Here is a 121,896-nt window from a genome sequence, read left to right on the forward strand (position 1 = left end):
ATTGCATAAACCAAAGGCCATCACATGGTACGCAAAAGTACCAAATACAGTAATAAAAGTTGTTTTCAACTTGTCCTCTTCTGCAATTGCCATTTGGTTATATCCTGCAAAGCAATCCATAAACGAATATATCTCCCTACCCGCTAATTGATCCAAAATCTGGTCAATAAATGGCAACGGGTAGTAGTCCTTAACTGTCTTCTTATTCAGCTCTCTAAAGTCTACACATAATCGGATTTGATTATTCTTCTTCTTTCCGATCACAACCGGCAAACACCATTCCCTGTGTTGCACAGGAAAAATCAAACCCGCTTTCCTTAGCTTTTGTAACTCTTCAAACAGCCCGTCCCTCAGTTCGAAAGGCATACGCCTTACTTTCTGTCGTATAGGACGAATTCCCTCTTTCAACGGAATTGTATGAACAGCAAGACTAGGAGGAATGTCTCTCAGCTCATCATAACTCCAGGCAAAGATATCACGGAATTCCTGAATCAAGGCCACATAGTCCTCCCTTTCTGTTGTGCTGAGCATAGAACCTAATTTGATTGGCCGTGAATCATCAGGCATACCAAGGTCTAGCTCGATAACATCTGCATCTCTATACGATCTTGGCCCTCTATCGGCTCGTTCAAAGTGATCTGATAGATGTCTTCCGTGGTAGATCCCTCTTTGGACTCATCACTCGATGATGTCTCACTGGCCGATAAATCCTCTAATGTCTCCAATTCTGTAGAGGATAGAGGAGCTCTCTCACTCTACGGGGACTCAGGATAAGCATCAACCACCACACGCTGGGGACCTTTGCCCAATATTAGTCGACCGGCGGGTATATCTACTTGGCAGTCCGCTTGCAAGATCCAAGGTCGCCCAAGTAATACTTGGTAACTTGGACGGCCTGCAAAACGAATCACCCTAAAGTCCAACATGCATTCTACATTTGCAACAGTGACATGGACCTTAGTAATACAGCCTTCCGGCTGCCTCAAACTATCATCTGCCATTTTGAGGATTGTGGAGGTATCTTTCTGGATCGCAAGACCCAACCTTTCCATCAGTTCAGAACTCATAATGTTAACAGATAATCCCGAGTCGACAATGGCATAATCTACTAATATCCCATCGACATAGGCTGCAACCCTTGGGCAATGCTTCTCAGCATGCTCAAACCAGTCATCACCCACTCGCGCAATACCCAACGGTTCTACGATATACCCGGTACGTAGGATCTTTCTAAATTCCTTGCGTACTCCTGGGGAAAGCTTAATAAGCTGTAAAAGATTCACATCCGGCTTGACTTCGCAAAGAGAGCTCACCAAATCGAATTCATGGTAGTTCGATAGAGTTCGCTTTTCACGCCAAACCATCCGCTCTTTAGGTCGCTGAACTGGCTTTATTGCCTCTTTTTTAACTTTCACCTTCTTCTTTGGTGATTCCTTATCGGCTTTACTTCCTACGGGCTTCAAAGGTCCCCCTTCCATTGCAAGATCCAAAACTTGTGTTCCTTTGTCGCCTTGTTTAGGGTTTCTGTCAACAGGCTTATCCTTGTCGGCTTCTCTACCCTTTTGACCTCTTGTAAGAATAACTCGCAGATTAGAGGTTTCAGCATCATTAACGCGTACAGCCTCAATCAAACTAACCCCACTACCACTAGGTAGCTCCTCCACTGTAGTCTTTGGTCATTGAAGTATTTATTTAGGCCCATCTTCTTGCTGGGAATCATTTCCTTGCACACGATGATTAACAGGCCCTGGTTGCCGACTACCTCGCTGGAGGGAACTGATCTTACTCCAGCAAGTAGCTGCTAAATGGCCAGATTTTCCACAAATGTCACATAAATTGAGAACATATGGTCGAGTGTGTGGTGGGCAAGGAGGCATGTATGTTTTTATATAGTTTTTCAAGATACAATCAAGTATAGGTTTACTTGATAACTAGCACACCTTTGGCATCGAATGGGGAGTATTCGCACATATTGGCATGCCCGTTGAGTTAATAGATGTGCTTATAAATTTTCAATGCTTAATATACACAATCTTCAAGGATATGCTTTGCAAGTATCTCAAGGTATTTGTGGATGACCTTTGCATTGACTCACCATGGGACAAAGTTGAAGAAGCTTCGAACAAACTTTGAGCAATACAAGTATTATCAACTCTCACTAAATCCAACAAAATGTTAGCTCTAAATAAAACATGGCATCATCCTATGCCACATAGTATCCAAGAATAAAATTGCAATTGGTACATTAATGATTCAAGTAATCTTGGAGTTGGTGCTCCTCAAGAATGCTAAAGGAGTGCAATGCTTCCTTGGGCACATCCATTACTATAGATGCTTTTTCCTTGGGCACATCCATAACTATAGATGCTTTGTGCTTAATTATGTAGCCATCATGGGACCACCATATAAGCTCTTGGTAGACTACAAGTGAACTAAGAAATGTGAACAAGCTTATGAAATGTTTAAAGAAAACTCTAATCAATGCGCCTATGTTATAAACCCTAGACTAGAAGATTAGGTTCCATGTTCATATCGATGCATCTAAAATTGCAATAAGAGCAATGCTCTCCCATCTAAGAGAACACAATATGGACTTTCCTATGAGCTTTGCAAGTTTATAGAAATAGAAATGAATTACTCAACTATAGAACTTGATGGATTTGGAATGATGTACGCTTTCAAGAAGTTTCACCCCACTACCTTCTAGCCACTTCCTTCAAATTCTTTGTAGATAATCAATCATTGATGTACGTCTAATAAACAAACCGTGCATAAGAAGTCACATCACAAGATGGCAATTACTGCTATTGGAATTTGACCTTAATGTTGTTGTGAGAAAAGTCAAAAAACACTATATCACCAACCCAATGTCAAGCGTGATAAGTGGAGAAAAAGCAACAATGATTGATAATAACCTCCCAGATTTCCAATTATTCATCCTACAACAAGAGGCTTAACTTTTCAAGGCTAACCTAACCTGCTATTGGGATAATGATATTGTGGATATATTGGAGAATGGATTATCTAAACGTCCAATAGACAAAGATTGATTACATGTCCACTCATTAAAACAAGGCCATATCTGCTAATTGCACAATAGTTGTACAAGCTAGGATAGGGCATTATTGAGGAGGTGCATATGTGAGCACAAATTTGAAGATATACTGCATGAGGCACATGCTAGAATAGCTTAAGGTAACTTTGACACCACCATCACCACTCAAAAGGTATCGCAATCACAAATCTAGTATAGCCAACATTATTCAAGGATGTGGCACAATTTGTAAAACATTGTGATGAGTGCCAACGAATGAAGGTGCCCATTAAAAATGACAAAATAAAGCTAGTGCTAATTTTGATCCATCAATCCTTTATAAAATTGGGTATTGAGTTTGTGGGACCCATCAATCCCACATCAAAGTATTCTCATAAGCATAATACATCATAGTCACCACAAATTACATGACCGAATAGCCTGAGGCACAAGCTACACAAAAGAATGATGCAAGAACAATGGCCAAGTTCTTGTGGAAACAAATGATCTCTAGATTTGGATGTCCTCTTGACAAAGGAACTCACTTCATAAATAAAGAGATATAGCATCTACTCTCTACATTCTTGATCATTCATCAGAAGTTGACATCTTATTACCTGCAAAGCAAGAACCAAGCAAAGTCAACTAACAAAACCCTAAACAACATATTGACAAAGATTGTCTTAGGTTCACAATCCTACTAAGATAACAATCTCATGCTAGCTCTATGGGCATATGAGACCTACCACAAAGACTATCTTAGGTTCACAATCGGACTACGATAATAATCCTCATCCTACACATTGCAGTAGATGAACACCTAGCCATCGTGAGAGTGAGCTTTACTTTAACATCTTTTGAAATGGCCCTTTGCACCTAGGCCAAGGATTCAGAGGCATATTCCAGCTAAAGGGCATTCAAGCCTTGATTAAGTGAGTTTCCTATCATTATATCTCCTAAGAGCCATTTTGATTCTAATTGGGCTAGTCAATGTTTTATTTTATAGATAAAGAGATTATGAAATAGTTGCACCATCACCCTCAACTCTTTTTTTGGGATTGCACCACATGAGCTCAACATCAAGATGGATGACACACTCCTATTCTTTCAGGATGTTTGACCAGTGAAGTACTTAGGTTAGCTCTCACCTAGGTACTCATATGATCTACAAACATGGCGATTCGCTTATATTGAGCTTGCTACTACACAATGGCTACAAACTCCATGATGCAAGTACACACCCCTTCTCTTATTGTCTCTTCTTTCTTCACATGCACGAGAGAAGACATAGAAGATTACAGACCTCCAAGAGAAATGGTAGAAGCTTCACTTGCCCTTGTCCTCTCTCTCTCTCTCTCTCTCTCTCTCTCTCTCTCTCTCTCTCTCTCTCTCTCTCTCTCTCTCTCTCTCTCTCTCTCTCGTTGCAAAAGCAAGAGCAAGAAAGTAAGAAAAAGTTTTGCACACATGAACAAATTATTCTATTCTTTCTCATCCTTTAGATACATTAAATGTATGGTTAGGATTTTCTATTCCCCTTGGGCATCTTGCCCCTTTTTGTGGCCTTTCTAACTAGTCATGGCTCTTTTTACATAGACCTAGGCCTTGCTATTGATGAAAAATAAACTTAATAGAAGTTGTGACCATTTGCATAGGAGGGAGCCCTTGGCTCTCAATCCAACTTATCTTTTATAATTATTAATTTTTCAAAAATTATGAGCCATTTTTCTCTTGTGGATAATTTACTTCACATTATTCCCCCTCCTAGGCAAGTGCCAATCCCATGGCACTCATGCCAAGGGTAACTTGGTATTGTAAGTGAGAGGTGCTAGGACAATTGATGAGAAGTTTTAGTAGAGGAGAGATGGTGTGTTGATGCGGGGAGGCTTGGGGTGGTGGTGTTGATGGATTTCATGCTTGATAGGTGGTTTCAAAGAGGGTGAAGAGATGGTTTCCAATGCTCAAAGGATCGTGATGGTTGTGGGCCAGCGATGTTGATTCTTGGAGAGATCATGTGTACTTACTATGTCACTTGTGCTTTCCCTAGGGGGTCGAATTCCAAGTAAACTTGGAATGCTGTCTCACAATGGAGGGGCACTTAAGGACTTAGTTGTTGGTAAGTTATCATGATCTTGTGCTATTCTTAAGGTGGTAGATCATCTGAGCAAGTCAGGATATCCTACCCTTGATATACCCTAAGATTGTGACCTAAGAAAAGGGGTAATGATGTTGCCCTAGGTGCAATGAGGGTGCGTTTCCTTCCTTTTTTTCATTTTACTTTCTTTTTTTCTTTTTCTTTTAAAATAAATATAATACATAACAAGATACAAGTGATGAAAGAGAGGAAACAATTCACTTAGGAAGTGGCATGAGTGTGTGTTAACGACAACCCTTATTGAAAAGATATTCTTTGACGTACTCAAGGAGCTATATGATGCTTTTAGGTAAAAAGAATATTGCACGTGGTGAACTTGCAAATCCGCCATATTCTTTAAAAAATTGGGTACAAAAAGTTGGTAGTAGTAGGGCTTGAAGGTGAACTTGCAAATCCGCCATATTCTTTAGTAAATTGGGTACAAAAAGTTAGTAGTAGTAGGGCTTGAAGGTGAAGGAAAACCATCGCCACTCAATTGATTCTACCATTGATATTATAAAACGTTGGGTAAATGCCAATGGCCAATAGCCAAGCAAGCACCCCTTATATAGGTACACACTGTAGAGTCATATATAAGTGAAGATAATAAAGAATAGGAGTACCATTCATTTTGTCCCCACATAACTCTTTTGTGTTCTTCTCTCACTCAACCCTCTTGCACTTCATAGCTTCTACCTCACATCCCATCATTGCTTCCCTATCAATTGGTATTAGAGCCATGTTAATTGAGGAGAGCAAGGACTAAAGCTTTGTTGCAAAGGTCGAGGATTTGAGCTTCTTCTTTGACATTACTACTCGTTATCCATACAGTGATAGAGGTACTATTCTCATAGTAGTTGAGATCTAGATTTGAGTCAAATAGGGTGCTTGAGCCATTTAGGCTTGATTTGAGATTGCAATATCCCATTTTAGCATTGATTTGGGTAGCCATTAGTGGTTGAAAATGATGCAAAACATCTTCGCTTTGGATGCTCAAAAAGAGGTTTTAGATGCTCAAAGAGATTGAGCAACATTGAAGCCCTTCAAGAGAAGAGACTTATCATTCTCTTCCATTTTCTTCCTCTAAAATGTTTTCATAGAAAATAAGAAAGTAAAAAACATTTCAAGATTTTATTTTGGACCCATTCCATCCTTTTTTAGTAGATACAGAGCATGTTGTAAAAGTCATGGACAATTATGGCTGTTGGCACAGATTGGATGTGATGCTTGTACATAGCGAGCACTCTCTTTTACTCATAAAAATAAAAACACGACTCATAAAACTCAAAATAGACTTAAAGAAGAGTAAAGCAAAACTAAGCAACACACTATTAGGTGCAATCTCCCCTTGTGCATGGAGTGGTCATCTCCTCCATGTCATATTTATAATATTAAAATGAATCTTGCTTTGCCCAAAGATAGGCCCTTTACAATCACTCTTTTTATAAAAGAGTTTGAGATTGTGGGCTTTTTGTAAATGTTCACTATTGCCAATGAATCTTTTTTTTTGGTTCACAGAATAGATGGTTGCAATTTGTTGCACAATCCACAATTGCTAAGAGACATAAAATATTTCTAGAATATATTCAACATATCTCCTAAAATCTCAAATATCAATAAATATTTACAAAGAGGGTGTGTGCATGCCTTAGAGTAAATGACAGTGCATCTATTTACATAATTCAATGAAAAAGTCTATGGAATAAATTGTGCTTGCTATGTGTATCCAATTCATCTTGCTCTACACAAAATCAAAAAATCATGTTATAAAAATAATTAATTGAATAAACACAACTAGACATAATAAATTGAATAGTCATTGGAATTCCATTAAATAATCAAATCACATAGACATTAATACTTGAGATATGAATATTGTGGCATCACCTTGTGGAGGGAGCTCACACTCAATTGCCAAGACCCATGAACCGCTTATTGTTTCAAGCATTTCAAGCAAGCTCTAATGGCTATCTCTCACCTAGTCAATGTGCCTTCGAACCTACGAGTGTAGTGAGCTTACCTTGATGCTGAAATGAGTTGCCTCCTCCCTCGCACACACCGGTAGCTCCATGATCCTAGATGCTAGCTCAAGCCTCGTCCATTGAGCTACATCCACCATAGCCGTGTGTGCACAAGAAAAGAGAAGATAAGAGAAGAGAAGATGGTGAAGAGCTTCACCCTCTTAATCCCTCACTCCCACACACTCACTCCCTCACACTCTCACACTCCCTCTCTCAAGATCACACACACAAGCAAGGTGAAGAGAAGAAGAGAGGGCTCTTGTTAGCCACACACCAAAGAATGAGCTTCCATTCACTTTTTAAACTTTATATACAAGCCCTAAAATTCCATGGGCACCCATCCCTTTTTGCATGACCGGCCATTGTGGCAAGGTTCTTTTTCGTATTTCCCTCTTCTTACCTCATGCCTTAAGCCTACACCCATCTATTCTTTTACAAATGGCACAGGAGGGAGCCTGACACTCTTTTACAAGAGTTTTTAAAGTGTTTTTTAAGCGCCTTCCATTTAAAATTATGCTTTTTGCCTCAACCTAGCTTTAGGGGCCGCCTCTGTGCCTAGGCACCTTTAATTTAAAATTGCACTTTTTGCCTCAGCTTAGCTTTAGAGGCCGCCTTTGCGCCTTTGCTCTTTTTCTATCCTTTTTTTGCTCTTTGCTTCATATTTCCACCATCTTGAATTGAGATTAACATTACCCCCTCTGAGACGAGTGCCAATCCCATGGCACTTTGCGAGTGTCTAGTGGGGTGATGATAGGGCCACATGTGGACTCGGTTGATTAGGAAGCTTTGGTAATGATTTGGATGGAGAACCCAAGGTATGTTGAGTGGATGATAGGGGCCTCCGAAGTTGGTGGCTTGCAGCATCTTGTTATACTTGAAAGGAGAAAGTGCTCTACCTAAGGGGAGTGTCTACCTCATCGTACAATGCTATGTGCTCGTGCTGGTGGAACGGGGAGTTGGGTCTAACCGCAGGCAAGCTTGGATGATGTCTCACACTTGAGGACCCTATTGATGCAAAGGGAGGTGCGGTGTGTGTAGCTTAGGGTGGTAGGTCTAACCATATGCGAGTGTTACGTGCGGTGTGTGTAGCTTAGGGTGGTAGGTCTAACCATATGCGAGTGTTACCTCCCTAGGTATGTCCTACCCTTGAGGTGCCCTAAGCGTGAAGTGGGGAGTCAAAAAGGGCTAGGGGGTTAGGAACAGAGCTGGCTAACCGAGGCCCTCGGATGTGCCTAACTTGAGGACCCCTAAGTGCAGTGACTGTGAACTATATGTCGCAAATTGTGTTTGGACATGTCATGTGCTCCTTTCATTGTTATTTGTTTATGTCTTTGTATTTGGCCTTTTCTTTTCTTTTCTTTTTTTCTTGCTGAGTGTTACATGATTCGGGCAGTAGCTAATTGCTAGTTATCATCATTAGAATGTGGTGGGGAAGGGGATTTAATGGAGTGACTCAAAAAATTCCAAGTCTGCATGTAACCCTTAAGGTTCAAGTGGACATGGAGAGAGGTGGTGGAGAGGAATGGGTGGTTACAGCGGGTGAATTGGTTGTCACTCATATCCTTGAGAATAGCTAGGTAGAAGGAAGGTAGAATGCCGCATCACATCATTAAGTGGGTCATTGCATAGCTATCTATAGCGTTAGGATCAAAAAAGAGTGGGGGGAGACCACATTCTATCGGGGTGGGATCCTACTTAAGTAAGATTTTTAATAGCCTAAGGTAGTTGCATGTGGTAATGAAAGCAGGATCGGGACAAGAGGAAAAGTTAGCAATGAAGCAGGTCATGGTAGCATGTAGGCTGTCTGAGGTGAAAGTGAGGGCTTGTGCTAAGGTGGTAGTACGGGGGTTATATATGATGGAGAAGTCATAGTGACCATGGGTGTTTGTATCAAAATCTACTCCTACCCTACGAGGATACACCATGGGTTATATATGATGGAGAAGTCGTAGTGACCATGGGTGTTTGTATCAAAATCTACTCCTACCCTACGAGGATACACCATGAAGGTGAGCTTGTTTTTCTCAGAGGGGAGGGTATTACAAAAGCCATCCAAGAGAACACATTGTTATCGCAAATGTGTCTCCGCCACAATGGCTAGCACTCATATCCGAGCACAGACCGAGGCACTTCAAAAACCTTATTTTGCCAATACTCTGCATCCTCGGTGCCCGAGATGGTGGGATTCTTCTCTTTCTTCCATCCATTGTTGGCCTAGCTGGCTTCCAACACTGATCGCCTCTTCTACTACTTTAAGGGGAAGGACTCTACCCAGGCCATTGGGGAGAAGGAAGCTGAAGTTAAAAGGTTGTTTCTCTTTTTTTTTTCTCTCCCAAACTATGAGTTCTGCATGGAAGCTGGCGACAGGTCACTTGGGCATGGTGAAAGAGGTGCAGATGACTGTGCCATAGGTTTGGCCCTCAATCTCTATCTGGCTTTTTCCACCATTTTCTTTCTCTTTTCCCTCAAGGCTATTTTTCTTTCTGCGGATGTGTCTATTGATTGTTGTTGTCCTTTAAAGTGGGGTGAAGGGGGTTGTGGAATCACTTCTTCTTCGAATAATCTACCCTTGTCAAATTGCAGTTCAACTTCACCCCTTTGGTGATCTTCTTGATGTACCTCCTCTACAAACCCAAGCGCATCAGTCTCCTGGGAAATTAGGCCAGCCAACAACAGATACTTGCATTGTTTATCAAGGCTCAACCCAACTGCAACGGATTGTGGTGGCATGTGTAGCCCTGCTTGCAAAGCTCTGCATGCTATACTCGGCTTCTTCTTTACCACCTCAAGGGACTCCCCTTCCTCTATGTGAGTGGCATCCATTAGAGTATTCAGGAAAGCTCGTTGTTGAGTATTGAAGCCACTTGGATTGCCTCAACTCTGCTTTCTGGTAGGACTTTCTCTTTTTCCACAAGAGCTAGGCGACGCACCAAGGTTTTCACTCTTCGTTCATTTTGGCCTATCCACTCTTCGGCTCTCTTTTTCATCTCCTCCATACTTTCTCCTTGTCTTTGTACCAGGGCCATGAGTCTCTGCTCCTGGTCTTCCAATTCCCTACTCATTCTCCCTTGCCCTTTTCTTTCAAGGCTCAACTTTTTGGTCATGCTTTCCATCTCTCTGTGGTGTTGCTCCTCTTCTTGCTTCCTTTCTTCTTCCCTTGCGACAAAATCTTCCATCCCTCGTTCGATCCGATCTGTTTTTCCTGCCAAATCCTCATGTTGCATGATTAAAAGTTTATGTCCTCTCTGCATTTTCACTAGCTCTTGATTTTGATCTTCGAGCAGTTGCCACTAGTTTTCCTCTTTGTCATCTTTGGCCTTTAATTCCTGTTTTAGATCAAAGATCTTCTTTTGTTGCATAGCTATTTGCCTCATCTTTTCAAGCTGGAAGGTTGCCATCGACTCCTTTTCCGCTTCCAACTCAGCTGCCGCTATCTTTCTTTCCTCCTTTGCCTTCTCTAGCTGAGAGAGAAGTTCAGCAACATATTCATCATAGTTTGCTAGTGGCGTCATAGTAGTAGGGATTGGAGTGGTCGAATCTTCCACCTTTTGGCTTTTCGGATCCTACCTAGACTCAGCATCCATGGTTGTTGTTTTCTGCCCAATGGCCCTAGTCTCCATACTCTTTCCTTGGGCCAGTTCCTTATTAATGAAGTATTACATCCAGGTCACAAAATTGTTTACCTCGGCACTGACTGGGATGCTTGGAGTGAGAGTGGTTGCTTTGCTAATGAGCACCAAGAGGGGCGGGGTGCAATGGATAGGAGCCTTGCCCTTGCCTTTGACGACCACAAGCGGTATGACTTTGGGTACATGAGTGCTTGAGCTAGGTCCCTCATCCTTGGGTGGACTTAAAGGCCCCTAGGACATCGAGTTGGCTTTGCTATTCTATGGACCGGCGAGTTGCTTCGGCCATGTCTTCCTCCTCCTTTATCCTCAACTCCACCTCCTTTTTTGCAGCTCTTCTCTCTATCTCTTCCTCTATTTTCCTTGATTCTTCTGCCATCTTTTTAGCTTCTTCCTTCTCTTTCTTCTTCCTCTCTTCAGCCTCTTTTTCCAACTCCTTCTTGGCTTTTCTAGCTTCCTCTTTGTTCTTGTTCCTCTCTTCAACCTCTCTTCGGGATTCCCTTTTGACTCTTTCTAAATCTTCTTTTTCCTTCTTCCTGCCCTCATTGTGTTTCTTCTTCTGAGCTGTCTTTTTAGTGGGCTTCTTTGCTTTTTTCCTTTTGGATTGAGCCTCCTAATCCTCCTTCTTTGTCTCAATTTCTCTCCTTTCGCTCAATGGCTCTTTCTCCTGGTGGATCCGCAACCTATCTAGAGTCTCATCCTCTCCTTCTTCTCCTTGTTGCTGAGCTTCTTTTACAGGCTCCTAGATTATGGTTGTCAACACACTTCCATACTGTTGAGTGTTGAAATGACTTGTTTTTTCGCTGATTTTTGTTGTTTTTGAGAGCTGAATTGTTGATTTTATGAGATGATTGATTGGTTTGGAAATGGTTTGAGAGTATTTTGGATAGGTTGAAATGGTTTTATTAAGCTCATGATGTTTATTAGTAGAGATGTGAAGTTCTGTTGATGTTCTGATATGATCTGTTTGGTCCTAATAGCTTCTGTTGAGCTTCTGTTTTGTTATGTTTTCTCTCTGTAAGGAGGGATGGAGTATTGATTGATAGGGTTTGAGATTGTTTGAAAGCTTATTGAGTGATTTTTGATGGTTTGGAATGGTTTTGGTATGAGTTATGTGGTTCTGATGCTTTCTGTTGACATTCAGTAACTCTATGTTGACCTTCTATGAGCCTCTGTAGACCTTCTGTATACTTCTGTATGTGTTCTGTTGGATGAGAGTGTAGCTTGGAAAAGTTTTCTAGCCTTGGAAATAGGTGAATACAAGTGCAAAAGAGCTAAAAGAAGTCAAAGAAGTAGCTGCTGAAGACTCGAGTAAAGACTGGAGTGAAGTGACAGTGGTGAGCTATGAAAAGACACTGTAGTGGCTCTGGTGCCTCTTCATATCAGACATACCTCTTGGGAGGTGCATCCACTACCTAAGAAGGATTATTGAGTGAGTGATTGTAGTGAGGAGATGATGTACTATTGATGGAGAGAGAGAGAGAGAGAGAGAGTCAGAGATAGCCAAATCTATCAAAACAGTGTAATTGTATATGAGAGATTGAGAGAGAAGACTATGAAGATATTGAAGATGAATACTATGTGATGTATTTCCATTCAAAGATGGTGTATTCCTTTGGTTTCTTTGTTCTATTGATGGATTTTATGAAGATGTTGAAGAATATGGTTGATTCTATCAAATCCGTGGGAGATCTACATGATGCTGCATGAAAATTTGTTGTGCCTGGTGTTCTTTTCTTCATTGTGATCATATAAAACCTAATAAAAAAGCTTGTTGATGTTACAAGATAGATTTTCTTACAAGAGAATTCCCTTTTCCTTGGTGTTCCTCTTGGGGCTCCATGTTTTTGGTGCGCAGCCGGGGAAGCTTGCCATCAACAAGCACCAGAAGAGGCTGAAAATGAAGGAAATGGCATTGCCAAGAAGAGAAGAATTCAATGGATGTTTGTAAAGTTCATTCTTCCACTGAAGAGTTGGAATTTCTTATAATCGAAGCCACTTTCCACAAGAAGTTCATCCCACAATGGTGGAAACACATCACCATCATGATGCATGCTCTATGTGGTGGACAGTTTCCTCTTCCTGTTGAAGCAGCAGAAACTTGCATCTTGGTGGCAAACTGTTTGGGAATAAACAGAAGAGCAGAAACAGAGAGAATGACCATACATGGAAGATTTGGCATTCATTGAGAAGTTTCCAGACATCATCAAGTGGGAGATTGTGAAGAAGCTTCAAGAGTCTTGGTCTGTGGAGGTTCACAAAGACAAGAAAGAAAAGAGTTGGAATTTGTTCGTGGATGCTCAATAGCAAGATACATGGGATACTTGGTGTACTGATAATCTTCTGTTTGTTCGATTGGCAACCCACTGGAAGTTGGTAGACATAGTGTTTTTCACAACATACACTGTTGAAACCATCAGAAGCTGGCATTACTATGATGATGGCACCACCACAATGCTCAAACGTATGCATTTTAACACCTTCAGAACCAAATACCTTCCTCTATGCAGTGGCATGAAAGTAGAATTCAGAGTCGTTGAAAAGGAAGAAGTAGAAGAAATGTTAGCAAGAGAGTCCTCCAGAAACTAAATCCTTCTGTTATCCCTCTGTGGAGCACTAACCACATAGTGGAGCCAACCCCCTGATGAATAATGCAATAAAGAGGCAAGCATTAGAATGAGTCTAGAGGTATGTAAGAAGAGAAAAGGCAAAAATCAAAGCTGAGAATGAGCTCGCAACAGAATCCACGTTTGACGCCCTTGCGAAACTCTTTACAGAAGTCCTAATGGCACATCAAGCCCTTCCTCCTCCTCCTGGAGGTCCACTTCCAAGCCAGATCCATCCTGGAAATATTGATGACATGCCAGTGAATGTAGTCCCATTGCCATTTTTTAAGGAAGAGTACAATGAAGACCCCGATCTTCATGTAGTAGATTTTATGGTAGCATGTGTGGCTAACAATGCCAGAACCCCTGAGCATTGGTTACCAATATTCCCCGCCACTTTCAAGGGCGCGGTGTTTCAGTGGTATGAGAGACAAGCAGTAGGAACTTTTGGCACATGGGATGACCTAAAGTTGGCCTTCCTCACTAAATTCAGGCGTGAAGGTTTTGAAGAGCGGATGCGAGAGGAATTTATGAATTTAAGTCAGTTCTCTGGAGAAAGAGTAGAAGCTTATGTCTGATGAATGGAATCCAACCTGAAGAGATGGACTAACCATAATCTAGATGATGGCATTTAGAAGGGGGTGTTTCTCAGAGGATTACAACCAGAAGTCTGTAAGTTTGTGGAGCTGCAAAGACCAGCTACACTGCAAGCTGCAACAAAAGGTGCAAGACTGTACGATGAAGTGGAAGCTAGATTGGCGATGAATCCAGGAAGAGGAGTCCTACCTCCTCTGATGCCAAGAATGATGTACCCACCAAATGCAGCCCAGGGACAGTCCCCTACCCCTACCAATAGATGCCCCCAGTATCACAGTACAGTGCACCAAATCCACAGTGGCTACAATCAATGCCTCAAATGATGGTTCAACCACAACAACAATGGTCCCAACCAATTTCCCCAACGCCAAATCAGCAGCAACAGTGGAACCCTACAAACTAGAGCCAACAGCCAACAGTTCAAACAGGAGCTCTGAATCAGAATCAGAATAGAGACCCCGCTACACCAGCCCAACCTGTTTATGCAGTGATTACAGAGACTCCTCAAAATCCTACTGCCAGTGCCTCAGGAGGCGAAAGCTTGAAGGATCATTTATCCAACTCAGTTGCAAATATCAAAAAGGAGTTGATGGGTGTGATTACAGAGTAGCTACAGACGCTGAAAGTGAATACTGCTAGCATATCCAATGTGGCAGGAGCAGAAAGAGATGTGATGCGGTCAAATACTTGGTGTGGTAAGTGTCATCAAGCAGGCCATTTAGCCACTGAATGTACACGAAAACCAACCATTCCTGGAGCTTTCTGTTCCTACTGTTTGCGGAAGAACCATATAGAGGATATTTGTTCTCTGAAGGAGATGCATGATAGGATAAGGAAGGAAGAAGACGCAAGATTCAACTTGCTGGAATCCAAAATGACAACAGAGAATATTGGACCCAATCCTAGAGAGTTTGGTCCTAATTTCGGTCCAAGGAGGTTTCCCTCACAAAGTTACAGAGGAAGATAGTTTGGCGGTGGTCAGAGATCAGAAGTGGAGTGTTACATATGCGGAGAAAAGGGACACATTTCACCAAATTGTCCAAATCCCAGAAGGTCAGTGGATTATAAGCCCTTATGCAGTCGATGCAAAGGAGAAGGCCACACTGCAAAAGACTGTCCAAGCCCAGCCCTAGTGAAAAACAGTGCTACTGATAGTCCGTCCAAGGCCCAAGAGCCTACCTCCAATTTAGTGGAATTTGAAGTTACTGCCATCACGCGTGCAAAGAAGAAGGAACCACCTATTCAAAAAGAAAATAATCCTCCTGCCATAACAGTGAAGTTTAATCTTCCACCAGAAAAACGGAACAGAACAGAGCTTGACAGTGACGTACAGAGCACTACAGTGCCACAGAGAGTCACAGAGACAGTTCCATAGATAGGACCAGAGGTCCAGGAGATAGAAGAGGAGGAAGTTCCACAAGTGGCAGAGGAAGTCCCCGTGATGCCCCTGTTGGAAGAAAAAAGAAAAATGAAAATGGGTATTGCCCCATTCCCTAACCGGTTAGAGAAGCCAGTGGATCCTATTAAGGAATACGATCTGGTCAGAGATCTAGATACCTTTAAACCAAACCTCACATTCCGACAATTATTGATGTTGTCTCCTAGTTGCCGAAAAAGGTTCAAAAGTATAGTGACAAGAAGACGTGGCTTAAGGATTACTCCCTCAACAGCAACAAAGTCCAACAAAGCTCCAGAGCCTGTAAAAGAAGTGGACATGGCTAACGCCTTCCTAGATCCGAGTACCCCACAGACTGGTGTGTGGATAGAAGGCTGCTTTATTGCAAATGCACTGATTGATGGTGGTTCATCAGTGAACATTATGACGGATGTGACAATGAAGGATCTAGGCCTACAAGGTGTGCAACCAACCCAATGGCTCATCAAACTGGCGGATCAAAGCAGAATCAAGCCTTTGGGTATTCTCCCGTATGTCAAGACAACAGTAGCCGGAAAAGATTATTGGCTAACCTATCTGGTGGTGAAGCCAAACTCTTATGGTACATCCTACCCTCTGTTATTGGCCAGACCATGGCTTTTTGAAGCCAGAGGAAGGGCGGATTGGTTCAAAGGAACCTTGACCTTGGGTAGAGGACCCAACAAAGTGGTGCTGAAGTTATATGGTGCTAAAAAAGGACATGGATCCACCTCCTTGGAATTATCTTCTGACTCCCCTAATGAGGCTACAGATGTAACATCAACAGACGAAGATGCTATCGAACAGATCCTTCCCAAGAAAACAGTGGCACGTTCCTTAACAGTGGATACTATAAGCCAACTCCCAAAAGATGTAAAGCCATTATCAATGGATGAATACTTCCTGCCTGAACCAGGAATGATTTTTGAAATCACTTCTGACAGTGAGATAGAAGCATGGATGTACTACTCTCCCTGTTATATGGCCATAGCAGAGCCAGAGACAGAGGCAGAAGATGAAACAAAGAACCTGTTTTTCTCTTACATAGCTCCTAGAAAGCCTGAGCCAGAGACAGAGACAAAGACAGAGACCGAAGAGGATGGAGATGATATTGAAGAAGAAGGTTATGAAAGTGAGATTGAAGAATCTATCCCACCTGAAGAGGATATATATAAAGAAGAAGTTCCAGAAGCATTAGAAGCAGACAAGCTCATGCTGTGGGACAGAATGGCAATGGTACCATTTGGTCTGGTAAATGGATTTTCTCATATGCAAAATCTTTATAAGAAATGGTTAAAGAATACCAAGCCATCTTTCAGCAGTAGCTCATGTCGTCCTCAACCATCCTTGCCAAAGAAAGATGATGATGATGCACTGTGTCAACAAGCACCAGTCTCATGATTCCAGCAGGCATTAGAGGGTCCCTGTTATGTGATGTTCCTGGACTCGTCATCAGAAGATGAGTCTTCAAGCCAAGAGGTAACTAATCTTGAAAACAAACCCAAAACGGCTCTAATCCCATTTCAACATCTCAAATAGCAACCTAAGTCTCCACCAAAAGAAGAAGTTGGTTCTAGTGGGACATCAGACGAAGATACCACCCCCTTGAAGGAGTCGGATCTATATCCAGAAGCAGTCCATGGGACCTTCATCCGTGAAGTAGAAGGTGAAAGGCAATTAACTTTTGTGGATGCAAATGGCACTAAACGCCATTTGAAGGTGGGTAGCAGCCTACCAGAAGAGGAGTTGTCAACTTTGTACAACTTGTTGAAAGAGAATTTGGACGTGTTTGCGTGGTCCTACAAAGACCTAAAGGGGATTCATCCCAAAATATGTCAGCATCATATTGATTTGGAGCCTGATGCCAAGCCAGTATGGCAACGACAGAGGCGAATGAATCCAAATTATTCGACCTTGGTGAAAGTAGAGCTACTAAAGCTTCTAGAAGCCGAGTTCATCTATCCAGTGGCAAATAGTGAATGGGTTTCACCCATCGTGGTTGTACCCAAGAAGAATGGCAAGCTTCGTATATGTGTGGATTTCCACAAGTTGAATTCCAAGACCAAGAAGGATCACTTTCCTATCCCTTTCACAAACCAACTATTGGACACAGTGGCAGGACATGAGCTTTATTCCCTTCTGGATGGATTCAGTGGATATAACCAGGTGCAGATAGCAGAAGAAGACCAATCCAAAACAACTTTCACCACAGAATGGGGGACCTACGCTTACCAAGTGATGCCGTTTGGGCTCTGCAATGCCCCTACTACTTTCCAGCGAGTCATGATGGCCGCATTCCAAAATCATCTGCACGACTTTATTGAGGTATATTTGGATGACTTTTGTGTCTATAGTTTGATCCGTGAACACTAGGGACATTTGGAACAATGCTTTGACCGATGCCGGGAGTATGGGATTTCCCTCAACCCTGACAAATGCATCTTTGGGGTCTCTTCTGGAGTTTTGTTGGGCCACATTGTCTCTGCACAAGGGATATCAACAGACCCTGCAAAGATCGAAAAGATCGCAACTCTGACAGTACCCACCAACCTCAAATAGCTGAGGGGATTCCTAGGCCATGTGGGTTACTACAGAAGGTTCATAGCTCATTTCGCAACAAAGGCAACCTCCTTGCACAAGCTTCTAAGGAAAGATGCAGAGTTTATTTGGACGGAAGAATGTGACAAAGCCTTCAATACTCTGAAGTAGTGTTTGATTGAGGCACCCATTCTGCAGCCTCCTGACTGGACGAAGGAGTTCCATGTCCACACTGATGCATCTATTGAAGTCTTAGGCGCAGTTCTCTGCCAGAAGAGCTCCTCGAAGCTCGATCAGCCCATCTATTACGCAAGTTGAAAAGTCACTGATAGGGAACGGAACTACACAGTGACAGAGCTGGAGTGCTTGGCAATGGTGTTTGCCCTAGAGAAGTTTCGCCACTATCTGTTGTCTACCCACTTTAAATTTTATGTGGATCACGAGGCCCTGTCCTTCCTGATGAACAAAGCAGATGTGAAAGGACGAATGATGAGATGGCTCCTTCTATTCCAGGAGTTCGACTTTGAGGTGATTACCAAACCTGGTCGTTCCCATGTTCTGGCTGATCATCTGTCGTGTATCCCACAAATTGCAGACGAGGAGCACGATGATCCAGACCTCCCTGATGCTTCCCTATTCCTGGTAGAAACTGTAACCCCCTGGTATGTAGACATTGTCAATTTGTTGGCAACCCAACAGTACCCTCCTGGCATTTCTAGTCGGGAAAGAAAGAAGCTTATGTTAGAATCAGCCCCCTACACCCTACTAGGCGATGCACTGTACAAGAAAGGTAAAGATGAAGTACTCAGAAGATGTATTGCAGGAGATGAGATTGGGATTGTTCTGAAGGCTTGCCATGACGAGCCATGTGGAGGCCACTTTGTAGGAGAAGCCACAGCCAGGAAGGCTCTGCTCCGCAGGATACTGGTGGCCGACCATCCACAAGGATGCCTATGATTACTGTAAAAGATGTGATGCTTGTCAGCGGATGGGGAAACCCAACAAAACAAGTGCCATGCCATTGCAACCTATCCTTCCTTTGAAGCCGTTTGAGAAGTGGGGGATTGACTTCTCAGCCCAATCGATCCTCCCACCAAAAGGAAACAGAACAGATACATCCTCATATGTACGGATTATGTCACAAAGTGGTGTGAAGCTAAAGCCCTAAAGCGGGATGATGGTAACAGTGTGGCCCTGTTCATGTACGAGAATATCATCACCCATTTTGGCAGTCCCTTAGAGCTGGTAAGTGACAGAGGCACTCATTTCATTAATAAAGTCATGGAAGAGTTGACAGAGCTGTATAAGATCCGCCATCGCAAGTCCACTCCTTATTACCCCAGAGCCAATGGCCAAGTCGAAGTCATGAATCGCATCCTCTGCTCAATCCTGACACGAACAATTGCCGCACATCGTCGTGATTGGGACGATCGACTTACAGAGGCCCTTCGGGCGTACAGAACCTCCCATAAAGCAGCAACAGGACAGACACCCTTCCAGCTGGTGTATGGTACAGAAGTTGTTTTCCCTATTGAACTGGAATTGCCCTCTTTGCGAGTGGCTATCAAAGAGCATTTGGGGGACGATGATTTGCTGCAATGGCATCTCCTGCACCTGGAATGTTTGGATGAAACTTGCAGGATGGTTCTACAGTGCATGGAAGCCACACAAGCTCGACGTAAGGCTTACCATGACAACTTCATCAAGCACAAGGAGTTCAAAGAAGGTGATTTGGTCTTAGCCTATGATTCACGATTTGGCAAGTTTCCTGGCAAGCTTCAACAGTGGTGGATGGGCCCATATAAGGTACTTGGTGTCAACCCTAATGGCTCTGTCCAAGTGCAAACCATTGATGCCTCTAATGATCCCTTCCTAATCAATGGATATCGCCTGAAGAAGTACTTTCCTCCTTGGGGATCTTCACAATCACGGTCACCTGATCCTTTTCCCCGTTGGCGTGGCACTGTAATTCTTATGATGCTACTTCTGATAGCCGTTCTTCAGCCACTCCTGAGGAGGTGGACGCAACCCTCTGTCCCCTCAGCCCCACCTTCCATCCCTGATCTCTTATCCTCTATTTTCCACCAGCAGAAGTGGCGAGGTGGGTTCTGACAAGTGGTATTTCTACCATTCCCTTGCTTAATTCAAAGAAAAAAAGAAAAAAATATATACATATCAGTCATGCGAGAAAAGGACTTAGGTCCCTGTCATGCCAACCTATTCTTCGAGAAAAGGTGGAGACACCCTCGGGAATAGGGGAGAACAAGAAAAAAAAAGAGAAAAAAAAAACAAAACAAAGAAAACAAGAAAAGTGAACACAATTGTTATGGGAGAAAATGAAGAAATTCCCTGTCATAGCAGGCCTCGCTCCAAGAAAAGGTGGTCAACACCCTTGGGCGGGAAGCTGGCTGTGGAAAAGGTGGTAACACCCCGCAGTTTAGGATAATTGACTCACCAGCAGAAAATTGTCCAGAGAAATTTGAAGCCACCTCCCTTGGTGCGCTGGCTCTGCAACTTCCTCAGTCTGTCTGTCCCCTTTCGCAGATGATCTTTTCTACAACCAATTGAAGTACCAGATTTGATGGCTACCTCCCTGGGTATGTCTCTTCAACAACTGACAACGATCTTCATCGACAAACAATCGAGTGACGCGAGCTTTCATCCTAACCGGATGGGGAAGTGAGTATGGTTGTCCTCTGTATCTATCAGAGTGTGAGATAGAGGGTGGGGTGAGTGACTAGTCTTTTTCCTTCAAATCAAATGAGAGGTGAGCAGTGTGAATGAAGTGTTGCACGCACGGGATGGGCCTCTCAATGCACAAAGCATGATTTGCTCTTGTGCACTACACCATAAGGCTCCCCGACCTTCCTTCTCGCACCATATGCCGGCACAGGGCAGGATGCACAATTGCACCATCAAATGCACACAAGGCATACAACCTCTGCACAAGTGACCGTGAGGATAACATCAATGGGTTTCAGGACATGGTTGCCCTCTGTATCTTTCAACAAAGCGTGAGACAGAGGGTGGGCTGAGTGTGACTGGAGTTTCTTCAATTCATTACCGAGAGGTGAGGATTGAGGAACGTTACAATACTTGGAGTCAGGTATGTTCTCGTTTCCCTATGCACCCACGGGGTGGGTTTCTGCCATCATCACAGGACACGTCACCCTGTTCTGTACACTATACTGTAAGGCTCCCTTGCCTTCCTCCTTGCACTTATGCCAGACGGGTTGGACGCACTAATGCACCATCAACTGTGCACCCTAGCATATTCCCTCTGCACCATTCCCTTGTCGATTCCTAAACCGGGTATGAGATATGGGTTTCAATCATTATTCCTCGAGTGATATTAGTCATGGGGTGAGTGATTGCTCTTTCATTCCATATGAGTGATTGTGAGTTGAGTGTAATATCCCTCGCCATCGACAAATTTCCTACGATTCCTTTAACGAGCTACCTCCCTGGGTGATGTTGCGTGGTCCCTGCCATGAAGGGCGTGTGCTGTGAAGATGCCTTGGTACCTCTTGCTACAGCCGACAACGACACAGGACGTGCCATCGACAATCAACCTTGATTCTCTACAATATGGGCCAAGTTTTTCTAACCCTACACCTTCTGTTTCTCAGTGACGATCATGTTTTAAGTGTGGGGACGTTCGCAGTTGGTTTATTGAGTGGTTCTAGGTCCCTGTTGCTCGGTTACCCCTGTCCGTTAAGGTTTTAAGTGTGGGGACGCGTCCCTACGCGTCTACATTGCATAACCCTCTGCATATGCCTCAACCTACTAATGCCTCTATGCTATGACTTGCTTTTACCCTGATGGGGTCCCTTCCCCACCCATCCGTTCATTTTTCACCCACCCTCGGGGCTGTTCCCTTGCAGTTTTCCTTCATTCCCTGATTTTGTTGTCCTGCCATGTGCACGTACCCTACGTTTACCGAAATCCGCATCCAACCTTATAGCCCTGTTCATCCTTGTGAACTGACCATTTTTCTTTTTTACCCACCCCTGTTCCGCTGGACGGTTTTTGAGTCATTAATTTTTGAAGCATTTTGCGCACATTAGCCAGTTTTCCATGTGAACGCGTTTTTCTTGCTTCAGAACCGTAATCTGCCATCATAGCCCTGATATTTTTCCTTTTTACTCCATGTCCTTCCGATGCACGGTTTATCCAATATTAATTTTTGCAGGTTTCTCGAGACTTTTTCGTACCTCTTTTTGACATTTTTCCATGTGAACCTGCCCTGTTTGCATCGGAATTCCAATTTGATTTGCCAGGCGTGTCTAGCGTGCCTTCTCCCACCTTTTTTCTTTTTCCTCCACCCTCTTTCGACTTCTGGATTTTTAATTATTAATTTTTAAATGTGTTTTCGGGTGTATTTTTGGTGTTTTCGCATGTGAACCCCTTCTACTTCAGCCAACACTACGTTCTAATGTGACAGCCCTGTGCCACCCCTTCATGCGGACATTTTTCCTTTTTACTGCATGTCATTCCGGCCAGCGGTTCATTCAATATTAATTTCTAATCCCATTTTCAGATTTGTTTTTTGGGTTTTTCCCATGTGACCACATCTTATCTCAGTAGAAACCATGTTTTAATGTGATAGGATTGTCGGGCACGTCTTTCTGCACGTTTTTTCCTTTTTCCTGCACCTCGTTCCGATGCACGGACCTTTCGATATTAATTTTCGTTTGCGTTTTTGCACCCTTTTTTGCGTTTTTTGCATGTGAATGCCCTTTACCCCCTCCGGAACCCCCGTTGCACATTACCCCTGTCTTCTCCTTGCCATCCTTCCCAATTTTTGTTTTTACAGCATTTCGTTTTGATACTCAGATCGGGAGATATTAATTTTTCTTTCTTTTTACGTAGTTCACGCGACTCGTGCCGCACGTGAACGCGCCCGTTTTCGATTTTACGCGTCTCAACATGCCCCGGTCACATCTTGTGCCCCGTACTAACATCCCGGCGCTATTTCGATCCCGTCATGGTAAATTTTTTTACCCTGCCCCGCGCACGCGCGCGAGACAGGGCCACGCCTTTCTTTTATGATGGGTACCCTACCCCCCCCATGGGTACCCCCTGGGCACCTCCCCACCCCCTGGGCACCTCCCCACCCCCATGGGTACCCCCTGGGCACCCCCACCCACACCCTTGGGCACCTCCCCACCCCCTCCCATGGGTACCCTTCTCCCATGGGCACCCCCCACCCCCCGAGCACCCTTTCCTATCCCCCCCACCCCCACCTTTCTCTCTCCCCGACCCCTTGCCCCCCAACCACCTCTCTCCATCTCCCTCTCCTCCCTGCGTCCTCTCCATCTCCCTCTCCCTCTCCTCTCTGTGTTCCCTCCCTCTCCCTTCGTTCTCCCTCCCTCTCCATTCCTCCTCCTCCTCATCTCCTCCCTCCTCCTCCTCATTTCCCTCCTCCTCCTCTTCTCCTCCCTCCCTCCTCTCCTCCCGCCTGTGGACGACGCCCTGCACCCAGTCACGCCGTGCAGCCCCCATCGCCCCTGCGCCCAGTCATGCTGTGCAGCTGCCCTGCGCCGCCTCTGCCCGTACCCACCCACTGCATCACCACGCCCCCTCCTGGACGTCGCCCGTCATCCGCCTGCCTTCGGCACCCTGTCCGCCGCCTCCCGCCCCGCCCTGGTTGCAGACGCCGTCGTTGCCCGCCATCCGCGTGCCCTGCCCGCCATCCCCACCGAGTGCCATGCCGCCTTACGCCCTGCCCACCCCCCCCCCCCCCCCTCCCCCCCCATAAGCCCCTATTCCCCCCATCGTCACACCACCCCACATCCAACCCCTCACATACCCCCATTCCCCCCCACAGGGCCCGTACCCTAACCTGCACGACGACACCAAACGACAACCAGCAACAACCAACCGAAAACCGCAGACATTTCAGCCCTTAGCCCCCTGTCCCACACGTGGTGTGTGTGAACGCATGTGTGTGTGCGTGTTCAGGTGCGGGAGTCCGTTAGCGGCTGTTCACGCGCAGGGACGTGCGTTAACTGGTCTGTGCGGTGGTGTGCAGCCGGTTATTCACACGCATCTGACACGCAATCCATTCCTGGGTATATTCCCGGATTTTTAATTCCAAAACCCGAAAACCCTAACTAAAAATACATTGAAACATGTTATTAAAAAATCACTTAAAATTTAAATAAATTATAGAAAAATCTTGAAAAATTCCCAATCTTTCTGCAGTAAATTGTAATATTTTTCTAAACTAAAAATTTCAGGGAAAAAATTCAGAACATTTTAAAAGTAAAAATTCTTTTCAAAATATCCACAAAATAAGAAAAAATTCATTAAAATTGGTAAAATTTTCCAATTTAATTACAAAAAAAATCCTATAAATTCCATTAAATTTTTTGCTTATTTTTGGAATATTTTCTCAGCTGAAAATAATGTGCTAATTTATTCAGTTATTATTTTACGGTAAAATACTTCATTAAATGCTAGATTCATGAAAAATCCTCTCTAATTCCAAACACAAGCTGAAAAATCTAGAAAAAAATCCAGATACCTGGGTTCTTTTTGGATTGCTGATCTACATTTTGGGATTGAGAAGTGCGCATTCATTGCATACACATACACCCACTTCCATGTATTTTTTCTTTTATATTTTTTATTTTTTTCGCTATCCCAAAATTCACATTTAATTTTTAACATGAATCCTAAATACCACTATGGCACACGCACTCGCACCAAACACACATTTTTTTTTAATTAAAATCAACCAGTCGTTCACTTAGCACGCGCTAAGTGCGCTTAAGAGGCACTTTAATATTTTTAATTAAAATGAACCAGCCGTCACAAGAGCACGCGATGGCAAAAAAGTGCTCCACATCACCTTAATTTTTAATAAATGAATTTACATTTAGAGACCCAGTCTGGGTATCGAAGTTTGAGATTCGGATTAATGCACCACTCCAACCTAATAATTTGTAATTAAAATTTTAAGAAGGAACCACCATTTTCTTGTTAAGGTTTATCGCTTAGTTAAAAATTCACCCATTTCTTAATAATTTATTAAAATAAACCTTTCATTAAATTAATTCCCCCTCACTGCACTTATTTTCTCTTTTTTAATGAACTCGTTTTGTGGGATGGATACGCGAAGTCTTCGGAGTTGTCTCCATGGTCAAACCTGATTATCAAAGTTGTGGTCTTGATATGTGTGGGTTGTTATTATGTTTTGGTTCAGTCTCTTTGATACGGTTAAGGGTACGGTGTGTAGTTTTTTCTCTTTATTGCCTGATACAGGGATTTGGGTGTTTACATGTTCCATAGCATGAAGCTTTCGGTCGCATATGTGTAGAGGTCATGTCGAATTTTTTCTAGGCTGTGGTTTGCTTGGGGATAGTTGGTCAAGTCACGTTTTACCACCTTGGTTGATATCTTATCCTTGGTTTTTGTCTGTTGCTTTGCAGGCATTCTCTTTGTTTGTCTGTGTTTGTGGTGTGTGTGTAACCATCTGAATGGCGCCCTCTCGTACTCCTCCCCCGATTCAGTATGTTCCTTTGGTTGTACATGATTATTCTTTGTTACTGGATTCGGACGTTGTCGCTAAAGCAGGCTTGCCAAGTTCGTGAGCCTTTCTTTCCCACTGGTTCTAGATGATCCTACCATTTGTGACGAGTTTTTAACCTCTTACAGCAAGAGGTCCGGTCCAGTCTATGGCACTACTGTTCTTTTGACACCGAAGAGTCTGGGCAAGGCTCTTGGTCTGCCATATCGTGGGGAGTCTGTCCCTGCTGCCAGACAGTTGTTCACCAATGACGATATTTTGAAGATGTTGCAGAAGCAGACTCAAGATGTTCTTGATCCGAAGGTCATTACCACGTCAAGAGTGGATGTCTCCATGATTTCTAATCCCCTATGGAAACAACTATGCCAATTCCTTCAAGACAGGTTCATGCCTGCAAAATCCCCATCTCATTATCTTTCCAAGGAGTTGTTTACAGCTTCACGCATGATTTTAAAAGGCATAACTATTGATTGGAGTACTTACCTCCTCTCCAAGATGGATCACCACTTTATCCGAGCTACTCGAGGAAATGTGACTAATGTTACATTTGGGTCCTTCCTCTATGTCTTCTTGCTACATGCTGCCCCTGCAAAGGAAATTCCTTTACCTCCAGTTGATCCTCCAGGAGTTCCTCCTCCTCCTCATAATGAAGATGATGATGTGATAATTGAGGATGATGATTCTCCTCCTCCCCTAGTCATTCAAAGAAAACGCCTCAAGAGGGTGGCTTATTCAATGCCTATTCCTCTAGTTCCAATGACAATTCCTGCCCAGTCTTGCAGTAGCTTGCCTGCTTTCCTTCAGACGCCAAATCTTTTCAGAGCCCATAGAGATGGGATGCTAGAACTTACTATTCCTTCTGTTCACCATCTGGTAACAGGAGATGCTATTACGTTCCTGTGCAAGGATATCCAGAGTTATATTGAACTTTCAATGACTGCCTGTATCCACCAATTATATTCTTCATTTTATGATGAAGTTCAGCAGTCTAAGGAGGAATTGAATAAGACCAATACTGAGTTAGCCTCTACTCAGGAGAAATTCTCTGACCTTTGTATGCAAATGGAACAGCTGACTAAGCTCGTGGATACTCAGAAAGCTGAAATCTCTAAGTTGAAAGCTGAGTTGGCAGAAGCTAGGTCTCAAGTGGCTGTTGTAACAGAGGAGAGGGATAAGTTACAGAAGGAGAGTCAAGAGATGAAGGAGATGATAGATGCCCAAGCAGAGAAGTTTAAATCCACCACAGCTATTTTAGACCAGAGCAATGCTCAAATCCAGCAACTCAAAGATCAGTTGGCTCAGTCTCGGTCTAATACACAGAGTCCTATGCAACCAGTTTCTCTTTTATCCCCTGCAGACTTGGCAGCTCTTCAGAGACAGGCTACCTTATGTCCCTTATTTCAAGCCAAGGTGGAAAGATTGCAATCTCGCATGGATTTGTTATGGTCTTCTTTTAAGCAGTATCAAGAATATGTTCCACCAGATCATTCCTTTTTTGTCCATTATCAACAACAGAAGTTGGCATTTTATATAAAGCTTTCCATGATGGATTTACCTATTCCAGAGGATGGATGGAGTGGGGCCTGGTCATCTGATTTGCTGATCGAAGTAGTGAGGATGGTTTTTGAAGACTCTGTCACTCCAGATACGATGCTTCTGTCCTATATCTATTTGAGGGGTGATTTACTGATTCCAGATGATGAATATCTGGCTTGGTATGTTGGGGATGTGGTATTGCAAGCTTCTTTGTATGTCCAACATTTGGAGTTGAGGATTGATGAGATGTTCCAGGGATATTCTTCAAAGGTGGCTAAGTGTCCTGAGTTTTCATGGCACACTATGGTTGATGCTATCATTTTGAATCACCGTCAGGTCAAAGCTTCAGCTCATGCCCAGAACACTAATCAACTGAGGGTGTATCTTTTAGCCTATCTCTCCAATCAACCCCCATTTGATACTTCTTTCTTTGAAGCCTATCATCGTAGATCAGCTTTAGGTCCGTCTTTACCATGTCTAACTCATTATCAACAAATGGCTCATAGGTATGATGCTTATATTTCCCTTTTTCAATCTAACCCAAAGGTCATTTTACCCCTTCTTTTCCAACCTCAAGGATCTCCTCAAATTCCTATCTTTACCCATTGTTCTTTTATTGAAGATCGAGTTTTTCTACCTCCTGATCCTTGTCCTTCCCCATCCCCTGACATTCTATCAACTTTTCCTGCTTATCTTTTAACACATTTCTTAACAGAATCTCCTCAATTTTTAGCAAATCCATCTCTAATCCATTCTTCATTTTATGATTTTGCCTATCCATTACTTCATCCTCTTTCATTAGTCCCCCTTCCATCTCCTAACACTTCTATTCCTAATCCTCCTCAGTTGGTTAGTGGGTATCCAGGTTTTCATCAGAAGATTCTTCGACGAAGAGGCTAGAGTTCAAATGATTCCCTTACTGGACCTCAAATCAATTGGCCATTGATCCTAGGAGAATGGATAAGTGCTAGTCAGGCTTATCAGAATTATCTGCATTTTGCTCAGTAGTATTCTCAGTCTGCAGATCCTTCTGTGTGCTTAACTGCTCATTTTACTTGGTACCTGGCGTATATGCATAAGCATTCTCATAATTATTCAAAGCCTATTCCAAAGTTGTGCATGAATGTCAATGTGAGCATTGATTCCCAGCAACTGGATGTCTTGTACTTTCATACCCTCTGTTTGCCTAGCAGATACCTTGTCTTATTGGAAAGGATGTGCTGCCTTCAGTTTTTTCAGAATCCTCCCAAAACATTTGTAGATGAATCCTTATCCATGGATCGTTTTCAAAATCACCAATCTTTCAAGAGGGATCATCTTCATTGATACCTTTGCCATGTATGGTGGATGATTTTTAATGATAAATCTCTCTTTTTGGAGGAGTCATTCAGATGGTTGTGTTGTGTGTAGTGTTTGTGTTGTGGGTTAATTTCTGTGATAAGATCGTGGTGGTTGCCTATTCAATTTGCTTTCGTGCGAGCTACATTTTAGAGAATTGTGGTGATGGTGTTGCTGGTTGGATAGTTGAAGATGCTGATGCAGAAGCAAAAGAAACCTCTTATATCCTTTACAAGTTTGTGATAATGTCCAGTTTGATAAGAAGTGTTAATGAATAAAGGGTTTTCCTTTTGTTGTATTGTTTATATCAGATACAGGTTATAAGTTGGGGTCGTGGTTGGATGGACTATTTTTGAAGATTTATTGAAGATCAAAGTTGAGCTCTTGAATGAACTTGTATTCCCTTTTTCCTGGGTCGCGAGGACGCTTCCTTATTAAGTGTGGGGATATGTTGAGTGTTGAAATGACTTGTTTTTTGACTGATTTTGGTTGTTTTTGAGAGCTGAATTGTTGATTTTATGAGATGATTGATTGGTTTGGAAATGGTTTGAGAGTATTTTGGATAGGTTGGAATGGTTTTATTAAGCTCGTGATGTTTATTAGTAGAGATGTGAAGTTTTGTTGATGTTCTGATATGATCTGTTTGGTCCTAATAGCTTCTATTGAGCTTCTGTTTTGTTCTGTTTTCTCTCTGTAAGGAGGGATGGAGTATTGATTGATAGGGTTTGAGATTGTTTGAAAGCTTATTGAGTGATTTTTGATGGTTTGGAATGGTTTTGGTATGAGTTATGTGGTTCTGATGCTTTCTGTTGACATTCAGTAACTCTCTGTTGACCTTCTATGAGCCTCTATAGACCTTCTGTATGCTTCTGTATGTGTTCTGTTGGATGAGAGTGTAGCTTGGAAAAGTTTTCTAGCCTTGGAAAGAGGTGAATACAAGTGCAAAAGAGCTAAAAGAAGTCAAAGAAGTAGCTGCTGAAGACTCGAGTAAAGACTGGAGTGAAGTGACAGTGGTGAGCTATGAAAAGACACTGTAGTGGCTCTGGTGCCTCTTCATATCAGACATACCTCTTGGGAGGTGCATCCACGACCTAAGAAGGATTATTGAGTGAGTGATTGTAGTGAGGAGATGATGTACTATTGATGGAGAGAGAGAGAGAGAGAGAGAGTCAGAGATAGCCAAATCTATCAAAACAGTGTAATTGTATATGAGAGATTGAGAGAGAAGACTATGAAGATATTGAAGATGAATACTATGTGATGTATTTCCATTCAAAGATGGTGTATTCCTTTGGTTTCTTTGTTCTATTGATGGATTTTATGAAGATGTTGAAGAATATGGTTGATTCTATCAAATCCGTGGGAGATCTACATGATGCTGCATGAAAATTTGTTGTGCCTGGTGTTCTTTTCTTCATTGTGATCATATAAAACCTAATAAAAAAGCTTGTTGATGTTACAAGATAGATTTTCTTACAAGAGAATTCCCTTTTCCTTGGTGTTCATCTTGGGGCTCCACATATCCAATGAAAGAGTCTTTCAAGGAAGGTTTCTTTCTCTTGATACTTTTAGAGGCTGTGGACTCTCCGTCTGCCGGTCTGTTGTCCAAGGCTAGTGCTTTGGCTGCTTGGTCTATAGTCTTATGTATGTAGCCATTCCAGTCTACTTCATCCAAGGTGTGGACTACCACATTCTCTACCACAACCACACTGATACGGTGCATGAGGGAGTTATAGACCTAGCAAGAGAATAGCGAGTGCACCAATTTTGCCTTCATGTGGGCCTCAGCATTGAGGATATCATGTATGTTGATGTCATTGTTTGTCAAAACATCCTCCCTCTTCATCTTTAGCATAGCATACACATCTCTCTTATGTTTCTTCTCCACCTTAGGTTCCAACCCCAGTGCCTTCTCCACCAAGGCCTAGATCAATGGCACATGCACATGTTTAGCATTCTCCCCTCCTCCCACAGTCACCATTCTGCATTCTTGATCGGGGTTGTACGTTCTCAGAAATTCTACACACTTTGTGTGGTCAGGCTCTTGCGTAAACTTTGAGATGTTACACTATTCCACCACTCGGCTCTTGCGTAAACTTTGAGATGTTACACTATTCCACCACTCTCCTTGCAGCCTCCTCCTTGGCTACCACCTCCTCAAGGTCGTGGATACTACGGAATTTCAACTGATTATAAGCACAGTTTTCTAAGATGATGTCGTATTGCATCCTCTCCTCCTTCGTGAAAGGGAGTCGGTGAGCATGATCTTGCTGCGATGTCTTTCCTTCCTATCATGAACCATGATTCCCATTAGTGCTTCCAAAACAATTATTTGTTGAAAAGAAAGACTTCATGTTTGTTGAATGAAAACATTTAAGCTCCAAAATAAACTTTCCTTTCAGACTTTTCACCCTTTATTTCAAAGTTTTTGTGACATTTTTCCTCAATCACAAGTTAACATGTTTCTTTCCTTTTTGTGTTTAAGTGTAGACTGAGGTTTTCACGGCAGTGTGTTTTTTCTTATGTGTTTATGCATTTGCTTGATTTTGATTAGTTCTGATTTGACTCACCTTACCCCCTCCCCTTTCGGATTTGAGAAGAATCTTTCCTAGGATTGAAGGTTAGTGGGCCAAGGGCATTCGACGTATGGGTCAAGTGTTTACCTTCGCATGAGCCAAGCATAGAAATCTAGATTGTACTCCAACTAAGCTTCACGGTCCAAATTGAAGGGTCGGCTGCCTACATGTGTGATGTAAGTAAGGACATCTGTTAGGAAGTTGTCGGAATCGACACGGCTAGCAATATGTAACTCTTCCTCGGTCAGGAGGCGATCAAGGTAAGGGTGTCCTTTGATGTGCTCTTCCATGGGCAGCCACAAATAGTTGTTAACACCCTGTACAAGGTTAGAGCAACATAAGTTGGATCATACTCTGATGTCTTGATTGCGCATCACTGCTCAGTATTGGTCATTATTTGGCATCCTTCGAGTTCCCATTGTAATTGAAGATCGTACCAATTCCGTAAGAATGGGGATTCAGTTTCAGCAAGTTGTTTCAACTCCTCGATTTCTTGGTCAGTGATAGCAGAAGTAGCTCGCTTATCGTATGACGTAATGAGACATTGTTTGATGGCTTGCTCTCTACATATCTCAATGCTAAGAAACTCTACAGCTAAGTGGGTTTCTTTGACGAATGTGAATTTGAATGTGTCCCATGAACAAGGCATTGTATGCACTTTGGTTGCTAAGGGCTCTTGCAACATGTCTAAGTCCAAACAGTCATAGCTCAAAGCTAGTGACATGAATGTGGCATCTAAGCATCTAAGGCAAGCAATCACATCATCCCATGTGTCTTTGGCTAGATTTGTGGCCAGTGTCAAGAATTATTTCCGCTCATAGGAGGGCTAAGGCGTGCAGATGGTTAGGGCTTGACAAAACCAGAGAGTTTGGCACAACAGATGGTTGCAGTTTTGGTTGTTCTTGAGATTGCAGTTGGGTCCCTTACACAATGGGCTAGGACTGGGACTGCTAATGGGACATTGCTACTTGCGGATGTGGCTTCCTGAGTCTTGGTAGAGTTATGTGGTACTAGTTTGGGAGTAGCAGGCTAAGATTTGGGCCAATAGACTTGGTCAATCTTCATGGGCATAATCAGTTGTGAGTCTATGGGCTTGGTGTCTCGAGGCTTATGCGGCTTTAGGCCTTGACACATTGTATGGCTAGGTATGGTTAAGTGTGAGGGCAGCGTTTGATCAGTGCCTTTGGTGGTTTTAGCCTTAGGGATCCATATCTAGGAATTACCCTCATAATAGCCTTGCACTTGTAATAGGGTCTTAGGAACCCATCGTGGCTTGATCGTACATCGCTGTCTATAGCTTTGTCTTAGCCTCCTAGGTTTTGAGGTTGCGTTCTTAGCCTTGCGAAGGCGTGGCCGATTGCTCCTCCGTGTGGCAGGCTCTGATGTTTAGGTACCCATCTGAACTGGGGTTCATGGGCATTAGCTTTGGCCTTAGTGGTTTGCTAGCGTAGAGGCTTGGCGAGTTGTAACAAGTCACAACCCCCCTCCTTAGACATGGCTACAAGTGTTTCTACCAATGGCTTTGCAGATCTCATAGGACTCCCACAGCCCTTGCTGAAAGTTGCTACTATGCGAACATTGCCAATGGCTAGGTGGTTACACTACAACTCATAATCGACATTACAGTGAGCTTGCTTTTTAAAGGTTCGACCTAGCAGTGACTCCGTGCTTGCATCTTTAGTGTTTGGCAACACATAAAAGATCATTAGTATGCTCTCAGGCTCAATAGAAACTATGGCCCTGCACTTCCCTAGGAATGCGTATTATCGCTCCCCCATATGGGCTTAGTTTGGCAGTAGTGGACTATAATTGTGGTTTCCCAATGTGGGTCCAATGATAGTGGGTTAAGACATTGAAGTCTACTCCCTCATCGATCAAGGCGTTAAAAGTGCATGTCTGCTTGGCAGTGACCATGATACAGAGGTAAGCAGGTTCTACGACTTCCTCATTTTCATTGTCAATCTCCGCGATTGTGGCTACTTGTACCTTGACAGGGGGTTCTAACATTGGTGCTTCATGCAAAGGATGCATGGAAGGGTAGTACTTCTTGATTCGATTGCCATTGAAGAAGCCTATGCCCTCACCTTCTAGAGTCTCAAGTTAGACATTACCAACTCGCTTGATGGTAGCACAAACCTTGAAAGGCCCTAGATCTTTAAACTTCATTTTCTATTTATGCCCCTTAACGGAGTATAAGAGCACTAAATCTCCCTATTCAAAGTCGCGCTGCTTGACATGCTTGTCAAACCAGCTTTTGTGTCATGCTTTCTTGCATATGAGCGCATGGGTAGCTAGAAGTCGAGTTTCCGAGAGGCATTTGAGTTCAACTAGACTTTCCATCCATGCCTCCTTCCCTTTCCATCATTCGTGAAGTGCGATCCTCAAGTTAGGAACAAAGAACTATACATGTGGAATTGCTTCAATTCCATAGGTCAACCTAAAAGGCGTGTGGCCTACAACTATTTTATAGGCTGCGTGCGGTAAGCCCACAAGGCTGCCATCAACTTGTTATCTCAGTCACTGCGCGAAGCAGAGACTACCTTGGTCAGGATGTTTACTAGAATTTTATTTGTGGATTCTGCCTGGCCGTTTTCCTGAGGGTAGTATGGTGAGGATTTTTTATGGATAATTAGAAAAGTGGATAGAAGATACACAACTTAATGAAGTCTGTGCCTTGGTCGCTAACCAATTTGATGGGGCAGCCAAATCGTAAGATTACCTGCTCCCATAGGAACTTGGCAGTCGTTCTAGCATCATCTTTCTCATAGCTCTTGCTTTTGCCATTTTGTTAGATAGTCAGTGGCTACAATGATGTACTTGGCTTACGAAAATTATGTCGCAGGACTAATAGGTCCTATGAAGTCAATTCTCCATTTTTTGAAGGGTTGTCATGCAATTATTAGGGTTAGCTCCATTTGATCCTTGTGAATTGGGACCTTTGTCTGCTGACACTTGTCACAGTGCTTAACAAATCATGCCGCATCGTGAAAAAGCATGGGCCACCACAATTGAGGCTGCAACACCTTGTGGACTATTGTATCTTTGCTAAAGTATCCTCCAACAATTTTGATATGCACCTCTGAGAGCGCATTGTGCATCTCATGCTCGCATACGCATCTACATAACAATTCGTCTTGCCCTAGCCTATATAGTTGGCCTGCTATCAACTGATAGGGTTGGATCTTGAGGATAAGTCGCCTAAGTTGGGCTTTCTCCATCGGTCGTTCAGGTAGTCCATGCTCAAGCACTTCGACTATGTCGTCTGCCCAATATGGTGTCAAATTGGCTCGAAATAAATCTCTCTCATTGAATAGGCTAAACAAGTGCACGTCTGGCAACTCATTGGCAATGCCTTGTCCAGCGACCTTTCTCATGGGGATGCATGACATGTGGTCGGCCATGTAGTGCTGCTTTTCCTTTCGTACAACCACAAAGAAGTCAAATTCTAAAAGCAAAAGGAGCCATCAAGCTATGCGTCTTGTAGCACAAGGTTTGTTTACTAAATATAGCAACACTTTTTTATCCACAAAGAAAGTGAAAGGCGTGGCTAATAAATAATGCCGAAATTTCTTCACAGTAAATATCATGGCCAGACCTTCTCTTTCTGCCGTCGAGTAGTTTATCTTAGTCTCAATGAGTTGTCTGCTAGCAAAGCTCACTGGATAGTCAAGATTGTGTTCACTAGGTTGGCACAACACTGCCCCCACAGCGAATTTTGAAGCATCAATATGCACATGGAAGGTAATGGTCCAATCTGGGGCTCATAGAATCAGTGCTGTGGTCAGAGCCTTTTTCAATTCCTCATATGCGCATTGGCATTCTTTAGTCCATTCAAATATAATCAATAGTTTGTACAGAGGTCTAGCAATCAATGCATAATTTAGCACAAACCGCCGATAATACCCTATATGACCTAAGAAGCATTGAGCTCCCTTATAGTTGGTTGGGGGTGGAAGATCAACAATGACCTTGACTTTTGAAAAGTCCATGGCAATGCCGTTCTTCAACACACATGCCCTAAGATGCATCCGTGCTTTACTTAGAACTAGCACTTTAAGGGATTCAGAGAGAGATAATATAGGCGACACTGTTCAAAGACTACTCGGAGTTTGTCTAAGTATTCTCTCCAGGTCGAGTGAACACACAAGTCGTCTACGAAGACTTCTAACTCTTTCCTCAACATGTTTTTAAATATAGTGCACATAAGGGGTTGAAAGGTGGCTATAGTGTTAGTCAAACCGAAGAGCATGACTATATAGGCAAAGACACCCCAATCAATGGTGAATGCAGTCTTATGCCTATCGTCAGGATGCACCTGCACCCGATTGTATCCAGAGAAGCCATTTAGAAAACTATAGGCCTCTTTGCCTGCCACTCTCTCGAGCATGTGCTCAGTGTACGACAATGGGTAGTTGTCCCTCTTAGTGGCAGCATTCACCTTCTTGTAATTAACGCGCACTCTAGTCTTTCTATTTTTCTTCATTACAATGACTATGGGTGACACCCAGTTTGTGTACTCAATTTCGTAGATGAATCCTGCTCTCATCAGCTTGTCAATATCTTCCTTGACTGCATGAGCGTGTTTTGGATTCATAGGGTACGGTCACCACTGCTTCACCAGTGTTGCTCTAGCATCATGGGTATGTTATGAGAGTCACTACACTCGGATATACCCCCTTAGGCTCTTCTAAGAACCAAGTGAATACATCTATATACTCTTGCAAGAGAGCAACGAGACTTGTCTCCTCTTCCTCCGTCAAGTCATCAACAATAGAGATTGGTTGGGGTGTCTCCCCTTCCTAGGCTAGGTTCACCTTCTTGACTTTGGCATGTCCCTAGATGGGTTCACTTGCTTACCCTTGACGTTTGGCACCTAGCAAGATCACTACCCTATCACCCTTCTTGAACTTCGTCAATCTCTTAGGGAGGCCCTATAGTTTTCATTGTTCATCTGCTCGTACGTCCTTAGGCTATTTTTCCATTTCTTCCTTTAACTGTCTATGCCTTAGGTGGATGGGTAGGTCCCCCTTGGTACATCTAGTCTTGGAAGGCCCAAGTATTTCTAGGTCACTATCTGAACTCACTTCCAACTTAGAATCGAAATCCCCGTCTTCGCTAGAAGAGGTAGTCTCGCCTGGTGGTCGTAGCTCAGAGGGTGACTCTGTTCTAAGAACTGGCATGGCACTTGGTTGGGTTAGGCCTGCTTATTCAAAGTCTATGGCTCCTATATGTTCCAACCAAGTGCGGTCACAGTTCACATGCATGGCCCCTCGCTCTATCTTGAAGGTGTTATTTCTCTATGGCTTGGAGTCTGCTCGTATATGTTGTATCTCTCGTCCTTCATTGTTGTATTCTATGGTATCTATCTTACCCTCACTCTCGTCATTAAAGGAGCAGCAATCTTTGTATTCATCATCGGAAGCATCTTCGTATGACTGTGCATCGTCTCCTAGGTCTTGGTATATCTCATGTCTTTGATTGGGGACTAGGGCCCAATTGTACATCAGGTTTAGGTCATGCACCCTGGTCCATTGCCACCTTGGTTCATCTAAGAGATCTTGGAGTGGCTTGAAATTTGCTATTGGATTACCAGCTAGCTTGCCAGTCAAGTACTCTAAAATCTCTTGGAGTTCCCTCTTGTTCTTGGAACGGCACTTGGAAAGTGACAGGATTGGGTCAAAGATTTCTTACCATCATGTAGATCGGTATCGAGGGTGTGCCCTTGGGCTTGCGATCATTTTAATGGGATGTTCGTACTCCTCATTGTTCAAGAATGGTAGGTCGATGGTAGCAAGGACATGCATCCAATCTCGCTCGTCTTCAAGACATGGGATATACTTAGTCAGGGGCCTATAGGGTTTCTTGATCTGAGCATCACCCTAAGCATCGCAAAAATGGCATCAAGATCGATTGGTGTAGTCTTCTAGGAGTCCATTTCTACCCTTACGGCTTCTGTTCTATTGCCTAGGAAGATGAGACCATTCTCCCAATCTTCGATCTCTTTGGCATTGCGCATCCAGGGTCAGCCCAATAGGATATCGTAGTCCACTCCCTTCATGACTATAAAGTCAACCGAGAAGTGGACTTCTGCGATTTTCACTGGCTAGTTTTTTAGCACCTCAAATGGCTTCTCTTTCATTCCGTTAGCTAATGTGACATTGAACCTAGCAGTCTTGACAGGTGGGTTGTCCCAAGTCTGGAGCACTGCATGGCTCAGTACACTAACTCCTGCCCTTGTGTCTACAATCCCTTTCTTTGTTGTGTCGCCTAGGGCTAACACCAATAAGATCGCATGCATCTCAATGCCTTCCCAAAAAGTATTAATGTGCAAGGACTTAGGCACAGAGTGTAACATCAAACTCGATATTTGCATCTCTGCATCATGTTCTTGTAGGTCTGTAAGATGGGCTCAACATATTTGAGGTGTTCTTGGGCCTTCTTTACCTACTCCTTCACCTTCTCGATGGCCTCTAATTGGCACTTGGGGTTGGGGTACTCCATGTTGACCTTAGCACTTCCCTTTTCAGCAGTCTTTGGGGTTGATGTCTCTGCCTTAGCATCATTGACTTTCTTTTCAGCATGCAACGTAGTGGCACTCTCAGTTTTGAGCATGACTTTAGCTTTGGATCTCTTCTTCCTTCGCCTACGACTCTTCTTTCCTATCGAGGCTGCATCAAGATTGCTAGGACTGGTGTGCTTCGTTTGTGCACAAGTCATGACATGCAATGGAATAGATGTAGCCTCCCCATCAAGATTCTTGACACCTCTAACAGCCCCAATGGGAGGGATGGCACGTTAGCCAAACTCGAGGATCGTTTTTGCTTTGGACAGTCAACGAAGAGATGAGTGATTCTGCACTCAGGGCACCTTAGGTCAGTCTTGTCTCTATTTTGTTGCTCCCTTTCAGGACAATGTGATGAGATCTGTCCTGGGTGACTGCAAGTCCAACATATGATTGGTTCTTGGGTTTGCCCTCCTGGGCCTCTACCTCGTCCCCTACCTAATACCATCATCAGTATTGGTCGATAGTCCATAAGGACTACGTTGCTCTCATCATCATGCGAGACGTAAGGGTATACGTATGTCTCTTCCTCATTTGGCTCTTCCACGTAGTGGATTGGAGTGTCACTCGGTGAATGGGTCACATAGGGACCAGGTGGTCTAGATATTCTAGTAGGATTTATGTCCATTCTAAGAATAGCCAGCTTAACATCCTTTGGCGCAGGAAGGGCCAATGGGGCTCCCCTTCCGAAGAATTGTTGTGGCCTATTCACTAGGTAAGGTTGACCGTATGGTTGTGAGTATGGAAGTCTTCTAGGCAATCTACAATGGGCAACATCGTGACCAAACCTACCGCAATTAGCATAAGGTCGTGACCTAGCGTCTTCACACTCGGCTGGCAAGTGGTTTCCACCACAGTACACGCATTGGACGTGTCGATGCGTTGGTCCTCTTAACATCTCTTGCATCTTGGCTATTTCCATTTTCATGCCAACCAATTCTTGGTTTGTGTTCGTGGCCTTTCCCTTATCTTGGGTACTTATACCTGATCGCTTGCTGGATGCTAAAGCTCTCTTCGAACTTCTAGAGTTGGTCTCTTCTTGGTTCGAGTTCCTAGAGTTCCTCTCCTTTAGTTGATCATCTACTCAAATGGCTTCTTCGAACACCCTAGCTAGCATGTCTCGCTGCAAGCTCGAGTTGCCTGCCAAGGCTTTATAAAGCTCCTCATTTTGTATTCCACTGATGAATACCATCGACGATGCTCTTTCGGTCGGTCATTCACCCATTGGGATTATCTTGAAGATACTTCTCACATGGGTCACATAGTCATGGGTGTCCTCTTTTTCTTTTTGTGCTTGACATTCATAAGTCGTACTAGCAGGTTGTCAGAGTATCCAGGCTCAGAAAATCTCTTAATGAAGAGGTTTTTGAGGCCATTGAAGTTCGCTCGCTCTACAGCATCTAGACTCATGTACCAAGTCCAACCCTTATCATCTAAGCAAAGCCCGAATGCTTGAGAGCGCTGAGTCAAGTCGGTGAGACCATTGGCCTTGCAAACCTGCTTTAACTGCTCTATGAAGCTGTATGGATCATCGTGGGGCTGGTACTTATCGAGTTGCTTAGCAACAACTAGTATCTTGGACTGGCTCTTGGAGCCTTGGTTTACCCCTAACTCTGCTAGTAGCGACATCGCTACTGCTACAGTGCTATGCTCTACTATTGTATTGTCTAGCAATCACTTCATGAGAAGCTCACTCAGCATCAAGTCTCTTTCTAGCACTCTCTCATGCTCAATTCGATTCTTGCATGCTAGGTTCAGCACTTGTTGTATCTCTCGCATCTATGAGTTTTGCCTCAAGCTCCTAGTCTGCTAGTCTCAGTTGTATTCCACTATGCCTTGTAGTGCTTTGTGGACTAGCTTCCTTTCCTCCTCTAGGTCAGCTATGATGGCTTCTACCGTCCTATCGCGATGCTCATACCGAGTGTGAGAATCATAGCTATTCACCAGCTGCTACTGGATCACTTATGGGAAAACTCCCAAGTTGAATTCCTCGTTCTGCCTGCGGTTTGAGCTTTCTTTTGACATGGTTGTGTTCTCATGCTCCACTAAGTTGTCAATAAGGTTAAGCAGGTCGGGTAGATCCACTTCTCTGTCGCTGTTTGCTTGGTTTGGGCTCCGATTTTCCATCTATGTCTTGGGATCTTCTCCTATTGGTGGGTTCCTTTAAGTTCTTTTATATGAGTGAGTTCCTTAATTGTTGCATACAATCCTCAAATTACCTCCACTCTGTGTGTGTATGTTCTTTTCCATGCACTTGTGCTCAATCAGGCTTTTGGCTATTCTTAGGTGTACTTCAAGTGTTGGAAATCAAGGTGAGTGTGAAGAACAAGTGTCTAAGTGGCTTACGCACTCTCATTTCATCTTAGGCATGATAGGCTTGTTCGATCAATTTTTGGCCGTCTTGATAGGTTTTAGGGTTTCTTGCTATGTCGTCTTACTCATTTTAGGTTCATTTCAGGATCTATGACTCCACTGGCTATCGTTAAGGAGTTGACTCTCTCAACAACCTACTCAGGTTGTTAAGCAGTTGCGTCTTGCGAATTCACCTATTCCTTGCACCATAATCGAGTTCTAGGCGTCGAGATGGCTCACAAAGATTTACATGGTTGAAATCTAGCTGGGTCTAGTGCAATTTTTCAAAAAATTTACAAAAATCAAACTCGGCCCAACTTGTCTGAATTGCAAGGGCTGAGTGGTGGATTCGGACAAGGCCAACAGCCAAATAGGAACAGTGGCCAAATTTGCAGCCCGAACGGCCAAATGAATGTACCTGAGTCAAAAAGGGCCAAGTGAAAATGGTCGAGTTGGTTTGGGCCGAATCCAAACAGAGCCGAATGGTACATTTGGATAGGTCAAGGCATGAGGGCCGAGGGCCGAATTTAAAGGTGTTGGCCTAGCTGTCCGTTCGAACAAACCGAATTGGCCAAACGCAAGAGGGCCGAGGGCCAATTCTAGGACTCATCCTAGAAGCAAGCAACTCGAATGGGCTGAGTTGTGTGTGATGATGGCAATGTCGAGGATGATTTTGTCGTTAAATCAAGCAATCCAAGTAATCACAAGGCACACAAACTTCCAGATCACAACAAGGACATAGGAGGAAGGATTTGATATACCTGACACATGCGAAGAACTCCCCGATGGCAAGATTGAATCGAAACACCAATGGAAGCTCTCTCTCTCTCTCTCTCTCTCTCTCTCTCTCTCTCTCGCTCTCTCTCTCTCAATGCTAGGGTGAAAAATTAGCTCTTATATGGTCTCCTGGTCCTTAAACCCCTTCTCGGGCAAGGTCTTGCTATCCCCAATCACTCATTTGTTGACATTAATAATTTCAAACACTCTTTTTTTCCCATTTATCACGATTTGTACCCTGTTTTGCCCTGTTTTATAGCAGTAAGCCCTACACTTTTCCAATCCAATTTCTTAATCTTAACCCACGCTAAATGCAACAAGAATTGAAAGCAAATAACTGAAATGATTTCCCCTTGTTTTCCAATCATCAAACAACCAAAATAACCAAAATACTTACTTGTATCAAATATAAAAAAACCCAAACTTCCTACCTATCTCAAGCTCTGTTTCAAGGATGAATCCCTTACTTCGATGCTCAATATGAGGTGCACAAGTGCTCAAGCTTGAATCCGTTGGTCCCGACAATAGAACCAAAATGTGGAGGGAGCTCACACTCAACTGCCAAGACCCATGGATGGCTTATTGTTTCAAGAGTTTCAAGCGATCTCTAAGGGCTATCTCTCACCTAGCTGACGCGCCTTCGAACCTACGAGTGTAGTGACCTTACCTCGATGCTGAAATGAGTTACCTCCTCCCTCGCACACACCGGTAGCTCCACAATCCTAGATTCTAGCTCAAGCATTCTCAAGCCTCCTCCATCGAGCTCCATCCACCATAGTTGCGTGTGCGTGAGAAAAGAGAAGAGAAGAAGAGGAGAGGAGATGGTGAAGAGCTTCATCCTCTTGATCCCTCACTCTCACACACTCACTCCCTCACACTCTCACACTCCCTCTCTCAAGAGCACACACACAAGCAAGGTGAAGAGAAGAAGAGAAGAAGAGAGGACTCTTGTTAGCCACACACCAAAGAATGAGCTTCCATTCACTTTTTGAACTTTATATACAAGCCCTAAAATCCCATGGGCACCCATCCCTTTTTACATGAACGGCCGTTGTGGCAAGGTCCTTTTTCCTATTTCCCTCTTCTTGCCTCATGCCTTAAGCCTACACCCATCTATTCTTTTACAAATGGCACAGGAGGGAGCCTCACACTCTTTTACAAGAGTTTTTAGAGTTTTTTTTAGGCGCCTTCCATTTAAAATTGTGTTTTTTGACTCGGCTTAGCTTTAGGGGCCACCTCTGCACCTAGGCACCTTCCATTTAAAATTGTGCTTTTTGCCTCAGCTTAGCTTTAGGGGCCGCCTCTACACCTTTGCTCTTTTTCTATCCTTTTTCCACTCTTTGCTTCATATTTCCGCCATCTCGAATTGAGGTTAACTCACCCATGTATGACTTCATCCACCTTCACACCTGCAAGTCTCATGCCTAGAAAAGATAGGCGTCACCATCGACCTTTCACCTAAGACAAAATGTAATTTGCTCTTAGGAACATGCCTTGCGTTAATGGAGAACCATGCAAGGCATTCATCTTGTCAACATGCACACAAGGGAGAACCATTGAAAGCGTTCATCCCCTCATGTAGGTGCCACCTAATAACAATGGCAACTTAACAACACTTTCATATTTTGGTCATAACTTTGTATACAATATCAAATTGATATATTCTATGGCTCGAAACAAAGAACCTGACAAGAACTATAAATTTGAGTAACACATAATTGTTTATATGCAAATTTCAGTTCTTTGTTTTACATAGAATAGAACAATTTTGTTTTGGATAATAGTTTTGGAAATAGCTCATACTTTGAGGCTCTTAGACAACTCATGGCTTGGGATTGCACATAGCTTCATGTATTTGTTGTCTTGAAGGATTTATCATGCCACTTTCTACTCATTTTGTAGAGATTATATGGGCTGAAATCAATTTGTGAAGCAATTTGCATGTATTTAGTCTCAAGTGGCTATTTTATACTTTAAAAATAGTCAAAATACTTAGAAGAGCTTGCAAAAATTCTCATGCCTTTGGGAGTGCTAAAATGTCATTTTGCATCAATTTTTATGTTGGTTGGTATTTAAATAGCCAATTCTTGGCTTTTGAGGCAGTGCATTGGTCTATTTTGAGCTTATAATAGTATATTCCTTGCTATTTTTTGTGTACAAACATACTTTTGTCATTATGGATTCTTCATCAAGTTTAGAGAATGCATTGTTCAATACAATGTATTGGCCCAGAAGAAGCAAGTAAAGTCAATCCATATGTAGTGGGATTAACCTTGAGGACATGAATGGAGATGCCTGGAAGGAATTGGATGAGCTGGCATGCTCTATTATTATGATGATACTCTCAAAGTCCATGTATTTTAATGTGAAAGACATGGCAGGTACATATGGTGTATGGAAAAAGCTTAGTGACTTGTATGAAAACAAAAGTGCAACCTCGCAGGTTTATTAGCTGAAAAAACTCATTGATCTCTTCATGGAGAAGGGGGCTTTGATGTCTAATCACTTCAATGAGTTCCACATCATTTTCAATCAATTGACATCTTGAAATATTTTCTTTCATGATTTAGTGAAAGCCATGTTCTTCTTAATTACCTTACCTAAGAGTTGGGATACTTTCAGGATTGCCATTAGTAACTCCGCACCCACAAGTGGTCTTATGAGTATTAATGTGGAGAGCAGCTTGCTTAGTGAGAAGTTGAACAAAAAGAATAATGTAAGATCTCCACTTCACTTATGGTGAGAGGCAAGTCAAATGCCATGGGGAACTCTCATGAAAGAGGTAAATCAAGAAGCAATTCATGTGGCAAAAAGGATGTAGAATGCTACTTTTATAACAAGAAGGGACACATAGAAAATAATTGCTACAAGTGGAAGAACAAGCAAAAAGATAAGAAGGCAAATGAGGATAATGGCAAAGAGAAAAACAAGGTAAAGATTGAGGAGATTAATGCATGTGGCAATGATGATGGTGATGTCTTATTTGTATCCTCTTTTATTGATGCATTCTTGGTTGTCATAGATAATGTCATGTCTCAAAATTGGCATATGGATTCTAGAGCATCATTTCATGTTACTTCACATAGGGAGTAGTTCTCTACTTATGATGCTGGAAAAAGAGGATATGTCCATCTTGAAAACAACTATGCATGCAATATTATTAGCATTGGGGACAATGACAACTTGATAATTGTGGTTATAGAGATATCTCTAGTGATCATGCGTGGAAGATTTGCAAGAGATCTCTTGTTGTGGCCAAAGGACCAAAAGGTGGTACTTTGCATCCTTTACATGTTTTTGGCATTAAAAGCCATGTCGTAGATGTCACTGAACAGCCATATGTATCTTTATGGCATTGCCACTTGGGGCATATGTCAGTCACTAGAATGAAAGTTTGGATGTCGCATAAGAGAGGTAGTGAAAGTAGAAGTTCAGAATGTCTTAATTTGGTTCACAGTGATTTGTGTGGGATAATGCCCATTATTTCATTGGGTGGAGCTTTGTACTTTGTCACCTTTATAAATGATGCCATAAGGAAGGTTTGGGCTTATCCTCTTCACAAGAAGAGTGATGTATTGGATGCATTTCAAAAGTTCTTAATATTTGTAGAAGATTAGTCAAGTAAGAAGGTTAAAAGCTTGAGGATTGACAATGGTGGAGAGCACATTTTACATGCCTTTATAAACTTTTGTGCAAGTCGTGATATTAAGAGAGGGTTGATAGCTCCTAAGAATCCTGCTCAAAATGTTGTGGCTAAGAAGATGAACAAGACTATTCAAGAAAGCGTCCATAGTATGCTCTATAATGCCGGTCTCACAAATGGATTAAAGATAGCTTTGAATTTAATCAATAGGTCCCTTAGCAAGCCATTAAGTAGCAAGATACTACAAGAGTTATGGTCTGGTACAAGAGACTTAATTATGGTCACTTTCATAATTTTTGTTATGAGGTATTTATGCTTATCCTTAGGGACAAGCAGCGTAAGCTTTGTACTAGGTTTAAGAAATGTTTTTTTCTTGGCTATGGAGAGTCAAGTAAAATGGGGTATCACTTATGGGATCCTGAATCAAAGAAGGTATATAGCCATGATATCATCTTTAATAAAGATAATTTGCATAAGCAGACTATCAAAATGGTTGAGATCTACACAGTGGTAGTTCAGGAGGATGGGCAGCCAACACATATGTAAATTGTATAACCTAGTCTACATAATGGGATTCTAGTTGAGCTCGTTGAGGTTTTATTGTAGGTAAAGTCATGATGAAACAATTGTGCCATCACCTTCAGCTCTCCTTCTAGGATAACTCTTAAGAGAGCTTTTTCATTGGCTGCAACCTTCATTGAAGCTCTATATATTCTCATCACTAAAGACCCATCCCACCTTTGCGAGACTCGGGGGGTTTTGTGCTTTAATATACTTCCCTGTTACAATCCTCATACCTAAGGTCTCTTCTATTAATTTTGGGGTGAACTAGATGATTTCCTCTTGTTCTCTAGTTTTTTATTAGTCCTAGGTAGGTTAGAAAAGTGGATGTAGGTTGATGTGGTTCTAATATACTCTCCAAGGCCGTAGCTAGCTACAAGTTCCCTAGTAGTTTGGTATTTCTCAACTAGGCTCTCGAGGTTGATCATCAAAACTCGAAACTAGAGGTGACCCACTCCCCACATGCTTGCTTTCAGATTTAGTTCTTCTCTGTGTTGGGCAAAGAGCGCTAGCTTGTCCTCATTTAGTAGATCCCTAATAAGTACGAGCTACGATCATGTAGATGAGAGAAATGGGGCATGTGTGGTTGCATCTACAAAAAAAGATGGAATACCCATCCAATTCAATTGTCAAGAGAAAATTAAATACTTAAATTTTTTCCCTCTTCGTTTATCTATTTTGACCTTTACCACAAACAATTCTTATGTCACTTGATGGTCACGATCTGAATAATGGTCACTCTTCTCATATAAGGAGTTGAAAGAATTGGAGATCATTGAGTTGGAAGAATTGTTGAATTCTTATAGCTCTCTCCCCCTACTAGAAAAGAATGTAAGCTTCCAAGCTTGGAAACTCGGTTATAGCATGTGCAAAATTTTTGAGGTTTTGGTCAATTAATAATAATGATTTTATTGATATTTACAATAGAGTAGTTTTATTTATGTAAATGGATTATTGGGGACAACACCAATCATAGTTTTATTGATATTTACAACTCAAGCTTCGAAAAGGGTGTCCAAATTTATAGGTTAAACCATTTTAGGATGCACAAGTAAGATGTAATATTGTTTGAGTAGCAAGGGTCCATTGAAACAACTAATAATGGGGAGTCATTCTTCAAGTGATGTATTGTTGCAACAACCTTTTTTGGGTGTCAAGATTATGGGATTTGAGGATAGATTGTAAAGGATGTACATTCGTAGTACATGGGGTGCTTTTTAGCAAGCTTACTACATGACATTGTTCAATCAAGGGGAAAAGGTGGCTGTCTTGAATGGCCATGTCAAGACATTGCTAGCACCAATTTTGTGCAAAGGGACTAGACAATGTATCCTTTTGTTTAAGATATTCTATCCTGGTGGGGTCCTGAAGCCTTGTAACCCCTATGTGGGTGGGGAATGCAACATTTATAGAGTTAAGGCTCAAAGAGTTCACAATAAAGTTGCTATTGGATCAAAATGATTTGACAATATAGATGCTCATGGATAGAAACACTCTTACAAAATAGATGCTCATGCTCTTCCCATGTGGATGCCATTGGGCTATGAGCGCAATTGTATCAATATCAACTAGACTCAAATCTAACATAGTGAAAAGTTTGGTGAAGGTTCCAAAGGTAGAGCCTAGTTGTAGGAAACATTTGGCTAGGCTATGCAAAGTTTGTTGGGCAAATTCTTCTACCATTTCATACATGAAGTGGTAGCCCCTACTCTTCTTTAGATAGGCAGGAGATATTGGCTTGCAATCATTGACTCTAAAAAAGGAGGAGAACCGACATTCTATGTGTGGAATGGTGGAGTGGGCTACAAATCAGTCATATGTTTTAAGTGAGGTGGCCAATTAATGGCTACATGTATAATTTCTTGTGCCTTAGATATTGCTGGGTAGGCTAAGGGGGTTTCTATGGTACATTTGGGTTGATAAACCATGATGGACCTAGAGTTGTTTTGGGTATTAATAGTGGTGGTCGGCCTAAATAGGGTTGGCACGATGGACTCTGCAACTTGGTGGGCGAGGCAGTGTCAAAGGTTTAAGCATGCAACTTGTGAGTTGTAGCAATGAGACGGAGCTACTGCTACTATGGTTCCCATAAGTAAGCACGTGCCTGGTCTACTAAGGATAAGGCAAGGGCTTATGATCTATGCAATTGCATTGTTGTGGATTGTTTCAATAGGTATGCAATAAATACAATAGCACTTGTTGCATGTTCATTTAGAACAAGCAAGGAGCCTTGAATGTTGTGATCTTTCTTGGGGAGTGGGCTAGAGTTCTAGGTGTGGCCGAAGTAGCTCAGTATTAGTGTTTACATGCTGTTTGTTTTGAGCTTGCATGATTATCATCTATGACACGAGGACCCTTTCAATTGTAGCAATGTTTTGTTGAGGCTACGATGTTGGATTCCTTTTAGGATGGGTCGTAAAGTCGCTATTTCAAGGCTGAAGGTTGAGATGGCCCTTGCGCTTAGAGATTTCATAAGTATGCACTTGTCAACGTGGTTGACATGGTAATTTGTGATGAATTTAAATGAGCATCCCAATAGGATGTTGGTTCCTGCTCCTTCCATGCTCGTTAAAACATAGAAGGAGACATAAATGGTCTTTGTTTCATCAGTCATTTACATGTCACACTTTCCTAACAACGAGTGAGGTTGGCCACTGTAGTAGTAGGGTTGTAGCTTTGTGCTAATGGTCTACACCATTGGTTGGCCTAATTCTTCCAAGTAACAGTATGGAAGGGTGTTACAGTCAACACCTTCATCAATGAGTGCATAAGCTATGAGCTCTTCGATGGCAGCCAATAAGTAAGTGGGTGGAATTATAAGGTTATCCTCCACTCCTAGGTTACTTATAGTGGCAGCTTTGACATTGAAGGTTCTAGGTAGAAGACTAGTCATGGCCTAGTGGGTGAGTTGTCTATGTTGCTACATTTATTCATACCATATTTGCTCTGTCACTATGATGGCTCATACAGGAATAGCGGACTCCATAGTGAGTAGATGTGCAAATAATTGCCTACACAATAATATAATTTAATACGACCACTATTGAAATGTTCAATGTTTTTCCCTTCCAAGGTTTCTAACTCCATGTTATCAATTAAGATACTAATGAAAATTTTGTTAGTTGCCTTTTCTTGGCCATTGGCTTGAGGGTAGTAGGAGCTAGCCTTCCGATGTAGGACCATGAATGTGGACAAGAGATGTTCAATAACCTCATTTAAGAAATTAGGTTTTTGGTCACTAACAATCTTAATGGGGCAACCAAAGCAGGAGATGACATGATCCCATAAGAAGTTTACCGTGGTTCTAGCATCATTCTTCCTAGTGGCCCTAGCCTTTGCTCACTTAGACATACATGCAATAGCTAATAGGGCTAATGGGTCCCTCAAAGTCTACTCCCTACTTCTTGAAGGGTTGGTGGGTGATCATAGGTGAGAGTTCTACTTTTTCTTCTTGATAGGGAATTCGGTACACATCAATGTTTGACAAAATGGGTCGTATCTTTGAAGAGAGTTGCTAAGGAGTGTAGAATCTTTCTCATTGTGGCGTTTACTTCAAAGTGTCCTCATGCAATCCCTCCATGTGGTTTTTAGCACACCCTCCATCTCATGCTTGCATATACATCTTTGAAGAAGATCGTCTTGCCCTAATCGATATAGTTGACCAGAAATCATCTGATAGGATTGGGTCTTGATCATGAGATAAGTGAGCTATGCCTTTTCAATAGGTCACTTTAGCATGCCATTTTCTAAAATGTGGATGATGTCTTCCAATGAGGTGTAAGGTCTATCTTAAAGAGTTGAACATGTTGCGGAATGTGAAACAAATGGGGATTAGGGAGATTACCATCAATCCTAGTTATTGCTTCTCCATTGGTGACATGAGACATGTGCTCAACAATAAAATGTTTTTTTTCCTTATGTACAATCATAGAAAAATCAAAGTCTAGAAAAAGTGGAAGCCATCTCAAAATGTAGCATGTGGCACATAGCTTGTTTACCAAAAAAAGCGATGCCCAATAATCTACAAAAAAAGTGAATGGGGTAGCCAACAAATAGTGTTGAAACTTATTGATGGTGTACACAATCATTAATCCTTCTTATTCGATTGTGGAGTACTTCATTTTGGCTTTAGTGAGCTTTATCTACTAGTAAATCTAATTGGGAAATCCATATTATGCTCACTAGGTTGGAACAACACCTCTCCAATTGCAATTTTGGATGCATTGATATGCGCGTGGAAGTGATTGTCCAATGTGGGGCTTGTAAAATGGGTGTGATTATAAGAGCCAACTTCAAAGCTTCATACGAGGCTTGATATTTCTCAATCCATTCCTAGACAATTGGCAACTTGTACAACGATGTGCTATAGAAGCATAGTTCAACATAAAGCAATGATACTAGCTAGTATATCTAAGGAAACATTGGATGCCTTTTGTAGTTGGTGGGAGATCAATTATTACCTTGATCTTGGTTGTATCCATTGCAATACTAGTCCCAGATACCACATGGCCCAAGATGATGTTGTGCTTAACCTAGAATTGGCACTTCAAGGGATTTAGAGATAACTGATATTGCTAACATCACCCAAGACTAGTTACACCTTTTCAAGTTGTTCCTCTTGGCTAGAGTGGACGTAATGGTTGTCCACAAGTACTTCAAGCCAACATCATAGCATGCCTTTAAAAATAGTACACCTGACCCTCTAAAAGGTGGTAGGTGCATTCATCACATCGAAGGGTATGACAATATAGGTGAATACCTCCCATTCGATGGCAACTGCCATGCATTCAATCATGCAATCTATATAAGATAGTGGTTAATGGTTTCTTTTGTTTGCAACATTTAGTTTCTTGTAGTTAATGCATACTTAGATCTTGTCATTTTTCTTGAGTACCATGACAATGGGTGATACCCAATCCTTATGCTCAATCTTGTAAATGAATCCTGCGTTTTGGAATTTCTCAAGCTCTTGTAGGGTCATTATTTAGTGGGTTTGGCATTGGGTTTCAAAGGAATGGTATGCATTAGAACTTGAGGCGGAATGCCCTTGCGGTCAGAGTAATTCTCGGCAAACACATCATGGTACTTGTTGAGTAGATCAATTAATTCATGCTCGCCTTCTACACTGTCGTCCTTGGCTATGTAGACTGGTTTACTAATTTCTCTTGGTTTAGTAAAATTCACCTCTTTGACCTTCATTCAACACTCAATGGGTTCACATGTTTGTCCTTCCCTTTTTGCACCAAGCAATAAACGATTCAATCTCCTTTTTTGTATTGTGTAAATTGTGTAGGGAGATCTTGTGGCTTCTTCTAGCTCTCGGTTTTGGATTCATGCTCAGGTGCAATATATGTAAGGTGCTTGAAACTGAGATGAATTGGTAGTTTTGTTCTAACCTTATGCAACTCATATGGTGGTAGTATTTTAGGGTTTGAATCATTGCTCACATCCGTCTCCAAGTTAGCAGACTCTGTTGGAGGAGCATCAAAGGCTAGGTCTACATCTTTATCAAGGTCAAGAATGTTTCAAAAGTGGGGACCGATTTGTTGGTCCGGTATCCCATTTGCTTGTAGTCTAATACCTCTAGATGCTTCAACCATTCAAGTTTGGATTTTAGTTTGAGTATGCCTACAACAACGAGAAAACCTTCTATATGATAGGACTTAGGATTAGCTGAGATCTACTCTATTGTTTGACCACCAGTATCATAGTCAATTGAGTTGGTCTATGTGTCCTCATCTTCTTCATTGTCAAAGGATTCAACATTCTCATCCTTGATGTCAACCCCTTGGTCTCACATTAGGGAAATGAAGAGATTGTTGTGATAGTCAAACATGACTTGATGAAGGTCCATTGCCACATGGAGCTAGTGAACGATTTTTTGAAGATTGGGAGATTTGCTTTAGGTTTGTCACAAAAACAGGACCTCCATTAGCTTAACAACTTTCATCATTCAAGCCTATTCATGGGAATGCAATAGCTCTTGGGGAAAAATTTTGATACTGAGTCAAGGGCCATGCTGAAGGGTGAAGATTCCAAAAGTAGAATGCCACAAGCTGCTTGCTTTTGCTATTTTACCTTTGACATGTGAGTTGCATGAGTAAGTCAATCATTAGTAATGATAACTAGGAGTTTGTTCCCTATTCCTATTTAGGGAGCTCTCTCTCTCTCTCTCTCTCTCTCTCTCTCTCTCTCTCTCTCTCTCTCTCTCTCTCTCTCTCTCTCTCTCCATGCAACAACCCTTCGGGAAAACTTGTGGTCCTAAGTCAAGGGCCATGATGAAGGGTGAATATTCCAAAAGTAGAATGCCACAAGCTGCTTACTTTTGTTATTTTACATTTGACATATGAGTTGCATGATTAAGTAAATCACTAGTAATGATAACTAGGAGTTTGTTCCCTCTTGTTGAGATATTGGCAATCACACTCAGCTTAGCCTCTTTGTATGGAGTAGTGTGGGCTCAGGATGCCAAAACCCATATGCACATTGGTGGAAAGTGCAGCCAAATCCATTCCTATAAAGCATTGTACTTTCTCTCTTTTTTGAATGCAATGTTATAGTACTTTTGTACTTTCGACAAAGTGTATGTGTCATTATCAACACACAAGACTATGTTTATGAGTCCAAGCTTCCATCTTGGAACCTAATTCACTTGTGTGACATTTGATCTTGATGTCTGTTACCTCATGAGCTCACTCTTCCTCTTTCAACCTCCATAGCCATGCTCTAGATCTGATATTTTTACATGGTATCGAATCCCAATTGGGAGTGGCTCAGCTCTACAAATCACTCTTTAGCTCCTCTCAACTTTTGGTTAGCTCAACTTGACATAAGCCCTTCATCTTCCACCTCTATCTTCACTCTATCTCTCTTGGCTACCATAGATAGCACCTACCTACCTCTGTTGGAGCAGCCATATCTCTTCAACCAGGCCATATCTCTTCAAGTTTTCTTCGCAAAAATTGTTCTTAGGTCAAGCACATCTTTCCAGCTCAAAATTGCCTAAGATTGTGCAACATACAACCCGACATTGCTGGAAAAAACAGATCTGGCAAAAATTTCACTGTTGTAAATTGGACCTGTTCTCTCTCCCTACTGTGAGTATTATTCCATGAGTTATCTAGGGCATTTGTTGGTCATATAGGTGACTTACTTCTACTAAGAGGGCTTGAGAAAATTCCACTCCAACAGAGAGATATTAGAAGATTACTTAGAGGTGGTATTGCATGAAGCCATAGCCAGCTCTGCAGTTCAACTGATGGCGCCATCATCACACCTCACAATGTCAAGGGCTACCATAGGGCTTTTGAAGTTTATCATATGGGCTACCTCCTAACAAAATTTCAACTCAAATGGTCCATTGGGTGAGCTTCTTGGTGCGCAGATCGGATGCTGGATGTGCACGTAGTGAGCGCCGGAAGGTCCCCAAGAACAAAGAACTCTACATAAACTTCATAAAAGCAAAAAGAGTTTGCACGACATGAAGCAAAATGGCAAATTGGGTACAATCTCCCCCCATGCCTTGTGTGAGTGCTCCACAAGGCATGTATTTATAAATTTGTTGATCTCCAAGCTAAAAAATAGCCCAATTTTACAATTAGCATGCTTTGGCTTCTGTGTTTGCTTTTGTCCAAATAAAGAATAAAGCGGTTGGGCGCCCCAAAAGTCGAGTTGTGCCCAAATAAAATGTCCAATAATGAAATATTTAAACAAATCACCCATGCACATACAAAATAATAAATATTTATCAAGTGCTTCAATAAATAAGCGTACCTAAATAAATATTAGCGCTACGCCTTTAATGATAAGGTGCGCGCCCATAAAAAATGATAATTTTTTCTAGGTAATTTGAATACACACTATCACCCAATGCTTTCCAATACCACTGCTGCCTGCTCTACACATCAACTGAAGCATTCACAATTGTTAGAAAATAATAAAATTAAACCGACAAAAGTGAATACCTAGCAGTCTTCAATTACAAAATAAATAAACAGGTTAGAACTCTATCCTAACCTTAATTTAATACGAGTGCACTCTAAACTCATAAACATCCATTAATTTAAATATTTAATTTGCAGAATCACCCACTTGCACATTAAATTAATTTGACACCCGAAAAGGACATGCATCCTTGTCAACTTCTCGCACAAGGAATCCACCTTGTGTAAAAGCCCCATAAAATGAATATAGTTTTACGAAATCCACCGCAAAACCTCACAGAATCCACCGTGGAATAAAAACCTCACAGAATCCACTATGGTCTCATAGAATCCACCGTGGAATATGCCTCTTGGCATCGCTGCTACAACCAAAATATCTATTGTCTTGAAATTGTAACTGGCTACCATAGCCAAGTTTCATCTAGCTCATATTTTTTCTTTTTTTCTTCACTAGCTAAACTCAAGCAAGGTTTTGACCTTTAGATCCACCGAGTCACTACAAGTCTAACAAGATTTTAGTATATCCAATAAGTTGGCCTTTTTAAGCTTTTGAAGATTTGAAGCTTTCACTGAAGGACAAGCATCAAGCATAGTGAAATTTTATGCTACCATTGCTTGTGTTTTTCAACACACTGTAAGACAACTTGGTTACTGATCAACCTCAAACAAGTGAAGCCATTTTGAAGCTGAGAAGATTGATGAAAATTTGAAGATCTTGAGAACTCAAAGCTCAAGCAAACAACATTAAGTTTTACTGGTATCTCTTGATACTACATATTGTATTTTTCACACTACTTTCACTTGTTGTTTTTGAGACAAATTCTATGCCAAGTACGAAGTATCTTGAGTGGTTTACTACTCATGAAAAGCAACATTATTCTTGTTGCCCATTTGCACTACATGGAAGACCTGCTTTATCCACTTGCAGTAAGACATGGAGCTGCCTACATCAAAGAACAATCAATGACCTTATTTAAAGACTCTCAACACATTCATGTTGCCTCAAAGATGATGATATCTTTGCTTGAGGGGGACATGAAGACTAATGCAAGCAAAGTCAATAAAGAAGAAGACCATGAAGAAGAGGACGAAAAGATGAAAGTTGCAAGCAAAGCGGAGAAGAAGAATAACAAGATCAACCATGAGGGCCCTAAAGTTACAAGCAAAGTGAAGGTCAAGTACAAGATAAAAAAGAGCAAAGTGGACTACATGAAGAAGGACAATAAGGTTCATAATGACATATCTAAAAATGCTAAAAACCACAAGGGCTTGTTGGTCCTTGACCCAAATTTTTACTAGACTTTTTTATTGTATTGCCTAGCCCTAATGCTTTTGACATAAGCTTGTAAACTCCTCATGTAAACCTTTTACTATAGCCTCTATACACTTTATGAGGCCCTTGTTACAGCCTCTAGATGTCTACCACGTCTTTGGTACCCACACTTAGCCTTTCTATGATAGCCTTTGGTGTTTACCATGTTTGTGGTATGCCCACACTTTTCAAGTGGTTGCTCACTAAAGCCTCTACACACTTTGTACTTCTCTGGTTGTGATTGAGGAGGGGTGTTGAGATATTGGCAATCACACTCAGCTTAGCCTCTTTGTATAGAGCAGTGTGGGCTCAGGATGCAGAATCCCATATGCACGATGGTGGAAAGTGCAGCCTAGTCTATTCCTATAAAGCATTGTACTTGCTCTCTTTTTTGAATGCAATGTCATAGTACTTTCATACTTCTAGCAAAGTGTGTGTGTCATTGTCAACACACAAGACTGTGTTTATGAGTCCAAGCTTCCATCTCGGAACTTAATTCACTTGTGTGACATTTGGTCTTGACGTCTATTACCTCACGAGCTCACTCTTCCTCTTTCAACATCCATAGCCATGCTCTAGATCCAATATTTTTATACCCCTCTCTCTCTTTCTCTCTCGTCAAATGTGTTATTCTTATGCAGAGATGTATTTCCCTTACTATTCTGGTTCCCAACTACATGGGTGGATGTCATTCGTTGTTTGCACAAATTTAAGGAAACCAATACAATTGTACATTGTAAGTTTACTCAATTAAAATATTTTCTCCTTGTATTCCAAGTACAGCTCACATCTACTCATTCTAGCCTCATCTTTCCAATGTTGTTGTTGTGAGAGTGTTCTAATCCCTTTCTTCTTGTCTTATATCATTAGTGTACTTTGATGTTTTCCATTTACTTCAACCAAAATTTCCTTCTACCTTGATGTTATTTAATGAGATGCATTGTAACAAGACACCATTTCACAATATCTAAGTGTTAGCATTTGGCCAATCAACGATGAGATCTAACTACTTGCATATGTTTCCGAGTTGGTACATGGCATCTCTTCCATTCCATTACACAATGCACACAAGCAATTACATGGCTGATGTATACTAGTTTTGGAAACGAAACCAAAATGTTGCACTACATGAGCTTAACATTGAGACCAATGGATATACTTCTATTATTTTAGGAATTTCAACCAACAAAGTACTTAGGCTAACTCTCATCTAGCCATTCACATAATCTACGAATACGATGATTTGCTTGTGGTGAGCTTGATCCACATGCATGGGAGAAGGCATAGGAGAAGATTAGAGAGCTCCAAGGAAAATGGAAGGAGCTTTACTTAACATTTTTCCTCACTCCCTTGCTCTCTCTCTCTCTCTCTCTCGATGTAAAAGCAAGAGTAAGAGAACAATAACACATAAAACACAATCATTTATAAACATATTCTCTTTCTTCAAAGTGTTTCACTCTTGCTTGACCTGTTTTTTTTGTGCCTTTGTATTTATTGAAATCATATATTTGAAGGTGGTCCAAGCTGCATGCATCTTTGCCAATTGCACTTATTTCAAACTGTTTTCTACATTTTTGATATATCCCAACATAGCATTATCAATAACCACAGATGATCAATACATGACTTTTTTGTCTTTAATATTACATTTTTTCTATGCCTTTAATTCTTTTGTAGATTAGAGGATCACTTAACTTTGGTTCCTTTTCTTTGCCTAAAACAAACACTTAGCTTTGGTTCCTTTTCTTTGCCTAAAACAAACTCATACATGCATTTTCTAACAAGGAAATTTGTTGCACAAAACTTTTGTGATGAGTAGTTAGTCTAGCTTCTCAGTAACCAAGTTTCCATTGTTCTCAGACACTATGGAAAAATTGAATATCCAATAATAAGAAAGTCATCTCCAAACTTTCTCAAGATGTGCACATCAATAAACTAGGCATCCTTTATCACTAATTGCTCAACAACACCTATAAATTGTCATAGATTTGCAGATAAACATTGTGTTTGTTTCATGGTAAACACCTCTAAGCTTACTTGAAATATATAACCTGTGCACTAACACAGTCAAAATTGTAGTATGCTCTCAAACAACTGTCCACAATCTTGCAAAGCTAAAATGGGGCCCGTAATAGCTTGCCATTGATCATTCAGATATGGGGCTAGCAAGGGTGATGGTTGCCAAGAGCAACATAATTGAGTCCCCCCCCGCAAGTAGAGTTGTAGGGTTGGTTTGGAATCAACCATTGTGATTGAATTTGGTGTTCTCTAAATGACTAAGATTGATATTTATTTCTCTCCAAATTGTTCTCCTTTTGGTCCCTACTTGTAACCTTACTTTTTTTTCTACTATGGCACAATTGATTTCCTCCATGTTCGATTAAAAAATTTCTATGATAGAGAGAGAGGCACCTTCACTATGCATGCCATAACGAGGCCTCGTATGAGGAGATCGAAGAGGCAAAAATTTGGTGACATGCTTGTCACTAGTGGCCCATATACCCTAGTGTATGCAGGAGAGGTACTAATGTGGCTACTTAAGTCATTTGTTTATCATTTCTGGCTTAATGTGGCTTTAACCTTTGGAAGAGGTTAGGGCCTTAAGCGGATCAATGGAGGTAGTACAGCAATGCTGGAACGGAAGGGGCTTCTCGGTTCGAAGGTGCAGATGGTCGACGGGGGCTTTGGGAGAATAGGCCTCGAGAGAGCAATAGACACAGAAGAAAGGCCATGCCTCCAGGACTGCTCGAGGCTCCTCCCTCCATCCCTGATGCAGCACATCGGAGCGTCTCCTCGAGCTTCCCTCTCCGTGGTGTCTGTTGCCATCCGCGGGGTTTCAGTAACGTCAATGCACTTGCCCTAGGCGAGCAAGACGCAAGCTCAGAGCAGACGCCAGCAGACAGGGTCTCCAAAAGGGCAGCGAGGCGGCCTAAGCGCGAGAAGCTGCCGACCGGCCTGCGGCGGTACGAAACCACAGCCATCTTGCGCCCTGATATCTCAGAGGATGAAAAATTAGCTTGGACTCAGAGATATGAAGAGGTACACCTTTTCGGCTTGTTTGTTCAAGGGGACATACGTTTGTATGTAAGATGCTTAATCATGAATACAAGAGATGTCATCACAATAACGTCCATTCTTTTGAGCTCCCGTATCAGCGTACGCAAGTCAAGTAAGAGAGTCCTTTTAAAGGGAAAAAGTCGCTAAACTGCTTACAAAGTGCTCTGTTGGGAATGCTGGGATAAGAGATGGCAGGCGATTCACAGAATAATGCTGCGGTTGTTTACCAGAACACTACGTAACCTCGATGCTCCAATTATTCTATGTCGATGGAAACTTTAACATACCTTAAAGTCTGATTCTCAAATTCAACAAAACGTTCAACACAAAATTTTCCGAACCTTTTGAAGCTCTGATTCCGAATATCATACCTTTTTCCACATCAAGAGATGCTAAATTCAAAATTCTGCTTCTTCACTAAGCTCCACGCTAGAGCCCAGAATTTTCACTAAGCTCCACACTAGTGCAAGCTTCGGAAGTGTCTATGTTTGCTTCTAAGTGAGCCTCGAAGGTGCTTGAGGTCTACTTGGAACCTGTGAGAGTGTGCATTGGAAAGGAAAGGATACACAGAGAGGAGTCGGAACAAGAACGCATGCGAGAGAAAGAACAATTTGATTGCAATGGCTGAAGGATACAAGGCTACAAACGGTCAGCCTCAACATGCAGCTCTATGCATTAGTGTAGTGGTAGGTGGTAGGGGGGATGAGAGAATGAGGAGGGCTGGCTGATCACTAAGGATCAATGATGGATGATGAGTGAGAGAGAGGGCAAGCTGCCTATATATCGGCAAACTGGGGCCACAACTAGCAATAAAGTAGTGAGACCCTTAATTTGGGCGCTTAGGACAGCTTACAATGCCCAAAAAGAAATGCACTAATGTGCCCTCCATTTAAAGCACCTAAAGCACATACAATGACAGACATAGACAATGCCAGAGCTCCTAATGTTTTTTTTTGACTCAAATTGAGGCTCATAGACAAAAGATGATGATACAAGGCACAAATGTCTACTAATACCCTATCTTGCTCCTAGATGTGGCGGAAGGCCAAAGAAGATGCGGATTCGAGGGTGGCAAGAAGAGTGCCAATGTCAATGAAGTTTGGTGATGAAGAATACTAGCCAAGGAGTAGACCCCCTTTCCAGATAGCATAGGCCAAGGAAAATGGAGAGACTTGAAATGGATCACGCTCAAAAACTCCAGTCGGGGATGGGGGAGCCAAGTCTCAGGCCCAATTGTGAGAATCCTCATGCCATGTTAAACACATGTGAGTTGCTGAAATTCTGATGTATATATTGAGGTGGGTCTTGATCCTTGGCGTAGATTTTTAATCTTTGTTTCAACTACTTTTGATCTGTCTACTTCTTTAAATGTAGCAAAGAATTCTTGTATGAAGATCTTAAAATTAAATAGCAATGGGGATTCCTTCTCAAGCAAGAGACAAACCAAGAGAGAGTTGTATATGTGAGAAGGGTTCTTATGAGGCTTGTGAAGAAATACTCTAAACATAGAAATCACAACACCAATCATATGACAAAGCACAAACTGATAACACAAAACATAGTTAGGGTTAGGGTAACTTAAAGATAGTGAGTACAATGAATAATGAAGTGAATAACTATTGAAGATGCAATGCTCATGTAGCAAACACACTATGTGGTGAATAACGAAACTTGAACTCTCTTATCTTTGGGATCACGGCAAAGGTTATGAGTTGGAGAGTGTGTTACACTCTGAAACAGATCCCAAAACGCATCAAGATAGCTTTCGTGTGTCGAATACCAACTAATGTAGCTAGAGAGGCTGTATTTGATACAGATAGGCAGTGAGGAGAGAGAAAGACTAAAAACGTAGGTATTTGAGAAGAGAGAAAACTTGGGCAATAGTAGATGTGTGCAAACGCAGCCACCAAGAGCTAAGTGATAGATAGAATATAGAGAAAATACCAAACGCAGATGCCAGATGACTAGGTGATAGGTGGAGAGTAATGGTGACAGCTCCAACAGGTGGCAACAATACCAAATGCAGATTCAATAGGTAGCAACAGCTCGAGAGTAATGGCGATAGCTCCAGGGTACCAGGCGACACTCTAGGGTGTAGGCGACAACCAATAGGTAGCGACGAAGATTGAAATTGGTGTCGAATGGTAGCATACAATAAGGGGAAGGTCTGATTGCAATGTCCTCTGCGAACAGGGTGTGGGTAGCAAAGATACGACTCTTGAAACTTGCAAAAATAAGATTTAGGGAGAGTGTGGACTGTATGTCTATTTATAGAAAGTTTGGGACACCCAAATTAGGGTTTGGCATGTGGGACACAATTACTTGCTAGGATTGTGTTTCTTTTTAAAATAATAAGGTTTCTTCATTAATTAAGCATGTTTCAGGGTTGTTTAAGGTAGGCTAATGCATTTTTAGCTCAAGAAGGCTAACCCATGAAGCATCATTTGGATAACGATCTAGTTGCATATGTATAAACAATCGTACCTGTTGGAGGAAACCTTTGAATTTTGACCTTGTGCCTTCAAATTTCTTTGGAAGATTGACCTTTGGTTATTTCTTATGTTGATTAGTAGTTAGGTGACGGACCTCTAGCTTGTCCCTTGAATTTCTTGAAGTTGTTGTGAGAAGAACTTAAAAGAGAAATTGAACTAGAACTTGAGTGTGAGATAACTTGATTACAAGAGAATGCTCACAGGAGCGTGGCTTGATTACAAGACAAGACTCCATACAAGACAAGTCTAGAATACCTAGTGATAGGGAATTGCCGTCTCAAGGCCTCAGAATGTGGGAACACCTTTCCGAATGGATGTGTCGAAATGGGATGGGAGATGTCCCTTGTCCCGTCCCCAGTAGCCGTCCCCCCATCTCGGTCGTCCACTACTCTCTCTTTATTATGTCTCTTGTTAGGGGATGACTTTTTTTTTTTTTGAGTGAGTGTCTTTTGGGGGGTGGTTTTTTTTATGGGACTTCTTCCAAGGACTTTCCCTTTTGCAACACATACACATATAAAATTAGCATATTTTGTATGAAGTGGAATCAAATCAGCCCAGTGTCGGAGACAAGGATGGGAATGGGGACTTGTATAAATTGGATCCTTGCTTGGCCAAATGCTGCCCAAATCAAATGGGATGGGCTGGCATCTGAAATCCCGGGCAATTCCTAGAATTCCAGTTGCTGATTTTAGTGTACTATGCCTCCAAGTGCTGGCACATGTTAGAGATCATCATCCCCTGGACATGCATTTTTCTCAGTTAGGCTGTGTACATATGCAGCTTTCTAGCCAGGCAATCATTCAAGAGTGGTTTGGTGTGCAAAGCAGTGTTTCGATTTGTTAGTGCCATGTCAATAGTGCCACGTCAGCAACTAGACACACAAGTTGCAGTCGGACTGCCACATGGCTGTCCAGTTGGACTGTGCAGTCCAGTTGGCCAGATTTCAGCACAGTCAGCTGCATTTAGCCGACTTGACAATTTTTTAACTTTTTCTTCAGGCTATAAATAGCATGTCACCAGCACACTCATTCTTGCAATTGTAGATTTCAGGGCAGAGATCAGGCAGATTGCAGTAGACTTCGAGGTGTCCAGTAGGGAGACATTGTCGAGGTCAGGATACACAGACATACAGATTGCGCCCGTATATGTATCTGCATTTCTTTGTATGCAACATACTTTATAGAGCAGATCTTCATATTCTTCTATCTCTTTCCGTCTCTTTTTTCTCTCTGTGTTCACCCTACTCTCTCAGTCTTGGTCCCACGCTTTTGCACAGCTGCACTCTGACATGGTATCAGAGCAGTGAAGATGGACTGACTAAGTGAAGAACCCATCTGAAGAGGAGATTTTAGTGTGACACAAGGTTGCATTTCCAGCGTTTGAGGGCGAGCGGGAGGGCGAGCATTGGAACAAGGTTGAAGCGAGCGTGGGCGTGTGGGAAAGGATCAAAGTTGGTGAAGTTATTGCTGTTTGCTGTTGTTCCAAGAGGAGGAAGGCTGAGTTTCTAGCCTTCTAGTGCAGATTTTACCTTTTCATCACCACCAGCGAGTGAAGGAGCGGGATGAGCAAACCATAGTCCTAGCAAGCTGTATTTTCACAGTCAGAGGGGGTTGATCTTTGTGTTTTGTGCAAGCATTGTAGGTGAAGATGTCTTTTGAGGCCGAGATAGAGTTTTAGGCGATCATGGACCGGAGCGAACCATAGTCCTAGTAGGCTGTATTTTCACAGTCAAAGGGGGTTGCTCTTTGTGTTTTGTGCAGGCATTGTAGATGAAGATGTCTTCTGAGGTTGAGACAGAGTTTTAGGTGATCATGGATTGGAAGGTGCCTTCTTACTGGCTCTTCCATCAGATCAAAAGCTCGATGGCGAGAACTATCGCATCTGGCGGGCAATAATGCTTGCCATATTGGAGTCTTATGATTTGGTGGAGCTTGTTACGGAGGCTATTCATCATCCTTCTTTGCGTGATGAGTCCAGACTCTTCCAGTGAGAAGGTGGAGTTGGCAAAGGTTCAAGCATATTGGGATAAACTTAATACTCGCATTCATCCGTTTTTATTTCTCTCATGTACTACAGTTGTTATCTCTTATACAGAGCATTTGACGGTGGCTCAGGAGATATGATTGGAGTTGGATTAGATGTATAATGGGATGACCAGGGAAGGTGATATACTCTCCTTTTACACTTACTGCCTCGCTTCAATGGTTTTTATTCCACCTTGATTGCTTCAGGGTAGTGTGACTCTTCGGTGGGAAGAGCTGGTTCCTATGGCCTTGATCCAAGAAGAGCAATTGAAAGGAACCAATGCTTCGAAATCTGAGACTTTGGTTGGTCAATTCTCTCAAAAGAAGGGGAAGGACCAAAAGGAGGAGGACAAATCTAAGAAGGACAAAGACAAGGATTCTACTTGTCACATTTATGGCAAAACAGGTCACTGGAAGAAGGATTGCCCCGACAAGGAGAAGAAGGGGAAGAAGGAGGAGGAGAAATCTTCAAAAGATTCCGAAGCAGTGGCTGCTCTCTCATTAGCTGCTTTCCTCCATTTGGAGGTGGTTGAGGATTCGACCCTGCCAACTTCTAATGTTGTGCTGACGGCCCCATTCACTTGGGAGTGGATTGTTGACAGTGGTGTCTCTAGGCACATGACTCCTTCCGTAGGTTTTACTCACTTGCGGCCTTTTCATGGATAAATTCTAACTGGAGATAGTTCGTCTATTCCTATTCAAGGACGACGCAACATGCATCTTATTCCAGATGGGCAAGGTGGTGCCCATGCCTCTGAGGTACTTTATGTGTCGGCTCTGGGTATTATTTTCTCTCGGTACACAATATCTATGCCCTCGGCCTCTTGGTTGAATTTGATGTGGATTCTTTTCGGATTCTTGATCAAGGATCAAGAGTGGTTTTTTCTTCAGGTTCTAAGGAGAATGGATCTACAAGTTGCGGTCTTCTTTTGCCTTAACTTCTCTTTTTTTTTTTACCTCTCAAACTCAGTCCGAGCTTTGGCATGCTCGGTTTGGTCACCTCAATTATGATTACCTTCGGAAGGAGTCTAAGGACCAGTTTGCTAGATATTGTGGTGAGTCAATAGCCTTGTGTATCCTGCATTTGTGGGAAGCAGACTCGTGATGTTGTTCCCAGCAAGCCTTCAAGGTGGTCTTCAGTACCCCTTGGAGCTTGTTTCTACTGATCTTTGTGGACCGATGAGGATGGAGTCTCTTAGAGGGAGCTTGTATTTCATGCTAATTGTGGATGATTACAGCAAGATGACATGGGCCTATTTCTTGAAGCTGAAGTCCGAGGCTTTTTCCAACTTTAAGGATTGGTTGCTCTTTGAGGAGACTTGATCAGGGCAGAAGTTGAAGACCTTATGATTAGATAAAGGTGGAGAATTTGTTTCTAATGAGTTTGCTTGTTTTTGTGCAGATTGTGGTATTCACCAGGAGTTTGCCAATACAAACACCCCTCAGGACAATGGTATCTTGGAGCGGAAGAATAGTAGTGTGATTGAGATGGCCTGTACCATGATGGAGCATCGTCGAACACCTTAGTGTCTATGGGTTGAGGCTTTGGCTATTGCAGTTCACATCCTTAATCGTTTGCCTATTTCCGCTGTTGTTGATGTGACTCCCTATGAGGTGTACTTTGGGTCCAAGCCAGATGCTTCTTATTTCAGGGTTTTTGGGTGTGATGCCTATGTTCACATCTCGAAGACACAGCGTGACAAATTTGAAGCGGCTTCCAAAAGATAGGTGTTTGTGGGCTATAGCTCGCAGTCTCAAGGCTACTGATTGTATGATCTTGTTAAGTGGGATGTCTACACGAACCTTGATGTTCGGTTTATGGAGGTTCCAGTCCCAGAGGGGAGTGAGGACCACCTTGTTCTTGGAGATCCCAATGATAGCTAGGCCCTAGTAACTATTCCCCTTGAGCATGTGTCTCTTGAGGACTCTTCTTCGAATGAGGAGTCTAGTTCCTAGCCACCAGATTCATTGATTATTCCTCTGTTGTCGGTGGACCTTCCACAAACTTCAGCAGATGGAGAGCGTCGAGGTGAGATCCAGTCTCCTTCTCGTTGGGACCATGACACGCTCCGAGATTTAGGGATTGAGGGGGTCCTTGAGGAGTGGCAACCACAAGATGGACTACGGAGATCACGGAGGCACTAGACACATTCTATGTAGCTTGTTTGCTCTAAGTAATGTTTGATGTCCCGTGTTATGCAAGATGGAGAGCTTACCTCCGTGGAGGAGGCTTTATAGTTGATCATTGGTGGAAAGTGATGGAAGCCGAGTGGGAGGCTATTGGGCGGAATGGCACTTGGTACCTTGTGCCTCATCTCTCTCATCGGAAGGTAATTGGTGTCAAATGGGTCTTTAAGAACAAGTACCATAGTGGTGGCTCTTTGGACAAGCACAAGGCTCGCCTTGTTGCTAAAGGTTTTACTCAGCGCCAAGGTATTCATTTTCATGATACTTTTGCCCCCACTGCTCGTATGGCAACGATCTGTGCCGTTCTTGCCTTGGTTGGTCATAGGAGATGGCCCGTCTTTCAGTTGGATGTGAAGTTGGCCTTCTTGAACGATGATTTGAAGGAGGAGATCTATGTAGAGCGGCCTCCTGGCTTTGGTTCCTCAGATGGGAAGGTTTACAGGTTGAAGAAGGCCTTGTATGGCCTGAAGCAGGCTCTGCGTGCTTGGAATGAGAAGATTGATTCATTTCTCCAGGCAAAGTTGGGATATTGACGCTTTAGGGCCGATCCACAGCTTTATGTGCACACTTCCGAGGGTGGTCGTGTGTTGTTTGTTTTGTATGTTGATGACTTGATTGTTACAGGTGACCATGCCCAAAACGTCGAAGAGACAAAGTAGCCTTACATCAAAAGTTCGAGAAGATAGATTTAGGACTTCTTCATTTGTTTTTGGGCCATGAGATTTATCAGACGGGAGGTTTTCATCTCTAGCAGCCCAGGAGTTCTTGGTGACTTGAGATGGAGGATTGTCGGTCCATTTCTACTTCTATGGTTTTGAAATGGAAGGCCACTTCACACTCAAATTCTTCTTTGGCAGATGCTACCTACTACCATCAGTTGATTGGATTGTTGATTTGGCTCCTCAACACACGGATTGATCTATGTTTTGCTGTAGGTCTCTTGGTTGGGTTCATGAGTGCACCTTAGTAGGTGCATTGGCAGGCTGTCCAGAGGATACTACGGTTTCTGAGGGGGACCTCCGACCTAGGGATTTACTATCCAATAGGTACATGTGCTTCCGATATTGTCCTTGCAAGTTGGAGTGATTTGGATTGGGCTGGCAATGTGAACCATATGTGGTCTACTATAGGCTATTGTTTTACCTTGGGTGCAGGTGTTTGTTAGATATGATCAATGCCCCACCCTCATTAGGTGCTACCAATGATCCATGGTGCTCAAAGTTGTAAGGCCCCCATTATGAGGAGAAGCCAAATGTGAGCCCGGACATTGGTTGAGTCCTGACTTGTATATCAGATGAGGTCTATGTGACCGGATGGCAAAAAGGTGACTGTTGTGGGTCTAATCTTTGGGTTAGACGGAGTGGTTAAGCTGGTAGCAACTCGAGGCACATTGCATTGAGTTGCGTGGTAAGGGAGTTAAAAGGGGCCCCTATTGTGGGGTCCGGGGGCCGCGGAAGCGGCCCCTGGCTGGGGGGTCCCAGGGGGGCCAGCGGCCCCCCTGGCGGGGGTCCGGGGGCAGCGCCCCCGGCCCGATGGTAAAGGGAATATTCCTTGGAATATTCCTTGGCCGACTAGTGGAGGCTCATATGGTAGGTCGGTCAGCAGGCCGACCTAACGACCTTCGCGGGCTATAAAAGCTAAACCCCTTCGCAGCCATCTTACACTCATCTTTCACCCAGTCAGAGTTGTTGTTCCAGCTAGCCTTAAGCTCTTCACCTATCTTCTGTCTAGATCGCCATCTAAGCTTCATTCATTGGAAGCGCACGGGTGGACAGAGCCATCTTTGTATCAGTTGTTTGGAGTTAAAGAATTTTACTGATTCTCCTCTTATCTATTGTGTACTCTCTATCTCTTTCTCAGATTCTGTTCGCTGCGCCGTGTAATATTTTACATGGTATCAGAGCCCAGGGGGCTCTAGAGATCGGAGAGCGTGCAAGAGGCAAAGGCTTCAACAGCAAAGAGAAACGATGTCGACTCCGGGAAGTAGTTCTGGCGCATCAGGAAGCGGTGCAGGAGGTGGTGCTGCTGTACCGGCTATTCAAACACTGAGGATTCGTCCACCAACCTTCAGCGAAGGCAAGTTAGATGGTACAAACTACACCTTGTGGAAGTTCAAAATTACAACTATCCTTGATTCTTATGAGCTTCTGGAGACTGTGCTGGGGACTGACGCAGAACCACAGCCTACCCCCGACCCATCAAATCCTAGTGTGATGATTCCTCCGAATGCAGATCTTCTACGAGCTTGGAAACGAAGGAATGCAGATGCATTGTGTGCCTTAGTTACAAGCTGTTCTGACAGTGTTTTGACTCTGATTCAGCATACAACCAAAGCGTCAGAGGCTTGGAATGTACTAAGGAGTCAGTATGAAACACGAAACCAAACAAGGATTCAAAACTTGGAGAATCAACTAGCAGCGGAGAAGTTTGCTGAAGGAGAGACGGTTGAAGCATTCATCACTCGGATTAAGAATCTGCGCGACCAGATGGCTGGCGCTGGGATACAAAAGACTAGCGAAGAGCTAGCTCGGAGGTGTCTTCGGATTTGTCCACAAAAGTTTGATGGACTAGTAACTGCCCTTAATACTCAGGTGAGACCTCAAGCTTTGACTTTTGAGGAGTTTTGTGCATTATTAATGGAGGAGGAGTTGAGGCTGAAAGCCCGAGAAGGAAGCAACAATGGAGATGCTGCATTCTCTGCCAATGCAAAAGGCAAAGGTGTTTCCTCCACCAAAAATGATGGTGACAAAAAGAAAAAGGGCGGCAAGAAGAAGTTTCAAGGAGAGTGCTTCTACTGTAAGAAGAAAGGACATGCAATTGCAGATTGTCGTGTCAAGAAGGCAGATGAAAAGAATGGTACCCTTAAAACTAAAGGGAAAGAGACAGCCAATACGGCTGAAGCAGAGTTGGAATTATTCATGGCGACCATTGAGGAAGTGTGCTCCTCGGCGCAAGAAGAATCTACCACTGACTCTTGGGTGTTGGATAGTGGGGCCTCCCGTCACATGACCAACAAGAAAGGTCTATACAGTTCTATGCAGCCTCTACAAGAATCCATCACTGTGACGGTTGGAAATGATGCTAAATGCCCTGCTGCGGGCACAGGTACTATTTCTTTTGTTGCTGCAAATGGTGAAGTAAAAAAGCTTTCAAATGTGTTGTATGTTCCCGAAATCAGGAGAAATCTCTTATCAGTTGCTGCCATAACTGATCTTGGTCATGAAGTGAGGTTCAAGAAGACAGGTGCAGAAATTATTGATAGTGCTGGCACAATTGTTGGCAAAGGAGAAAGAAGGAACAACCTGTATGAGCTAAGTGCTCTTACAGCCACCGCTGGAGTGGGCACAAGTAAGCTTTGGCATGAAAGGTTTGGACACATCGGATTTGCAGTATTGAAGGAGATGCAAAAGCAAGGTATGGTTGCTCACCTACCTACAATAACTGAATTGAAGGAACCATGTGAAGCTTGTATGATGGGCAAGCAACAGAGAAAGGCATTTCCACAAGAAAGCAAGAATAGAGCACATGCTCCTCTAGAGTTGGTGCATGCTGACTTGTGTGGTAAGATGCCTACACAGGCCTTGGGGGGATCTTCTTATTTTATGTTGATTGTCGATGACTACAGTAGGAAGATGTGGGTGTACTTCCTTCGTGATAAGGCTCAAGCTTTTGGTAAGTTTAAAGAATGGCTAATACTTGTTGAGAATGAAACAGGGAAAAGTGTGAAGAAATTTAGAACAGATGGTGGTGGTGAGTTCAACTCAAAGGAGTTTGAAGGCTTTTGCAAGAGCAAAGGGATCAAGCGTCAATTGACGACGCCTCACACACCTCAGCAGAATGGTGTTGTGGAACGCAGGAATCGTACCATTGTGGAGATGGCAAGATGCATGCTAAAGGGCAAGGGATTGCCTAACCATTTTTGGGCTGAAGCTGTTAATACTGCAGTCTATATTCTAAATCGGAGCTACACAAAGGCTCTCAAGGGAAAAACACCTCATGAGGCTTACACTGGTAAGAAACCATCTGTTTCACATTTCAGAATTTTTGGATGTGAATGTTATGCACATGTTCCAGATGAGAAGAGAAACAAGTTACAACCAAAAAGCAGAAAATGTATCTTCTTGGGTTATAGTGATGAGCAGAAGGCTTACAAGTTATATGACCAAGAGGCAAAGAAGATCATTGCGAGCCGTGATGTGGTGTTCAAGGAGGAGCCGCATACAGTGGAGGAGGAGAAGGCAAGGTCTTCCACTTTATCATCAAGCGAAGAAGTAGTCCACTATGAACCTGTCCCGAGAGCTATCCCTATCCTTAAGGAGGAGGAAGCATCATCTTCAGATGATGAGGAAAAAGTTCACCAACCTGACATCACCCCACCGGAAAAGCCATTGCCGCGCTGGGTGAAGCAGCTCTATGACCACAATAATCCTATGCCTGCATCTGTTGAGGAGAAGGCAGACGGACCAAGGAGGTCTCAGAGAATAGAGGAGCAAAGGAGGGCTTCTGCTCACATAGTCAACATGGCCTTGATGGTTGAGATTATGAGAGAAGTAAAGGAGCCAACTGACTTAGAAGAAGCACTTGCAGATCCATCATGGAAGGCTGCTATGCAGGCGGAGTATGACAGCATAATGAAGAATGACACTTGGGAGCTAGTGGATCGGCCAGCAAAGCGGAAGATTATTGGCACCAAGTGGATCTGGAAGGTAAAGTACAAGGCTGATGGTACCTTAGAAAAGTACAAAGCTAGACTGGTTGCCCAAGGATTTTCACAAGTTGAAGGGTTTGATTTTCAAGAGTCATTTGCCCCAACTGCCAGAATGACCACTATTCGCACGGTACTTGCAGTGGCTGCCCACAAGAAGTGGCCAGTGTACCAAATGGATGTTAAGTCAGCGTTCTTAAATGGTGACCTCAAGGAGGAGGTGTACGTGGCTCAGCCACCAGGGTTTGAGGCCCCCCATTCTGAGAACAAAGTGTGTAAACTGAAGAAGGCATTGTATGGGCTGAAACAAGCCCCCAGAGCATGGTACCAGCGGATAGATAGGTTCTTTTTAAACCTAAACTTCAAAAGATGTGCCTCAGATGCTAACTTGTATGTTTACAGGGATGGTAAAAAGTCTGTAGTGATTGTCCTATATGTGGACGACCTTCTTATTACAGGTGACTATGAAGATATGATCAACCAAACTCGAAAGGCTTTGAGTTTTGAGTTTGAAATGACAGACTTGGGCTTGCTGCACTATTGTTTGGGGATTGAAGTCTGGCAAGAGCCAGGAAAGATCTTCATCTCTCAGAAGAAGTATGCATGGGAGATCTTGAAGGCATTTGGCATGACCGAGTGCAAGGAGATAGCTACACCTATGGAGGTGAATGTAAAGTTATCCGTTGAGGATACATCAGCACTAGCAGACATTGGGAGGTATAGGAGGTTGGTCGGCAGTCTAATCTACTTGTGTAACACCAGACCAGATATCAGTTTTGCTGTTGGTGTTTTGAGCAGGTTCTCAAACAAACCTCATGAGAGTCATTGGAAGGCTGGGATGCGGGTGCTCAGATACTTGAAGAAAACTCTTGACTATGGTATCGCATACAGTTTCGGAACTTCTCTTGTGGGGAACTGTGACTCAGATTGGGCAGGAGACATTGATTCCAGGAAGTCAGTTTCTGGTTATTGTTTCTCTTTGGGTTCAGGAATTTTCTCTTGGATTAGTAAGAAGCAACCAACAGTGGCATTGTCTTCTACCGAAGCAGAGTACAAGGCAGCTTGTTTTGCTGCATGTGAGGCCGTATGGTTGAGAAGGATTCTATGGCATATGGGAGTGCAGGATGAAGAACCAACTGTGCTGAGATGTGACAATCAGAGTTGCATCGCCATTGCCAAAAATCCAGTGTTTCATGCACGCACCAAACATATAGAGATCCAATATCACTATGTGCGTGATTTGATGGAGGATGGGATAGTGGAATTGGTCTACTGTCCAACAGAGGAGAATGGAGCAGATATCTTCACCAAAGCACTTACGAAGGATCTGCTTCAAGTTCATCTTCAGAGACTCGGCATTGGGCCGAGGAGATAGTTCACCTATGGGTGGACATTGAGGGGGGGTGTTAGATATGATCAATGCCCCACCCTCATTAGGTGCTACCAATGATCCATGGTGCTCAAAGTTGTAAGGCCCCCATTATGAGGAGAAGCCAAATGTGAGCCCGGACATTGGTTGAGTCCTGACTTGTATATCAGATGAGGTCTATGTGACCGGATGGCAAAAAGGTGACTGTTGTGGGTCTAATCTTTGGGTTAGACGGAGTGGTTAAGCTGGTAGCAACTCGAGGCACATTGCATTGAGTTGCGTGGTAAGGGAGTTAAAAGGGGCCCCTATTGTGGGGTCTGGGGGCCGCGGAAGCGGCCCCTGGCTGGGGGGTCCCAGGGGGGCCAGCGGCCCCCCTGGCGGGGGTCCGGGGGCAGCGCCCCCGGCCCGATGGTAAAGGGAATATTCCCTGGAATATTCCTTGGCCGACTAGTGGAGGCTCATATGGTAGGTCGGTCAGCAGGCCGACCTAACGACCTTCGCGGGCTATAAAAGCTAAACCCCTTCGCAGCCATCTTACACTCATCTTTCACCCAGTCAGAGTTGTTGTTCCAGCTAGCCTTAAGCTCTTCACCTATCTTCTGTCTAGATCGCCATCTAAGCTTCATTCATTGGAAGCGCACGGGTGGACAGAGCCATCTTTGTATCAGTTGTTTGGAGTTAAAGAATTTTACTGATTCTCCTCTTATCTATTGTGTACTCTCTATCTCTTTCTCAGATTCTGTTCGCTGCGCCGTGTAATATTTTACAGTGTTATCTCTTGGAGTAGCAAGAAACTACCCATGGTAGCCCTATCTTCGATTGAGGTGGAGTATTGGGCCGTCTTCTACCGCATGTGAGATTGTGTGGCTTTGAAGATTGTTGGAGGAACTTGGCTGCTCCTAGACTCGTCCTACTATTCTGCGGTGTGACAATGAGAGTTGCATTGCCTTGGCATAGAACCCCGTATTCCATGCTGAGACGAAGCACATAGAGATCTAGTACCACTTCATCCGGGAGAAGCTTCTGGATGAGACTATCGATGTGGAGTACTGTAAGACCGAGGGCAATCTTGCAGATTTGTATACGAAGGTGCTTCCCTGGGCTCTACTTCGTCGACAATCCAGATCTCTTAGCCTTATGCCTCGTCCAAGATCTGAGAGGGGATGTTTGTTAAAAGATGATGTACTAGTGAGACAGTAGGGTTTGTGGGGAGGAACATGGAGTGAACTCGGCAAACATGGAGAAGAGAGAAGAAACTTTGAAGAATGGAATGATAAAGATTTGAACATGGAGTGAATGTGATACAAGGGAACAAGGGTGCCGTAGCATAAGGAAGATGATGAAGACATCCACGAGCCACAAACCACGAACCGCAATGTCCTCTTGAAGGGGTGTGAGGGTAGTGGAGAGGTTGGAGAGAAAAGGTGATGGACTGAATGAATCAGACGTGAGGAATGAATGAGAGAGTGACTTATAAATAGGCATAGTTAGTCTAGGATGGTGCCCCTTTTTGGGCCTGCAAACCCTAAACGCAAAACACAGAAATGCAAAAACGCAAACTATGGGTGAAGGATTTCTCAACACCTTCTCTCAAGTCCAAAAAGGGGAACAAGAGAAGAGTGAGGTGGAGATGCACTGCTACATGTTGAAGAATACTGATGCAGCAGCTGCCACTTGGACAGTGTTCCTCGTGGGGAAATTGATCACTTGTCCAAGTGCCCTAGTACAAAGATGATGAAATCATGCAATGCATATGAGGAATGTCGGACTTTGTGTGGTGCCGAGAACCATAAGAATATGCCCATACTCGATCTCGGGAGGTGGCTCCATGCTGATCAAGGGATGAAGAAGATCCACCCTATAATCTGAGAATACCACGTGAAAGGAGACCTTTAAGATAGTCAAGAGACTGGACGAATTGTAGAACCCGAAACTCAACCTAGAGAGAGAAGCCACTAGCTTCATGATTCCATGTTGGAAGGATTATGAAGGCCTAGCCACCAAGTGGCTACTAAAGACCCAAGGGCTCCGATCTAGGTGGATCCTCTAGATCTTGGGTATGAGTAGAGGAAATGATTGCTCAAAGGAGAGCCACTCCTCGAAAATGAAAGGTGGTGGTGTGTGAAGAACTTCATGGCACATAGGCTCCCTCTCTGAATCGGAAGGAGTAGAAGTAGGAGCCCCCTGTGAAGCCGAAGAAGAACTAGAAGCCCCCTTTGAGGGCAAAGTAAGAAAATTCCCCTCTGAATCCCAGTTTGAGAGAGAAAGGGAATCCAATCACTCATGCCTCACAGACTGCAAAGCATCTAATGACGAAGGAAGTGCTGTCGGTCGTGTTGAAGAAGGTATTTGGGGCTTGGAAGAAGCCGGAAAGCACCTAGAGGTGGCCTCTTGAACTTGAGTGAAAGAGGGTAGGAAAGAAGGAGGCTTAGGATGAGCCAAGGGTGGGGAACAATCGTGAGCTCTTAGAAGAGTGGACTGTGGAGGAGATGTGGGCAGGGGAAGCCATTGTACCTGGAAGTGGGTGGGGGAAACCTCCGCGCAGTGGGGTGGTCTCTAGGAGGGCTTATCGCCTCGTAAGGTCTTGGAGCCTCTGTGTGCTTGAAAGGACTTGCACGTGTTGGGTATGGCTTACCGCGCAGTGGGGTGGTCTCTAGGAGGGCTTATCGCCTCGTAAGGTCTTGGAGCCTCTGTGTGCTTGAAAGGACTTGCGCGTGTTGGGTATGGCTTATTGCCTTGCGCATAATACTTTGATAACTGATGTAGAACGATCTCTGTGGCCCAGAAAGGAGAGGTCGCACAAGGAGTGCTTGGTGGAAGACATATATACTCCGAAGGGGTGGGGAGCAAAGTTCGATATTGGCAGTCATCTGTGGAATGACCGTTTGTGCCGTAGTAGGAACACCCAGTAGAAGGGCAATCTGTCAGGGGAGATGCCATGGTACTGGTGTGGTAAACTGGATAAGGGAGGGTGGAAGGGAGAAAAAGGATATCTCCCAATGCGCAATGGAAATGATAGAGAAATCAAATGTTGATGCTGAACCTGCTACCGGTCTTTGTATTCTCTGATAAGGAGGAGAGAGAAAGACTAAAAACACAAGAAAAACCGGCAGTAGCAATCAATATGCTGCAATCAGCTCCGAATTGTGTGTGGTAGGTTGGAAACAGGGGCTAGCGTCATGAGGATCTGTATTTTTGAAACCTCACTTAACATGTGGATTAATTCTTAATCACATGATTAAGTAAATGTTGCATATGTGAGGTACAATTGGGGTTAAAGTAAATTTACGAGCCCGGGACCTGAAGAAATCACGGGATGTCAAAGGCAAAAGTTGCTATAAGTTATGCCGCACAGTCACAAGCATCAGTTGGTGACACTAGAGAAGTGGCATTTAATTGTATCTAACACCAATTTGATGGTCAAAGATGGTGCAGAGACACTCATCAATGGAAGTTGCCTAGCCAATTTAATTATTGGCCAATCAGTATTTTCAGGGCATTGAAATAATGATTAGATTAATTTTTAGTATTTAATGACTGAAAATTAATATTTAATTATAGAAAATATTGGAAAAACCATTTGGAAGATTGCCACTTGGGAAAAATACCCATGCAAGAATGAAAAACGTCTTTAGAGGCTAGAGAGAGGCATTTTTATAAATTCAGCCTGCAAGAGAGAGGGAGAAGAGGCTGTTGGTCTGATTTGCAGCCATTGGAGGACCTTCTGAGGTAGCCAAGAGCAAGAGAAGACCAATCAACAATAGGTGACAGCATCTACAGGCTGTTGAGATGGGGGAGCAGCAGTAAATGACCGATTTTCTTCAGTTCTTTGCATCTATAAGGTGTTGTGGCAGGGCAACAGTTGCATTTGATTGATTTTTAGTCATTCTTCGCGACAAAACTTTGAATTTTCTCTCTCTATAGCTTTCTCTCTCATCTTCCAGCCATTTCACAGCCTTGCTGCAAAGATCTCAGCATTTGGACCCTTGGAGACTGAGAAATTTTAGATTTTTCTGCTGTAAATCCTAATTTGCAGCAGAAATTAGGGTTTAGCAGCAGCCTCGGGAAGCATGCTAGAAATTGGAGGGTCCAAGACTTGGATTCAACAGGGCTGAAGCTGTTTTTAGCCTATTCAAGTGGAGGGACCAGCAAATAATTAAATTTGGGGCATTTTCCATCTCCATCAAAGCGGGTGAAGGCCAATTGATTGCCCAAATCAAGGGGCAAATTAGATTAAAGACTTGCTGGTGATTTTGAACACCAAGGGGAGTTGGAATACCGAAAGGGATTTGAGAGAATCCCATTGTAAATCAACTTCTTCTTAAATAAAGCTAAAGAAATACCAAAAGGGGCGCTAATTTTGGTTCCAATCGGGTGTGCATCGTACAAGATCAGTATGTAAATTTGTATTTTCAGATTTGCATTAACTATTTGTTGTTGTAATTAAGTTGTAATCAGGGATTTACCATCCATCCATGGAAGCAAGGCTAGTTACTCTCTTGGTTTGGTGGGCCAGAGGCACTTGATTGCAAGGCAAAGTTTTGTGCTAGTACTGATTTTTTATTCTCAAGTGAGAAATTACAGCATTATGTCTTCATGCAGTGAGATGGATTCAAGCAATGATGATATCTCTCAGTATGAACGTTCACATGGGAATGAAGAAAATGCAATGCTTGACCTTGGACAAGGCTTAGACCATGGACAGCAAGTTGAAAATGTTGCTGTTGGGCAAGATGCATGACCTTTAGGGCATAAGGAGGCTAATGACCAGCAAAGTGAAGAGGAATTTGATGACTAGCTCAAGAATCGGATGAGGACAGCAGCAAATCTCTTTGCTGAATTGGTAAAGGATCCTCAATTTACCTCATTTTTGAATGCTCCAAAGAAGGACAGCAAAGGCAAGAAGAAGAAGAAGACGTCTTCTACACCTTTGGGACAGCAAGATGCACCGAAGATAATGCTATAACCCTTCATTTGAAGCTCCCAAAGATACTGATGAAATAAAACAGCTGGTACCTACGGGGCAAGCAACGCAAATGCAAGGCTATTATGGAATTGCCAATCCAATGGATTTTGGACAGCCAGGTGTGCATGCTATGATGGGGCATCCATGATATTTTGGTGGAAGCACGATTTTTCATGCTACGGTTGGACAAGGACCGCATATGGGAATGTATGGCACAAATGCCCACGGTATGTAAGAACCAATGCATGGAGTGCAAGGCCCAATGTATTTGGGTATGACTGGAAATATGCAAAACCTTATGTATGGCAGCATTGGCTTGATGCCTAGGGCATAAAGTAGCATGTTTGGTACTGCATTTGCACCCCCGAATGCTTATGGGGCTCAAGGAATGAATGTTGGTCATGCGGATGCTTCGTTTGGCATTGGTTTTGATGTAAATTCAGCAAATGCACCCTTTTTGTAGTAGCCAGTGTATGACAACTTGACAACCAAAGGGGCGGAAAAAGACTATGATGAGGGTGGAAAGGGAGTGAAGTTTGAGTCATTCAGCGGTGTACAAGGTAGGCTGAAAGCTTTGACTTTCATTCAGCAGTTTGATGCAGCCTATTCAGGGGGGAACTTCACGGAGTCCTCAAAGATTCGAAAGGCAACTACTTTCTTGAAAGGGAATGCATTAGAGTGGTGGTCCACTCTTTTGATGCAAGGTAGAGCATCGTCAACGTGGATACAATTCAAGCAAATGTTTGCATAGAATTGGTTGACAAGTACCTTTGAGATGGACATCATGACAGCTTGGAATAAGCTGGATGCTAAGGAATGTAAGAATTTGGAGCAATATAGTAAGAAGTTTTGGGATGCATTGCTGCCTATTACTTCTTATCACCTCGTACCCCTTCATGAGTAAGTGGAAAAATATTTTTGTGGGCTGCCCAAAGGAATCAGGGATTTTTGCATTAAATCCACTGTGTTTAGCATGTCTCAGCTTATAGAGACTGCTGTTATAGCCGATGGTTTGCTGTGTGAGAAGGATTCGGGCTTCTTAGAGAGTGGAGAGAAGCCAAATAAAAAGATGTTTAAGGCTGAGAAAAGGGGTTGATCTGAAAATCAGCATGAAAAGAGGCCAAAACAACAAAGAAAGGGCTCGAAAACATTGGCACAACGTAGGGCATTGATGGCTGTAAATAAATGTTTTATTTGTGAATAGGAGGGTCACATTGCAAGGAATTGTCCTAATAGGCAGTAAGTTGGAAAATCAAAAAATTAGAAAATTAGGTAGATTCTAAAGGAAAGAAGCCTAAAACATTAGTGGGATTGGTGCTGGATGTTGTTAGTGATCAGCCCAATGATGATGCTATTGAGTTGTGCAGAGCATGGGGCAAAATTAGGAATCAACATGCATTGATTTTCTTTGATAATGGTGTACGAGCCAACTTTATATCTGTTGACATGGTCGCCTGTCTAGACATCAGAGAGGATGAGATGGGACCCATGGGGGAAGTTGGAATGGCATGTAAAGGCCATGCAGAGCCTGTGGCACCACTCATTAGAAAGCTTCGGTTGCACATACAAGGATATGTAGACAACGAAGAGTTCTTCATTGCTCCACTTGAGGGTTGTGATGTATTGCTTGTTATGCCATGGTGTCATTGTATGCATGCCATGATTGATTCTCGTGTAAAAAGATCACTATTCAGCATAAGGGAAAGGTACTCACACTTGATGTAAAGTTGAAAGGTGAATCTATCCCTGCTGTATTTGCAACTGCCATTTCTAAAGTAATGAAAAATCATCTTTCAGCGTACTTGGTTTTTACTAAGGATAAAGATGATAGTGAGAATGTTGGGAACATGTCTAAGTTAGAGAAGGAATGCATGTCATTTCTAAAAGTGTATGCTGATTGCTTTTCTCAGTAACTTCCAAGGTAGCTACCGCCTGAAAGGCCAGAAGTTCATGGTATAGATCTTATCCCTGGAAGTACCCCACCTAATAAGCCACCCTATAGAGTTAGTGCAGCCCAACTGGAGGAGATTATGAGTCAGGTAAACGAGCTGTTAGAAAAAGGGTTGATTCAGCCCAACTCATCTCATTTTTATTCTCGAGTGCTTTTGGTGCAAAAAAAGGATGGTTCATGGCGTATGTGCATTGATTATCGTGTTCTAAACAAGATCACAATAAAAAATCGCTTTCTGGTTTCTCGGATCAATGATGTTATGGATGGATTGCAAGGGGCAGTCATATCTAGCCGTATAGATTTGAAAAGTGGGTACCATTAAATACGCATTAGACCGGAAGATGTGCCTAAGACAGCTTTCAGGATATCTTTTGGATTGTATGAGTTTCTTGTTATGCCTTTTGGACTTACGAATGCTCATGCTACTTTTAATTGGATGATAGATCGTATCTTCAGGCCACATAGAGGATTTGTGGGTACTTTCTTTGATGACATGATTGTCTATTCAAAGAACGAGGCAGAGCATAGAAAACATTTGGATATTGTGTTCAATGAACTGCCTGACCATAGGCTGGTTATCAATGACAAGAAAAGTAAATTCTTCTTGCATGAAATCTACTTTTTGGGACATATTGTATCGTCTGATGGTATTCGCATGGACCCTGCAAGGGTTGAAGCAATACGATTATGGCCATTGTCATGAGGACATGTATTTTTAAAACCTCACTTAACATGTGGATTAATTTTTAATCACATGATTAAGTAAATGATGCACATGTGAGGTGCAACTGGGATTAAAGTAAATTTACGAGCCCATGACTCAAAGAAATCACGGGATGTCAAAGGCAAAAGTTGCTATAAGTTATGTTACACAGGTACTTAGTGGTATCTGGTGCCACTTGTTGGCCTAGGTCATCCATTGGCCATAAGTGTCAGTTGGTGACACTAGAGAAGTGGCGTTTAATGGTACCTAATGCCAATCTGATAGTCAAAGATGGCATAGAGACACTTAAGAATGAAAATTGTCTAGCCAATTTAATTATTGGCCAATCAGATTATTTTTCAGGGTAGTGAAATAATTATTAGATTAATTTTCAGTATTTAAAGACTGAAAATTAATATTTAATTATGGAAAATGTTGGAAAAACCATTTGGGAAGGTTGCCACTTGTCAAAAATGCCCATGCAAGACTGAAAAACGTCTTGAGAGGCTGGACAGAGGCATTTCTATAAATTCAGCCCCCAAGAGAGAGGGAGAAGAGGCTACTAGTTTGATTTGCAGCCATTGGAGGATCTTCTAAGGCCTCCAAGGGCAGGAAAAGACCAATCAACAGTAGGAGGTAGCATCTACAGGTTGTTGAGACAAGGCATTAGCAGTAAATGAGTGATTTTCTTCAGTTCTTTGCATCTACAAGGTGTTGTGGCAGGGCAACAGTTGCATTTGACTTATTTTCAGTCATTCTTCGTGAGAAAACTCTGGATTTTCTCTCTTTACAGCTTTCCCTCTCATCTCCCAGCCATTTCAAAGCCTTGCTTCGAAGATCTCAGCATTTGGACCCTTGGAGATTGAGAAATTGCAAATTTCTCTGCTATAAACCTCAATTTGCAGTAGAAATTAGGGTTTAGCAGCAGCCTTGGGAAGTGTGCCAAAAGTTGGAATCTCCAAGACTTGGATATAACAAGGTTGAAGTGAATTTCAGCTGAATTCAGGTGGAGGACTAGCCAGCCATTGAATTTGGGACATTTCTATCGTTTATGAAGTGGGTGAAGGCCAATTGGTCCTCGAATCAAGAGGCAAAATAGATTGAAGACTGGCGGGTCACTTTGGACAGTAAGGGGAATTGAAATACCGAAAGAGATTGGGAGAATCCCATTGTAAATCAAAATTTTCTTCAATAAAGTTAAAGAAATACCGGAAGGGGTGCCAATTTTGGGGCTAATCGGGTGTGCATTGGCCAAGATCAATAGGTAAATTTGTATTTTCAGATTTGCATTTATTGTTTGCTGCCCTAATTAAGTTGTAATTAGGGACTTACCACCCATCCATGGAAGGAAGACTGGTTATAGCCACCTTTGAGGAATGTGCATGAGATCTGCAGCTTCTTGGGTTTATGTTTTTACTACAGGAAGTATGTATGCAGGTTTGCTGAAATTGCATCCCCATTGCATGCCTTGCAGAAGAAGGATGTGCCATTTAGATGGACAGCAGAGGAAATTTCAGCATTTGAAAAGTTGAAGGAAAAGATGACTTCAGATCCTGTGCTTGTATTGTGCGATCTAAGAAAGTCATTCATAGTTCAATGTGATGTATGTGGTAACAGCATTGGGGCTGTTCTTATGTAGGACGGCCGAGTTGTGGCTTATGAGAGCCGAATTCTCCATAGTGGAGAAAAGAATTTGCAGGTCTATGAGAAAGAGGTCTTGGTTGTAATTCATGCACTCTATGTGGAAACATTATTTGTTGGGGGCTGATTTTATAGTGCAGACAGACCATTAAACTTTGAGGTACTTTTTGACGCAGACAAAGTTGTCAAAGAAGCATATGAGATGGGCAAATTTTCTCTCTATGTTTCATTTTCAGATTGTACATATTGATGGTAAAAAGAATGTTGAAGCTAATGCACTGTCACGTAAGCCACAAATTTCAGCCTTTAGCATGGTTTATCACACTGTGTTGGATGCTATGAAAGAGCAATATGCTGCTAATTGGGACTTTGCTAATGTTTATGATCAGCTTTGCAATGGCCAAAGGCATGAACACTTTGTGCTAAGAGATGGATTTTTGATGATGCATGGACGATTGTATGTCACAAAATGAAGGGGAGAGTGTGCGCAATGAAGTGCAAGATAGAGGCTTGAGGAGCAGAGTTGAGAGTTCGAGAGAGTGAACGCAAAGATAGGTGTACCGTTTATGATGGTACACAAAGAATAAAAAGAATGTATTCATATGTTAGGGTACATTAAGGGCGTGTTCACACCCGTAAGTCTATTTACATGGAGACGAAGGGACTTTACACCCAACAACCTCCCACTTAAAGACTCAAAGTGGTACCTTTAAGCTAATCAACTCCCACTAAATGAATGCAATGCTCATGCTGAGCCTTTGCAAGAGACTTAGTGAGAATATCTGTAGGGTTATCTTGGGTTTTGACCTTAGTGAGTGTGACAAGACTATCATCCAAGACTTGTCAAATAAAGTGATACTGAACATCTATGTGTTTGGTACGTGCATGGAACATGGCATTCTTAGCCAGACATACTGTACTCTAGCTATCACAACCAAGCACTGGAGTACGTGAAGAAAGACCAAAATCCTTGACCAGATGGCCAAGCCAAATAGCTTCCTTAGAAGCTTCTGTGGCTGAAATATATTCAGCCTTTGTAGTACTCAATACCACAATTTTCTGCAATCTTGAACACCAAGAGATAGCCCCACCAGCCAAAGTAAAAACATACCCATTGATAGATTTCCTAGTGTCAAGATCTCCTGCCATGCATGAATCACAAAATCCCTGCAACTCTAGCGTACCCTTTCCGTAGCATATACACTTTTCTTGTGTACCTTTCAAGTATCTGAAGATACATTTCATTGCTTCCCAATGTGGCTTGCCAGAGCAATGTCAGGGCGAGTTGCAACCATGGCATACATCAAAGATCCACAAGCTGATGCATAAGGTATACCCTTCATGGTACTAGTAGTTGCATCATTCTTAGGGCAATCAGATTTGCTAAGCTTTTAATGTGGCGGTAAAGGCACACCAAGAGGCTTAGCATCAGCCATATTAAACCTATCAAGTACTTTGCTGATATATTTGTCCTGTGAGAGAAACAACAAATGCTGCCCTTTGTCTCTTTTACTCCGCATGCCCAAAATGTGTTCAGCTGCCCCCAAATCTTTCATAGAGAAGGCTGAACTCAGATGCCTTTTAAGAGGATTCAAGGTACTCTTATGCTATCCTGCAATCAGCATGTCATCCACATATAAAACCAACACAATAAGGTTGCCATCATCAGCCTTTTTAGTGTATAAGCAGTGATCTGCATGACTGCGTTTAAATCCATGGCTGAGCATAAAGGTATCAAATTTTTTGTACCATTGTTTAGGGGCTTGTTTCAGCCCATATAAGCTGCGTTTCAGCTTACAAACCAAATGCTCCTTTCTTGGAATAGCAAATCCTTCTGGCTGTTTCATGTACAACTCTTCGTCCAAGTCACCATGAAGAAAGCAGTCTTCACATCCATCTGATCCAACTCTAAATCCAGGGATGCAGTGAGAGCAAACAAAACACGGAGCATAGTTATCTTTACCACTGGTGAAAAGACCTCCTGGAAGTCTATGCCTTCCTTTTGTGTATAGCCCTTAGCAACCAGCCGTGCCTTATACTTGGGCTTCCCATCAATACATTTCACTTTGTAAACCCATATTTTAGGAATAGCTTTCCTATCCTTGGGTAAAGGTACAAGCTTCCATGTGCTATTTGCATATAGAGACTTCATCTCTTCTTGCATAGCAAGCTCCCACTTTATCTTGTTTTCACATGACTGTGCCTCTTTAAATGTTAGAGGCTTACCCTCATCAATCAACAAAATACAATCCAAAGATAGCTGAAACCTGTGTGGCTGCCTTCTGACACGTTTAGACCGTCTTGCCCAATGATCTGTATTATCATGCAGTGGGCCTACATCTTGAGGAATGTGCACACCAACACCAGGTGGCTGATTTTCAGCATTTTCTTGCTGCTGTAATCTGTTTTCAGCATGATCTTCTTGCTGTCCTATTTCATCCTGTGCATCTATTTGCTGTCCATGATCTTTGGTTGTAGCACAATAGGTTGCTGCTCATTTTTAGCATCAAAAGGGACAGAATTTTCAGCTAATGACTGTTGAATGGCTGGCTGTTCATACTGAAATTTGACCTTCTTTTTATCAAGATCACCATGTGTAGCATTTTTCAGCAACTTTGCCTCATTAAATACTATATCTCGGCTGTGTATTATCTTCCTGTCCTGAAGAAGCCAAACTTTATAACCCATCTCTCCCTCATCTCCATATCCCATGAAGATGCCCTTGATGGATTTCATGTCTAGTTTGGTCCTCTGTTCTACAGGTACATGCACAAAGGTATCATTGCCAAAGACACGCAAATGGTCATATGAAGCAGGTTTGCCAGACCAAACCTCTTTAGGAATGCCATTTTCCAATGCACGATTGGGAGAGCGATTGTATACATGAACTGCAGATTTAAGAGTCTCTTCCCAAAACTGTTGCGGGAGAATAGCTGTGGACAACATGCATCTGACTCTCTCACAAAGTGTGCGGTTAAATCTTTCAGCCACGCCATTTGACTCTCTCACTAAGTGTGCGGTTAAATCTTTCAGCCACACCATTTGACGCAGGATTATAAGGGGCTGTCAACTCCCTCTTAATGCCATGCATCTCACAAATTTGTGAAATTTTTTTGAGATATACTCACTCCCATTATCTGTTCTTATGGCTTTCAACTTAAGCCCTTTTTGTGTGGTAACAAAAGCATGAAACTTTTTAAAAGAATCCAACACTTCCTTTTTGCTCTTAAGTGTATACACCCATGACTTTCTACTGAAATCATGAATGAAAGTAACAAAGTACCGTGCACCCCCATATGAATTAACAGGCATAGTGCACACATCAGAGTATACTAGGTCAAGAGCATTAGACTTTTTAACGACACCAGAGTAATAAGGAGACTTCACTTGTTTTTCATATAAGCAATCATTACAAAATTCGAGACTAGAGCCTTTTACATCAAATCTCCCTAAAGAGGAGAGAACCTAACGACTTTCTGACCAAGTCTTTTGTGCCAAAGCTCCATCTGTGAATGGACTTCAGCCACAGCCAAGAACTTGCAAGGTAATGCTTTACAATGCAAGTAATATAAAGTGCCCCTTTTTCTACCTTTAACAATTAGCATAGAGCCCTTATGGACCTTCCAAGGTTCACCACCAAATGTAGTAAGGTACCCTTTAGCATCAAGCTGCCCAACTGATAGTAAACTCTTCTTTATGCTAGGTACAAATCTGACATCTTGCAAAATCAGCTCTTGGCCATTTTCAAGAGCCAAGTGAATGGTGCCAACACCCTCTATCTCACATGCATAGTTATTATCCAAGTAAACCTTGCCTAGGCAACTTGCAATGTATTCAGAATATGACTCCAAAGAGGGGGTAACATGAAAAGAAGCACCGCTGTCCACTATCCATGATTGTGACAGCCCATTATGAGCTGAAAGTAAGGCATCAATTACCTCCTTTTTGGTGATGTGCATATCACCTGTTGCTGCCATAATATCTGCATCATTAGATGAGGCTACAACAAGTATCTCTTTGGTGTCAGGAAGCTCTTCAATGACCACATTGGATGCAACATTTGCCTTTGCAACTTCTTTTGAGGAAGAGTTGTCATCATATTTCTTATCATCTTTATTTTTCTTACCTTGCTATTTCTTTCTTTCTTGTTCTTTCTTGAAGTACCGGCAATTGGGCTTTTTATGCCATTTACGCCCACATTGATAGCATGTGACATCGTGCTGTTTACCCTTGCTTTTGCTTTTGCTTTTCCCTTTACTGGCTGCACTACCTCTCTTTTCAGACCTGCCTCTTACATGGTAAGTTGAGCCACTGCTTTCACCACTAGACTTTCTTCTGATTTCTTCATTGAGGATTGAACCTCTAACACCATCAAAAGTCAAAGTGGGGTTGTTGCTAAGTGACACAACCAAAGATTCTCAGCTGTCAGGCAAAGTCATCAATAAGAAAATAGCTTTCAATTTATCATCAAAAGCCGTCAAACCAGAGTCCTGCAAAACTGACTCAAAACCCCTGTGAAAGTACTCAAATGCTCAGATGCTTGCTTAGACTCATCCAACTCCATGTTCACAAGTTTACGCATAAGATGCACTTGATTCACAGGAGTTGTATTTTCATAAGTGTCCTTAAGCTTTTCCCATATAGCATAACCTCTATCAAGACGCTTGATGACTGTAAGTACATCATCAGACACTGCCATCTTAATGTATGCAATGGCCTTCTTATCAAGTCTAGCCCAATCCACATCTGTCATAGCTGCAGGCTTAGTCTCCAAGAGAGCATCTTCACAGTCCTTGAGAAACAAAATGCCTTGCATCCTATCCTTCCACAAGTCAAAGCCAGTGCCATCAAACCTCTTGATTTCAAAGAGGGATTTTGTGTCACTGCTACTAGAAGCATTTGCAGCCATTTTTCAGCAATACACAAGAAATTCAATGCTGCAATTTATGACAGCAAAAATGAGCTGAATATTCAGTTGATTTCAGCCCAATTTTTCAGCAAATAATAGCAAGATTCAGTCCAAGTACATGTACAGCAGTAGAATGAATGACTTTCAGCAGTATGACTGCAATTTCAGCATACAATAAATGCATACATCATTGCCAGATAACTCCCACTTCAGCAATATCACCATAAATACATCCGCACCAATCCCAGATCTGCAAATGATCACTAAGACTACTGCAACATGAATAATCAGCAATACATCAACTCAATGGGAGCTGCCCAACATGTACTGCATACATATATGCTAGTATCAACTTGTGATACCCCAAAACACCAAGAATTCTGTGCGATTTCTCCAAAATCGCACAAGCGGGAGATAAAAATGCTCAAATCACTCTGCTTATAACCACAAGATTGCTTCAGCAATATTCCCAAAGTGCATTTCATGCATTAACTTTGCCAAAATCCACAGATTTCAGCAAAAGCCCCAAAATTTCACTGACCAATTTGCCTCGATTGCATTAATACATGTACTCGAAAGCATAAAACGGGCAAATTTAGCAAAATTTCACAAAATTTTGCAAAAGCCCCAAATTTCTCCGGTCCAATTGTGCACAATGTCAGCCAATTTGACTCAGTTGACCAAAATTTCGCCAATACAGCAAAAGCCCCAAATGTTATGGGTCAAACGTTGAGAAATTTCACTCAGTTGAGCAAATTTCAGTAAATTTGGCGAAATCCCCAATTCAAACGTGCACAATGTCTGCAATCTGTGATGCAGATGCCTCGATTTTGCATGAGCAGCACTCAATCTGGAAAAGGCCCAAAATTTTGGGCCTAAATCTACACAAATCTGTGCATTGTGCTTGCACGTGGCAACACCTAGAAGAGAGGAGGTAAAAATAATCTCAAATATTTCTGAAAAAAAAAAAGGAATATGGCTCCGTTGACCGGATGCTCAGGTCCGTGACCTATCAGGCAACGTGACGCCTGCCAAACTGCCGCCCGTGTAGGTCGTGCTGCGCCTGGTGTCGCTGGTGTGTCGCAAGTCCACTGTCTGATGCCGTTACTCCCGCTGTCGTGCCCATTTGATGCTCTTCTGACGCGCGTCACCTGTCATGCCCGCCGTCACGCCTCGTCTGATGCTCGTCTGACGCCCGGGTCTAATTCTCCGTCATGCCTTCTGCTGCCCGCTGGTCCACGATGGACCTGCCGTCTGTTCTGCCTGACTATTCCCCCTCGCCTACGACTACTGAGTGCTGGCTGTTGCTTGCACCTGTCTCGTCCGTGAGCTTGGACCGTTGCGCTCTGATACCAGTTTGAAAGGATGAGAGTGCGCAATGGCGTGCAAGGTCAAAGCGTTAGCTAAATAGCAGAGATGAGCTAAGAGTTAGAGGAAGAGTGAACATAGAGATAGGTGTACCGATGTGATGGTACACAAAAAATAAAAAGAATGTATTTATATGTTAGGGTACATTAAGGATGTGTTCACACCCGTAAGTCTATTTACACAGAGATGAGGAACGAAGGGACTTTACACGCAACAAATTGATTGAGATTTGTTGAGATAATCAGAGTATGGGCTGGAGAAGGTGAGAGAACGCTGAAGAGAGAGAAATCCTTGATTTTCCACTGGGAAAACCCCTGAAAATGATCGTTGCCGGTTGTGAACAGTCATAAATGCTGTTGCCTATTGTCTAAAGCCACAAACATGCTGCTGCCAGCCCTGATTTGCTGTTGCCAACCCCAGGGAACACCAACCTGCTGTCACTTGCTCCCTAATTGCTCTAGGTTGTTGTTGCCTGCTCCAAATGGCTCTTTCCTGCTGCATAACCTGATCATGTTGGAAAATGGCAGCCAGCTATAGAGAGAGAGAGGAGAGACAATGACAGCAAGAGAGTGAGCTGAAGCAAAAAGAAAAGAGTGTACTTGCTAGAATGAAAGAGAGAGTGAAAGTACAACTTATGTTTAGGTCAAGGGTTGACCTAACCAGCCTTCCACTAACTAACTAGAGTTAGGTTTATTTTACTCTAGAGCCTAGTGTCACTACTTTAAGTTTCTAAGACACTAGGTGTACACACCTTACATTGACACTTTAATAAGTGTCCACACCACACAAATTACATTGGGCACTGCCCATAGAATTGGCAAATTCTTACACCCCCCTGCAGTGCCAATGTGATGAAGTACAAGGATGATCAATCACCAAAGGGTAACAAGTTTAAGGACTTTTGAAAAGCCTCAAACTTCTTGCGTGGTAGTGCCTTGGTGAAAATGTTTGCAATATTTTTCTATGTGGGTACATACATCAAGTTGATCTCTCCTGCATAGCATCTCTCTTTGACATAATGGTAACGCACCTCTATGTGTTTCGTGCGAGCATGAAACATAGGATTTCATGCTATTGCAATAGCACTGTGACTATCAAAAAGAACGGGTGTAGGACTCTCCAAAGGTGAATGTAAATCAGCCAACAATCTGCGCAACCATACACATTCCATTGTTGCTGTGAAGGCTAGCCTGTACTCAGCCTCACAAGATGAGGTAGCCATTGTAGGCTGTTTCTTGCTTAGCCATGAAATGCATGAATGGCCTAGAAAGAAACAATGTCCACTAGTAGACTGCCTAGTGTTTGCATCACCAGCCCAATGTGAATCACTGTAAGCTTGTAAGTGCAAGTCTCCCCCCCTAGGAAATAATAATGCATGTGACTGAGTACCTTGCAAATATTTGAAGATCGGCTTAACAGCTTGCTAATGTATGGTCCGTGGGCTATGCATATACTTGCTCACCTGAGATACTGCATACTGAATGTCAAGGCGTGTGTTGCAAAGATAAAGTAAGATAGCCAACAACCTGGCTGTAAATTGCAACATCAGACATCTCTTCACCATCATGCATAGACAGCTTTAAGCCTGGCTCCATAAGAGTGCACATAGTTTGCAATCTTGCATACTAAACCTATGTAACAACTTATCCACATATTGTGACTATGACATGATGATACCATGCTGATTTTGGGTGAATTGAATCCCCAAATAATAGTGTAGGCAGCCCATATCTGACATAGCAAATGCATGTTTTAATTCAGCCTTAAAATCTGCAATTTTTTCTTCTGAAGGTCCAGTGAGGAGCATGTCATCTACATAAAGAATGATAATCAGCAAGTCTCTAACAGCTATCTTGGGACTGTTTTGGTTGCATTTACAGCAGCCCTTTCATGATGTACTGCTTCTTCCACTACATGTAGCAAACCATCATTGATACCCTGCTGTTCAGGAGCATATGGTGCAGAAACAGCTTGCTGTATTAAGTCTGTCTTGCCATTTACAGCAAGCACAGACTCCAAAGTAAGTGGCAAAAGACCCTCAAAGATATCACCAATGTCATGGGTGGCTTGCATTTGAAATTTATCATGTGAAAATGCAGCATTTTCAGCAAATAGGACATCCCTACTGACAAAGACTTTCTTTGTGTGTGGGTCATACAAGCGATAGCCCTTGCTCTCCGAACTGTAGCCAATAAATATGCATTTTACAGCCTTGTCATCAACCTTTCCACGAAGCTCTTTCAGAACATGTGCATAGGCTGTGCAACTAAACACCCGAAAGTAGTCTACTTTGGGTTTCTTGCCATGCCAAGCTTTGAACGGTGTGATCCTCTTCAGTGCCTTAGTGGGTGCACGATTCAACACATGATTTGCATACTAAAGGCCTTTTAGCCAAAATTTATGAGGTAGCCTCTTACTTTTTAGCATACAACGAGTCATCTCCATAAGAGTCCGATTCTTCCTTTCACCAACACCATTTTGCGGAGGAGTCATTCTAACAGTGGCTTGATGCGTAATGCTATGATCAAGCAAATATGTCTCAAAAGCATGAGACATGTACCCCCCCCCTAATCTGTGCGAAGTGTTTGCACTTTAAAGTGAGTTTCAGCTTTAAGCTTTGCAACAAGATGTTAGAAATGCATGAACATAGCGGATTTTGCCTTCAGCCTATACACCCATGTATACTGAGAGTAGTCATCAATAAATGTAACAAAGTATTGATGATCTCCAAGTGCACATATCCTCATGGGACCACCAACATCAAAGTGAATAAGCTGCATTTTTTAGATAGCACACACTGAACCATCATTTTTGAAGGCAAACCTATCCATCTTGCCCAAAATACATCCCTCACATGCATGAGGAGGTGGAGTCTCCACTGGAGGCAATGCATCTACCATATGACACCTCTGAAGGGTCATCAAACTCCCAAAGCTCATGTGTCCATAGTGGGCATGCCATAGCTCCGCATTTTGCATAGCGGGCGAAAGAGTAGTGACTGCTAAAGCATCATGAGATTGTCTGTCATATGTATCCAACAAAAATAGACCCTTATACAAGGTGCCGGACAACCTAAGTGCATAATCCATCTCTTTGTCTCTAACAATGCATTTGTCATCCTCAAAGATGACTGAAAGCCATGCTTATTAGAAGCAAAGATAGACAATAAGTTCTTTGTAATGCCAGGTACAAACAAGACATCTAGAAGCATGAAATCATAACCATCTGCAATAGTAATAGTGACTGTCCCAATGCCACATACATCATAATTGTTGCTGTTTGCACATGTAACATGCTTCCCAGTAGGGGCTGAATGCAAAGAGGTAAACAAACACTTCGTGGAAGTGATGTGCTTTGATGGCCCACTGTCAAAATACCATGTTTGTTGTGTTTTAGCGGCATTAAATGCTAAATCAGCCATTGAAGAATCATAACTGCTTGTGAGAAATGCATAGTTCTCCTCTACAAAGTTGGTTGAAGTATCATCATCAGTAGATTTGTTGGTTGATGTTTCTTGGATAGCCCAAACCGGAGTTATTTTTCTCTTTGGCCAATCTCTTTCTGCATTCATCGATATAGTGACCGGGCTTTTTGCAATAATGGCATTTCCCCTTCTTTTTAGTCTTTTCTGTGTCTTGGATAACCTTATTTGATGGGTGTCCAGCATCACCCTTTTGCTGATTTTTTACATTTTGCTTGACTTTTCCTTTGCCTTTGAACTTGAAAAGCATAGCCACATCACTTGAACGCAATGCCACATTTTTTCGGGTCAGTTTCTCTTGTAGCAAGAGGCCTTCCAACTCCACAAATGTAAAGGGCTACTGTCCCCTCTCAAAGACAACATCAAAGAGGTGTGGAAACAAAGATGACTCTGGAAGAGAGTTCAGTGTGATGTTTACCAATTTAGCATCCTGAATGACCTCATCAACATTGAGTAGCTGCTCACGCAAATCCTGTATGTAAGTAAGGTGCTTTGTCATGCTATCACCTTCATCCATGGTCACATTGGCCAACTCTTTGTGGAGATAGGATATCTTGGCCTCATTGCATGCTGCAAACATACGCTCAAGTGCATCCCATGCTGATTTTGAGGTCTTACAAGATTGAATGTGCGGAATGATTGTCCTTTTCACTGACAAGTCAATAGAAAAAAGTGCATGTGTATCTTTTGAGTCCCATTTTCTCTGATCCTTGGTAGGAGGGAGAGGAGGGGCAGCAGTAGCAGTAGCACCAATACCACCACCAAAAGCACCAATAACTTTTCCTCGAGCGTTACGCTGAGGTGCAAGACCTCTTGGTCGTTGCAAATCACCTGTAACATAGTCCCATAAGTCCTTCGCCACAAGAAGGTTATGGACCATAAAACTCCACAGTGGGTAGTTTGAGCCATTAAGTTTGTCCTCTTGAGTGAGGACACCAAGGATATTGCTCTAATCATTATTCCCTTGACGTGCCATGCTGTTAATGATAGACAAAAAGCTGAAGTCAAATACTTCAATGCTGAAGTATAGAGTTTACTCCTTAGGGTACTAAAATCTCCCACGGGATTAAGAAACAAGTACCAAACTGTCACAGAAATCCCAAAGTGTGCACAATGCCATCCAAATCAAGACTCAACCAGTAAATTATAGCACTATATTGTTGTACCACACCCGCCTTGAAATATGTGCCCACAAAAGTACAAAATACAACAAATTAATGCCGATTCTTACCAAAATTTATTGAATTTTTCCAAAATTCTTTGCTTGCCTTGGAGTGCATATCGGGCAAAGGCTCCAAATTTCTTTCTAAAATTTTAAAGAAATTGAAGAAATGTGTAGCTTACAGTTGGAATTTTTGCAGAAATGTTGCCTCAAGATGTGTGTCAACTGTGAACAACAGCTGAAATCTGCCTCGCGATGCGTGCCGAATCCAAAAAACTGAAAAGCCCCAAATTTTCTTGAGCCAATGTGGAAGAAATTGCGCAATGTCTATGAGTTTGGTAACAATTTACGCAAAGGGCCTCCATTTGGGCAAAAGCCCTAGATTTTTGGTGGGAATGTCCAAGAAATTGAGAAATTTTTTTGAATTGGTTGCCAATTCGAACTCCAGGAGCAAAAATTAGCAACAGGCCCAAATTTTTGGGTAGCATGAGCTGAGATTCAAGAAGAAATGGCTGAAATAGATTGGAAATTCCAAAAATTTGAGAAAATCCCAAATCTGAAAATTAGGGCTTCTGCGCTTTTTAGGGTTTGCAGAAATTGGTGGACAGGACTGAGAAAATGGCGTGCAGAGTTGAAAACAGCAGCAGCTCTTCCAAAACAGCACCTCCTTGGGCTGCATGCAGGGCTGCACATGGGACTGCTCGTTGGATTGCTTGCAGGGCTGCGCGCAGGCTGAAAACAGCAGATCTGGAGCAGATGACTGAGCTGGACAGGTTTGGAGCTGATGGCTGAACCAAACAGATCTGGAGTAGACAAGAGACGGCTTAACTACAGCTCCTCCTCCACTTCAGCAGCACCTCACAACAGCTGAAAACTCTTCCTCAAGCTGAGAGCCAAGTTGGCAGCAGTAGGACCTTGGGCGGGATGGCACTGGATGGTGGCTGAACGGAATTCGCGCGTACGAGCTGCTCTGATACCAAATGTCGGAAAATGGCAGCCAATTATGGAGAGAGAGGAAAGACAATGACAGCAAGAGAGTGAGCTGAAGCAAAAAGAAAAGAGTGTACTTGCTAGAATGAAAGATAGAGTGAAAGTACAACTTATGTTTAGGTCAAGGGTTGATCTAACCAGCCTTCCATCAACTAACTAGAGTTAGGTTTATTTTACTCTAGAGCCTAGTGTCACTAAAGTTTCTAAGACACTAGGTGTACACACCTTACATTGACACTTAAATATTAAAGTGTACACACCACATAAATTACATTGGCCAGTGCCCATAGAATTGGCAAATTCTAATATAGCAACCTTTTGTCTCTCTCTCTAACAGCTTGCATGAACTGAATGGACCTGTGCAACCCCCCAAATAATGGCAAATTGCCCAAAAGGCTCTTCGATCATTTACGGCAGCAAGGGGCATTTGGATTAGCGGAGGAGATTACGAAATCTTAGTTCATACACCATCCAATTGCAATACAAGTTAAAGAAATACCACAAGGGGCATTAGTTTTGGGGCCAACATGGTGTCCAATTTTGAAGAATGTTATGGTGAATTGTGCATTTTAGTTTATTGAATTTATTAATTGTTGTAATTAAGTGCTTGACCAAGCTTTACCATCCTCTCTAAGAAGGAAGACCGGTTTTATGGTTCTATTGCCAAGATACCATCAAATCCCTTGACTTGGTAGACTAGAGACACTTGATTGCAAGCCAGAAGCTTTGTGCTAGTGCTGAATTTGTGCTCAGCTAAGTAATTATAGCAAGATGCCATCATACAATGAGATGGAATCAAGCAGTGATGATGTCTCTCAGTATAGACATTCACATGGGGAAGAAGGAAATGCAATGCTTGATCTTGGACAAGGCTCACACCATCAACAAAAGGTGAAAATGTTGTTGTTGGTCAAGATGCAGGGCCTTCAAGTCAAAATGATGATGATGTGGTAAGGGAAAGAGGAAATTGTTGATCAATTTTAAAATCAAATGAGGAGAGTAGCAAATCTCTTTGCTGAATAGACAAAGGATCTGTTAGTTCATTCAATTTTTGGCTAGTTTTTTATGGAAGTTGGCTATATATATCAGCCACTCATGACTTGGCAGATCATTTTTCTGTTGTAGGTTTGCAGGTGCACACTTCGACTTCAGTTTTCTTCTCCGTCTCCAGTACTGCTGTCACCATCAGCTTGATATGGTGCTCTCATTGATGCTGTGGGCTGCATGCAAGGATTGATCAATCCTCATTTCTATTCAACACTCTTTTTTACTCGGTGCAGATTTCTCCTATTCTTTTCTTGCTATCTGTATTTTGTGTGTGTGTGTGTGTGTTTCTATTTCTTCTTCCGTTGCGCACTCTCTCATGGTATTATCTCTAAATGCGAGGACAGAGTGGAGATTATTGTGGACATGACCACCCTAGACTGAAACACAAACATCAGCATTTGCGTTTGTTGTAAAGGCAATCTTCTTTGCATGAGATGATTCCTTTTGGTTGTTGCTGATAGCTTTTCTTTCCCAAGTGAATAGGTTTTTGGACAAGCGACAATCTCTCTTGGCTAGGCAAGGCATCTACGTAGTGCTTATAGCCGATTTCTCCTATCTATTCCAAAATTCGGACCTTGTGGGTATTTTGTAAGATCTTGAAGATGTCTTGTCATCAGTTTTGAGGCTTTGATAATTCAGATGAGAAGTATTGTCACAAGGATGTGAAATTTTGAGATGCTTTCTGTCAGAGATCATAGCCTGTCCTGTCTTGGAGGGCAGTACCAGCAGCAGCAGTCGGACCAGCAGCAGTCGGACTGTGCAGTCGGACTGCCACGTGGCAGTCCGACTGCCTGCAGCTGATTTATTCCTGGCTGCGCCCTATTTCTGGCGCCCCAGTTCGTGGCTGTTTTCGACTATTTATAGTCGACGTTTCAAGCAGTCTGTCCATTCTTCTCTGTCGCAGATTACAGACCGGTGCCGTGCAGATTTCTGTCTCTGTTCACAGATTTCAGACAGCAGACAGTGCAGACTGCAGCAGACTTCGAGGTGGACAGCAGGTCGCATCGTCGAGGTGGAGACACGCAGTCCAGCGCACTGCGCCCGTGTATATCTTTGTATTCAGCATTCTTTATACAACAGATCTTCATTGTCCACTGTCTCTTTCTCTCCCTTCTCTCTCTGCGTTCTCTCTCTCTCAGTCCTACGTTTCCGCACCGCTGCACTCTGACATGGTATCAGAGCAGTGTTTGAGGGCTGACTGAGCGCAGAATCAACCTGAAGAGGAGTTTCCATCGCGACACAAATTTGCGTTTTTTGCGTTTAAGGGCAGACAGGAGGGCTGTGCCTTGGAACAAGGCTGAAACGAGTGTGGGCACACAGGAAAGGAGTACAGGTGGTGGATTTGCTGCTGTTTACTGCTGTTTGACGCGGAGGAAGTTTGAGTTTTCAACCTAAAAGTGCAGGTTTTGCTTTTTCATCGCCTCCCGCGGGTGAAGAAGCTTCGGGATGCGGAAGAGCCTTAGCAGGCTGAGTTTACCCAGTCAGAGGGGGCTGCTTTTGCGTTTGAGAAGGCATTGCAGGTGAAGATGTCTACAGAGATAGACTTGGAGTTTCAGGCGATTATGGACCGGAAGGTGCCTGTCCTACCGGCTCTTCCTACAGATCAGAAGCTCGACGGCGACAACTACCGCATTTGGCGCGTTATGATGTTGGCCATCCTTGAGTCCTATGATTTGGCGGAGTTGGTCTAGGAAGATATTGACCGGCCTTCGGTAAGAGATGAGTCCAAACTCTCTTCCGATGCTCGTGCGGAGCTGGCCAGGGCCCAGTCTCATTGGGACAAACTGAATGCCAGGATTCGATCCTTTCTCTTTCTATCATGCACTACAGCCGTGATCGCTCACATCGAGCACTTGACGGTGGCTCGTGAGATATGGCTGGAGCTTGATCAAATGTACAATCGGATGACCTTGATGAAGAGGGTTTCTTTGGAGGTACAGATGCGGACCTTGTCCGTCAACAAGTCTTCTTCGCTAAGGGAACACATTAACAAGCTAAGGCAGCTACAGATGCAGGTTCAGAATGCGGGGAAGCCGATTTCCTCCGAAGACATGGTGATCACACTCTTGTTCCAGTTGCCGCCACGATTCGGTACATTTTACTCTGCCCTTATTGCTTCGGGGCGAGAGTCTACTCTTCGGTGGGAAGAGTTGGTTCCTATGGTCTTGGACCAAGAGGAACAGTTAAAGGGACAAAATGCTTCTAAGACGGAGGCGTTGACAGGTCAAGCCTCTCAGAAGAAGGGGAAGGACCAAAAGAAGAAGAAGGGGGATAACAAGTCCAAGAAGGACAAGGAGAAGGACAAGGACAAAGACTCCACATGTCATATTTGTGGAAAGACTGGCCATTGGAAGAAGGATTGCCCTGACAAAGACTCAAAGGACACCAAGAAGAAGGAAACCAAGGATTCTGGAGCGGTGGCTGCACCCTCATCAGCTGCATTTCTACATCTAGTTGTCATTGAGGACGCTTCACCGAATGCTTCTGATGCTGTGATGGCGGCTCCCCAAGCTCGAGAGTGGATTGTTGACAGTGGTGCCTTACGGCACATGACTCCTTTATCAGATGGTGTTGCCCAGCTGCGACCTTCGCGTGGGCAGGTTCTCATTGGAGACAGCTCTTCAGTTTCTATTGCAGGTCGGGGTAAGATGCAGCTTATTCCGGATGGACGAGGTGGCACCCATACCTCAGAGGTTTTGCATGTACCAGGATTAGGGTACCATCTCCTTTCAGTTTATAAGATTTGCTCCCTTGGTCTTTTGGTGGAATTTGACAGTTCTACTGTGCGAGTCCTTGATCGTGAATCGAGGAAGATTCTATCATCTGGATATGAGGAGAACGGCATTTACAAACTGAAGTCTTCCACTGTTCTCTCTTCTCTTCTTCTTACCTCACAGTCACCGTCTGAGTTATGGCATACTCGGTTTGGTCACCTGAACTATGACTATCTTCGGAGGGCGTCACGTGGACAGCTTGTTCGAGGGTTGCCGGATATAGTGGTGAGCCAGCAGCCATGTGTCTCCTGCATACGGGGGAAGCAGCATAGAGATGCCATTCCCCACACCGCTTCGCGGCGGTCTACTTTACCGATGGAGTTAGTATCTACGGATCTATGTGGCCCTATGAGGAATGAGTCCCTGCATGGGAGCTCGTACTTCATGCTGATCGTGGATGACTACAGTAGGATGACATGGGCCTATTTTTTGGCACTAAAGTCAGAAGCTTTCTCGCACTTCAAGGATTGGCTTCTCTTTGAGGAGAACCGATCAGGCCGGAAGTTGAAGACCTTGCGATTCGACAAGGGAGGTGAATTTGTGTCTAATGAATTTGCTCGGTTTTGTGCAGATAGAGGAATTCACCAGGAGTTTGCCAATACCAATACTCCTCAAGAAAATGGTATTCTAGAACGGAAGAACCGCAATGTGATCGAGATGGCGCGCACCATGATGGAGCACCGACAGACCCCTCAGGTTCTGTGGGCCGAGGCTGTGGCTACTGCAGTCCACATTCTTAATCGATCCCCTACTTCGGCCGTGGAAGAGATGACTCCATTTGAGGCTTATTTTGGGCCGAAGCCAGATGTTTCTTACTTTCGGGTCTTTGGGTGTGATGCCTATGTTCACATTCCCAAGGCTCACCGTGATAAATTTGAAGCGGCTTCCCGAAAACAGGTATTTGTTGGCTACAGCTCCCAGTCCCAAGGCTACCGACTGTATGATCCCGTCAAGCGGGATGTATATACTAGCCGTGATGTGCGGTTTGTGGAGGTTCCGGCTTCTTCAACGGGTGAGGAGCACCCCGTTCTTGGAGATCCAGGGGAGAGTTTGGCTCCTTCTACAGTTCCACTGGAGCCTGTGCCGTTTGATTATGATTCTGTTTCTGACACAGAGTCTACTGTTCCACCGGATCCTTCTGCGGAGTTACCACCGGTGGACATTCCTGAGTCTTCTACTGATGGAGAACGACGAGGGGAGGTTTGGCCTCCTCCTCGCTGGGCCCGTGACACACTCCGTGATTCAGGGATCGAGGGGGTTCCTGAGGAGTGGGGACCGCAAGATGGTCCGCGGCGGTCACGGAGGTACCAGGCGCATTCTTCAGAGCTTGTTTGCTCCAATTATTGTTTGATGTCCCGTGTTATGCAGGATCGAGAGCCCACCTCCGTGAAGGAGGCTTTACAGTCCGCCCCATGGAAGAAAGCTATGGAAGCTGAGTTGGAGGCTATTGAGAGGAATGGCACTTGGTCACTTGTGCCACGCCCCCCGCAGAAGAAGGTGATTGGAGTCAAGTGGGTCTTCAAGATCAAATATCTCAGTGATGATACTTTGGATAAGCACAAGGCTCGCCTTGTTGCTAAGGGTTTTGCCCAGCGCCCAGGGATTGACTGTCATGATACCTTTGCCCCCACCGCTCGTATGGCAACCATTAGAGCTATTCTTGCTTTGGCTGGTCATAGGAGATGGCCTGTTTATCAGTTGGATGTGAAGTCGGCCTTTCTGAATGGTGATTGAAGGAGGAGATCTACGTTGAGCAGCCTCCTGGCTTTGGTTCTTCAGATGGGAAAGTCTACAGGTTGAAGAAGGCCCTGTATGGTCTCAAGCAGGCCCCGCGAGCTTGGAACGAGAAGATTGATTCGTTCCTCCAGACTGAGTTGGGATATCGACGGTCCAAGGCCGATCCGCAGCTGTATGTTCACACTTCCGAGGATGGTTGTGTGCTGTTTGTATTATATGTTGATGATTTGATTGTCACAAGTGATGATGCACAGCAGGTCCAGGAGACAAAGTCAGCTTTACATCGGACGTTCGAGATGACGGATTTGGGGCTACTCCATTTCTTTTTAGGCCATGAGATTTATCAGTCTCAGAGGGGGATCTTTGTCTCCCAACAGAGATATGTACAGGAGCTCTTGGTGACTTTTGAGATGGAAGATTGTCGGGCCCTCTCTACTCCTATGGATCCGAATTGGAAGGCCACTTCCCATTCAGCTTCTCCTTTGGCGGATGCGTCCCGCTATCGACAGTTGATAGGGTCCTTGATTTGGCTTCTCAACACGAGGGTTGATCTATGTTTTGCTGTTGGGCTCTTGGCAGGGTTCATGAGTGAACCTAAGACGGTGCATTGGCAGGCTGCTCAGAGGATACTTCGGTATCTGAGGGGGACGTCTGATTTGGGGATTCATTACCCCGCAGGGACAGATGGGTCAGATCTTGTACTTGCAGGTTGGAGCGACTCGGATTGGGCCGGTGACGTGGACCACAAGCAGTCTACAACAGGTTACTGCTTTACTTTGGGTGCAGGTGTTATTTCATGGAGTAGCAAGAAGCAGCCCACGGTAGCCCTTTTGTCTACTGAGGCGGATTCCACCACATGCGAGGTTGTGTGGCTTCGGAGATTGTTGGAGGAGCTTGGGTGCCCCCAGACTCGTCCTACATTGCTGCGATGTGACAATGAAAGTTGCATTGCCTTGGAAAGGAATCCTGTTTTTCATGCCCGGACGAAGCATATTGAGATTCAGTACCACTTCATCCGAGAAAAGCTTCTGGATGAGACGATCACTGTGGAGTATTGCAAGACGGAGGACAATCTTGCGGATTTGTTTACGAAGGCGCTTCCTCAGGCTCTACTTCGGCAACATTCCAGATCCCTCAGGCTTCTGCCCTGTCCAGGCTCTGAGAGGGGGTGTCAGAGATCATAGCCTGTCCTGTCTTGGAGGGCAGTACCAGCAGCAGCAGTCGGACTGTGCAGTCGGACTGCCACGTGGCAGTCCGACTGCCTGCAGCTGATTTATTCCTGGCTGCGCCCTATTTCTGGCGCCCCAGTTCGTGGCTGTTTTCGACTATTTATAGTCGACGTTTCCAGCAGTCTGTCCATTCTTCTCTGTCGCAGATTACAGACCGGTGCCGTGCAGATTTCTGTCTCTGTTCACAGATTTCAGACAGCAGACAGTGCAGACTGCAGCAGACTTCGAGGTGGACAGCAGGTCGCATCGTCGAGGTGGAGACACGCAGTCCAGCGCACTGCGCCCGTGTATATCTTTGTATTCAGCATTCTTTATACAGCAGATCTTCATTGTCCACTGTCTCTTTCTCTCCCTTCTCTCTCTGCGTTCTCTTTCTCTTAGTCCTACGCTTCCGCACCGCTGCACTCTGACACTTTAATCTTGTTGATAACATTTAATTAAGTTACTAATCAAATGTGCAAGGTTTTTTAGTACATGTGATGTACATGGCAGTTATTTCATGGTAGCAACCCAAGGACCCCGAGGATGTTGTGGGTGTCAAAGACAAAAGTTGTGACAAATATGCTAGTTGGGCTTTGGTGGTTAGTTGGTGTTAATTTTGATTCTAGGACTGTTGTTTGCCCAATTAGTGTTAGTGTTGACATTAGGGACTACTATTTTAATACCAGCCCAAGGGTCAGCAGAGGTTGGGGACCACTCAAGGTTGCAAATGGCCTAGTCAATTTAATTACGAATGGGTACATTTAATTTTGAGAAGGGATGAATTAATTTAATGGTTGGATAATGTTAAAGATTGGGTTTAGAAGGTATCCACTTGGCAAAAAAAAAGAGTACAGAGCAACATTGTTGGAGGACAATCGCATCATGTCACAAGTCCGAAGAGAATCGGAAGTAAAGGAAGACAAAAGAAGGCATGAAAATTGCACCAAGTGAGAGTTTTGAGAATTATAGAAGCCAAACTTCTAGAAGCTAAGTCTCGTCTCTGAGTCAATATTTGAAGTACAAGTTCTTTGATAGTTTCTTATCCAAAACACAGAGCTCTTGAATTGATGTTTATTTCCCTCAAGGGATTTCAGTTTAGGCTTCATTGACTTTGATCTCAAAGGCTCTAATAAACTTTGAACTCATGTGGACCATAGGGATAAGGAGTTTTGTCATGAGAATATGGATTTTTGAAACCTCACTTAACATGTGGATTAATTTTTAATCACATGATTAAGTAAATGTTGCACATATGAGTGCAATTGGGATTAGAGTAAATTTACGAGCTTGAAACCGGAGAAAATCATGGGATGTCAAATGCAAAAGTTACTTCAAGTTATGTTGCACAGGTACTTGGTGGTATCTGGTGTCAATTGTTGGCCTAGGTCATTCATTTGGCCATAAGTGTTAGTTGGTGACATTAGAGATGTGGCGTTTAATGGTACCTAACGTCAATCTAATGGTCAAAGATGGCACAAAGAGACTCGGGAGTGGAAGATGCCTAGCCAATATAATTATTGGCTAGTCAAATTATTTTTTTGGGCATCGAAATAATTATTACATTAATTTTTAGTAATTAAAGGTTGAAAAGTAATATTCAATGATGGATAATGTTGAAAAAACCATTTGGGAAGGTTGCGACTTGGCAAACTTGCCTATACAGGCTAGTAATAGGCTGAAGAGGAAAAATGAGATCATTCTTGCTGTAGCAAATGTGGGAGAGCTGTGAGTAGCCATGGCCAGCCTATTTTCAGCCATTGCAGCCAGCCACGAGTGAGTTTTGAGGAGGTGATTGTAGATTTGAAAACTCCATAGCTGGATGATTGCATCTAGGTATAAGGTGACAGCTGATTTGGATGTCTCAGTTGTAGGCGACAACATTTAATGCTGTTGTGGTAAAACTTTGAATTTTCTCTCTCATCTCCCAGCCATTTCACAGCCTTGCTTCGAAGATCTCAGCATTTGGACCCTTGGAGGCTGAGAAATTGCAAATTTCTCTGTTGTAAACCCTAATTTACAGCAGAAATTGGGGTTTAGCAGTAGCCTCGAGAAGTGTGCCAGAAATTGGAAGCTCCAAGACTTGGATTTTTCAAGGTTGAAGGTGAATTTCAGCTAAATTCAGGTGGAGGACTAGCCAGCCATTGAATTTGGGGCATTTGCATCGTCTTTGAAGTGGGTGAAGGCCAATTAAGTACCCAAATCAAGGGGCAAAACGGATTGAAGACTTGTTGGTCACTTTGGACAGCAAGCGGAGTTTGGATTGTGAAGGGGATGGGGAGAATCCCATTGTAAATCAACTTCTTTTTCAATAAAGCTAAAGAAATACCAAAAGGCGTGCCAATTTTGGGGCCAATCATGTGATTTGGGGATTCAAGAAATACAATAATCTTAGTACATCTTTTTGGCATGGAAGAGCATGAATATGATTGGGATCACGGGGTACAAGGCTAACATTACAAGGAAGGCAAAGCAAAAAGAATGTTTTGGCATTACAATAGGAAGGAGCTTCAAGTTAAGAAGCTTCAAGCAAGAAAGAGGAGTTAGATTTCATGAGTGCTTATCTCCCATGGCACAAAGCAGCAAGAAATCTCTCTTTCTCTTCATGGGTCCATGCATCCTAATGCCGTGTTCATAGCACCTGAAATTTGTGGAATTATTGGGAATTCATATGCTAGTCCATCCGTTGTGGATTTGGGGCAGCATTTGGCCAGTTGGGATCCTATTAGAGCAAGTCTTGGGTGAAATTTAAGGGGCAATTGGCCCATTTTGTGTGTTGATTGCATCTACAACAAGGTGCTTTTGGACTCAGCTAAGGAGATTGTGGAATCTCAGCTTATACCCAATCCATTAGTTAAAAAAGTTGAGGAAATACTGAAAGGGGTGCCGGTTTTGGGGCTAGTAGGGTGTCTATTGTCCAAGAATTTCAAGGTAAATCATGCATTTTGAGTTTATGTTTATTTATAGAATGCTGTAATCAAGTGCTTGATCAGGAATTACCACCCTACCCGAGAAGGAAGACTGGTTTTAAGCGTTGTCATCACTCCTTGGAAGCTGGTGAGATTATCGCGAAGAGCCTATGGAGGTAGCGCTCGACAATGCTCGTGAAGAAATCTTGTCTATGGAAACCCAATCTCTCCCAACAAATAATAGAGTGAAATTGCCTCCATAGCTGTAGACCAAAGGGCACGATTCTTAGCCTTTGTAGATGAAAGAGTCACAATAGGCTACTTCTCACTGCTCCAAGAGATAGCTCTCAATCCAAGGAAGAAGGCATAACTAGTAGTGGACCAGGGCGAGTCCACATCACTTGCCCAATCAGAGTCACTCCATTCTGAAAGAGTTTCCCCTCTTCATACATGATCATGTAGGATCGAGTTCCCTGTAGGTAGTGTAGAATATGCCAGGCGGCTTGCTAGTGAGTGATTGTCATGAAAGAAGACAACAAAGCCACCACAAAAGAGATGTCCAACCGAGTATGGATCAGCCGGATCAAAGAGCCAATGAGGCACCTATAGTGAGTGGTATCATTAAGGGGGTCACCGACTGCCACAAGCTTAGACTTTAGGTCCATGGGGCGTGAAATAGGCTGACACTCTGCCATGCTAAACTTTGAAAGAAGCTCGGAGATGTACTTGTGTTGCGACGTAAAAATGTTTCATGCTATTTGATAGATCTCCAATTCAAGGAAGAAGTGTAGGATCCCAAGATCTACCGCGTCAAACTCCCAGCCCAATATCATAGAAAGATAGAGTGATGAAGTTTGAGCTCACCTCCACGAGTACATGGAGCCAAATTGGGCTTAACCTTGGGCCTTAAGCCAACAACTCCATTGCGAGGACTAATCTCCCTTACCTACAAGTCAGTGTCTGCACTGTCTGCACTATCTTGGTGTTTGGATGAGACAACTAATGGAGAGGCATTTAGCCATGCAGCAACCTCAAAAATTAACTTACCTTGGGTCATTAAAGTGGAAGTTATCAAAGCTCGTCAACATATAGTGCATCCCCACCTTAATTGTATCCATTCAAGCATATGCAAGTTCTAGAAAGATGACATACTTCTTTTAACCTGCCTGCCTGCTACTCATCTTTCTGCTGGCTTTGCAAGCCTCTACCACTGCCTCTCTCTCTCTCTCTCTCTCTCTCTCTAACCTGCCTGCCTGCTACTCATCTTTCTGCTGGCTTTGTAAGCCTCTACCACTGCCTCTCTCTCTCTATATATATATACATACATATATAGAAATATATGTTCCAACTGGTTCTGCCAAATGATTTTCTCTCAGTACACAATCCTTGCCTATCAAGTCACGTCTAGATGCCTGGTGTTCATGATTGCTTGCCATGCATGCTTTTTTCTGTCTGTTCATAATTGCTGTCCAATGCCCAATGCTCATAATGCCTTCCCTTGCTGGAACTTTTTGGCCTTCATTATGATCACCACTCTTGTGCAATGGTGGAAAATTGGATGGCTCTCATCCAGAATGTGAGGTAAACTGATTACAAAATCAATGTGTCTCCTGGACACATTTATGTAAAGGACAATAAGCTTTAGCTTTCCTACGGATGTAGCTTGCTAGGTGATGCACGTCAGATTTTCTGATTATGACACTGGACACTGCAATGGAAATATAGAGAGTAGACACAGACGCCACTCTTGGATTTGTGAATTTTCCAGTTGCTAGTGCAGTGTTAATGCTGTTTTTTTGACCAGTATTCTGATGTGGCATACAAAAGGAGGATTATATACTAGCAGAAAAGATTAAATATGTCCGAGATGGCAGTTAATGTTGAAATACCTGTTACCTTTCCTTCAGTCTTATACTTCTCGACTAAATTTGAAAATTTTGACAGACCATTATTGCAGGAGGTGCGACAAGTGTTGAGTTTTCAAGTCGTAGCATAAGGCCTCTTGCATACAGCATAGAGAAGAAAGACACGGGAGGGGTTTCAAGGACATACTTGGATGGTCTTTACATGCAAATTACATACGTCACAAACCCTCAAAGTCAAGTTAACTTGCAAAGGATGTTCAATGCTGATGATGACATAATTCGCAGCATCACTATTTCCTCAAAGTGAAGAGTTTTGTCTCTCCCATATATTTCATTGAAGGTGATCTGGTTGGTTTCACAAGCTGACAGTGGGTGATGATGATCCTAAAGCTGTAATACCACATAGGGAGGATTATTTCATGAGCTTATGGGATACTGCATTTTCTTTGATAAATTCACCATTTTTGTTTTTTCACTTGAGATCACTTCTGCCAGATGTATTTACTGCATGTGTAGATTATGTTCTCACTTTTTAATTTCTGTTATTTTAGTGTGCAATATTAGTCGGAGCATTGCGGCTATGCAATAGGCACTTTCATTACAGTCTTGTCCCTTAATTTCAGACCAGCATTTTTCGTCGCATCTGTATATATGCTTTTATCTCTATGTCTTGTTTGAGGGCATGTATCTGCAACATACCTAGTATCTATAGAAGGATGATTGCATTAAAAAAAAATCCAGTGGAGAAGTGAAGTGGCTCCTTTTGTCCTATTATTGATATTAGTTGGACACAGCTAGTCTTCTTTAGCTACTTCAGTAAAGTTTTAGGTGTAGGAATTGAAGGGAAAAGAATATTAACAGCTGGATCTCTCTTTGGGATGAGGACAAAGTGAGAGGGAAAGCAAGTTACTACTCGTAGTGACAATAGAAGTACTACTACAGGCATGCATCAAAAGCAAAGAAGGTTGACCTTTACAGGACGTGAAGCTTACCCTTTGTCAGTTGAATATTAGGTCAGTGAACAAAGTTAGGAGTGGTACAACAGGCTTGCTACATTGTCTTGTGCAGCAGACTTGTACGTGTTTTCTAGGATGCTCATGGTTGTTTCTAACATCAGCAGGGAACAACCAGGTTGAGCAGGCATGTATCAATAGTAGGCATACTTTCGCCATACTTTCGCAACAACCATGCTGCTTAAGTGCACCACCATAATCACCAATGAGGGGCTATTGAGGAAGCTGATAATATGTGTTCTGTGCAGCATCCTTGCATGGATGGCAAACTATGCGCAGGCTGGCATCCAGTCAGAATGAGAAAATCAATTGTTGATCTCATCATGGGTAGGGATGAGGGCTTTTGATAGGGCAGAATGGAGGCGTCAAAATTCTCCACCATCACTTTTCTCATCCTGTCCCCTCTGAATCTTTTCATCTCCACCGTCTTCTTATTTGTGTCACCTCTTCCTCCTTTGCCATCATCACCCTATCCCTCTCTATACACACACCTTTCTTGCTTTCCCTCCGCACCAACTTTTGCATCCCTACATCCCTTGCGTCCTCTTCCACCATTTGTCTACCGTCTCCTCCACCGATTACCCTCTACCCCACCAATTCTTTCTTCTGCACTATAAACCTTTCCTCTTTTCCCCTATCACCACCACTCTTTCAACCTCCCAACCTAGCATCAACCACCACTTTATCGCCACTTAGCCATACAAGAAGAGGAGCTGCTGCTGAGCCACCGAGCAAGAGAAAGAGCTGCCAAAAGAGAGGAGCCATTGGTAGAAGAAAGCCGAGGAGGAGCTGCAATTGTCATAGTAGCCATGAAGGTATGATTTATGATCCTATGATTCTTAGTATTGAAGTTTGAGTGCTTGTCATCATTGAATGATTGGGGGAGTGGTGCATAGAGAGAGAGAGAGAGAGAGAGAGAGAGAGAGAGAGAGAGGCCACTTGCATAGTGTGGCAAATATATTAAGTGTAGTAGAGCAAGGCAAAGCGTAGTAAGTGCACTAGTGTAATGCATTGGGAGAGGCTAGTGCATGGTAGTGTGCGCGTGTGCACAAAGTTAGTGCATTGGAGAAAGTGAAGTGTGCACTATTGTAGCACACATGTACATGTGCATATGTAATGTGCAATGTGTAGAGTGCAATGTGTGTGTGGTAGTACAGTGCACTAGTGCAATAATAAGAAATAGTAAAAAATTAAAGTACCACCAATCCAAGGAATATTTGACTTGTGTCGTCACACCCTAGTACATGTGCACTACACTAGGACACTAGCAATAACTCTAGTGCACTACTCTAGCGTACTACGATTCCAACACACACTCTAGTACATGTTCTTGCATATGTAACCCTTGTACACCACCACCCTTCATCCATATTTAGATCCACTAATCTCTCACATCCACTGCACTCAGGCTAGTGCACATGGGTACTGCACTAGTGTGCTCCTATACTGATGCCAGGAGACATATTCCATGGTGGATTCCCTGAGGTTTTGCGATGGATTTCGTAAATTTTATTTATTGCCGGTGCTCACACAAGGTGGATTCCTTGTGCGAAAAGTTGATGGGGACACTTGCTCTTTTCGGACGTCTTGTTAATTTAATGTACAAGTGAGTGATTCCATAGCGGGTGATTTCGTAAAATACATATTTAAATTAATAGATGTTTATGAGTTTAAAGTGCGCACTCGTAATAAATTAAGGTTAGAATTGAGTTTTAATCAATTTATTTATTTTGTAGCTGAAAACTGTTAGGTATTCACTTTTGTCGGTTTAATTTTATTATTTTCAAATAATTGTGAATGCTTTAGTTGATATGTAGAGCAGGCAGTAGTGGCGTTGGGAAGCACAAGAGGATAGCATGTATTCAAATTATTATCATTTTTTATGGACGCACATATTAGGCATGGTGTAAATATTTATTTTGATGCGCTTATTGAAGTGCTTGATATTTATTTATTATTTTTGTATGCGCATGGGTGCATGATTTAAATATTTGTATTGGACATTGTATTTGGGTATCGCTGGACTCCTTGGGCGTTCAATAGCTTTAATTATTTAGTAGGACAAAAGTAAACACAAGAGCTAAAGTATGCTAATTGTAAATTTGGCTATTTTTTGAGCTTGGAGATAAATAATATATCAAATATATGCTTTGTGGAGCGCTCGCACAAGGTTTGTGGGGGAAAAAATTGTACTCAATTAGTCTCTTGCTTCATATCGTGCAAGCTTTTTTCCTTGTTTTTTGTGCAAAAGTAGAGTTATTTTGTTCTTGGGGACCTTTCGATGTTCACTACGCGTGCATACAACATTCAATCTGTGCACTAGTAATATCAAAGCGAAGCTGAGATCGAGAGCTTTCAATTGCTTATCATCTCATGCAAAGGCGGAGCTCTTAGAACGATCAAGCTTTACAGTCAGTCTCGTGGCAACCCCTCAATACTAGCGTGTTCTTGGCAGTCAAGAACCCCCTACTATACACTCAGATCGCAAAGGACCAGCTTTTACAGGTGGAGGACCACGATGGCAGCAGTATGTACTGCACGTCTTCGAAATTACCGACATGCTTTTATTATCACGAAATTAGAAAATTTCTATAAGCTTTATAATATTAAAGCTTTAAAATTCAAAGCTTTTTGAAGCCTCAAGTTTCAATTTCAACTCTTTTTCATAACGGCAGTTCCTACTCGGCTAAACACGAACCTATTTTCAACTCTTTGGAAGCCCATGTTTACACATGTGGACTGATAGAACTAGATTCCAGCGAACAGTTTGCAACACGCAGTATATACGCAAGATTATTTTCGTGCAAGACGATCGTGATATCAAATTCTGTATCCGCAAAGGAAAAATACTACAAAAAGCCATTAAAAAAAAAGAAATAAGTCTTGTAAATCCGACTTTGAGCTACGCTCATCCCGCTAATAAGATTTCAAGTATATGAGGTCTTTTAGAATTTTGCAAGATGTTCGATCAAACTATGGAAGATTTTATGGTTGAAGGTGATCTACTCTAACCAACGATGGAGCAAAAATTGGATTTGATTATGGTGCAGCTTTAAGAGGAACGAAGAGTACGTCAAACCTTGCAAGCTCAATTGGCTAATCTGCAATGATCTACCATCGACCAAGATGGATCGCAATCTGAAGATCTTATACGACGTACGATCGGATGCAATACTTGAAGCGTAATCTATTCGGAAAGAAACAAAGATAAGTAAAAGAAATTTCAAATTTCGTACTTTCAATGGAAAGACTGTACTTGCTTTTATAAGTTAATTTGGTGATAATTTCCATGAAGAATAGTATGCTGAGTTAGACACAATTAAGTGTGTCACTAAAATCATCTAGTTGACCGAGTATCCCTATGGTGGACTATTGTCCGCAAGAGCATTGATTATCCTACTACTTGGGAGACTTTTTAAAAGAATTTTTTGCTGAATTTTCTTTCACTCCAATTCCACAAAAAAACAATCAAACAATGGGATCTTCTGTAATAAAGGGATCGTGAGCTTATTTCACAATATATTGAGCGTTTTTGGAACGCTTTATTGCAACTACGAATGCTTGAAGATGTATCTGAGGCAACCTATAAACGCAAGTTTATATCTGGTTTACTTGGATATTTTTATGTGGAGGTCAACATGTTCAAGCCAACGACTCTCGAAGAAGCAATTTCCTTGGTCCATGACATTGAAGATAAAATTCGAGGACGAGAGAAGCGACTACAACAATTTCAAACTAATGGTAACTTTGGTTCAAAACAATTCAATTCAAATTTTCGAAGATTCAATCAAAGTCGTTTTTTTCCATTTTCATTCCGTAAATCTTGGATACGACCACTTGTTTTATCATCAAACACAAATCTAAACCTTAAGCCATCTCTCCAGTCAAATTTCAATATTTCTAAACTTCCTGCTATTACCAATAATTTATCTAAAGTCAAATCCATAGTCTGTTACAAATGTTATCAACCTGGACATTTAGCGATTAATTATCAATCCAAAAAGCCAACTGTTTATATTAATTATTTGGGAGTGACAGAAGATGAAGAATATGAAGAGATGTCAGATTTCACGGAAGACGATGAGATTAGTACTACTTTAGATATTTTATCAAGTATACAAAATTTTCATTCTTTATTAACGATGAAATATTTTGTGCATGATAAATAAAAGACTATTTTACATGATGATGGGAGCACACACGACTTTATTTCTGCAAAATTGGTCAAAGAATTAAATTTACATACTGTTTGTACACATTATCGCATCAATGCTACATTTTTAGGCATTAGATACAATATACAAGAGATACATGACTTAGAAATTAAAATTGGTGATTATATTGAACGTAAGAAATTCTTAGTTGTGTCTTTGTAGTTTAGTGACATTATCTTAGAAATGTCTTGGCGACATCAGTATAATCTTGATATAGATTATTTCAAGCATTGAATAAAAAATCATTCTAATGGGAAACAAATCACATTGCATGATATGCATATTTTCGATAATTTTTCATTGCTTAGTCATACTTAGTTTAAACGTGCATTACGAAAAAGTAGCAAATCTTATTTAATATGGGTGAATGAAATCGAAGCTAAAGAAAATCAGATGCATCCTAGGCACACACAATTTCCTTCACAATTTCAAGATTGTTTTGTGGTTGACTTATCAATTGGATTACCACTTGTACGTCACGAAGATCATAAGATATACCTAATTCCTAGATCACAACTACCATGTAAAGCACCATATAGACATAACCAAATTGAACAAAAAGAAATTCAAGCCCAAATTCAAGAACTGTTAACCCTAGGACTTATTAGACCTAGTAGTTCTTCATTTGGTGCACCTGTCTTATTAGTGAAGAAGAAAAACAATACCTATCGTGTATGCCTTGATTTTCGTGCACTAAATAAAATCACTATTAAGAATATATATTCGATTCCTAGGGTAGATCTTATGGACGAGCTACAAGGATCTGCCATATTCAACAAGATAGATATTAAATCTGGATACTATCAAGTAAGATTTGACACATCTGATATATTCAAAACTGTATTTAGAATACAATTTGGACACTATAAATTCATGGTTATGTCTTTTGGTTTAACTAATGTATCAGTCACATTTAGTCGTATGATGAATCGCATATTTTTGAAGCATAAACATTGTGTCATTATTTTCTTTGATTATATATTAGTTTTCAGTAAGAATGAGAATGAGTATTATGAACATTTATCTTTGATTTTTAAATTATTAAAAGAAAATCAATTATATGCAAATCTAAAAAAGAGTGATTTTTTTCAAACAAAAATTGAATATCTAGGATATATTGTTTCATTTGAAGGTATTAAAGTTGACCCTAAAAAGATAGAAGCAATTTTTAATTGGTCGATACTAAAAAATGTGCATGAATTACGTTCTTTCTTAGGTCTTATTAGCTTTTATAGAAAAATTTTCATTTCTTGCATTACCTTTGACAAAACTATTAAAAAAAGGCATTGTGTATCATTGGTCCGAGAATCAATAAAAGTCATTTGATTTATTAAAACATGCTTGTTATAACTCTATAGAAACAGAATTTGTATCCTTTTTCATTAATTTGTCTATATAATGATTTATTAAATTTATTCACTTTGTACTAATTAGATATAAAGAAAAGTGCATTGGAGCTGGCCACTGATGAGTAGTCACAGGTTATGGTGTACCCACGCGGTGGGTTAGAGAAAAGATAGTTCACACTTTGACCTATATGGTCCGATTGGGCGCTTGTGACTAGAACTCACGTATATCAGGGTTAGACTCGTACACATTAAGGATTGATGCCTTGAAGTGTGGGCTAGATCCACAAGAACAGACTGTTATAATCAACAAGATGGCATGATCATGAAATGCTTGTATAAGGTGCATGTGTAGACTGAAAGCTTGAAATGCACATTTCTTTGCATAGGAAAGTCACATGAAGATTCAGATACAATTTTTGCGATGTACACGGAAAAAGCTTTTATATGACACCCATATTGGGGGGTCTCTAAATTTTAGGAGCCTCGAATTAGCCTAAAAACGCTAGTCCAAAAAAATGGGGATGTCATTCGAAAAATAGTAAGTTCTGTACTCTGACTGTGCTTACTAAATTTGGTTGTTTCTATTCTTGACAGTATTCAACCCAAAAAGAAAGGCCATAGAGAAGAGACAAGTGTCAAGACACTTGTTACACAAGTTTTCAAGTGTTCCACCACTTGTCACATCTCATGACATGTGGCTGGACACTTGTCTTGTGCTACTCCATTTTTCCCTTTTGTACTAGCTCTCCCCTCTCCTATAAATAAGAGCTCATTTTTCTTCATTCAACATCATTTTTCTTTGCTGTAAACTCATGTACAGCACCCACAGATAGCCAGAAACTGGCCCCATCCATCCCCATCATCATCCCCCATTTCTCCATTATCAAATTCCTCCATATTCCCTATTCTATCACTGCTGTTTTACAGGACAGCAAGCTTGTAAATTCATTACAACACCTCCTTCTCGAGCTCTTTCTTCAATTTTACCAACAAGAAGCAAGCCCTATCCGTGTACTGCTGATCAACGATGGAGAAAGGCTGATTTTTCTTTTTTCTTCTCTCATACTGTAAAGAAATCAGTTCTTATCATTATATAATAGATAATGCATGTGTGTTTGTACATCTTTGCATGATCTTGTGCGAGTGAGAATTACTTCTTCTCACTCTCAGGTTGATTGTAACTGAGCTCTTCCCTAAGGGACTTGGGTTGAGCAGAAATACATTTCTTCGGGGGGGAGGGGGAGGGGGAGGGGGGAGGGATTGCCCATCTTCAACCCTCAATCTTGTCTCCATTACTTTTACATTTTCATGGCTGTAATTTTGTGAGTAATTTTCATTTTCAGCTTTAAGTGTTCATTCTCTTTTATATTAAATCTCGAAAACAAGCGAATATCATAATTGTGAAGCATACTACGTTGTTCGGGGCGTTTACAGTGGTATCAGAGCTTTGGCTCGGTCCTCACCCCCAACATTGGTAGTGCTTACAATTATAAGTTTGTTTGTTTTCAGCCCTTGCATTGAGTACTTGAGCATATTTTTTTTCTTAAGAGTCTCAATGGATCAGTCGAGTGCTATCCTTCAAGCCATTCAAAGTCTTAGAGAGGAGAATCAGTAAATTCGTGAGCAACTTCTCAAACTAGAAAAAGTTGAGAATCCCAAAGAATTCAAGGAAAGAAGCCCATCTACTTCAAGGAGACAAAGCCATACCAATGAAAGGAGCCGATCAAAAAGTCCAACTACTTCTAAGAGGCAGTCCCATTCTACTTCAAGACAAAGAAAGAGATCGCGTCGAAGCTCATCCTCTTCTTCAAAGTCATCTGGCGCCTATTTTGATGGATCCTCTTCTAGTAACGAAGAGTCACACCCTTCTCGTGGAAAACCTCATCATCGTCAAAGGCATCGACATTCTTCACCCTCATCTTCATCTTCATCCCCATCAAGCACTTCATCATCTTCAATCTCAAGATCCGAGCATGGACGAAGGCATAAGAAGAAGAAGAAGACTAAGTCACTATCTCAACTTGAAAAGAAGATCAAGTTCAGTATGTATGATGGTTCCCGAAATCCTATTCTTCTTCTGAAGTTTATTCGTCAATTTCAAATTTTGTACGGTCGTGACAAGTATAAAGAAAAAGAAAAGATTAAGTTTGCAGCTTTACATTTAACCGACTTAGCCCAAACTTGGTGGACAGGGTTGGAATATGATCATGCTACCCCAAAATCATGGTGGTCATTTGTTCGCATGATACAAAGCCAATTTCTTACTGTTCATTTCAAAAGAGATGTAAAAATGGAATGGGATCGGCTTTGGCAAAGGAAAAATGAGTCACTTGGTGACTACACCAAGAGATTTTGGGAGCTACTTTTGAAGGTCCAACATTTCAAGAAGATCAACAGTTCGAAAAAGCTTAGGAAGTTTCAAGGAGGTTTGCATTTTAAACTTCGTATTGCTCTTAATCATTATCATTGTTCTAATCTCAGGGAACTCATTGACCATGCTGAGACATGGGAAATGGAGCACAATGGCAACAAATCATTCCAAAAGAATGATAACAAGAGAGTAGCTGACGATGAGGAGTATTCAGCCCCAAATGAAGGAAAAAAACAACGGCAAAAGCAGCCATCAAATCAAAAGAAGATGAAGCCCTATGCACCTCTTAATGCTCCTCAATTTCTCTCCGATCTATACCCACAAGCAAAGCAACTTCCGAAGAAGAAAAGCAACGCTTCATGAAAGAAGGGAAGTGCTTTAAATGTGGACAAACAGGCCACATAGCGAAGCAATGTCCAAACAAGGGACAAAGCAAGGTTTCTGACAACAAGCCTAAGTCGCCAGTAAAAATCAATGCTATCAGTGATGTAGTTGCAAACACAACTCCAGAGACGCGCAAATTATTAAAAGCTTGGGGACAGTTGCAAGGTAAGCAAGCACTATTCTTGATAGATCTTGGGGCGAATGAAAATATTATTTCCTTGCAAGTAGCTAAAGAGCTTGGATTAAAGAATGAAGAGATGGACACTCCGCTGGTAGAAGTTCGCCAAGCTTTAAATGCTGATGAAGGTGACACAGTGAAGACTGTGATACCCTACATTGGCAAGCTCAAGTTTCAAATTCAAGGCTATAGTGACGAAGATACCTTATGTATCCGAGACCTTGATGGTTGCGATGTGATTCTTGGCATGCTCTGGAATCATAGAGTAGATTCAACCATCTTCTCTCAGGAAAAGAAGGTAGAACTCACCAACAAAGGCAAGAAGTACGAGATCCAAGTTGGAGTTTCTGGAGACACCATACCTATGGTAAGCCATATGCAAGTCTCTAGAGCAATTAATGATTGTGTTCAATGTTATCTGCTTTATGTCACTGATGTAAAAGATAATATGAATGCTGAAAACCAAGAGCAACTTTAGCTCTTGGAAAAGTATAAAGATTGTTTTTCGGAAGATCTTCCTTATCAGCTTCCCCCAGAAAGGTCAAAAGACCATCATATTGATATTATCCCGGGCAGTTCTGCTAATATAGCACCATACTGTGTGAGCCATCCTCAACAATAAGAAATCAGAAAGCAAGTCGAAGACCTACTCAACCGTGGGCTAATTAGGCCAAGTAGCTCACCATTTTGTTCACCGGTTCTTCTTGTTCAAAAGAAAGATGGCACATTTAGGATGTGCATTGATTATCGAGCCCTCAACAAAATCACAATGAAGAATCGGTTTCCTATTTCCAGAATTGATGACATTTTGGATCGTCTAGGAGGCTCAAAGGTTTTCAGTCGCATTGATTTAAAGAGTGGTTATCATCAAATTAGGGTAATACCACAAGATGTACACAAAACTGCTTTCCGCACTTCATATGGTCTTTATGAATTCTTGGTGGTTCCTTTTGGATTAAACAATGCACCAGCCACCTTTAATTGAATGATGGAGCGCATCTTTAGAGAGCATCGACAATATGTCGGTACTTTCTTTGATGATATTCTTGTCTTTAGCAAGAATGAAGAGGAGCATCATCAACACTTGAAAATTGTTCTACAATTACTATAACAAAATCAACTCTTGGTAAATGGTAAAAAGAGTGAATTTTTCATGTATAAAATAAATTACCTTGGGCATGTCATCTCTTGTGAAGGGATTCAGATGGATACTGAAAAGATCAAGATAATCCAAGAATGGCCTTATCTTCATGATGTACATGAGGTGCGATCGTTTCTTGGCTTATGCTCTTATTACCGCCGCTTCATCAAGCATTTTGTACATATGGCTTCTCCACTTCATGACCTTACAAAGAAGAAGATCTCTTTCCAATGGAAGGAAAAAGAGAAGGCAGTCTTTACAAGGCTGAAAACAACTCTTACTTCTTGACCTGTTCTTATAATTCCAGATCTGGTAAAACCATTTGTGGTGGAAGCAGATGCTTGCGGTGATTGTATTAGTGTAGTGCTAAATCAAAAAGGCCATGCCGTAGCCTTTGAAAGCCGCCGTCTAAATGATGTGGAGAAAAGGTATGACATTTATGAAAAGGAGCTCTTAGCAGTGGTTCATGCTTCAAAGATATGGAAACATTATCTTTTAGGCAATGAATTCCTTATTAAAACTGATCATCAAAGTTTGAAGTATTTCAAGACTCAAAAGCATTTGCAGGAGAAACATGCAAGATGGAAAAATTTCTTGTCTATGTTTCATTTTCAAATTATGTACGCTCTAGGGAAAAAAAATGTAGTTGCTGATGCACTTTCTAGAGTGCCTCGCATTGCAACTATTACAGTGGCTCATCATGAATATTTTCAAACGATGAAAAATACTTATGATGAAGATAGTGATTTTGCAGCAATTTGGTCAAATTTACAGCAATGAGGTTCTTATCCAGATTATTCCATCAAAGACGGTTACCTTCTCATGAACAATCGCCTTTGTGTCACTCTTTCTGTTCGACAAAAGGTGCTTAAAGAAAGTCATGAACCCCCTTATGCAAGGCATAGAAGGAGGGTAGCCACTCTAAGTGCAATTGAGCGCTACTTTTATTGGCCAACATTACGAAGAGATACACATAACTTCATTGAGGCTTGTCTGGTATGCCAAAAATCCAAATATGATAGGCAGAAGATTCCAGGATTGTTGCAACCTCTTCTAGTGCCCAAAGATCCATGGGAATCTATCACAATGGATTTCATCTCAGGTATTCCAAGAACACCTCAAGGTCATGATATGATTTGGGTCATAATTGATAGATTCAACAAACAATCACATTTTATTCCATGTCATAAAACATTGAAATCCGCACAAGCTACAAGACTTTTCATTCAACATATCTTCAGATTACATGGTATGCCTTCTGAGGTCATTTCAGATAGAGACTCCAAATTCACAAGTAACTTTTGACGTGCTTTATTTGAGAATTTGGGAACCACTTTAAAGTTCTCCTCAGCTTTTCATCCTCAAACTGACGGCCAAACAGAGGTGATGAATCTCACTCTTTTGGATATGTTGAAAGCTTATGTTAGTGAACATAAGTCGCAATGGGAGAAATATCTTCCATTATTGAAGTTTGCTTACAACAATACAGTGCACTCATCCACAGGGAAAGCTCCAAATGAAATAGTACAGGGTAAAGTGATTCCTCCTCCAATTATTCGCACTAAAGATAAGATTCTTGCTGCTGATGAGTTTGCTTCAGATTTAAAAACCGCAATGGATCAAGTTCGAGCCACTATCAAAGTTTCCCAAGAGCGACAAAAGAAGCAAGTAGATAAACGAAGAAGACCTTTGGCTTTTGAAAAATGTCAATATGTCTTGCTAAAGTTTGATAAAAGTAGGCTCAAACAAGGTTCTGGTCAAAATTCATCTTTTCCAAAGCTCTCCAGTAGATACTTTGGACCCTTCAAAGTGATTGAGAAAATAAATGAAGTTTCTTATCGACTTGAGCTTCCTGCTCATTGGAAAATACACAACGCTTTTCATGTAAGTTTGCTAAAACCTTACATAGGACCAAAACCAAAGGAACCCATTACTGAAGATCCCCCAGAAGTTGAAGAAACAGAGCAACTCTTGAAACTTGAAAAGATTTTGTTTCTCAAGGATCGAACCACGAGAAGTGGCCTTGTGACACGAAAATTCTTACTAAAATTCAAGAATCTACCTACAACAGATGCACAGTGGGTAGATGAAAAATTCATGAAGGATTACCCAAATATTCTACAGCAATATCAAGAAGCTTTTCAGCTGAGGACAGTTGAATAAAAGCCAGAGGGCTGTCACAACTCTATAGAAACAGAATTTGTATCCTTTTTCATTAATTTGTCTATATAATGATTTATTAAATTTATTCCCTTTGCACTAATTAGATATAAAGAAAAGTGCATTGGAGATAGCCATTGATGATGAGTGGTCACAGGTTATGGTGTACCCACGCGGTGGGTTAGAGAAAAAATAGTTCACACTTCCACCTATATGGCCCGATTGGGCGCTTGTGACTAGAACTCACGCATATCAGGGTTAGACTCGCACATAGAAAGGATTGATGCCTTGAAGTCTGGGCTAGATCCACCAGAACAGACAATTACAATCAACAAGATGACATGATCATGAAATGCTTGTATAATGTGCATGTGTAGGTTGAAATCTTGAAATGCACATTTCTTTGCATAGGAAAGTCACATGAAGATTCGGATACAATTTTTGCGATGTACACGGAAAAAGCTTTCATATGACACCCATATTGGGGGGTCCCTAAATTTTAGGAGATCCCTAAATTTTAGGAGCCTCGAATTAGCCTAAAAATGCTAGTCCTAAAAAATAGGGATGTCATTCTAAAAATAGTAAGTTCTGTACTCTGACTATGCTTACTAAATTTGGTTGTTTCTATTCTTGACAGTATTCAACCCAAAAAGGAAGGCCATAGAGAAGAGACAAGTGTCAAGACACTTGTCACACAAGTTTTCAAGTGTCCCACCACTTGTCACATCTCATGACATGTGACTGGACACTTGTCTTGTGCTACTCCATTTTTTCCTTTTGTACTAGCTCTCCTCTCCTATAAATAAGAGCTCGTTTTTCTTTATGCAACATCATTTTTCTTTGCTGTAAACTCATGTACAGTACCCACAGATAGCCAGAAACTGGCCCCATCCATCCCCATCATCATCCCCCACTTCTCCATTATCAAATTCCTCCATATTCCCTCTTCTATCACTGCTGTTTTACAGGACAGCAAGCCTGTAAATTCATTACAACACCTCCTTCTCGAGCTCTTTCTTCCATTTTACCAACAAGAAGTAAGCCCTATCCATGTACTGCTGATCAATGATGGAGAAAGGCCGATTTTCCCTTTTTCTTCTCTCATACTGTAAAGAAATCAGTTCTTATCATTATATAATAGATAGTGCATGTGTGTTTGTATATCTTTGTATGATCTTGTGAGAGTGAGAATTACTTCTTCTCACTCTCAAGTTGATTGTAACTGAGCTCTTCCCTAAGGGACTTGGGTTGAGCAGAAATACATTCCTTCGGGGGGGGGGAGGGGGTTGTCCATCTTCAACCCTCAATCTTGTCTCCATTACTTTTACATTTTCATGGCTGTAATTTTGTGAGTAATTTTCATTTTCAGCTTTAAGTGTTCATTGTCTTTTATATTAAATCTCGAAAACAAGCGAATATCATAATTATTAAGCATACTACGTTATTCGGGGCGTTTACAATGCTTTAACTTAAGCTCATATATTGTAATTACGTGACTTCAATAGACCATTTTTCTTAGTAGTCACTGATACTAGTAGATTTGGAATATGAACAGTCCTTATGGAAGATTCTCATCCCATAGCCTACTCTAGCTGCAAACTTAAACCCTCTGAACTTAAGTATTCTATCTATGATAATGAATTGCTAACTCTAGTACAAGCTTTATGTCAATGAAAACATTATTTAATGGGATATGAATTTATGATCAATACTAACAAACAAAGCATTAGATATCTTCTTTTAGTCAACCAGAAATATCTGACCGACACATTAAATGGGGTGCTTTTATTCAAAGTTTTTATCTACTCATAAAATATTAATCCGAAAAAGTGAATATTGTTGTCGATACTTTAAATAGAAAACTGACTATTCATAATATTTCTGTGATATCTTTTGATTCTCTTTTTCTTATGAAAGACACTTATGACCAAGACCCTACTTTTCAAGCTGATTGGAATAAACTAGTTGCAAATAATTGGATTCCCATTGATTCATTGTCTTATACTGATGGATTTATATTTTATGAAAAAAGATTATGTGTGACTATTTTATTTCAATCATTTTTTTGTATGAAATTCATTGTCTCCCATACTAAGGTCATAGAGGAATTATTTTTACTTTGCGTATACTGATTGAAGATTTTTATCGATCACATATGAAAACTGATGTATCTAACTTGATATATGAATGCTTAATTTGTTAAAGAGTTAAAAGACACCATGGTAAACAATATGGTTTACTAATGCCTTTATCAATTTCAAAACGACCATGGAAACAAATTTCAATGGATTTTATCACTGGTTTGCTTAGTACTAAAGCTAATCATTACATTATTTAGACTATTATTGATAGGTTTAGCAAACAAGCATATTTTATTCCATGTAAGAAAACATTAACTGCATCTCAAGCTGCTCAATTGTTCTTGAAAACTATTTCACTAGTCATGGTGTGTCAAAAGTTATTATTTTCTATCATGATTTTAGATTCTGCAATAATTTTTGGATTACTTTGTTTGTTAACTTAGGAACAAAAATTAATTTTTCATTTGCATTTTATCTTGAAACAAATGACCAAACAGAAGCTACTAACAGTATCATTTTAGATATTTTGCATGTATACACAATTTTAAAATCACAAACACGGAATACACATTTATATTTATTTCAGTTTGCATACAATAACACATAACATACAGCTATACAGAAAGTACAATTTGAAATTATTTATGGATATAGATTGGCTACACTTGTTATATCATTGTCAAACAAAAATCAAGCTGTTGATGATATTGCTAACATGCATGCTACTATTTTTGATGAAGTGAAATATATGATTGCCAAAGCCCAATAATCATATACAAAATAAGCCAACAAAAAATGAAAAGCTATGAGTTTCAAAGTTGATTATGTTTGGTTACGAATTGAAAAGTGAAGATTACAAAGTATTGACAAACACCCCGTTGTAAAATTAGTCCCTAGATTTGATGGACCTTTCAAGATCATTCATAAAATCAATGACAATGCATTTAAACTAGAATTACCACAACACTCAAAAATTCATAACACTTTTTATATCAATTTATTACGACATTTTAGAGGACAATTACTTGTATACCATATATATGAAAACTCTCATTTGTTAAAAGAAGAAACTGAAATCCTTGAGTCTAAAACTATTCTAGATACTGACTTTATGACTACTAGACCTGGGCGTAGATATTTAGTTAAGTTTAAATATCATCATGTTGAAGAGATCTAATGGATGCACGCTCGAGATCCAAGTGCTTACCCCATACTGTTGACTCTATATTGAGCTAATAAGAATTGAGGACAATTGCTATCCCACTCCGCGCGTATGATGCCAGGAGGCATATTCCACGGATTCCGTGAGGTTTTGTGGTGGATTTCGTAAAATTTTATTTATTGTCGGGGCTCGTACATAAGATGGATTCCTTGTGCAAAAAGTTGATGGGGACATCTGTCCTTTTTGGACGTCTTGTTAATTTAATGTATAATCGGGTGATTCAATAGCAGGTGATTTTGTAAAAATATATATTTAAATTAATAAACGCTTATGAGTTTAGAGTGCGCACTCGTAATAAATTAAGATTAGAATTGAGTTCGAATCAATTTATTTATTTTGTAGCTGAAAACTGCTAGGTATTCACTTTTATGGGTTTAATTTTATTATTTTCAAACAATTGTGAATGCTTCAGTTGATGTGTAGAGCAGACAGCGGTGGCGTTGGGAAGCATTGGAGGATAGCGTGTATTCAAATTATTATCATTTTTTATGGACGTGCATCTTAGGTATGACACTAATATTTATTTTGACGCACTTATTTATTGAAGCACTTGATATTTATTTATTATTTTTGTATGCGCATGGACGCACGATTTAAATATTTGTATTGAACATTATATTTGGATATCGCCTGACTCTTGGATGCCCAATAGCTTTAATTCTTTAGTGGAACAAAAGTAAATACAAAAGTTAAAGCGTGCTAATTGTAAATTAGGTTATTTTTTTAGCTTAAAAATGAATAATATATCAAATACATGCTTTGTGGAGCATTCACACAAGGCATGGGGAGAAATTGTGCCCAATTAGTATCTTGCTTTATGTCGTGCAAGCTTTCTTCCTTGTTTTTTATGCAAAAATGGAGTTCTTTTGTTCTTGGGGACCTTCCGACGCTCACTACCCGCGTATACAACATCCGATCTGTGCACCACATACACCAACTTAAAGAATAGCAAATTGGGTGTAAAAATCTTTGCTCACAGATCGCCTAGTACAACCCAACTCACACATTAGCACACGACACCTTCATCCATACACGTGTACTATCACATCTTTGTAGTACACTCAACAGACACACAACCCTCAATACTAGGGCATATAAGGCAACACGTCATTGCACACACATGCACATGTACACACTCTTTTACATAACTAAGGAACACGGTTCACAAACATCAACCAAATGGTGGGCATGTATAAAAAAAAGAGGGGAGAGTCTTGAAGATTGAACAAACTAAAATAGCCAAATACCACAATTGAGAGAACCCAATTGAAAACCCGCCATTTAAATAATTGAAACCCAAGCTTAAAATGTTATTAACTTGTGGATTAATCATCTTAAAGGTATTGCAAGTTACTATGATATAATCACACACATTACTTGGAAAAAGAGAGAGCTTGTTTTTACACAGTTTACTCAAATGCATCGAACATAACCAAATCAGAGATGGTTGATTGTGAAGATAACTAGAAACCATAACCAAAAACTTTTAAGGAATAGAATAGGGCAACAAGATAACAATATGAAAACAACAATCTAAAAAAATTTGACAATGTAAACCAACAAGGAAAAACTTAGTACTTGAACAACAAAAATAGTAATCTTGAAAAATTTGATAATTTAAACCAACTAGTAAAAACCCAAGAGTTGAACTCATGATGTAGGTGCATGCGCTTGTGAAGTAAATGTAAGCTTTCAACTCCCACAAGTAGAAACTCTAGTCCTAGTAGATCTAACGACATTGAATTAAACCCTACAAACAATGTTATCAATCATGCTATTCAACTAGTTAATCTAGAGACCATGAGGACCATACCAAGCATATTAGACCATACCAAGCATGAGAGAAATAATAAAAAATTCGAGAGGAGTCTCAAACAATTTTTAGGCCATTGTTGACACTTTTCCATATGATGCTAACTTTGACATTTCAAGCATGACCTCCAAGACCACGAATAGAAACTCATAGAATTGTACGAGCGTGGGATAAACACCCTTAATGGACGTCAACAACAATACTAGCACATCAACTTGTAACCACACAATTAGAGATGGATAACATTCGAAGGATGCTACTGAATGCCGGAGCTATATGATCCTCACAAGCTTCATTATGGGATATTGTGCACCCATGTCTATTTGACTGCACGGATTTATTCTAAGTAGGCATGCATAGTGCTCAAATCCTCTTAATCGGAAGAGGAAACACACTTAGGAATAAGGGTCTAGAAAAAATTTCATTAATGGCCAAGCACTTGGATAAATATCAAGCTAGGGATGACCCTTATAACTTCGTTGAATAGTTTGAGCAAGTTTGTGAAGCAAAAAACCTTACAAGTGGTACCAAGTAAGCATAAGCATTCAGATTGTGCCTAGGAGAAAAGGGGTGAATGTGGTTCACCATGCTTGATGCCATCGAGAAAGCCTCATTCATATTGTTCGAGGACCTCCTAATTAAACACTTTGTAGAATCGTTACAATGATAACATCATCGTCCAATTGATGAATATTGAGTAGTAAGAAGAGCAGAGCATGGAAGACTATGTCTTAAAGTTGAGGAGCCTCTTTAAATGCATTCAAATTGCCGAGAGACCCATTGCTAAGATCATAACTAGAGCCTTCATTAAGGGCATATGTGATGAAAATATTTATGAGAACATGGTGGAAAACTTATATCTTAATCTCTTTAGCATCATCAATGATGTGCTCAATGAGGCAATCCGCATTAATGACGTGTACAAAGAGAGAAGTGGAGGTAAGCTATAGGTGATTGACAAGATTATTAGCTTAGCTGCAACAAGGTTGAAACAAATGACATGTTGGACCTTATGACTAATGTTAAGAAACAACAAAAAGAGCTCTTAAAGATGGTGGAAACTCTAAAGTTGTCCATAACTTATTACCAAAACATGTAGTGTATCCATTGTAATGGAGCCACATCCCTTTGTAGTGCTCAAGGCCAACACGCACTTGCACAAATTGCAAATGCTTTGGACATGAAGTCGTGTATTGTAAAGTTTTGTGAGGACTTTCAAGCCCTAACCCTAATTTTGGCTATCCATAATACAACCAAGGTCTAAATTATCATAGGTAGCCACTGTAGATAGTGCCACCACTAGCCTTGTTAGCTCCTTAGGAGT

General features: G+C 42.0%; 1 protein-coding gene across 3 annotated transcripts; it reads left to right on the forward strand.

The window, feature by feature from the left end:
* The first annotated feature begins 56,663 nt into the window (after positions 1-56,663).
* On the forward strand, positions 56,664-119,265 carry LOC148010506 (small ribosomal subunit protein bS6c-like). 3 transcript variants are annotated; one of them, XM_087671676.1, is made up of 2 exons: positions 56,664-57,140; positions 119,188-119,265. In XM_087671676.1, the coding sequence occupies exons 1-2, from the start codon at positions 56,832-56,834 to the stop codon at positions 119,218-119,220; spliced, it is 342 nt and encodes a 113-aa protein (XP_087527802.1). In that variant the 5' UTR covers positions 56,664-56,831; the 3' UTR covers positions 119,221-119,265. The 3 variants fall into 3 exon arrangements, with proteins under 3 accessions (XP_087527802.1, XP_087527800.1, XP_087527801.1); XM_087671674.1 differs by lacking the exon at positions 119,188-119,265 and adding an exon at positions 102,726-103,131; XM_087671675.1 differs by lacking the exon at positions 119,188-119,265 and adding an exon at positions 102,739-102,874.
* The last annotated feature ends 2,631 nt before the right edge of the window (positions 119,266-121,896 follow it).

The sequence above is a fragment of the Lygodium microphyllum genome, chromosome 29 (assembly GCF_053477565.2).
Source record: "Lygodium microphyllum isolate KBCC chromosome 29, Lygodium_microphyllum_v1.1.10, whole genome shotgun sequence".
Classification (NCBI taxonomy): Eukaryota; Viridiplantae; Streptophyta; class Polypodiopsida; order Schizaeales; family Lygodiaceae; genus Lygodium; species Lygodium microphyllum.

Bases quoted from the DNA above. Each gene is read 5' to 3' on its own strand.
- LOC148010506 (XM_087671674.1), top strand. From the start codon at position 56,832: ATGCCTCCAGGACTGCTCGAGGCTCCTCCCTCCATCCCTGATGCAGCA. The intron at 57,141-102,725 runs GTACACCTTTTC...AAATTTTGACAG, and splicing joins GGACTCAGAGATATGAAGAG to ACCATTATTGCAGGAGGTGC.